Source organism: Scyliorhinus torazame, chromosome 15 (genome assembly GCF_047496885.1).
Source record: "Scyliorhinus torazame isolate Kashiwa2021f chromosome 15, sScyTor2.1, whole genome shotgun sequence".
Taxonomy (NCBI): Eukaryota; Metazoa; Chordata; class Chondrichthyes; order Carcharhiniformes; family Scyliorhinidae; genus Scyliorhinus; species Scyliorhinus torazame.
This window is the reverse complement of record NC_092721.1, coordinates 135,288,360-135,432,538: the sequence shown is the minus strand read 5'-3', so window position 1 is coordinate 135,432,538 and position 144,179 is coordinate 135,288,360. Positions and strand designations below refer to the sequence as shown.

The 144,179-nt window shown below is 48.0% G+C and overlaps 1 protein-coding gene across 3 annotated transcripts; it reads left to right on the top strand.

Moving 5' to 3' along the window:
• The first annotated feature begins 30,670 nt into the window (after positions 1-30,670).
• On the top strand, positions 30,671-132,062 carry LOC140391842 (uncharacterized). 3 transcript variants are annotated; one of them, XM_072476792.1, is made up of 6 exons: positions 30,671-30,914; positions 82,264-82,421; positions 105,028-105,196; positions 106,255-106,312; positions 112,516-112,636; positions 123,380-132,059. In XM_072476792.1, exons 2-6 carry the CDS (start codon positions 82,382-82,384, stop codon positions 130,459-130,461), a joined length of 7,470 nt encoding a protein of 2,489 aa, XP_072332893.1. In that variant the 5' UTR covers positions 30,671-30,914; positions 82,264-82,381; the 3' UTR covers positions 130,462-132,059. The 3 variants fall into 3 exon arrangements, with proteins under 3 accessions (XP_072332893.1, XP_072332892.1, XP_072332894.1); XM_072476791.1 differs by lacking the exon at positions 30,671-30,914 and adding an exon at positions 61,781-62,286 and having other exon boundaries at positions 123,380-132,058; XM_072476793.1 differs by lacking the exons at positions 30,671-30,914; positions 82,264-82,421; positions 105,028-105,196; positions 106,255-106,312 and adding an exon at positions 108,671-109,165 and having other exon boundaries at positions 123,380-132,062.
• Positions 132,063-144,179: the final 12,117 nt, after the last annotated feature.

The window sequence follows — 144,179 nt, the reverse complement described above, 5'->3', positions numbered from 1 at the left end:
CTAGCCCCTGTATCTCTTAAAATTGTGACTTCTTTACCTGCTCCTCCTGATACACATGAGTAAACTTTACCCACACAAGTAAATTCTTTAAATACATCTGGCACCTTCTTAACAATTACTTCTTGAACAGGTTGTACAATCATTTGCACCTCCTTCGCTTCCCTTGGGCTTTCCTTTACCACTCTAACAAACCCCACTGTCTTACCCTGTTTTACCACATCAGCCTTCCCAGTGCATTTCTTCAACCACCAACACTGTGACTTTACATGGCCTAGTTTATTACAGTGAAACATTTGAAACTTTTCATTTCTTTTCCACCCTCATGGATTTCTTTTTTAATCTGAGGTGCACTCTCTTTATTGTCTCCATTAGATCACCTTTACCTTTACCACTTGAGTATTTCTCATGGTCCCCAGTTTCTATCCCTCACCGGCTGAAACTGATGTTGGAAACCAATCTTTGATTTATGAACTAATTCATAATCATCTGCCATTTCCGCTGCTAATCTCGCAGTTTTAACCCTCTTCTTCCACATGAGTTCTCACTACATCAGGAATTGAATTTTTAAACTCCTCCAAAAGTATAATTTCTCTGAGAGCTTCATGCATTTGGTCTATTTTCAAAGCCCTTAGCCACCTATCAAAATTACTCTGTTTGAGCCTTTCAAACTCCACATATGTTTGACCAAATTCTTTCCTTAAATTTCTAAACCTTTGTCTGTAAGCTTCAGGCACTAGCTCATATGCACTTAAGATGAATTTCTTCACCTCCTCATATGTTCCAGATACCTCCTAAGTAGTGATGCAAACACTTCACTAGCTCTATCTACCAGCTTTGTTTGAATCAGTAACACCCACATGTCCTGTAGCCATTTCATTTGTTTAGCTACCTTCTCAAATGAAATGAAAAAGGCTTCCACTTCCTTCTCGTCAAACGTTGGCAATGCTTGTACATATTTAAATAGATACCCACCAAGCCTTCAACTATGACGCTCTTTCTCCCTATCCTCATCATTATCATCATTCCCTTTACGTCTGCCAATTTTAACTGATTGTCATGTTTCATGGCCATTTTCTGAAGTTCAACCTCCCTCTCTTTATCTTTTTCCCTGATCTGTACCTCTCTTTCTTTTTCTTTTTGTTCTGCTAGGGCCATTCTTTCTTTCCTCCTTTCTTCTCTCTCCTTTTCTTTTTCCTCTCTCTCTCTCTTTCTCTTTCTTTTTCCTCTCTCTCACTCTCGTATTCCAGCCGCTTTAATTCTATCTCATGTTCCATTTTTTTAATTTGCAACTGAATTTTTGCCATTTCCAATGAGTCAAACTCTATCTCAGGCAACTTTAAATGCTTAACCACCGCCATAATTACCTCATCTTTTCGCATTTTGTCAGGTAATGTTAACTGCAATGTTCTTGCTAAATCTAACAGTCTGCTTTTCGTTTCTGTCCATAACGTACTACGTGTGACATTCTCCATCCCCAAAAACATCTGAGCCTCTGAAAGAGCCATTGTTCAACACTCTCACCACTTAAACTAAAATACCACACCGGAAAAGCAACAATCCTTCACTGTCTTTAAGTTCACAAAAGCCAATCCAATAGATAGACTTTTATCCCCCTTGAGCCCCCAATTGTTATGGGCGAGGCTTTTCAGACCCTAAAATGTATCATGGAGTTCAACCAACCTCTCCCTTTAATGGATTTGTTGCTTTTCCGAGCACACAGCTTTTTCCCGAGGTGTGGGATTACAATTATGGACACGTGGGTTTTTAAACACAAAACACTGTTTATTCCATGAACTCAACTTAACATCTGAAATAAACATTGGATCCCTTAACACCCCTTACTTCAAAGATAACTCAGAAAATATTGCAACAGTAAATAACTCCTTAAAATGTTCCTTCAAACTTCCAAAAGACTTATCACCTTTAAACAGTATCACATCGGGTTAAAGGATATATATATATTCTGTAGAATGGCAGAGATATATTAGCTTGGTTGATTTCAGCTCCAGCACCTTGCTTTCTTCTTGCAGCTCTCTGTATACACACAGACACACACCCACTGCTTTTTAAACTGAAACTAAAAACTTGCAAAATGGCTGACCTGAGCTCAGCCCCACCCACTCTCTGACATCACTGTTTTCTTAAAGGTACATTGCTTAAACATCCATGTCTTAAAGGTACCCTCACATGACAAAGTGTAACAGGCAATGAACCCAAGGAGTCATTAAACATATCTAAAATTAGAGGGACAATTGTTCTGCAAACTTCTTATAAAACTCAATGGGGAAACCATCAGGGCCAGGAGCTTTACCCATCTGCATAAACCTAATGCATTTCCTAATTTTGTCTGTGCCCAATGGGGATTCGATCTCTTTACGCATATCACACGACAACTGGGATGGATAACCCAGCTAAAAAAATCTTTTATGGCCGAACTCTCCGTCGGGGGCTCTGATCTATGGAGTTTTTGATACAAAGTTTCAAAAGCCACATTGACCTGAGCCAGGGTGGGAACCACGCTGCCACACAAGTCATATATCTGCACAATCTCCCAGGAAGTTTACTAACTTGTTAGAGTTTTTCGAGGAGGTCACAAAGATGATTGATGCAGGTAGGGCAGTGGATGTTGTCAGTAAGGCTTTTGACAAGGTCCCTCATGGCAGACTGGTACAAAAGGTGAAGTCACACGGGAGCAGGGGTGAGCTGGCAAGATGGATACAGGACTGGCTAGCTCATAGAAGGCAGAGAGTAGCAATGGAAGGGTGCTTTTCTGGTTGGAGGGCTGTGACTAGTGGTGTTCCGCAGGGATCAGTGCTGGGACCTTTGCTGTTCGTAGTATATATAAATGATTTGGAGGAAAATGTAACTGGTCTGATTAGTAAGTTTACAGATGACACAAAGGTTGGTGGAATTGCGGATAGCGATGAGGACTGTCAGAAGATACAGCAGGATTTAGATCGTTTGGAGACTTGGGTGGAGAGATGGCAGATGGAGTTTAATCTGGACAAATGTGAGGTAATGCATTTTGGAAGGTCTAATGCAGATAGGGAATATACAGTGAATGGTAGAACCCTCAAGAGTATTGACAGTCAGAGAGATCTAGGTGTGCAGGTCCACAGGTCACTGAAAGGGGCAACACAGGTGGAGAAGATAGTCAAGAAGGCATACGGCATGCTTGCCTTCATTGGCCGGGGTGTAGAGGGTGCCATCTCCGCTACTCCACTACTGGGCCGATATCTGGGGTTTGAATATCTGTGTGTGTCTCTCTCCAGCTGGCACTGAAACTTCAGAGGCCAGGGGATGTCGCACTGGGACACTTCCACTGAAGAGAGCACTGATTCAAGCCTGCCGTTTATTCCTAACCGACAGCCTGAGACTTATATCACACAGATCTCCAGACCCCTACCAATACCCAGGTGATTCTCTCTCTTGCCGGTGGTGCAACAGCCACCCGGTTCCTACTCCACTAGAGTAGCTTTCCCAAGAGAGAGAATAGGACACTGCTGTTTATTCCCTAACCAGCAGTCTGTCCTGAGTGAACCGCTCAAGATGACCCTCGATTCCTGAACCCGGAATTAAGGTGAGGAGTATTTTAACAATGACTTGGTCAGAGATCGCTGGTGAAGGATTGAAGAATTTAAACGACTCCAATTAGCATCAAATCAAGATTTATTGTAAAACCCAGGTCAAAATCATCAACAGAAGAAACACAGTAAAATCTTATGCTCTAATACAACTAAGTCTATTCAAAAGGTAATATAGCGGACACAACGAAAATTCTTACGGTTACACAGGTTTTAGCAAAATCACAAGGCACAAAACAAGTTCCCTTCCCCAAAGCCTCAACCACTATTAAAATCAAGGGAGTTTCGCAAGCTGCTGCGGGTTACTTACGGTCACAGGCTGCAGAGGTCAAGTCAGGGGTGCAGAGGTCGAGCCAGGAACGAAGAGACCCCCAATCGACAACACAGCCCTTTTTATATTGTTTTACCTGGCTTTGTCCTGTGGTCGGCCAGCCCCCTTTGCATTGAAAAAGGTAAGGTTTAAAGTTCCCGCTGGTCCTGCCCCCTTTGAGCCGGTCAGACCTGTCGAGATGGGAGTACCTCCCCTAGGTCCGCCTCCAGTCTGTTTTTTGAGATAACGAGGTTGAGCTCCCTTGAAGATTTTCAAAGACTTCCATCTGCTCTGGAGATCGCTGCTATGTTGATGGGGTGTTGATTGGATTCTGCTCTGGTGGAGGCCAGGTCATTTACATCTGCATGGGGCTATGACCATCCCATTGTCCTGCTTGCATGCAAGCCTCCTGTGTATTCCCGTGCCCCTTTGTCTGTGTTTTGATGTTATCTTGTTGTCTGGCTCCTTCTTCCTTGTAGCTCCTAGGGGGGTGTTTTGGAAATATTTATGTATTTATGTCCCTACTCAGCTCAGCGGGCCAAGCCTGCTGGGAAAACTGGTTCTGTTCCCTTGGCTGGAAAGTCGGTTTACAGTCTCTGAGTTTCTCCAAAAGGGCCGAATTGCCCGAAAACCTTACAGATGCCCCTTCGATACGTCCCTACATGCTTGGACCGTATCGACACAGGTGAAGGGCAATTATTTCCTTTTGTGTGGACCGTAGGCCCCCCCTCAACAACATGCGAAACTACAAGTCCCAAGACAGTTCCCTTAATCTAGGCTACCCCTGATTTCAATAAAAGGGAAAGACAAGACCATACTTAATTCAAGCAGACAGTAACATATACACTCAAGTACACATTTCACCGGAACCCCAAACGTAAGGGTCCCTGTACATATATCACAGTCAAGTAACTGGGACCTGCGAATCCATACAACTATTTACAATTGCATCTGTTTTATTTCACCAAGGATCCTCCTTTCTTGGCTGCACTTCGCTTCTTCCCGTTGAGGGCTCTTCATTTACTCTCCATCGTCGATACCTGCAGCTGAGAGGTTTAGTCCAACTGAGGCGACAGCACAATGTACCCCCTGTACAACATTTCCTTTGTGGGGCAAACACTAAACCATTCTCAGGCCCCCCCCCTGGTGGTGATCGGACAGTTGTGAGGGTCGATCGGTTGGGCTGTGGGCAGGGGTCGCTTTACCTGAACCAGCAGTTCGGTAGCTTCTACAGTCATCCCTTCCCTGGGCGTTACACATCCCTCCCCACTGCGGTCAATTTATCCCGTTCCCTGGGTTCTGCCACCACCTTACAAAAGTGATTAATGCCCCTTGTGGACATGCCTTGGTAGATCCCCATGAACACAAATAAATGCCCTGGTCAGAAGCCCACCCCTTATCCCCGCAAACGGTGATCCTACCCGGTGACCCCGTGATGGTCCGGTAGGTGTTGTCCAGTCCGTTCCCAGTCCGAGGACCGATCCCTCATGTCCAGCCTCAGCTTCCTGGGCCACCACCGTCTCCCCAAAGGAAGGTCCCCCTCACAGGTTGAACACACCCGCCTGCCCTCAGTCACCCTAACCCGGTCAGTCGAAGGACTCTTCTGTCTCGCCTCTGCGGAGTTCTCCCGGTCCCACCATCGCCAGGATCAGCAAACTCCACATCGTCGGGTGCCCCATCTGTAAGACAAACAAAACACATCCTTGCCTCCACAGCCCTACCTACCTTAAGGTGCATGGGTGCTATCCGGCGGCAGCAGCAGCTCCCGCTTTGAAGTTGCCGCAGCCTGTCTGTGATTCTGTGTTTACAGCCCGGCTCCCCAGGGTCCTAGTGCCTGCCGCTATCCGGTGGCAGCAGCAGCTCCTGCTTTGAAGTTGCCGCAGCCTGTCTGGGGTTCTGTGTTTACAGCCCGGCTGCACCAGGGTCCTAGTGCCTGGTGCTTCATCATTTTACCCTTGCACCAGGCGCTTCTGTGTCCCCACGATCCCAAATACTTCACACACAACTACACACTAATTAGAACTAACGGGGGGGGGGAATGCTATATACAATGCCACCCGTCTCCGGGTGGCCAAATTAAAACTGTGCCCCGCTAAACTGGGGCAGTTCACCTGTTTGGTCCAACGGCTCGGGCCAGACCGTCCCCTCCCGGGGGTTCGGGCTGCCCCTTGCCTCTCCTTTCCCAACAGGGTTCGGTGATCCCTCATCGCTCCCTTCTACTCGGGCCCCCTTACTGCGGGACCGGGTGACAGGGAGGTGTGATGGGGACCATCTTACCGGGGGCTTGGAGACCCGATTGCTCCTTCGTCCCCCGACTGGTTCCCAAGCCCAAGGTGATACCTCCACTTCCTCCGCCTCCTTAGCCTCTAAACTAAGGCAGGCTACCTGACCCACAGGGAAGGGCTTGGGGATTGTTACTGTCCCTGGGCTGGGTGCTTGCAGCACGGTCGGTTTCTTTGGGACTGCCCCTTCGGGACAGCACCTTGTCACCGGTTGTGTGACCGTGGAGTCAGGGACCTCCCCCACCGTTGTTAATTCTACGGGGGGTTTCTCCACTATCACCCCCAGTCTTCCCCCCACCTTGCTCTTTCTTGTCCTTATGGGGTGGAACAATTTAAATTGGCTGATGTGGCGTTCGCATGGGTCCCACCTTAAGGGATTTAAACTGCAAATAGCCCCTGAGGCAGCCTCCAGAATGGGACCCTGCACCTGGACCGGACCAGGGTCTGGGGCTAGAACTACCCCTGCACTCCCTTTTTCCTGAGGCTGCTCCCTGGGTAGTCATACGGGTTCTTGTGGTGTGGGTGCGGGCAGGCCCTGGCCCGTTGCCATTGCCCCCTGTCCTGAGCCTTGCAAAAGGGCTAAAATTTTACTTATCTCGATGGTTCCCGGGGCAGCTGCTCCTACCGCCGGGGTCTGACTCTCTACTGCGGGAGCCCTCTCCTGCTTGCTAGGGTTTCTACATTCCCTCTTGAAATGCCCGGCCTTCCCACACCCGTAGCATACCGGTTTCTCGTCGGAGGTCCGGGTGCCCACATGCTTCCACTCTCTCTTAGGGGCTGCTGGCGCGATTTCATGCACCCTACCCTTAAGGGGCTTGTCCTCACCCCTCTCCCCATTACGATATGCGAGGGTAAGTTTCCTAAGGACCTCTTCCTCATTAAGGTCCGGACTCTGCGGGTCGAACCAGTGTTCGGCTTTTGCCCTAACGTTAGGGAGACAGTTGGCAACTAGGGTCTTCAGCCAGTGGGCGGTTCTTTCCCCTAAATTCCGTCTATCCGCTTGAACCCCGCATGCCTCCATATAGACAGTCCACAGTCTGTCTGCGAACATGGTGGGAGATTCCCCTGGTTGCTGCTTGGTTTCCCCCACCCTCATGAAAGGGCTCCCCAGATTCAAGCCCATTGCCTCCAGAACAGCAGTCTGTGCTGCCGCCCAGGTGTCAGGTCTTCCCCCATTCCCAGAGGTCACTGTCCTGCATAGCTGGGCATCTAGGGTTATCAGGAGCATCTTTATTTGCTCCCCTTCGTCGCAGTCATTGATGTTGGCAGCCTGTTCCACCTCCATAAAATGCAGCGACGGATCCCCCTTTGGAGTTAGTCTGGGAACGTGGGCCACCATCCCCCTGAGCGCGGATGCCCCATGAGGAACGATAATGTCGCCCTCAACCGGTCCCCTGTTTGCCATCCCCGCCGGGGGACCATACCTTCTTTGCCTGACAGGGCACATCTGCCCTACCTGGGGTTCCTGCTCCTCCTCCCCACTGTCCAGCTCTCCTACCTCGTTGGGTAGCCCCCCTGTCCCCGGGCTAACTACCCATATAGGAGACGCCGCTATCTGGGGATACACCACTGACCCCCCTTGGACCTGCCCCTGACCGGGCGGTCCAAACCCTACCTGCTGACCCGGCCCCATCACCGGCATCCCAGGCAGCGGTCTGTCCCCATCCCATGGGGACCCACATACGAAACCAGGCGGACACGCCGCCAGCTGGGGGTACCCTGCCGACCCCCCTTGGACTTGCCCCTGAACGTGCAGTCCGATCCCCCCCTGCCGGCCCGGACACAATCCCGGTGCCTCAGGAGGCGGTCTATTCCCCTTGGCCTTTGGGGAATCATCCGCTGCGAGGAGCACCTTGCCCCTAGGGAACCCCCCTGGACCTACCAGGTGTATCTGTCCCCTGAACCTGGACAAGGCCTCCTCCAACTCCGTTATTCGTGCCTGGCACGGCCCATGGGCACAGTCCCCTACTTCCTCGCGAGCCACTCGGTATGCTGCCTGGATGTCCCGGAACTTCCCCTCCAGCTTCCTACACTGCTCTGTACTCCGAGCATATAGTTCCTGGAGCCTCCGTTCCTTTTCTTTACAATCCACTATCTGGCAGTGGAGATAGTCCTTCTCACACCTGTTAGACTCGCTTTCCTGTTTCATTTCTGCCAATTCCCCCCGCAGTCGTTCCGCTGCGCTAGCCTCCTGCTCTAACTCTTCGATCCTTTGCTCTGCGTTGACCACCTGCTGAGACAGGCAAACCAGCCAAACTGCCTTCTCTAAGTGCCTTTTGTGCGCCTTACTGTCTGTCCATGCAGCCGCTGCCATTACCGGTTGCTCCGCATTGATTAATTCTGAAACCCAAGGTTTGGTGAGGTTGACCTTTTGCCACAAATACGAGGATATTCTCTCCTCCATTTTGCTTCGTTCCCTCACCCCCTCTGCCAAGTCACATACTCCAAACCACCGGGCTCCTGCCCCGGTCGCCATTGTAGAGGGTGCCATCTCCGCTACTCCACTACTGGGCCGATATCTGGGGTTTGAATATCTGTGTGTGTCTCTCTCCAGCTGGCACTGAAACTTCAGAGGCCAGGGGATGTCGCACTGGGACACTTCCACTGAAGAGAGCACTGATTCAAGCCTGCCGTTTATTCCTAACCGACAGCCTGAGACTTATATCACACAGATCTCCAGACCCCTACCAATACCCAGGTGATTCTCTCTCTTGCCGGTGGTGCAACAGCCACCCGGTTCCTACTCCACTAGAGTAGCTTTCCCAAGAGAGAGAATAGGACACTGCTGTTTATTCCCTAACCAGCAGTCTGTCCTGAGTGAACCGCTCAAGATGACCCTCGATTCCTGAACCCGGAATTAAGGTGAGGAGTATTTTAACAATGACTTGGTCAGAGATCGCTGGTGAAGGATTGAAGAATTTAAACGACTCCAATTAGCATCAAATCAAGATTTATTGTAAAACCCAGGTCAAAATCATCAACAGAAGAAACACAGTAAAATCTTATGCTCTAATACAACTAAGTCTATTCAAAAGGTAATATAGCGGACACAACGAAAATTCTTACGGTTACACAGGTTTTAGCAAAATCACAAGGCACAAAACAAGTTCCCTTCCCCAAAGCCTCAACCACTATTAAAATCAAGGGAGTTTCGCAAGCTGCTGCGGGTTACTTACGGTCACAGGCTGCAGAGGTCAAGTCAGGGGTGCAGAGGTCGAGCCAGGAACGAAGAGACCCCCAATCGACAACACAGCCCTTTTTATATTGTTTTACCTGGCTTTGTCCTGTGGTCGGCCAGCCCCCTTTGCATTGAAAAAGGTAAGGTTTAAAGTTCCCGCTGGTCCTGCCCCCTTTGAGCCGGTCAGACCTGTCGAGATGGGAGTACCTCCCCTAGGTCCGCCTCCAGTCTGTTTTTTGAGATAACGAGGTTGAGCTCCCTTGAAGATTTTCAAAGACTTCCATCTGCTCTGGAGATCGCTGCTATGTTGATGGGGTGTTGATTGGATTCTGCTCTGGTGGAGGCCAGGTCATTTACATCTGCATGGGGCTATGACCATCCCATTGTCCTGCTTGCATGCAAGCCTCCTGTGTATTCCCGTGCCCCTTTGTCTGTGTTTTGATGTTATCTTGTTGTCTGGCTCCTTCTTCCTTGTAGCTCCTAGGGGGGTGTTTTGGAAATATTTATGTATTTATGTCCCTACTCAGCTCAGCGGGCCAAGCCTGCTGGGAAAACTGGTTCTGTTCCCTTGGCTGGAAAGTCGGTTTACAGTCTCTGAGTTTCTCCAAAAGGGCCGAATTGCCCGAAAACCTTACAGGGGCATTGAGTATAAAAATTGGCAAGTCATGTTGCAGCTGTATAGAACCTTATTTCGTCCACACTTGGAGTATAGTGTTCACTTCTGGTCGCCACACTACCAGAAGGATGTGGAGGCTTTAGAGAGGGTACAGAAGAGATTTACCAGGATGTTGCCTGGTATGGAGGGCATTAGCTATGAGGAGAGATTGAATAAACTTGGTTTGTTCTCACTGGAACGACGAAGTTTGAGGGGCGACCTGATAGAGGTCTACAAAATTATGAGGTGCATAGACAGAGTGAATAGTCAGAGGCTTTTTTCCAGGGTAGAGGGGTCAATTACTAGGGGGCATAGCTTTAATATGGGAGGGGCAAGGTTTAGAGGAGATGTACGAGGCAAGTTTTTTACCCAGAGGTTAGTGGGTGCCTGGAACTCGCTACCGGAGGAGGTGGTGGAAGCAGAGACGATAGTGACGTTTAAGGGGCATCTTGACAAATACATGAATAGGATGGGAATAGAGGGATACGGACCCAGGAAGTGTAGAAGATTTTAGTTTAGACGGGCAGCATGGTCGGCGCCGGATTGGAGGGCTGGAGGGCCTGTTCCTGTGCTGTACTTTTCCTTTTTCTTTGTTCTTTGAAGCCGCCTGCCGCCTCAGCTAGTGAGCTAAAAGGCGACTGGCCTTCGCCCATTTTCATAAACAACAACACCACCTCCACGATAGTCCTCAATACCGGGGCTCTACAAGGCTGTGTACTTAGCCCCCTACTATACTCCCTATACACACAACTGTGTCGCAAAATTTGGCTCCAACTCCATCTATAAGTTTTCTGATGACACGACCATAGTGCGTCGAATCTCAAACAACAACGAGTCAGAGTACAGGAGGAAGATAGAGAACCTAGTGGTGTGGTGTAACGACAACAATCTCTCCCTCGGACTTCCAGTGGCGACCATGCTGTGAGAGGTTGCACATTTCGCAGCTCCCGCTCTTTTTTGACGGCTATTAAGCTGGATTTTCGTGGAAATTTTTCTAACCTAAGTGGATAAAAGTGAGAGGAGGAGAAGGCGACACCTATCCTATAGAACTACGCTCAAAACGTAATCGCAAAAGAAGGAATCAAAAGCTGGCTGGAAGTGAGGATCTGAGCTTGGTGACTGCAATGGCAGAGAAGCTAGGCCCAGCTCCGCCGGCTCAATGGTCGATGGATAGGTTGGTTACAAACCTGGATAAGAGGTTCGCCCGGCACCGTAAGGAGTGTGCGGTGGACCCGACCAAGGTGGTAACCTCGATTAAGGAGGATGTCGACCGGATGGAGGTGACAGTGACACCCAAGGACAGTCGATACAAAAGCTACAGGAGCAGGCGACGGAACAAGAGGAGCAGTCCACTGGGATAGCACTGCAAATTGGCATTTCACAGGATCAGCAAAAGCGGCTGCTGGAAAAGGTGGAAGACCTGGAGAATCGATCCCGCAGGCAGAACATTCAGATCGTCGGTCTGCCAGAGGGAAAGGAAGGATTGGATGCCGGTGCGTATGTTGTGAAGATGTTCGAGAAAATTATGGTGGCAGAGGCGTTCGGCAGGCCGTTGGAGGTGGACCAGGCTCACAGGGCACTGATGCACAAGCCCCAGGTCCGTGAGCCCCTGAGGGCAATGGTGGTGAGGCTGCATCGATACCTGGACAAAGAATGCATCATGAGATGGGCTAGGCAGACAAAACAGTTCGTATGGGAAGAATCCGAGATCCGGGTTTACCAAGACTTGGGAGCAGAACTTGCTAAGAGGAGGGCGAGTTTTAATAAAGTTAAAGCGGACTTCCGGGTGCGGCGATGACCAGCTGAGTCGCACGTTTCGGCAGCTCCCTGTGAAACGGACTTTTGGGCTCTTGATAGGAGCCCCAACGGCAATTTTAACGGCTGAAAACACCGTGCGGTAAACCAGAAGGGTGTTCCCCCTGGACACGGATGGAAAAAGGAGAGGAAAGTGGCCGGATTGCAGCGGATCCTTTGGAACAACGGCAAGGAAGGCAAGCAGAAACCAAGATGGCGTCGGAAGGTGGCAGTTTCATATGGGGCCCTGAACAACAAGAGTTTTTGAAACGCTGCGTGGAGGAGATAAAAAAGGAAATGAAGAAAGAGTTGTTGGCCCCGATACTACAGGCGATTGAAGGGCTGAAAGAGGAACAAAAGACCCAGGAGCAGGAGCTTCGGGTCGTGAAGGCGAAAGCAGCAGAGAATGAAAACGACATACAGGGCCTGGTGGTGAAGTCGGAGATACAGGAGGCACACCAGAAACGATCTGTGGAGAGGTTGGAGGCACTGGAAAATAACGCAAGGAGGAACAACTTGAGGATTCTTGGCCTTCCTGAAGGTGTGGAGGGGGCGGACGTCGGGGCATATGTGAGCACGATGCTGCACTCGTTAATGGGAGTGGAGGCCCCGACGGGTCCGTTGGAGGTGGAGGGAGCATACCGAGTTATGGTGCGAGGACCGAGAGCAGGAGAAGCTCCCAGAGCCATAGTGGTGAGATTTCTCCGTTTTAAGGATAGAGAAATGGTCCTTAGATGGGCGAAGAAAACTCGGTGTAGTAAATGGGAGAACGCGGTGATCCGCGTCTATCAAGATTGGAGTGCGGAGGTGGCGAGAAGGAGGGCGAGCTTTAATCGGGCCAAAGCGGTACTTCACAAAAAAAAGATAAAGTTTGGAATGCTGCAACCGGCAAGACTGTGGGTCACATATCAAGGGAGGCACCACTACTTTGAGACGGCGGATGAAGCGTGGACTTTTATTGTAGAAGAAAAATTGGAATGATTGGACTACGAAAATGAACGTTTGGACAAAGTGGTGGGACGAGTGGGGGGGGGGGGGGGGGCGAAGAGGGATTGTATGATTAATCCTGCGGTATGGTAACTTTTCTTTCTCCCACAGGTGGTGATGGGGGGAGGTGGGGAGGGAGAGGAGATGGGGCGTTGGCCATGGGAGGCGGGGCCGAGGGAGAGGCGCGGGCTTGGTTCCCGCGCTATGATAATTATGGCGGGAATAGAGAAGCAGGAAGGAGGGGGCGCCGCACGGGGCGAGCCGTGATCACGGGGGGAAGCCGAGGTCAGCCAGAGTTTGCTGACTTCTGGGAGCAACATGGGGGGAGTAATTACGCTAGCGGGGGGTCTAGCGGGGGGGGGGGAGGGGGGAATTACTGGGTTGCTGCTGCTGGGGAAAGGGGGGAGTGGGTGCGGGAAAGGATGGGCGGGGGGGCACCGTCTGGGAGAAATACAGCCGCGTGGGAACTGGGCGAGAAGCTGGAAAAAGATGATGGCTAACCGGCAAGGGGGGGGGTGGGAAGCCCCCCAACTCGGCTGATCACGTGGAACGTGAGGGGGCTTAACGGGCCGATTAAGAGGGCACGAGTACTCGCACACCTTAAGAAACTTAAAGCAGATGTGGTCATGTTACAGGAAACGCATCTGAAACTGATAGATCAGGTTAGGTTGCGCAAAGGATGGGTAGGGCAGGTGTTCCATTCGGGGCTGGATACGAAAAACAGGGGGGTGGCTATATTAGTGGGGAAGCGGGTAATGTTCGAGGCAAAGACTATAGTGGCGGATAACGGGGGCAGATACGTGATGGTGAGTGGCAAATTACAGGGAGAGATGGTGGTGTTGGTAAACGTGTATGCCCCGAATTGGGACGATGCCAATTTTATGAGGCGAATGCTAGGACGCATCCCAGACCTAGAGACCGGAAAGCTGATAATGGGGGGAGACTTTAACACGGTGTTGGAACCAAGGCTGGATAGGTCGAAGTCCAGGACTGGTAGGAGGCCGGCAGCAGCCAAGGTGCTTAAGGATTTTATGGAGCAGATGGGAGGGGTGGACCCGTGGAGATTCAGTAGACCTAGGAGTAAGGAGTTCTCGTTTTTCTCCTATGTCCATAAAGTCTATTCACGCATAGACTTTTTTGTGTTGGGTAGGGCATTGATCCCGAGGGTGAGGGGAACGGAATATACGGCTATAGCCATTTCGGATCATGCCCCACACTGGGTAGACTTGGAGATAGGGGAGGAAACAAGAGGGCGTCCACCCTGGAGAATGGATATGGGACTAATGGCGGATGAGGGGGTGTGCTTAAGGGTGAGGGGATGCATTGAAAAGTACTTGGAACTCAATGACAATGGGGAGGTTCAGGTGGGAGTGGTCTGGGAGGCGTTGAAGGCGGTGGTTAGGGGGGAGCTGATATCAATAAGGACACATAAAGGGAAGCAGGAGAGTAAGGAACGGGAGCGGTTGTTGCAAGAACTTTTGAGGGTGGACAGACAGTATGCGGAAGCACCGGAGGAGGGACTGTATAGGGAAAGGCAAAGGCTGCATGTGGAATTTGACTTGCTGACCACAGGCACTGCAGAGGCACAATGGAGGAAGGCGCAGGGTGTACAGTATGAATATGGAGAGAAGGCGAGCAGATTGCTGGCACACCAATTGAGGAAAAGGGGAGCAGCGAGGGAAATAGGGGGGGTGAGAGACGAAGATGGAGAGACGGAGCGGGGAGCGGAGAGAGTGAATGAAGTGTTTAAGACATTTTATAAAAAATTGTATGAAGCTCAACCCCCGGATGGGAGGGAGAGAATGATGGAGTTTTTGGATCGGCTGGAAATTCCCAAGGTGGAAGAGCAGGAAAGGATGGGATTGGGAGCACAGATCACGGTAGAAGAAGTGGTGAAAGGAATTAGGAACATGCAGACGGGAAAGGCCCCGGGACCGGACGGATTCCCAGTTGAATTTTACAGAAAATATTTGGACTTGCTCGCCCCGCTACTGACGAGGACCTTCAACGAGGCAAAGGAAAGGGGACAACTGCCCCCGACTATGTCAGAAGCAACGATATCGCTTCTTTTAAAGAAGGAAAAGGATCCGCTACAATGCGGGTCCTACAGACCAATCTCCCTCCTCAATGTAGATGCCAAGGTCTTGGCCAAGGTAATGGCAATGAGAATAGAGGAATGTGTCCCGGGGGTGGTTCATGAGGACCAAACTGGGTTTGTGAAGGGGAGACAGCTGAACACGAACATACGGAGGTTGTTAGGGGTAATGATGATGGCCCCACCAGAGGGTGAAACGGAGATAGTAGTGGCGATGGATGCCGAGAAAGCATTTGATAGAGTGGAGTGGGATTATCTGTGGGAGGTGTTGAGGAGATTTGGGTTCGGAGAGGGGTATGTTAGATGGGTGCAGCTGTTGTATAGGGCCCCAGTGGCGAGTGTGGTCACGAATGGACGGGGATCGGCATATTTTCGGCTCCATAGAGGGACAAGGCAGGGATGTCCTCTGTCCCCATTACTGTTTGCACTGGCGATTGAGCCCCTGGCGATAGCGCTGAGAGGTTCCAAGGGATGGAGGGGAATACTTAGGGGAGGAGAAGAACACCGGGTATCTTTATATGCGGATGATCTGCTACTATATGTGGCGGATCCAGCGGAGGGGATGCCAGAAATAATGCGGATACTTGGGGAGTTTGGGGATTTTTCAGGGTATAAATTGAATATGGGAAAGAGTGAGCTGTTTGTGGTGCATCCAGGGGAGCAGAGTAGAGAAATAGAAGACCTACCGTTGAGGAAGGTAACAAGAGACTTTCGTTACCTGGGGATCCAGATAGCTAAGAATTGGGGCACATTGCACAGGCTAAATTTGACGCGGTTGGTGGAACAGATGGAGGAAGATTTCAAGAGATGGGACATGGTAGCATTGTCAATGGCAGGGAGGGTGCAGGCAGTTAAGATGGTGGTCCTCCCGAGATTCCTTTTTGTGTTTCAGTGTCTCCCGGTGGTGATCACGAAGGCTTTTTTCAAAAGGATAGAAAAGAGTATTATGGGTTTTGTTTGGGCCGGGAAGACTCCGAGAGTGAGGAAGGGATTCTTACAGCGTAGTAGGGATAGGGGGGGGCTGGCACTACCGAGCCTAAGTGAGTATTATTGGGCCGCTAATATTTCAATGGTGAGTAAGTGGATGGGGGAGGAGGAAGGAGCGGCGTGGAAGAGATTAGAGAGGGCGTCCTGTAGGGGGACCAGCCTGCAGGCTATGGTGACAGCCCCATTGCCGTTCTCACCAAGGAACTATACCACGAGTCCGGTGGTGGTAGCTACACTGAAGATTTGGGGACAGTGGAGACGACATAGGGGAAAGACCGGAGCACTGGGGGGGTCCCCGATAAGAAACAACCATAGGTTTGCCCCGGGGGGAATGGATGGGGGATATGGAATGTGGCAAAGAGCAGGTATAACGCAATTGAAAGATCTATTTGTGGATGGGAAGTTTGCGAGTCTGGGAGCGCTGACCGAGAAATATGGGTTGCCCCAAGGGAATGCATTCAGGTACATGCAATTGAGGGCTTTTGCGAGGCAGCAGGTGAGGGAATTCCCGCAGCTCCCGACACAAGAGGTGCAGGACAGAGTCATCTCAAAGAAATGGGTGGGGGACGGTAAGGTGTCGGATATATATCGGGAAATGAGAGACGAAGGGGAGACTATGATGGACGAACTAAAAGGGAAATGGGAAGAAGAGCTAGGGGAGGAGATTGAGGAGGGGATGTGGGCAGATGCCCTAAACAGGGTAAACTCGTCGTCCTCGTGCGCCAGGCTAAGCCTGATTCAGTTTAAGGTATTACACAGGGCACATATGACTGGAACACGGCTCAGTAAATTTTTTGGGGTGGAGGATAGGTGTGCGAGGTGCTCGAGAAGCCCAGCGAATCATACCCATATGTTTTGGTCATGCCCGGCACTACAGGGGTTTTGGATGGGGGGTGACAAAGGTGCTTTCAAAAGTAGTAGGAGTCCGGGTCGAACCAAGCTGGGGGTTGGCTATATTTGGGGTTGCACAAGAGCCGGGAGTGCAGGAGGCGAAAGAGGCCGATGTTTTGGCCTTTGCGTCCCTAGTAGCCCGGCGCAGAATATTGCTAATGTGGAAAGAAGCCAAGCCCCCGGGGGTGGAGACCTGGATAAATGATATGGCGGGGTTCATAAAGTTAGAGCGGATTAAGTTCGTCCTAAGGGGGTCGGCTCAAGGGTTTACTAGGCGGTGGCAACCGTTCGTCGAATATCTTGCGGAAAGATAGATAGGGGAGAACAAAGAAGGCAGCAGCAGCGGCCCAGGACTTGGGGGGGGGGGGGGGGGGGATGGGGGGGGGTGTGGCCTGAGACAAGGCAGTTGCCAATTAGGGCTAGTTTTTCTTTTTGTTATTTAATATTTATTTATTTGTTGTTGTTTTTGTTTAAATTTAAAAAAGGTCATTATTATCTGTATTGTTACAATGTTGTGTAAAGGATGCACAATGTACTGTGTTGGTTGACCAAAAATTTTCAATAAAATATTATTTAAAAAAAAAATAAAGTTAAAGCGGCCCTGTATGCCAAGGGACTAAAATTTGGACCCAGCCCGTCTTTGGGTAACCTACAAGGACCGGGGACTATATTTTCGCTCACTGGAAGAAGTGGCGGTCTTTATGAAAGGCAACAACCTGGGGGACCCATAAGGACTTACAAAAAGAAAAAACTGGTCGGTAGCGATTTAAATCAAAATGTTCGGTGGTGCATTGCAACTTGAGTTGTGATGACCGGGGAAGAGAAGGATTTCTCTGAGTTATCTCACTTTGACCTATTAGTGTATGTACCAAGGTACAGTTTCTCCCTTTTCTTTGTGTTGGTAAAAAAAGAAAAAATATGGAGGGGGTGAAGAAATGTTCTCAAATTGAGATGTTCTAGGAAGGAAAGACATCTGTTTGAGTTTTTGCATGCATACCTTTTTCTGTCTTTCCATTTATCCTGTTTGTTTTCACTTCCATTGTTTGGGGCTCTGTTTGAAGATAATGGGATTGATAAGATGTTGTAAAGGGGGAGGGGTGGGCCATTGAGCCTGGACCTTAAGTGGATGGTTTGTTTGCTTTCTGTGCTTGGTGCTATTGTTTTGAAAACTTATGTTTTTTTTAATTTTTCCTTTTCTGAGTTACCAAGCCAGGGGTCAGAGTGTGGGTCAGGGGCGAACCCCTAATCCAGCTCCTCGCCTGCTCCAAAAAACTAATTCAAATTGAATCGAATTCATGGTCCCCACAAGAGAGACATACCAGATCTGAACCCAAAGGCTCAATCTACAGACACTTGATCTTAGACAAAAGACCGAGAAGCGATTTGAAAACTTATGTTAAGAGTTGGGGGGGGTAAAGATCCTGGTTAGCGGGAAACTGGAGGGAATGGCAGTGGTGTTGGTAAATATATATGCCCCAAACTGGGATGACGTTGTGTTTGTTAGCAAGGTGCTGGGGAAAATGCCGGACCTCGACTCGCACCGGTTGATTATGGGGGGTGATTTTAACACGGTCTTGGATCCTGGGATGGACTGATCGAGTTTTAGGTCGGGGAAAGTAGCAGCAATGGCGAAAGAGCTGCTGTTCATGGAGCACATGGGGGGGGGGGTGTTGATCCGTGGAGATTTGAGAGGCCAAGGAGCAAGGAATATTCATTCTACTCTCATGTGCACAAGGCGTACTCCAGGATCGATTTTTTAAAATACTAATAAATAAATAATCACTTATTGTCACAAGTAGGCTTCAATGAAGTTACTGTGAAAAGCCCCTCGTCGCCACATTCCGGCGCCTGTTCGGGGAGGCCGGTATGGGAATTGAACCCGCGTTGCTGGTCTTGTTCTGCATTACAAGCCAGCTATTTAGCCCACTGTGCTAAAACCAGCTCCATATACTGGACAAAACATTGTTAGCGGGGGTAGTGGACAGAGTATTCAGCAATCGTAGTATCGGACCATGCGCCACATTGGCTAGACCTACAGGTGAACACAGGAAATTCTCAGCGCTCACAGTGGAGGCTAGATGCAAGGTTGTTAGCAGATGACAAGATATGTGAGCGAGTGAGGGAGGCCATTCGGAAGTATATAAAAACCAATGACACGGGAGAGACCGCGGCTGGGGTGGTGTGGGAGGCATTGAAAGCGGTCATTAGAGGGGAATATATTTTGATTCGGGCCCATAGGGAAAGGGCTGAACTAGCGGAGCTGGACAGGCTAGTAGGAGAAATCTTACACATGGATGGGAGATATGCGGAGTCTCCGAATGAGGTGCTCCTGAAGGAGCGTCAGAGACGTCAAATGCATTTTGGGCTCCTTTCCACAGGTAAGGCGGAGGGACAGCTGAGGAGGGTAAAAGGGGCAGTATATGAATAGAAGAGAAAGCTAGCAGGATGTTGGTACATCAGCTGAGGAAGCAGGAGGCGGCGAGAGAAACAGGGAAAATTAAGGGTGTGAGGGGAAAAGTAGTGAGGGACCCGGGGGCGGTTAATGACGTGTTTCGTGAATTCTATAGTCGTTTGGCGATTTTCAAGCTACAAGTTGAATATGGGAAAGAGCGAGATGTTGTGATCCAGGCAAGGGGGCAGGAAAGGAGACTGTGGGAGTTACCTTTTAAAGTGGTGACGGGGAGGTTTAGATATTTTGGGATCCATTTGGGTAAAGAGTGGGGGCAGCTCCACAAGTTAAATCTGGGTAAAGCGGTCGACCAAATGAAAAGGGATTTCCACAGATGGGACATGCTCCCGCTGATGCTAGCGGGAAGGGTCCAGACGGTGAAGATGACAGTCCTCCAAAGACTTCTTTTCTTTTTTCAATGCCTTCCGATTTTTGTCCCAAAGGCTTTTTTAACAAAAATAAACGTGGCGATTACAGGTTTTGCGTGGACGGGGAAAACCCCAAGAGTCAAGAGGGCGCTGCTGGAGCAGGGTTGCGGGGAGAGGGGCCTGGCCCTCCCGAGCTTTATTAATTATTACTGGGCAGCCAACATATCGATGGTCAGGAAGTGGGTAGTGGGGGAGGGGTCGGCCTGGGAGCGAGTGGAAGCGGCATCCTGCAAGGGTACGAGTTTGGAATCTTTACTAACAGCGCCCCTGCCTTTCTCGCCAGCTCGGTACTCTACAAGCCCTGTGGTGGTGGCAGCCCTAAGGGTGTGGAACAATGGAGGTGTCGTGTTGGGTGCTCTGCTACATAGACGAACCAACACGGTTGCAGATGGTACAACTCAGTTTTATTACTAACAATAACAACATCTGTAAACTGGTTACTGTGGTTCGTTCATTACCCTCTAACCTGTGGACCTAGCCCTAGCACTATCTTGGAGAAGCACTCAGTACATGGTGAATGTTTGAGTGGCTTGCTGTGAGCTCTGTGCCCTGAGCTGTCTCCTGCTGGAATGAGCGGGAAGTGTCGTGTTCCCCCTTTTATAGTGTGTATGCTCTTGCCTGTGATTGGCTGTGATGTTGTGTGTGTATTGATTGGTCCGTTGATCTGTCCATCAGTGTGTATGTATGTTTGCACCATGATGTTTATCTGAATATCGTGACAGGAGGCAGCACATGGGATTGGAGGGGGCGTCAGTGTGGTCTCCGATTTGTATCGAGAGATTTGGGGATTTATTTGTCAAGGAGGGCTTTCCGATCTTGAAGGCACTAGAGGAGGTGTTTGAGCTACCAGGCGGGAATGGGTTTCGATTCCTTCAGGTCCAGGACTTTGTACGAAGGCAGGTTCCCAGCTTTCCTTGCCTCCCCCTGAGGGGACTACAGGATATGGTGCTGGAGAGGGGAGGATTTCGGAGATAGACAAGGAGCTGATGGAGTGGGAGGGGGTCCCGATCAGGGGGTGAAGCGGAAGTGGGAAGAGGAGCTGGGAAGAGAGCTGGAAATGGAAAAATGGGAAAAGCCTTAAAGAGAGTCAATTTGTCCTCATCCTGTGCCAGGCTTAGCCTGATCCAGTTCAAGGTGATCCACAAGGCCCACATGACAGTAGCCCAGATGAACAGGTTCTTTGAGGAGGTGGAGGACAGATGTGGGCGGTGTGGGGGTAGCCCGGCTAACCATGTACATATGTTCTGGGCATGTTCGAAGTTGAGGGGATTCTAACAGGGATTTGCGGACGTTATGGCAGAAGTCCTGGAAGGGAGGGTAACTCCGAGTCCAGAACTGGCAATATTTGGGGTATCAGATGATCTGGGGGCAAAGAGGCAGAGGGAGGCTGATATCCTGGCCTTCTCCTCCCTGGTGGCCTGGAGACGGACTTTGCTGGGATGGAGGGACTCGGAGCCCCCAAAGCTAGGTGTGTGGGTCAGCGATATGGCAGGGTTTCTCAGCCTGGAAAAAAATCAAGTTCGCCTTGAGAGGATCAACTCAGGGGTTCGCCCAGAGATGGCAGCCGCTCATCGACTTCTTCAAAGAAAATTGAGCGTCAGCAGTAAGGGGGGGGAAGAAAATAGAAGGCATGGTAGTGTTAGATAAGGACAGGGAACTCAGTATTCGGGTAATTAGAGAATAGGGCGTGGTCAGTAGGGGATATTATTTTTTAGGTTTTTTGCGTGTGTCGGCCCAAGCAGTTGTTTAAGAAATGTTAATACGTTAAACTGTGAAAATTACAAATGCTTCGATAAAATATTTTCTAAAAAAAAGACAATCCCTCAGTGTCAGCCAAAGTAAAGAGCTGACCATTGACTTCAGGAAGCAAAGTATCGTACACACCCCTGTCTGCACCAACGGGGCCGAGGTGGAGATGATTGACAGCTTCAAATTCCTAGGTGTGCACATCACCAACAATCTGTCCTGGTCAACCCACTTTAACGCTATGATCAAGAAAGCACAACAGCGCCCATACTTTCTCAAGAAACCAAGGAAATTCGGCATTTCCACTTTGACTCTTATCAATTTTTACAAATGCACCATAAAAGGCTTCCTATCTGCATCACAGCCTAGCATGGCAACTGCTCAGCCCATGACCGTAAGAAACTACAGAGTCGTGAACACAGCCCAGTCCATCACGCTAACCCACCTTCCATCCATTGATTCTGTCTACACCTCCCGCTGCCTCGTGAAAGTGGGCAGCATAATCAAAGAGCCTCCCACCCAGGTTATTTTCTCTTCCAAATTCTCGCATCGGGCAAGAGATACAAAAGTCTGAGAACATGCACTAACAGGCTCAAAAACAGCTTCTTCCCCGTAGTTACCAGACTCCTGAATGACCCTCTTATGGACTGAACTGATCTCTCCACACATCTTCTCCATTGAGTATGCTTCACCCAATGCCTGTGCCTATGTATTTACATTGTGTATTTATGTATGTCCTATATTTTTCATGTATGGAATGATCTGCCTGGACTGTACACAGAACAATACTTTTCACTGTACCTCGGTACACATGACAATAAATCAAATCCAATCCAATAAAATATATCCCTCGCACATTGCAGCTGGCCAAATTATCCATTGATAATAATTCAAAGTGTGTCTGCAGCTTTTTCCTACTTGCCCGCAACTCCGGGGTTGAGGAAAGTGAGTACTGATGGTCCACCTCAAGAATGGAGTCCACCAGCCTCTGCCGCTCCACCCTTGCAGTCTTTTCTATGTGTACATTGCAGGAACTTTTCTACCCCAGATAACCATCTTAAGGGCATCCCACAGTGTAGAAAGTGAGATAGACTCCCTTTTATTGAATTTAATATATTCCACAATGTCGGTGGACATGCATTCACAAAATCTCATGTCCACTCATCATGCCGAATACAACCTCCATGGTGGATGCTGAGAGGGACCCAATTCTAGTGCCAAATAAACAAAATGTGGGGCATGATCTGAAATCACAATCACCAAGTAACCCATCCCCTCCACCAAAGGAAGGAGAGACCTAACCACCACAAAAAAGTCGATTCACAAGTATACCTGGTGAACATGGTAGAACATGCAGTTTCTGTCAGCAATTTACCCATACCCACCAAACCCCTACCCCTCTCTTCTCCACCCTCAGACACTACTACACCCAAATATACATACAGAACATTGTAAGGCAAATGTAAACTATTAAAATCTACTTCAAATAAACTTAACCTCAAACAGAACAAAAACACTCAGCTCATTAACTAAAACAGAACTAATATAATTAGCTGTAGTCAACCCCTCAGCACCGCTCCGGGAGTTAGCAGGCTAGCAGGGTGGCTCCCTTCCAGAGTGAAGACAAATTCTCACAGAAATAAGATACAAAGTATAAAAACTCCTTAAAATATAGTACTCCAACAGGAAGCTGGATACTTTCACCACAGTTGGAACAAATAGAGCAAAAACCTACATAGAATTAAACCCCCTACCTGTCACTATCCATGTGGAGCATTCTCCCATGTCTGCGTGGGTCTCACCCCCACAACCCAAAGATGTACAGGGTAGATGGATTGACCATGCTAAATTGCCCCTTAATTGGAAAAAAATGAATTGGGTACTTTAAATTTATTTTTAAAAAGAATTAAATCCCCGACCCAAGCCCAACTTGCAAAACATTGAACAAGGAACCCCAACAATTTCAGAAGCCCATTCCCAATATCCCAAAACCTCAATCACCCGTGCCCAGCTCATGCTTTTTTACAAAGGAATCTGCCTCCTCCAGCGCATCAAAAAAAAAATTACTCCTCAAAAGTAACTCACAGCACCAATGGGGGGTGGGGTGGGGTGGGAGGAGGGGTGGATATCATAGACCGATCCAGAGGGCAACAAAATGTACTTAGTTAACTAAATGAAGGACAAATCAAACCTCTCTGTAAAATAAAGCAAATTAGCGTGGGCAAGAAAAATGTAATGGATATAAGCAACAACTGTTTATAAACAAGAGAAAAGCCAATAAAAAGATTCTCAAGAAGAAAGTAACTCAGAGCTGCTCTGGGTACACCATCCCAAACCAGATACGACTGTTATACTGGGTAGCTTTGGCCTTGTTAAATGCCATCCGTTTCTTTGCCAGCTCCACTTCCACATCCTGATAAAATCTGATTGCATGGCCTTCCCATTTGAAGTCGCGATGCTCCTTTGCCCATCTCAGAATCACTATGAAACTTCACAATGACTGCTCTTGAAGAGATTCGATGGGATGCACGTCTGGTGGGTACGGTCCAGCTTGGGAGGGGATGTGAGTCCACCCTCCACTACCACCTTCCCAAACAACTTCGCAAAATACCCCATCCCCTCTGGCAACCCCACAATTTGGATATTTTGCCTCCTGAAACGATTCCCCAAATCATTCACTTTGGCCTACAGCGCATTACTTGCATCGGCCATCAGAGATACCTCTGCTTCCAGAGATGCAATCTGGTTACTATGCCTTGAAATAGCCACTTCCGTGCCTTGTATTGTGTCACCAGGCACTTTTGCCGTTTCATTGGTCGTCTTTAACACCAAACGTTGGGAGCCAAGACCTTTTTCATCAATTTGCGGAGGTCCCCCGCGCAACCTGCCAGAGCTGATGGGTGCTGGTAAGCATCTCGGCTGTTAGTGAAATGGCTGGAGTCACAGAGGCTGCCTCCACCATTTCCTCCACCGACGAGACCCGAGAAGCCTCTGATTCAGTTGATGGACCTTTGCTTTCAGGCATTTGCCCAATATGGGTACCTTATTCCATTAACCAAGTGCGTTTGTAAATTAAAAAATCCCCTAAAACTGTTTCCCCATAGTTGCTCAGTCGTTTCCCTTGATACTTCCTTAAGTAATTAGAGAATCCCTAACACTCACAAGTGCAACTCGCCAAAACATGTCAAAATTATTAAACGTTTGAGGTTCGGTCCAGTAGTTTGCTAATACTCTGTTGACGTTTCCATAATTTGCTCATAATATTTCTGATCTATTTTCAACAAAGACAGCTATTGCGAAGCTGTATAATTTGCAGTTAAATCCAAGTGAGCTCAATCCCCACAGTTCAAAGATGTGCAGGTCAGTTGGATTTGCCATGGTAAATAGTGTCCAAAAGTGAGCAAGTTAGTGTCGTGTTGGGTGTTCCGCTATACAGACGAACCAACACGGTTGTAGGTGGTACAACTCTGTTTTATTACTCTTGATAACAACATCTGTAAACTTATGACTGTGGTTCGTAATTTATCCGTCAACTTGTGGACATAACCCTAACACTATCTTAGAGAGGCACTCTGCACATGGTGTATGGCTGAGTGGCATGCTGTGAGCTCTGTGCCCTGAGCTGTCTCCTGCTGGAATCAACGGGAACTGTGGTGTTCCCCGTTTTATAGTGCGTGTGCTCTCACTGGTGATTGGCTGTGATGTTGATTGGTCCGTTGATCTGTCCATCAGTGTGTATGTGTGTTTGCACCATGATATGTTTATCTGAATATCATGACATGCCCCCTTTTTACAAGAATATGTGCCTATGTGGTAATAAATATTGGTGTGCACTGAGTGCAGCTGAATATGTGTGTGCAATGTTTACAACATGTACATGAGGCTAAACTATGTACATAGGAAGGTGTCAGGTGCAACATAGCAACGAGGTTGTACCACGAACAAAACAAGTGCAATCATCAAACATCGAAAGCGAAGTCCTGTTACGACAAAAAGAGAAACACATTAACATTGTGGCATAACACTTCAGTGAGTCCAATGTGCAAACAGGCTCATAAGTCCAGCCTAGTAGGTGGGCGACGAATTCGGGTTGACCGCCTCAAGGGTGGGTTAGGATCCACCGGCTGAGGAATGGGCCTGGCCACAGGCAATAGAGGGATAGGCATGGTGGCAGGAAGCTCTACGAAGTCGACATCAGGGACAACAGGAGGGCGTGGCACCGGTGCATGATCACGTAGCGAGCGCGGAAGCAGCCGAAGAGCTCGACGATTACGCCGACGAATGGAGCCATCAGGCATGCGAACCAGGAACGAGTGGGGAGCCACGCGGCGAAGAACATCGGCAGTTGCCGACCAGCCACCCTCTGGTAGGTGGATGCGGACATTGTCTCCGGGCGCCAAGGCAGGAGATCAGTTGCCCGAGTGTCATGTGCCACCTTCTGCTGAGCACGCTGCAGTCGCATCCTTTGCAGGACTGGAGCATGGCCGGGTTTAGGAACATGAATGGACGGTACAGTGGTCCTGAGGGCGCGGCCCATCGACAGCTGGGCTGGTGAGAGGCCAGTGGACAGTGGGGCTGAGCGATAGGCCAGCAGGGCTAAACAGAAATCCGATCCGGCTTCAGCAGCCTTGCAGAGGAGCCGCTTGACGATATGGACGACCCTTTTCCGCCTTGCCATTTGACTGGGGATGCAGAGGGCTGGATGTCACGTGTATGAAGCCATACGAAGCGGCAAAAGAAGACCATTCTTGGCTCGCAAAACAGGGCCCATTGTCCGACATGACGGTAAGTGGACTGCCATGGCGAGCGAAGGTTTCCTTGCATGCCCTGATGACAGCTGACGATGTTAAATCGTGCAGGCGTACGACCTCTGGATAATTTGAAAAATAATCAATTATGATGACATAGTCCCTGCCGAGCGCATGAAAAAGGTCCACACCCACCTTTGCCCAGGGGGACGTCACCAACTCATGGGGCTGAAGCGTCTCAGGGGGTTGCGCCGGCTGAAACCTTTGGCAGGTGAGGCAGTTGAGCACCATGTTGGCGATGTCGTCGCTGATGCCCAGCCAGTATACAGCTTCTCGGGCCCTCCGCCTGCACTTCTCAACCCCGAGATGGCTTTTGTGTAATTGTTCGAGGACCAACCTGTGCATGCTGTGTGGAATCACAATCCGGTCCAGCTTTATGAGGACAACGTCAATGACGGCCAAGTCGTCCCGGACATTGTAGAATTGTGGACACTGTCCTTTGAGCCACCCTTCCATCATGTGGCGCATCACACGTTGTAGAAGGGGGTCAGCCGCAGTCTCCCGGTGAATATGGGCCAGACTTGAATCATTAGCTGGCAGATTGGCCGATGTGAAGGCCACATGCGCTCCGACCTGACATACGAACCCCCCCAATTCGGGCGGTGTGCTCACTGCTCTGGACAGGGCATCCGCGATGATGAGGTCCTTTCCGGGGGTGTAGACCAGTTGGAAGTCATACCTCTGGAGCTTGAGCAGAATGTGCTGGAGGCGAGGGGTCATCTCATTCAGGTCCTTATGCATGATGCTGACCAGGGAGCGATGGTCGGTTTCCAAGGTGAACTGAGGGAGACCATACACGTAGTCGTGGAACTTATCTATGCCGGTTAACAAACCCAGGCACTCCTTCTCAATCTGCGCATAGCGCTGTTCTATGTGGGTCATGGCCCGTGAGGCATAGGCGACCGGGGCCCATGATGCAGTGTCGTCCCGTTGCAGGATCTCGTATCTCAAGAAGTGTCGAAGAACGCCAAGACCGGGGCTGTGGTGAGCTTAATCTTGAGCTCCTCCCATTCCTTCTGGTGTGCGGGCAGCCACTGGAACTCCGTAGTCTTCTTCACTAGGTGGTGAAGAGCCGTTGTGTGGGAGGCAAGGTTGGGAATGAACTTCCTCAGGAAGTTGACCATCCTGAGAAAGCATAGCACTGCCTTCTTGTCTGCCGGCTGCGGCATGGCTGTCACTTTGTCTGCAACTGGACGCACTCCTGACCGGGATATGTGGTCCCCCAGAAACTTTAGCTCAGTTTGGCCGAAAGAACACTTGGCTCGGTTGACGTGCAGGCCGTGCTCTCGTATCCGAGCAAAGACGCGCTGGAGACGACTGATGTGCTCCTGTCGTGTGGTGGACCAGATGATGACGTCGTCAACATAGGTTTACACCCCTTCGATGTCCTCCATCATCTGTTCCATGATTCTGTGAAACACCTGGGATGCCGAGATGATGCCAAACGGCATTCTATTGTAGCAGAACCTGCCAAAGGGAGTGTTGAAGGTACACAGCTTCCTGCTGGACTGATCCAGTTGAATCTGCCAAAAACCCTTCGAGGCATCAAGCTTTGTAAAAATTTTAGCCCGAGCCATTTCGCTCGTGATCTCTTCCCGTTTGGGTATGGGGTAGTGTTCCCTCATGATGTTGTTGTTCAGGTCTTTCGGGTCGGTGCAGATCCAGAGTTTGCCAGAGGGCTTTTTTACGCACACCATGGAGCTGACCCATGGCGTGGGCTCCGTGACCCGGGAAAGCACTCCTTGGTCCTGGAGATCCTGCAGCTGCTGCTTGAGGCGGTCTTTGAGTGTTGCTGGGACTCTACGAGGTACGTGAATGACCGGGGTGGCGTCCGGTTTGAGCCGTATTCTGTAAGTGTAGGGCAGTGTGCCCATGCCCTCGAAAGCCTCCTGGTTGTGGGCAAGGAGCGAGTGGAGCTGTGCCCTAAAGTCTGCATCCGGGAAGTCGGACGTGCCTTCTGCAGACAGAGTGTGTACCCGCTGAACGAGGTGGAGAACCTTGCTCGCCTGTGCGCCTAGCAGGGAGTCCTTCGATGATCCAACTATCTCAAAGGACAGTGTGGCTGTGTATGCATTGTGTGTAACCTTGAGCTGGCAGGATCCCATGGCCGGGATAACATTCATGTTGTAATCGACCATCTGACAGCGGGATGGCCGAATCGGTGGTTTGACCTTCAAGGCGTAGAAGGCTGACCATGCAATGAGATTGGCGGAGGCACCAGTGTCTAGACGGAATGTGATTGGTGATCGGTTGACCGTTAGGGTGGCACACCATTCATCATCCGGATTAACGCTGTTCACTGGCATCGGCTGGTGGGTCCTACTTGGGGACATCCGATTCCTGTCAATGACCGCAATGCGGAAGGCTTCCCGGTCATCAGTATCACCGGTCTGTACATCGTCAGGGTATGACTCGGTGTATGGAGGCTGAATGGCCCGCACGTCCCTGCAAGGCTGGCGGAATTGGGGAGCGTTGGCAGGTTGAGCTGCTCGACAGCAGGCAGCGTAGTGTCCCATCTTGCCACAGTGGAGGCATTGTCGATTCTTTGCTGGACATTGCCGCTTTAAATGTGCGGATCCACAGTTGCCGCACATCGTGACGTCATGGCGTTCGTTGCGCCACCGCGCCTGCGCAGTTCTGTCCTGCGTAGAGCGCACATGCGCGTCACGTCCCTCTGCATCGACGTCTCTTTTGCCGCGTACAAGCGCGGGAGGCCGTGGAAAACACGCAAAATGGCCGCCCTCGTCCGAGCCGCGGGCCGGAAGGAACTCGATCGACTGGACCCGCTCGGCCTCGTAGGACCCCTGCCGTGCCGATTCGGCCGCCTGGAATTGGGAGTATCGGCTGGTCGCGTTTTCATGGAGGACGCAGGCTTCGATGGTGGTGGCTAGGGGGAGGCTCTTAATTTTGAGGAGCTGCTGGCGTAGGGTGCCCAAGGTGACCCCAAAAACTATCTGGTCCCGAATCATGGAATCGGAGGTGGCCTCATAGCCGCAGGACTGCGCGAGGATACGGAGGTGTGTCAGGAAAGATTGAAAAGGCTCATCCTTACCCTGCAGGCACTGCTGGAAGAGCTACCTCTCGAAGCTCTCGTTCACCTCGACGCTGAAGTGTTGCTCAAGTTTTAGAAGGACCGTCTTGTCCTCACCTTCCGCGAACACCAGGGAGTTGTGGATGGCGTGTTGCCCTGCCGTGGAGAGGAGGAGGGTGATTTTCCTGGTGTCCGATGCATTCTCACTGTCTGTGGCTTCTAGGAAGAACTAGAAGCGCTGTTTAAACAGCTTCCAGTTGACTCCGATGTTTCCAGCGATTTGGAGCGGCTGTGGCGGGCTGATGGTGTCCATGGCGCAGGATGGCGGATCCCTGAAGATGTGCAGGTAGGTCTCACAGTTGCTGGGTTCCAATCCTGGTACTATGTCGTGTTGGGTGTTCCGCTATACAGACGAACCAACACGGTTGTAGGTGGTACAACTCTGTTTTGTTACTCTTGATAACAACATCTGTAAACTTATGACTGTGGTTCGTAATTTACCCGTTAACCTGTGGACCCAGCCCTAACACTATCTTAGAGAGGCACTCAGCACATGGTCTATGTCTGAGTGGCACGCTGTGAGCTCTGTGCCCTGAGCTGTCTCCTGCTGGAATCAGCGGGAACTGTGGTGTTCTCCGTTTTATAGTGCGTGTGCTCTCACTGGTGATTGGCTGTGATGCTGCGTGTATGTTGATTGGTCCGTTGATCTGACCATCAGTGTGTGTGTGTGTTTGCACCATGATATGTTTATCTGAATATCATGACAGTTAGGTGATGTTACAGGGATAGGGAGGGGCAGTGGGCCTCGGTAGGATGTTCTTTCAGAGGGTAGATGGAGACTCGATGGGCCGAATGGCCTCCTTCTACACTGTTGGTATTCTATGGAGGCTTCATCAGCAGGAGGACTGTGTGTGGCGGCCACTCTAACCAATTACATGGCAGACACATCTGTGACAAATTTATTGGTGAGAACAGGGTCAGGCAGTTTATTCCCTGGTGTTAGTTGTCCTCCCACATCCTGCACTATGATGGTTTCAGTCCTACCAGTTGCAGTCTGAGGTGAAGTATTTACATCTTCTGACAACAACAGCTTGTCTGGCCAAAAGGATAAAAGTTTTATTCAGAGATAGGGTGTGGTTAATTCTTATTGTTAAAATGAGCTCACTTGGATTTAACTGCAAATTATACAGCTTCGCAATAGCTGTCTTTGTTGAAAACAGATCAGAAATATTATGAGCAAATTATGGAAACGTCAATAGAGTATTAGCAAACTACTGGACCAAACTTCAAACGTTTAATAGTTCTGACATGTTTTGGCGAGTTGCACTTGGGAGAGTTAGGGATTCTCTAATTACTGAAGGAAGTATCAAGGGAAACGACTGAGCAATTATGAGCCCCTCCTTTCATCGTTGGGAGTGTCTCTGCTCCACCCAGTTTCAGCAAAAAAAAGTTTATTTTTGTCAAGAGTTTATTCCTGCTTTCCTATTCAACGTAAGCGGCGTTATTGACCAGAGATGGACGCGGGCCTGCAGAGAAAGTGGGGAATTCAGTGAGCAGAAGTAATGCTGCCGCGATTTCCTCTGCACAAAAGCACGGGCTGGAAGTCTGAAGCTTACACGTTGGAGAGTAAACGAAACTTTGCTCTGCGGAGGCAGAACCACATACAGGAGAAAGCAAAAGGCAGTGACAGTGAGTTAATTATTGACAGAACATTTCAATTCAAAATGTTCAAAATGTTATCTATTATAAAGTTTACTCGTGCAAAACTGAGTTTTTAAAATTGCACGATACACCTGCAATTATGTTGTTGCTGTGATGTTACCCACAAGTTATAAGGCAGGGTTGTACAGCAACATTTTTAAAACCTGTAAGAACCAGTTACGAATGTTTTTGAAAGGCGGGGTCAGGTTTTTTAAAAAGCTGTGCAGGATTCTCTTCATAGATTATTTGTTGTTAGTCTGCACCCACTGTCATCCTGTCCTCATGATGTGTCTCGCAACAGCCCATATGGCAGTGGGGAAAGCTGCAAGCCAGATCACCTGGTCAACCCAGGCAGACAGGAGTGCAGTAAGAAGCCAATACAATATATATAGGAAACCCCAAAAAACAACTAAATGGTAACCCAGGATCTCTCCAGCAATGCTAATGGGTTTTTGCGGCCAGTCACTCCAATTATCTTCCAGTCTCCCTGATATTCTGGAGGCAGGATGTACGACTCAGGATTCGATGGAAGTTGTGAGGCGCTGACCTCCGTGGGAATTTCAAAGACGTTTGAACTCTCAATGGGAAATGTGCCACCCCTCCCCAAATGTCTGACTCTGGTTTCCTCACAAAGTCCAAAAATGTGCAGATTAGGTGAGGGAGTGGACCTAGATAGGGTGATCTGTCAGAGAGTCGGTGCAGATTCGATGGGCCAAAAGGCCTCTTCTGCACTTTAGGAATTCTATGGTTCTAATATGAGTAGCAACACTTTAACACTGCTGAGGAGAGACTGCTACAAATTGTATTTCTTCCTAAATCTCTCCGAAGAACAGAAACAATAGACTACACAAATTTTGAAAGCCTTGAAGAAGGCATGCTTTGAACCCCAAGTGAATGTAACTTATGAACAGTATGTGCCCAACATTAGCGCTCAAGGTGAAGGAGTCCATTGATCAATATGTGACTACAGTAACACAGCTCACAGAATCACATAAGTTTGGCAACTGAAAGATAATCTCATTAAATATAGAATTGCCCCAGAAATAAGAGATATGACAGTGAGGCAGGTCTACTAAGAGAGAAGAAACCTACCCTGAAGAAAATGATAGACATGTACAGAAATGCAGTGGTTGTAAACATCAGATAGAGCACATGTGTGGCAGAACAAACCAGGAGTTACATTATGTGTAGATATTCCAGGCTGGAAGAGCAGAACAATCGTAGAGAAAGAGCAGGGGGCAAATAATGCGGAAGACATCAAACAAAGGAAAAGCAGAATCTCTGGTGATAAATGGTTTGTGACTATTGGAATGATGATCACAGAATGAGAGCCCATTGGGGTATGAACCTTCAATGTTCTCAACAGCAGTCAGTGCATATGGCAACTTGGGACATGTGCAGAGCAATTATCACCTTGATCGTACATGGGCATGTGTGAACAACTAGAGAAGCTACCAAAAAACAAAAAAAGGACTTGCAACTTGGACCAATTGGATGCCACACTTGGTTTTAGCTAAAAGACCAAGAAATGGAAGGAGAGATTAAGAAAGGATTGGAGTGCATTGACCTCCAGAGCTTCACTCAATCAGTAGAAGAATGGCTCCATGCGTGGAAATGCTACTCCTTTTTTCTGATGCTGGAGAATGTCATGTTACACTTATTAATCAGTACCAATACTGCTACTTGGTTTGTGGAGATTTTACATTGGGACTTTTGCTGATATATTTGTGCAGCAATTTGGGTATAATTTCACGTAGCAAAATTGGCCACATGTCCAGTGTATTCTCCTGGCACATTTTCCTGGATCCGAGTGGAAATCCATACCCATCTGTTGGTGACAGTAGAATCCATGGACAAAAATTCCCCACATCTGATATTCACTACTGGGAATCTCGGTTACTGACCTTGCTGGATTTTTCTGGGCTCGGGGAAAATTCCTTCATTAGTATTTCAATTGCTGCCTTGCAGCATTGTAGGCATACTATTGTAGGCGTAGGAAATGTGGAAAATAGGCACAATGCTCCTTATAGCAATTATTCTGCCTGACTACAACAGTGGCAATTTAAATATCTAAACCAGGAAACATTGTTACAATCCTCTTAGAGACCATTGACTTCTTTTTTAAAAAAATATATTTTATTCAAGTTTTTTGGCCAAACATAACAATACGTAGTGTTTCTTTTACACAACAACGAAGCAATATAAATAACCGTGGCCAGTTTTAAACAAATAAATAAATAATATATAAACAAAAACAAAAAAAACAAAACTAAATGGCAACTGCCTTGTCCAAAATAAATACTCTCCAAAAATACAATCCAACAATCCAATATACAATTACATATACCAAATACCTATACATATACAATAACATCCCTGAGAGTCCGTCCGATTCCTCCCCCCCGCCCTCCCCCCCCCCCCCCCCTCCCCCCTGGATTGCTGCTGTTGTCTACTTCTTTTTCATTCCCTCTATCTTTCTGTGAGGTAGTCGACGAACGGTTGCCACCGCCTGGTGAACCCCTGAGCCGAACCCCTTAACACAAACTTAATCCGTTCTAACTTTATAAACCATATCGTTTATCCAGGTCTCCACACCCGGGGGTCTGGCTTCCTTCCACATTAACAATATCCTGCGCCAGGCTACAAGGGACGCAAAGGCCAACACGTCAGCCTCTCTCGCCTCCTGCACTCCCGGCTCTTCTGCAACCCCAAATATAGCCAACCCCCAGCTTGGTTCGACACGGACCCCCACCACCTTCGAAAGCACCCTTGCCACCCCCACCCAGAACCCCTGTAGTGCCGGGCATGACCAAAACATGTGGGTGTGATTCGCTGGGCCTCTCGAGCATCTCGCACACCTATCCTCTACCCCAGAAAATTTACTAAGCCGTGCTCCAGTCATATGCGCCCTGTGTAGCACCTTAAATTGTATCAGGCTTAGCCTGGCACACGAGGACGATGAGTTTACCCTACGTAGGGCATCAGCCCACAGCCCCTCCTCAATCTCCTCCCCCAGTTCTTCTTCCCATTTCCCTTTCAGCTCATCTACCATGATCTCCCCCTCGTCTCTCATCTCCCTGTATATGTCCGCCACCCTACCGTCCCCCACCCATGTCTCTGAGATCACTCTATCCTGCACTTCCTGCGTCGGGAGCTGTGGGAATTCCCTCACCTGTTGCCTCGCAAAAGCCCTCAATTGCTGATACCGAAATGCATTCCCTTGGGGCAACCCATATTTCCCCGTCAGCGCTCCCAGACTCGCAAACGTCCCATCTACAAATAGATCTCTTAGTTGTACTACCCCAGCTCTTTGCCATGCTCCAAATCCCCCATCCATTCTCCCCGGAACGAACCTATGATTGTTTCTTATCGGGGACCGCACCGAAGCTCCCGTCCCTCCCCTATGCCGTCTCCACTGCCCCCAGATTTTCAATGTAGCCACCACCACCGGGCTTGTGGTGTATTTCTTTGGTGAGAACGGCAACGGCGCCGTCACCATTGCTTGCAGGCTAGTCCCCCTGCAGAACGCCCTCTCCAATCTCTTCCACGCCGCTCCCTCCCCTTCTCCCATCCACTTACACACCATTGAAACATTGGCGGCCCAGTAGTACTCACTTAGGCTCGGTAGTGCCAGCGCCCCCCTGTCCCTACTACGCTGCAAGAATCCCCGCCTCACTCTCGGGGTCTTCCCGGCCCACACAAAACTCATAATGCTCTTCTCAATTCTTTTGAAAAAAGCCTTCGTGATCACCACCGGGAGGCACTGGAACACAAAAAGGAATCTCGGGAGGACCACCATTTTAACCGCCTGCACCCTACCTGCCAATGACAGGGACACCATGTCCCATCTCTTGAAATCCTCCTCCATCTGTTCCACCAACCGTGTTAAATTAAGCCTATGTAATGTACCCCAAAACCTTGGCTAACTGGATCCCCAGGTACCGGGAGTCCCTTGTTACCTTCCTCAACGGTAAATCCTCTATCTCTCTGCTCTGCTTCCCCGGATGCACCACAAATAACTCACTTTTCCCCATGTTCAGTTTATACCCTGAAAAATCCCCAAACTCCCCAAGTATCCGCATTATCTCTGGCATCCCCTCCGCCGGGTCCGCCACATATAGCAACAAATCATCCGCATACAGAGATACCCGGTGTTCTTCTCCCCCCCCTAAGTACTCCCCTCCACTTCCTGGAACCCCTCAATGCTATTGCCAGGGGTTCAATCGCCAATGCAAACAATAACGGTAATAAGAGGACATCCCTGCCTCGTCCCTCTATGGATCCGAAAATAGTCAGACCCCCGTCCATTCGTGACCACGCTCGCCATCGGGGCCCTATACAGCAACTGTACCCACCTGATATACCCGTCCCCAAAGCCAAATCTCCTCAACACCTCCCACAAATAATCCCACTCCACTCTATCAAATGCTTTCTCGGCATCCATTGCCACCACTATCTCCGCTTCCCCCTCTGGTGGGGGCATCATCATTACCCCTAGCAGCCTCCGTATATTTGTATTTAGCTGTCTCCCCTTCACAAACCCAGTTTGGTCCTCATGGACCACCCCCGGGACACAATCCCCTATCCTCATTGCCATTACCTTGGCCAGAATCTTAGCATCCACATTCAGGAGGGAAATGGGCCTGTATGACCCGCATTGCAGCAGGTCTTTTTCCTTCTTTAGGAGGAGCGATATCGTTGCCTCTGACATAGTCGGGGGCAGCTGTCCCCTTTCCCTCGCCTCATTAAAGGTTCTCATCAGTAGCGGGGCCAGCAAGTCCAAATATTTCTTATAGAATTCAACTGGGAATCCGTCTGGTCCTGGGGCCTTCCCCGCCTGCATGCTCCCAATCCCTTTCACTACTTCCTCCGTCTCAATCTGTGCTCCCAGCCCCACTCTCTCCTGCTCCTCCACCTTAGGAAATTCCAGCTGATCCAGAAAGCACATCATTCTCTCCTTCCCGTCCGGGGGCTGCGCTTCATATAATCTTTCATAAAATGCCTTGAACACTCCATTCACTCTCTCCGCTCCCCGCTCCATCTCTCCCTCCTCATCTCTCACCCCCCCTATCTCCCTCGCTGCTCCCCTTTTCCTCAGTTGGTGGGCCAACAACCTACTCGCCCTCTCCCCATATTCGTACTGTACACCCTGTGCCTTCCTCCATTGTGCCTCTGCATTACCCGTAGTCAACAAGTCAAATTCTACATGTAGCCTTTGCCTTTCCCTGTACAGTCCCTCCTCCGGTGCCTCCGCGTATTGTCTGTCCACCCTCAGAAGTTCTTTCAACAACCGCTCCCTTTCCCTACCCTCCTGCTTTCCTTTATGTGCCCTAATAGATATCAGCTCCCCTCTAACCACTGCCTTCAGTGCCTCCCAGACCACTCCCACCTGTACCTCCCCATTATCATTAAGTTCCAAGTACCTTTCAATACACCCCCTCACCCTTAAACACACACCCTCATCTGCCAATAATCCCATGTCCATTCTCCAGGGTGGAAGCTGTTGTTTTTCTTCCCCTATCTCCAGGTCCACCCAGTGTGGAGCGTGATCCGAGATGGCTATAGCTGTGTACTCCGTCCCCGTCACCTTTGGGATCAGTGCCCTTCCCAAAACAAAAAAACCTATTCGTGAAAATACTTTGTGTACATAGGAGAAAAATTCCTTACTCCTAGGTCTACTAAATCTCCAGGGATCTACGCCTCCCATCTGCTCCATAAAATCCTTAAGCACCCTAGCTGCAGCCGGCCTCCTTCCGGTCCTGGACCTCGATCTGTCCAGCCCTAGGTCCAGCACCGTATTAAAGTCTCCACCCATTACCAACTTCCCCACTTCTAGGTCCGGGATTCGTCCTAACATACGCCTCATAAAATTGGCATCATCCCAGTTCGGGGCATACACGTTCACCAATACCACCGCCTCCCCTTGCAGTTTGCCACTCACCATCACGTATCTGCCCCCACTATCCGCCACTATAGTCTTTGCCTCAAACATTACCCGCTTCCCCACTAGTATGGCCACCCCCCTGTTTTTTGCATCTAGCCCCGAATGAAATACCTGCCCCACCCATCCTTTGCGAAGTCTAACCTGGTCTATCAGCTTCAGATGCGTCTCCTGAAGCATAACCACATCTGCCTTAAGTTTCTTTAGGTGTGCGAGTACCCGTGCCCTCTTAATCGGCCCGTTCAGCCCTCTCACATTCCACGTGATCAACCGGGTTGGGGGGCTCTTTACCCCCCCCCCCCCCCCCCCCCCCCCCCCCCCCCTTGACGACTAGCCATTTCCTTTTTCAATCCAGCTCCTCCCCCGGTTCCCACGTAGCTGTGTCCCCCCCCAGGCGGCGCCCCCCTGCCCCGACCCCCCCCTCCCATACCAGCTCCCCCTTCTCCCCAGCAGCAGCAACCCAGTTAACCCCCCCCCCGCTAGATCCCAAGCTAGCGTAATTGCACCCCCCATGTTGCTCCCAGAAGTCAGCAAACTCTGGCCGACCTCGGCTTCCCCCCGTGACCTCGGCTCACACTGTGCGAGGCCCCCTCCTTCCTGCTTCCCTGTTCCCGCCATGATTACCATAGCGCGGGAACCAAGCCCGCGATTCCCTTTTGGCCCCGCCCCCAATGGCCGGCGCCCTCAGCTCCTCATCCTCCCTCACCCCCTCCCCCACGACATGGGGGAGAGAGAGAAGTTACAGGGTCCCAGGTTTAACAACTTGGGAAGTCCTCTCTTCCCCCTTTTCCCCCCTTCATCCCACAAATTCACCCCCCCACTTTTGTCCCAAACATTCTTTTTCTGGCCCGCTCACTCCAGCTTCTCCTCGACAATAAATGTCCACGCCTCATCTGCCGTTTCGAAGTAGTGGTGTTTCCCTTGATGTGTGACCCACAGTCTTGCCAGTTGCAGCATTCCGAATTTGACCTTCCTTTTATGCAACACCGCCTTGGCCCGATTAAAGCTTGCCCTCCTTCTCGCCACCTCCGCACTCCAATCTTGATATACGCGGATCACCGCATTCTCCCACCTACTGCTCCGAGTGTTCTTTGCCCATCTGAGGACCATCTCTCTGTCCTTATATCGGAGAAATCTCACCACTATTGCTCGAGGAATTTCTCCAGCCCTCGGTCTTCGTGCCATAACCCGATAGGCTCCCTCCACCTCCAGCGGACCCGTCGGGGCCTCCGATCCCATTAACGAGTGCAGCATCGTGCTCACATATGCCCCGGCGTCCGCCCCTTCTGCACCTTCGGGAAGACGAAGAATCCTTAGGTTCTTCCTCCTCGCATTATTCTCCAACACCTCCAGCCTTTCCACACATCTTTTGTGTTGTGCCTCGTGGATCTCCGTTTTCACCACCAGGCCCTGTATGTCGTCCTCATTCTCAGCAGCCTTTGCCTTCACGACCCGAAGCTCCTGTTCCTGGGTCTTTTGCTCCTCCTTTAGCCCCTCAATCGCTTGTAATATCGGGGCCAACAGCTCCTTCTTCATCTCCTTTTTGAGTTCATCTACGCAACGCCGCAGGAACTCTTGTTGGTCAGGGCCCCATATTAAACTGCCTCCTTCCGACGCCATCTTGCTTTGTGCCTGCCTTCCTGGCCGCTGCTCTAGAGGATCCACCGCAATCCGGCTACTTTCCTCTCTTTTTTCCATCCGTGTCCAGGGGGGATTCCCTTCTGGATTACCGCACAGTGTTATTTGCCGTTAAAATTGCCGATGGGGCTCCTATTAAGAGCCCAAAAGTCCATTCCACCGGGAGCTGCCGAAACGTGCGACTCAGCTGGTCATCGCCGCACCCGGAAGTCATCGACCATTGACTTCTAAAAGAGATATGTGAATTTCCCAGTAACTGACTCAAAGGATCACATGACAAGTTTTTACGTTTGTTACATTTTTACTGTAACATAGACAACATTAACTAAACATTCCCTATAGGAAACTAATACAGTAAACTACAAAAAAGGCATTCCCAATTAACTTCTTTTTTTAAAAATATATTTTATTAAAGTTTTCAAACACAATTTTTCCCCCTTACAAATCAACAAAAACGGTAACATGATAACTGATATATAACATTGTTTAAATAATATAGTAAACTAACCAAATAACACAAAATAATGCACCCCCCGCCCCCTCACCCCATCTAGAACACAAATAATTTCCCCCCCCCCCTCCCCCCCTGGGCTGCTGCTGCTGGCTATCTATTTTCCCCCTAACGTCGATAGTCGAGGAACGGTTGCCACCGCCTGGTGAACCCTTGAGCCGACCCTCTCAGCGCAAACTTCATCCACTCCAGTTTTATGAACCCTGCCATATCGTTTATCCAGGCCTCCACGCCGGGGGGTTTCGCTTCCTTCCACATGAGTAAAATCCTACGCCGGGCTACTAGGGACGCAAAGGCCACAATATCGGCCTCTTTCACCTCCTGCACTCCCGGCTCATCCGCTACCCCAAATATAGCTAACCTCCAGCTTGGCTTGACCCGGACCTTCACCACCTTCGAGATCACCCCCGCCACTCCCCTCCAATACCCCTCCAGTGCCGGACACGACCAAAACATATGTGTGTGGTTCACCGGGCTTCCCCCGCACCTCCCGCATTTGTCCTCCACTCCGTAGAACCTGCTCAACCTCGCTCCCGTTATGTGTGCTCTATGTAGCACCTTAAATTGGACCAGGCTAAGCCTGGCACACGAGGAAGAGGAATTTACCCTACTTAGGGCATCAGCCCACAAACCCTCCTCAATCTCCTCCCCGAGCTCTTCTTCCCATTTTCCCTTCAGTTCTTCTACCAGCTCCTCCCCCTCTTCTCTCATTTCCCGGTATATTTCGGACACTTTGCCCTCCCCGACCCCCCCCCCCCGAAAGCACCCTGTCCTGGATCCCTTGTGTCGGGAGCAGCGGAAATTCCCTCACCTGTTGTCTCGTGAACGCTCTCACCTGCATATACCTAAAGATATTCCCCAGGGGCAGCTCATACTTTTCCTCTAGCGCTCCCAAGCTCGCAAACGTCCCATCTATAAATAAGTCTCCCACTCTCCTAATTCCTGCCCGGTGCCAGCTCTGGAACCCTCCGTCCAACCTCCCTGGGGCAAACCTATGGTTGTTCCTGATCGGCGACCACACCGAGGCTCCCAACACACCCCTCTGTCGCCTCCATTGCCCCCAGATACTTAATGTTGCCGCCACCACTGGGTTCGTGGTAAACTTTTTCGGGGAGAGCGGCAGTGGCGCCGTCACCAGCGCTTTTAAGCTCGTCCCTTTGCAGGACGCCATCTCCAGCCTTTTCCACGCCGCCCCCTCTCCCTCTATCATCCACTTGCGGATCATCGCCACGTTGGAGGCCCAGTAGTAGTCGCCCAAGTTCGGCAACGCCAGTCCCCCTCTGTTTCTGCTACGTTGCAGGAACCCCCTCCTTACCCTCGGGGCCTTCCCTGCCCACACGAAGCTCATGTTGCTCCTGTCTATTTTTTTGAAAAAGGCCTTAGTGATCAATATAGGGAGACATTGGAACACAAATAGGAACCTCGGGAGGACCATCATCTTAATCGCCTGCACTCTGCCCGCCAGTGACAGCGGCTGCATGTCCCACCTTTTGAAATCCTCTTCCATTTGTTCCACCAGCCGAGTCAGATTGAGTCTGTGTAAGGTTCCCCAGCTCCTGGCTATCTGAATCCCCAGGTATCGGAAGTTTCTTTCCACTCTCCTTAGCGGCAGGCCATCTATCCCTCTACTCTGGTCCCCAGGGTGTATCACGAAAAGCTCACTCTTTCCCATGTTAAGCCTATATCCCGAGAAATCTCCAAACTCCCTCAATATCTGCATGACCTCTGTCATCCCCCCCATTGGATCCGCCACATACAGCAGTAGGTCATCCGCGTAGAGTGACACTTGGTATTCCTCTCCCCTCTAACACCCCTCTCCATTTCCTGGAGTCTCTCAGCGCTATGGCCAGTGGATCAATTGCCAGCATGAACAGTAATGAAGACAGCGGGCATCCCTGCCTTGTTCCCCTAGTCGAAAATACTCCGACCTTTGCCGATTTGTGACTTGCCATTGGGGCCCCATAGAGGAGTTTAACCCAGCTGACAAACCCTTCACCGAACCCGAACCTCCTCAGCACCTCCCATAGATACTCCCACTCTACCCTATCAAATGCCTTCTCTGCATCCATTGCCACCACTATCTCTGCCTCCCCCTCTTCTGGGGGCATCATTATCACCCCCAATAGCCGTCGCACGTTGACATTCAATTGTCTCCCCTTTACGAACCCTGTCTGATCTTCGTGCACCACCCCCGGGACACAATCCTCTATCCTCATTGCCAGCACTTTTGCCAGCAACTTGGCGTCCACATTTAGGAGTGAGATAGGCCTATAAGACCCGCATTGCAGTGGGTCTTTATCTTGCTTCAAGATTAGTGATATCGTCGCCTCCGACATTGTCGGGGGTAGGGTCCCCCCTTCTCTGGCCTCGTTAAAGGTTCTTACCAGCAGCGGGGCCAACAAGTCCACATATTTTCTATAAAATTCCACCGGGTACCCGTCAGGTCCCGGGGCCTTCCCTGTCTGCATGTTCCCCAGCCCTTTGGTCACCTCGTCCACCCCAATTGGCGCCCCCAGGCCTGCCACCTCCTGCTCCTCCACCCTCGGGAACCTTAGTTGGTCCAGAAACTGCTGCATCCCCTCTTTTCCCTCTGGGGGTTGGGACCTATATAACCTTTCATAAAAGGTCTTAAACACCTCATTTATCTTCCCTGCTCTCCGCACCGTGGTTCCCGTTTCATCCCTAACTCCTCCTATTTCCCTCGCCGCTGTCCTCTTTCGAAGCTGGTGGGCCAACAGGCAACTCGCCTTTCCCCCATATTCATATCTCATCCCCTGTGCCTTCCTCCACTGTGCCTCTGCCCTCCCTGTGGTCAGCAGGTCGAACTCCGTCTGGAGTCGTCGCCTCTCCCTGTATAGTCCTTCGTCCGGGGCCTCCGCATATTTTTTTATCCACACTCAAAATCTCCCCCAGTAATCTTTCCCTTTCTTTGGTCTCTGTTTTCCCCTTGTGAGCCCTGACAGAGATCAACTCTCCCCTGACCACCGCCTTCAGTGCTTCCCATACTACCCCCACTCGGACCTCCCCATCATCGTTGGTCTCCAGGTACCTTTCGATACATCCCGCACTCTTCCGCAGACTCCCTCATCCGCCAATAATCCCACATCCAGTCGCCAGAGTGGACGCTGCTCCCTCTCCTCTCCTAGTTCCAGATCCACCCAATGTGGGGCATGGTCTGAAACAGCTATGGCCGAGTACTCAGTTCCTTCCACCCTCGAAATCAGTGACCTTCCCAAAATGAAGAAATCTATCCGGGAGTATACCTTATGGACATGGGAGAAAAAGGAGAACTCTTTGGCCAGCAGCCTAGCAAATCTCCATGGATCCACTCCCCCCATTTGGTCCATAAACCCCTTCAGCACCTTGGCCGCTGCCGGCCTTCTTCCGGTCCTGGATCTAGATCTATCTAACCCTGGGTCTAGCACGGTGTTAAAGTCCCCCCGCCCATTACCAGGTTTCCTACCTCCAGGTCCGGGATGCGTCCCAGCATCCGCTTCATAAATCCCGCATCATCCCAGTTCGGGGCATATATGTTGACCAGCACGACCTCCATTCCCTGCAGTCTGCCACTCACCATCACATATCTGCCCCCGCTGTCCGCTACAATGTTCCTAGCCTCGAACGACACCCGTTTCCCCACCAATATGACCACCCCTCTATTCTTTGCGTCCAGCCCTGAGTGGAACACCTGTCCCACCCACCCTTTCCTTAAACTAACCTGGTCCGCCACCTTCAGATGCGTCTCTTGAAGCATGGCCACGTCTGCCTTCAGTCCCTTTAAGTGCGCGAGCACTCGGGCCCTCTTAATCGGCCCATTTAGGCCTCTCACGTTCCACGTGATCAGCCGGACTGGGGGGCTGCCTGCCCCCCTTCCCTGTCGACTAGCCATCACCCTCTCTGGGCCAGTCCCACGTCCCGATTCCGCGCACCCACCCGTCCCCCAGGCGGCGCATTCCCGCTCCGACCACCTTTTCTCTTACCAGCTCCCTTTCGATCTCCGCAGCAGCAACCCAGTTGTCCCCCCCCCCCCCCCCGCTAGATCCCCATCTAGCATGGTTACTCCCCCCATATTGCTTCCGAAAGTCAGCTGACTTCAACTGACCCCGGCTTCTCCTGCTCTCTCCTTGACCCCCCCATGTGAGGAACTCCCATCCTCCTTGCGCCTATCTTCCCGCCATCATCTCTCTGACGCGGGAAAAATAAAAATAAACCCCGCGCTCTCTCTAGAACCATCCCGCCCCTCATGGCGCAGCTCCCCCTACCGCCCCATTCCCATTCCCCATCCCCCGCCTATGTCTCTTCTTCCCCCCCCACCGGCGCCCACATTTCTCAGTGTCCCCCCCACTCCCCAATTTACATCTCTATATACATCAGCATTGTCGTTTCCCCTCCAACATTAGTCCCTCAGTTCTGGTCCAGTTTCTCGTTTTGAATGAAGGTCCATGCTTCTTCCGCCGTTTCAAAATAGTAATGTCTATCCTGGTGCGTGACCCACAATCTTGCCGGCTGCAACATCCCGATCTTCACTTTCTTCTTGTGCAGCATCTCTTTGGCTCGATTGAAACTCGCCCTCCTTCTCGCCACCTCCTCACTCCAACCCTGATACACTCGTATCACCGTATTCTCCCATCTACTACTTCGTACCTTCTTGGCCCATCTCAGAACCACCTCTCTGTCATTGAAGCGGTGAAATCGCACGATCATCGCCCTAGGTCGTTCTCCAGCCTTTGGTCTCCTCGCAGGGACCCTTCCACTTCCAAGGGGCCCGGGGGGGGCCTCAGCTCCCATTAGCGAGCATAGCATCGTGCTCGCGTAAGCCCCACCGTCAGCTCCTTCCACTCCCTCGGGGAGACCCAGGATCCGGAGGTTCTTTCTCCGTGATCTGTTTTCCAGGACTTCAATCCTTTCGATGCACTTCTTATGGAGCGCCTCGTGTGTCTGCATTTTGACCGCTAGGCCCAGGATCTCGTCCTCGTTGTCAGTCACCTTCTGCTCCACCACACGGAGCTCTATCTCCTGGGCCTTTTGTGTCTCTTTAAGCCCCTCGATTGCCTGTAGCATCGGGGCCAGCACCTCCTTTCTTAACAGCTCCACACACTGTCTTAGAAACTCATCCTGATCCGGTCCCCATGTCGCCTGGGCTCCCTCCACCGCCATCTTGCTCCTTTCTTCCTTCTGCCGCTGCCCTCGAGGATTCTCCGAGATCTGGCCGCCGCCACCGATATTTTTCTTTTCTGCTGGGGGGGCGGGGGGGGGGGGGGGGGGGGGGGGGACTCCCTGTTGTCTCACCCCACACCGGGTTTCGTCTCGAAGAAATGTCCTGTTGGGGCTCTTAAAAGAGCCCGAAGGTCCGTTCGAGCTGGAGCCGCCGAAACGTGCGGCTTAGCTGGTCATCGCCGCAACCGGAAGTCCCCCCAATTAACTTCTTAATACAAACACACCACATGTTACACTGCTGTAATTGCTAATAGACCGACAGGCAGTATAAGGCCTAAATTGTGCAACATGCTTGAATGTCCCTCTGGGGGAGGGTGGGAAACCCATGTTGGAAGGATGACTGGTGCAAAAGCAGATCTCAAGTCACTAAAATCAGGGCACCCCTTCCATATCAGGTCACATCGCCCTCTCTAAACTATTCCATTTTATCTTAAACTAAAGGAAACCACTTAAAATATAACCATCTTACAAAGTCTACAAGCTTAACAATATAAAGCAGGATATGTGAATTGGATTTAAATGATGTACAGAAAGAAAAATAAACCTTGGGAAATAATAATGCAATTTAAAGGAGAGAGATAAAAGAGATGGACAAAATTGTTTACATTTTTTTTAAATCTCTACACTGATGAAAATGGGACTTCACACTTGTAAAATTTAATTTTCAGGGCCAGAAAGGTGGTTCATGAGCAGTTGTCATGGAGTTTAAAAATTGACTTACTCCTGAATGCATCAGCCCCAATGTTTTCAGCCATTTTCAGCGTAGAATTATTCGGAAAGTACACCAAATTCAGACAGTTGCATTCATTTCAGGGCTGATTCTGACATGGACTACAGCAGTGCACTCAGTACCACTGACAGCAGCGTTGGGATTTGTGCAGCTCCATAAGTTGCATTCTGTTTACTCACATCATGACAGTGAATGCTGTTAGTTTTACCATTCTTCGTATAGCAATTTCAAGCTTATCCTGGATGCAGTTTACAATACACCACGCTGCAATTAGCAACAGTGAGCATTAGTGGGACATATTAGAAAGTTTGACAAATGCCATACAATGTTTATTCAGATAAATTGTATTTTTGCATTGTGCATTCTTTTGTCGTAGAAAATGCAGAGTTGGGTTTATGCATCAGAAGTGCACATCCCTTTTGCATTGTAAAGTTAGTGTCCATCTTGTATTATACTCAAAATCTAGTGCTCTCATCTTTGCTAATATTCAATAATTTTTGTTGGCACACCAGTGTTATAAATGGAGAATTCTCAATATTCAGCTGTTAAACATAATTGTGAGATAAACTATAATTGCAGAATTGCAACAGTTCTTATGTATGAAAGGTGAACACTTGATTTAACATTATTTACATGGAAGTATAGTATACAACTTTTTATTAAAGGTAAAGTTTGCCGCTTTTGGAGTGTTTTTCTGCTCATCCCCATTCTTGCCATTCTTTATGGAATTCTTGGCTGAGATGTCATTCATGACTTGGTTCTACATTTAGGGAATCCAGTTTTGCTTTCTGGAAATGTTTAACATTGGTTGGAAATCTCTTCATGATGGGTTTTCTGAGATTTGAAGTTCAGTACAGGCACAATCTTGGGGCGAAACCTTGTATCCTCTGTTCTCTGCTGTTTGGCAGATGTAATTCCTGCTCTCTGCCTTAAAAAGATATTTGTAATATGTTAAGAACCTCGCTGATGATAGATGCGAGGGAATCCCGAAACCCGCAAGGGTAATGCCGGTTCTTAAGAGTGTTCTTTTCACTTTGATATAATAAGATTTGATGTACAAACCAGTAAGGGAAAGGATGTAACCACTCAAATAAAAGAACGTTTATTAACATGTAAAACACACAAGATGTGTCACAAAGGACCATCCTATCTAGTATAACTCTGAGTTAAATCCAGCAAATAATTACCACCCACAAGTTATCTTGAAGTTTAGGAAACTTTTTTTGATTTCATGAAGTATTTCTCAGAGCTTTTCAAATCAGCAGCTTTTAATCAAGAATTCTGCTTTCTGAGAGATCTCTGCTTTCCATCTGGGCATGGCTATGATTGTAGCTGTTTTCCAGCTGCTTCTCTTTCTCCTTTTCACCTCTCTTACCAACACAGTTACACCATTCCCTTTTGATCTCCTCCTGGTCTAAACAACTTTGCTTCAGAAGCCAGGCTTTTAGCACCAATGTGTGAAATGTATCCTCATGTCTCCATTTTGAACTCCTCACTTCTGCAGCTTTCGCACCTAAAATTCTATAATCTACTGTTCCCCACTTCACTTCAGTACAAATATGTTTACCTAGGTTCTCGGCTAATTCACACATCAAAACCCTTTCCAACAGCTGCACTCTTATCAATTCATCTTTCATCCCAGACTTCAAACTTTCTTTAATCTTTATTATATCCCATTCTTAAATCTTTCTTTAATTAGAACTTGAACTTTTAAACTGTATACTGTTTCTGTTTGATTAGTAATGTCATGCTTGGTCAATTAGTTTTGATAGCATTTGAAAATTGGGAACAATTTTCAATTATGCTCTTCTTGTTGATAATATGAATTGATCACACTCTCGTAGCATTGGTCGTTCAAAATCTGGACATTAAAAATGTTTCTAAAGCATGCTGCAATTTACCTGCAACTATAAATTATTTTTTTAAACAAATTTTTATTTCAAAAAGTTCTCCATTTAAAGGAATGGGGTATTTAACATGGCACGTGGATTTTAAATATATAAAGGACTATTTAAAAATTCATATGTAACATTATCATTCTGTCTAAAAGAAAATTAATTTACTTGTGGCTGTAGATTTCAATACCGATAATGGCTCAAATCTGTGATGTTGATTTTTAAAATTTAATTCATTCTCAGAATGTGGACATTGTTGGAAAGGCCAACATTTATTGCCCATCCCTACTTTCCCATATTTGGTGGTGGTGGGCTTTCTTCATGCATTGGAGCATGCATAGGATCAATAATCTAGTCACATTATTGTAAATTTATAGGTAAACCATTTGCATTCATACTTGTCACCTAAGGCTGGGCGGCACGGTGGCGCAGTAGTTAACACTATTGCCTATGGCGCTGAGGACCCGGGTTCGATACCGGCCCTGGGTCACTGTCTGTGAGGAGTTTGCACATTCTCCCCGTGTCTGCATGGGTTCACACCCATAATCCAAAGATGTGCAGGGTAGGTGAATTGGCCACGTTAAATTGCCGCTTAATTGGGAAAATTTTATTTAAAACAAAATACTTGTCACCTATATATATTCCATAATTTCTGTAGTGGTAGACTTGCCTCTGCTCAGCATCATCCAAAAGACTACTTCATGCTCCCATTAAGACAACACGGGATTTTGGAGTTTCATGTTGCAGAGGAGGTGAAACCACAGAAAGTAACGTTCTAGATCATCTCATGTCATCTTAATATACGTTTGATTACATGAAACACAATTGGGTGATTGGTATTCTGGAAAGAGGAAAATACTTATATCCTACACTAGATCGTGCAAAAACAGCAAATATGCAGCATCAGCTGAACTACTTTGGATTCAAATGTTTGCCATGAATTTCAGACAAGAGGCAGAGAGCAAGTATAGTTAGTGTCCATTATCGGTTTTTATTAGGAGTGACTGAAGCTGAGCAATAGATGGATGAGAAGACATCTCCAGTATCTGAAAGAAAATTCTTGGTCTATCGCTGTCAAATTTTTATTTTAAATTATTTGTTCATGGGACGTGGGCGTCGCAGGCTGTGCCAGCACTGATTGCCCATCTCTAATTGTCCCTTGAAAGGACAGTTAAGAGTCAACCACATTGCTGTGGTTCTGGAGTCACGCGTAGGCCAGACCAGGTAAGGATGACAGATTTCCTTCCCTAAAGGACATTAGTAAACCAGATGGGTTTTTACAACAATTGACAATAGTTTCATGGTCATCATTAGATGTTTAATTCCAGATTTTTATTGAATTCAAATTTCACCAATTGCCATGGCGGGATTTGAACCTGGGTCCCCAGAGCAATGTTCTGGGTCTCTGGTTTACTAGTCCAGTGACAATATCACTATGCCACCACCTCCTTCAAGAGGCCATTTGCTAGCCTTAGCTCATATGGAGCGAGTCAATGACCCTTTCGTGCCTCTTCACTGGCACAATTCCAGAAATCCAAATTCAGATGTGGTACAATTGAAAAGCTTAAGTGCTATACATATAGGTCCAAAAATATGGCCATTCCATAATTTATTATACATCCGTGTATATCAATACGGGTCTCAGGATCAGGTATTGCATATTTGCTGTCTGTCAATTGTCTAGTATTCACTGCTAATTTCACTGCCCTCTGGCTGTCACATAATTAGAATGCATTGCAGCCTTTGATACTGTCAACAGAAACATTTTTTATGGATGCAAGACCTATATGTCTTTGACATTCTCCTGAGGCTAATTTAATATCTACACCTGAGTTTCCCAAACTGTGGGTTGCAACACTCAATGGAGTCGCAAGATGAAATTTGGGGTCATGAGCTCCCAGGCACCAGTGGCTGTCTTGGCGCTCAATTAAGTGCTAACAGTTTGAGGCTCCTTTAAATCCTCACCTTTTTTTGATTGTTGGGCCTGGCCTAATGGACAGATCTTTGAGGCCTGACTCTTGTTCCAAAATAAAGCCTGTGAAAAGATAGTTTTTTTCAAAAATCCTGCATTTTAAACATTTCCAATCACACTTAACCACCGCAGCCCACACTCATAATCTCCCCCCCCCCCCCCCCCCCCCCTGGCTCAAATCCACCTGCCTTCTCAGAGCTTTACACCCCCAACCAACTCTCACTATAGGGTCATGACAATTTTCAAGCTTTGAAGTCGGGCCACACTGGGAATAAGTTTGTGAAGCACTGGTCGACAGATGTTTGTGAAGCACTGGTCGACAGACTCAAGGCCATAAGTCCAACCAAGTGTAAAAGATTCTACATCAGATCTGGAACAAGTCCAAGATCCTATGCGGTTCCAATGTTGTTCAATCTCCTTGGGCAAAACATGGGTGATTTCAGAGATTCATTGGAAATATAATAACATTTTGGGGATATTCTTTGGGATATTCTGCCCAATACCCAAATTGGTAACAAATTGTCACCAAATGGGAGTCTGCAAAACTGAGAAAAGTTGGTGTGGCGTTAGTCAGGTCTTGCAGAGGATTTAAAAATCCCTGCAAAAGCTGAAAAATATCAAACGTATCTTTCCAATACTTTTATATAGATCTGAATGGGTGCTGCTGAGCAAGCTCGAGATTGGACACATCTTTACTGTCAAGGTAACAGGTGAAAATGAGTTGGTGTTATTTTTATCTGCAACACAAACAAAACAACCAGAAGATTAAAGTTATCATTAATCATTAACACCGGGCACTTGGAGACAAACGTCCCTCTTAAATTAGGCACTGAAGATCAAAATCAAGGTCAGAGTGAGACACAACAATCTGGAGTTTGAAAGGGGCGACAGGATCATCCTCAGTTAAACTGGATCTTCTACAGCCTGTTTTTTACTCTGGTGCTTGAAACAAAAGCTCTAAGATTCAGTCATGATCGGTCAGCTCTGCAGTCCTCTGCCACCTAAATGCAATTGCTCATTTATTGATTCAAATCACACTCTAAGAAGTGAGCACAATCTGAATAGACACTTCAGTGCATTACAAATGAAATACTTCATTGTAGTAAATGTAATTTCGCTCAGATGAAATGTTAAATTGGGCCCAATCTACATGTTCAATGTGTATCATAATTCCTATGGAACTGTGCAAGGAACAGAAATTTCTACAGGTCCTCTCTGTACAGTAAAGTAAATTATCGATGGCAAAAAAATGTAATGTTTCCACACAACTATTTACAAACAAGAGAAAAGCCAATAAAAAGATTTTCAAAAAAAAAAAAATTTCTACAGGTATTCAAGCTATTCTTTATCCCATTAACCAACAAGACCAAAACAGATTTACTGGGGATTGACTTTATTGCTGCTTGTGGGACCTTGTCATGCTCCAAATGGCTAATCATGTTTACCTATATATCATCAGTGGCTACACTTCAAAAGTATCCTCTTGAGGATACCTTTTACCACAATATCAGAGCAGAATGGGAATTCCATTGGGAAATCCAACAGTGGTATAATGTGTGGCATCTATCACTTGTTTCAGTTCTTTCTTAATTCTGCCTCCGTGGGAACAGTATGGATGCAGATTGCTGCTAATCACTGGGGAGCCTGTTAACAGAGCTATGATGCAATATCCTTCTATGTTGAAACACAAGGGTACGACAAAATTGGCATTTTGGCCCCTGCACTGGCTGGCTGTTCTTGTCCATTATGAGGCATAATTTTCAATCTCTAGGACTGGCTGGGTTGGGACTCTGTAACTGCTTCATTGATGCTTCATTTTGCTTTGTTTTAGCAACTGCGCATCTCCTAAAAGGTGACGAGAGATCGGTATGGGAACAGATCTTTGACAAGTGTGGATAGTGTGAAAACCAGTGCCATATTTCTGGATTATTTGGTCATTTTCCTAGAGAGCGAATTTGAAAATGAGTTACTTTTTAAAAACTTCAGTATTAATTATAAAATGTGTGTTCACATGTTTAAAAAAAAAGACATCTATATAATTATATGCACATTGCTTATCCCAGAAACTATGAGCAAGCGGATAGGCAGTGGCTAGACTTTTTTTATTCATTTGTGGAATGGGCCATCGTTGGCTCAGACAGAATTTATTGCCCTTGAGAGGGTGGTGGTGCACTGCCTTCTTAAACCACTGCATTTCATGTGTTCTAGGAACACCCACAGTGCTGTTAGGGAGGGACTTCCAGGATTTTGACCCAGTGACAGTAAAGGAGCTTTAATACTGTAACAGATTTTTTTCAAATCAGTACTGACAGTTGGGCTTTAGAAGACAGAATATTGCACATAAAGATAGACAGTTAAAAGCTGCAAAAGATAGGGGCATACAGGGTGAGTGAGTAAAAGGACGATTATTCTCTTCGAGGTAAGTAAGATGACTAACTGATATAAGGTTTTGACACAATTTCTTTATTTCATATCAATTGACTGATGTTGCTTTGCTCAAACCTGTTCTGTACATTTCTCGTATAAAACAACTTTGAGTCCAATTTGCTGACAATGCTAACTTTGTCCGTCCTTGTAATTGAAGTAATATGGGTAAACGACACAAATATCCGGTTCAGATCATAAGGTGAATGCTACTGTTACCCCTGTATTGCACTATTCTACTAGTTGATAAATGGAAATGACAATGCTGCCCTAAAGCACAGAGGCATTAACGCCACTGATTGGGAGGAGAAGGCTGCAGACTGCATGGCTCCATCTGATCCATCAAGGTGCAAGCTGCTCCGAGGTTCGGCGACTTGATAGCAAGGCACATGGCGGTGGCAAAGGAAGGAGGAGGAAGCCAAACTACAGCTGCGAAATCCACTCCCCCATGCAACAACATGCATCCATGGTTCCATAATTGGGCTCCTCAGCTGTCTGAAGACTCGTCAAGCCTGATGGACATCATCCTCGATTTCAAGGGACCACTGCCGATGATGATAGGGAAATGTGAGACATTCGGGCTACTATGGGAGCGACTGGCACCACTCTTTTCACAAAGGTTTCCAAGGGACCCAACTTCACCTGTAACGTGTAAAAGAGCCAAAGTCCATTTTCATGAGGGAGACCACATTTTGCATTGATATCTCTATGGGTTTCCATGCAAGTGATTGTGGTTATTCATTGTGATTGTGGAGGCCTGCAGGTTTTACAATACTTGCACAGATGTCAGAGCAGTACCTCCAATATACCATTCAGAAAGCTCTGAAATTTATGTAGGGCTGTTATAATTCAGGAGTATGAGTCAATTAATGCTATTAAACGCTTCACTCTCAGGTTGAAAAATGAACTGTAGTGGTACCCTTATTGGTGACGGTGGTTATATTTTATTCAGAATAAGTAAGACTTGACACATTTGAGTTTCGAGAAGTAGTATCAAAATGCAACAACTTCACCATTACAAAAGCAGCATCAAAGTTAACATTTCAGGTTAATTACCTCCTATCGGCATGACTGTTGCACCCTGGTTGGAAGTGTGATCTCCATGTGATTACACAAAATGCTCATGCCCTGGGCACCATCACGCCAGTCAGTGCAACATGTATAGATGTCCCTCCCTTCCACAAGGGTTAATGTGTGTGATGGGCCAAATCTTTCTCTGGCCAAATACCTCTACACTTTAAGTATTTAGAGCACACGTTCTAAATTATTTTGAACAAGAAGGGGGAGATGCTGGCATAGTGGTATTGGCACTGGTCTAGTCTAGGGACCCACAGTAATGCTCTGGAGACCTGGGATCAAATCTCTGCATAGCAGAAGGTGGAATTTGAATTCCGTAGCAATCTGGAACTAAAAGTCTAATGATGACAATGACACAATTGTTGTAAAAATGAATCCTCACCAGGTTTGGCCTACCTGTGACTCTAGACCCACAAAAATGTGGTTGACCCTTAACTACCCTCTGGAATGGCCTAGTAAGCAATTCAGAATTTAGAAAGGCATTGAAAATACCAGCGATGACCGTATCCTGTAAATGAATTTAAAGAAATTAAAAAACCCGTATAATTTTATATTCTTGCTACCAAGCAAAGTGATTTGGGAAGTCATAATGATTTGCCCAATTAAAGAAGATGTGACATATATAGTGTCTACTGATGCCTGTTTTTTTCCTATTATGTGACCCTTATCAACATGTTGCCGTTTCAAAACAGAAATTGCTGGTCTGACAGCTTCTGTGGAGAAGAGACAGAGTTGATATTTTGAGCTCAATATGACTCTTCTTCAGAACTAACTAACATGGGATAAATACACTGGAAGTTCTTGATGTTGGGTGTCTTCCATTTCCCAGAATGAACAGAACTCAATTTTTATTTGCAAGGAGGAGCAATAAGAAAGTTTTAAAAAGGACCTCCCTCGGGTTTAGGGTTGGGATTAAGCTTTCGCTGTTCCACACATCCCGCTGTCTTGATTGTCATGATTGTTCAGGTTAATTTCTCAAATTGATTCAGAATATTGAGGTTGTCATGTGTGCCACCAGATTATCTTGTCCCTGTGGTGTGTGCAGCCTTCTCCAAAATAATTTAGAAAGGTGTCCCAAAGCCCAGTGTACACCAATGTATAACTAAGAAGTTTGAGTTGTTTCAGCTGGCATTTGGTAATGCTACATTGAGTAGGTATGACATGACAAGGCTTTTTAGGTGTCAAACCATCAAGTTCAAGTTGAAAAATCATGGATGTGATTACCAGGGATATAGAAGGCAAATTGGATGGACCCCTTTTTTATATCTAGCAATTTCTAGTTCCTAAACCTCACCAACATGAATTCTGAAATTTGATCAGAACCTTTCTAGAAAATGATAATCAAGAAGCTCTCATGATACAGACTGCAAGTCAAACCTACAGGTTAGGAAATTATGTAATTTGTTTTCGTTATCTGAAGAGAAGGTCCATAATTCAAAATTGTTATTATTTTGAGTGGAAGAAAGCAATCTAAAGTTACAAATTATCAATATTTTATTAGAAATGCATGAAAGGGATGGGTTGGGCTAGATTCACTGAAGGTCTACTCTTTCCCAAAATAGCTACTATGAACAGATACCAAACCACCGCTATTAGAGACGACTTTGGGTTTGAGAAGGCTTGTAAATAGAGAAATGGAGAGGTGGGAATAATATGTTTAAGTAAAGGTGGGTTGGAACCAAAAGCATATAATTTATAGTTCCTCCTTTATTTGCACTCTGCAAATAAAGCAAAACAATTATTATACAAATAATGTGCAATGAACATCAAATATGTACACTGTGGACGGGAATAGTTTCTGGTTGCCTACTCACCAAATTATTATATTTATAGACTCACAAAGTGCCCCATCCCAAAATATAAAGTACAAATTTGATACTGTATATCTAACTACATAATTATTCAGTTAAAGCTCATATATAATAATTCAGTTAAAGCTAGTACAGTGCGAATAAATATTATCTATAGTTACTTCTTAAACGCCCTTTGAGTAGAATTTATCTCTGATTATTTTAAGATTCTGATTATCCAAAAAGATCCTTACTTAAAAATAAAAATAAAAAATTGAAACTACGACCAATCTTATAAATCGTGACCAACTTGAAGTAAGTAAAATTTTTTTTTTTTTTTTTGTAAATTTAGAGTACCCAATTATTATTTATTTCCAATTAAGGGGCAATTTAGCGTGGCCAATCGACCTAACCTGCACATCTTTGGGTTGTGGGGGTGAAACACACAGGGAGAATGTGCAAACTCCACACGGACCGTGACCCAGGGCTGGGATTCAAACCCGGGTCCTCAGCGCCGTAGTCCCAGTGGTAACCACTGCACCATCGTACCGCCCTTTGGAGTAAGTTTAATGCTGTAACTCGCAGACATTTGTCAATAAATAATGCCTTCTTGCATCACAATTAGTCAATAAGGCTCGCCAATCTGTTATAAATTTCCTTAACTACCAAATTAGAGCAGTGAAAAGTAACAAATGTTTGAATAAATACCGAAAAGAAGACTTAGAAGTGATCTGATCGTCACCTGCTACTTCCAAATTTTCAGATCAGAGCAACACTGCATGACCTTGTTTGCAGTTCTGGTTGAGCCAGTCTTTAATTTTGCCTAGCTGCTCACTTTACTGTTGGTTTCTTGCCCTTCTCCCATTAATCCTTCTCGTGGTTTAGCCATTTTCATCTCTTCTGCACAAAATCCCCCACAATCATCATCCTGGGAATTATCATTGATCAGAAACTGAACTGGACTAGCCATATTAATATTGTGGCTACCAGGGCAGGTCAAAGGCTAGGAATTCTACGGCGAGTAACTCACTTCCTGACCCCCAAAGCCTGTCCACCATTTACAAGGCATAAGTCAGGAGTGTAATGGAATACTCTCCACTTGCCTGGATGAGTGTAGTTCCAACAACACTCAAGAAGTTCAACACCATCCAGGACAAAGCAGCTCGCTTGATTGCTCCCACTTCCATAAACATTCAAACTCTCCATCACCTACGAACAATGGCAGCCATGTGCACCACCTAAACGATGCACTGCAGTAACTCACCAAGGTTCCTGAAACAACACCTTCCTAAACTACGACCACTACCATCTAGAAGGACAAGAGCAGCAGGGATCGGTACTGGGTCCACTGTTATTTGTGATATATATTAATGATTTGGATGAGAATGTAGGAGGCATGGTTAGTAAGTTTGCAGATGACGCCAAGATTGGTGGCATAGTGGATAGTGAAGAAGGTTATATAAGATTGCAACAGGATCTTGACCAATTGGGCCAGTGGGCCGATGAATGGCAGATGGAGTTTAATTTGGATAAATGTGAAGTGCTGCATTTTGGTAGATCAAATCAGAGCAGGACCTACTCAGTTAATGGTAGGGAGTTGGGGAGAGTTACAGAACAAAGAGATCTCGGGGTACAAGTTCATAGCTCCTTGAAGGTGGAGTCGCAGGTGGACAGGGTGGTGAAGAAGGCATTCAGCATGGTAGGTTTTATTGGTCAGAATATTGAGTACAGGAGTTGGGACGTCTTGTTAAAGTTGTGCAAGACATTGGTAAGACCGCACATGGAATACTGTGTTCAGTTCTGGTCACCGTATTATAGGAAGGATATTGTTAACCTATCAAGAGATTTATGAGGATGCTACCAGGACTTGATGGTCTGAGTTATAGGGAGAGGCTGGATAGGCTGGGACTTTTTCCCCTGGAGCGTGGAAGGCTTAGGGGTGAACTTATAGAGGTCTATAAAATAATGAGGAGCATCGATAAGGTGGATAGCCATACATCTTTTGTCAAAGGTAGAGGAGTCTAGAATTAGAAAGAATAGGTTTACGGTGAGAGGGGAGAGATACAAAAGAGACCAGAGGGGAAATTTTATCACACAGAGGGTGGTGAGCATCTGGAACAAGCTGCCAGAGGCAGAGTATAATTTTTTCCTTTAAAAACAGTGAGACAGTGTGGTAGTAGAGGTATTACGGTACCTGGTAATGCTGGAATACCATTGGTAGAAATGGTATGCTTCCTATTGGTCAAGCTGTATGGTAGCTCCGCCCTGCTAGGCAGGGTATAAGAACCCGTGCCGCCCCAGCAGCCTTCATTCTGTACCTGAGCTGCTAGGGGAAACATCTAGCTTATTAAAGCCTTCAGTTGGACTACAACCTCGCTTTAGTGGTCATTGATCGTGCATCAATTTAATAAGCTAGATTTAAAAGGATGGAGCTCCGAATCAAGCCAGAGTGTCTGCAACTCAGCCCCCACACGGCAAACTCAGCAGCAATCTTCAAGCACTGGCTGGCGTGTTTTAAAGGATATCTCGAGACGGCTGAAAACACCCCCATGGGAGAACAGAAAATGCAAGTCCTGCACTCGAGGGTGAGCCTGGAGATTTACACCCTCATCGAGGAAGCGGAAGACTTCAATGCCGCAATAGAGCTGCTAAAAGGACATTATATTCGCCCGGTAAACCAGGTTTACGCTCAATATCTGTGAGCAACGAGGCGACAAATCCATGGGGAAATTGCTGGAAGAATTCTACCGTGCACTCCTGGTGTTGGGGAGAAACTGCAGCTGCCCGCAAGTTTCGCCGAGCGAACACACAGAGCTCTTGGTCCGGGACGCTTTCGTGGCAGGTATGCTGTCCTCCCAAATCCGCCAGCAATTGCTGGAAAAAGACACTCTAGGTCTCAAGGAGGCACAAGCCCTTGCAGGCTCCCTGGATGTGGCCTCCCGAAACGCCCGCGCTTACGTCCCCTGGGCTGCGTGGAACCCCTCCACAGCCGACCCCGAGAATCCCCCAACCCCCCACAAGCTTGTACTGCAAGGCGGCCTGGCAACCCCGGGGGGCCCCGCTGCTACTTTTGCGGGCAGGCCAAGCACCCCCGCCAGCACTGCCTGGCCCGCGCATCCACCTGCAAGGGATGCGGTAAAAAGGGCCATTTCGTGGTGGTATGCCAGGCCCGTGCGGTTACCGCGGTCTCCGGCGGCGAATGCGGACCGCCACCACAAACCTCTCCACGGTCCCCATGCGGCCAGCAGGCGCCGCCATCTTCCTATTCCAGGGCCACGTGCGGCCCCCGGACGCCGCCATCCTGTCCCGCGGACGCCACGTTAGATGGATGGGCGCCACCATTTTGTGCACCCACAGCCATGTGCGACCAATGGGAGACGCCATCTTGGATGGAACCCCAGGACCCCAGCTCGGCTGACCACACACTGCCCGAAGAGAACACTCAACTGCTGCGATTAGCCTTGGTGACTTGGATCAGTCCCAGCCTCGGACTCTCTCAACTGCTACAACGACTGTATTTATCAACGGGCACGAGACCTCCTGCCTAATCGACTCTGGGAGCATGGAGAGCTTCATACACCCCAACACGGTAAGGCGTGTTCTCTCCTCGTCCACCCCGTTAATCAAAAAATCTCCTTGGCCTCCGGTTCCCACTTAGTAGAGATCAAGGGGTTTTGTGTAGCAAACCTCACAGTCCAGGGAAGAGAGTTTAAAAATTACCGGCTCTACGTCCTTCCCACCTCTGCGCAGCCACACCCCTATGTTTAGACTTCCAGTGTAATCTCCAAAGTCTAACTTCAAATTCGGCGGCCCTATACCCCCCCTCACTGTCTGCGGCCTCGCGACCCTTAAGGTCGACCCGCCATCCCCGTTTGCGAACCTCACCCCGGATTGCAAACCCGTCGCCACCAGGAGCAGATGGTACAGTGCCCAGGACCGGATCTTTATTAGGTCAGAGGTCCAAAGGGTACTGAGGGAAGGAGTCATTGAAGCTAGCAACAGTCCCTGGAGAACTCAAGTAGTGGTGGTAAAGACCGGGGAGAAGCATAGGATGGTCATCGACTACAGTCAGACCATCAACAGGTTTACGCAGCTGGACGCGTACCCTCTCCCCCGCATATCCGACCTGGTAAACAGGATCGCGCATTACAAGGTCTTCTCCACAGTGGATCTTAAGTCCGCCTACCACCAACTCCCCATCCGCACTAGTGACCGCAAATACACTGCCTTCGAGGCAGATGGGCGGCTCTATCACTTTCTTAAGGGTTCCCTTCGGTGTCACCAACGGGGTCTCGGTCTTTCAGCGCGAGATGGACCGAATGGTTGACTGGTACAGTTTACGGGCAACATTCCCGTATCTCGATAATGTCACCATCTGCGGCCACGACCAGCAGGACCACAACACCAAACTCTGAAAATTCCTCCAGACCGCAAAGATCCTTAACCTTACATACAACAAGTATAAATGCGTGTTTAGCACCGACCGCCTAGCCATCCTCGGCTACGTAGTGCGAAATGGAGTTATCGGCCCCGACCCTGAGCGCATGCGCCCCCTTATGGAGTTCCCCCTCCCTCACTGCTCCAAGGCCCTGAAGTGCTGCCTAGGGTTTTTGAGTTACTACGCCCAGTGGGTCCCCAACTATGCGGACGAGGCCCGTCCCCTGATCCAATCCACAGCTTTTCCCCTGTCGATAGAGGCCCGCCAGGCCTTCAGCCGCATCAAAACAGACATTGCAAAGGCCACGATGCATGCCATCGACGAGTCCCTCCCCTTCCAGGTCGAGAGTGACGCGTCTGACGTAGCTCTGGCGGCCACCCTCAACCAAGCGGGCAGGCCCGTGGCCTTCTTCTCACGTACCCTCCATGCTTCTGAAATCCGCCACTCCTCAGTCGAAAAGGAGGCCCAGGCCATAGTAGAAGCTGTGCGACATTGGAGGCATTACCTGGCCGGCAGGAGATTGACTCTCCTCACTGACCAATGGTCGGTTGCTTTCATGTTCGATAATGCACAGCGGGGCAAGATAAAAAACGATAAGATCTTGCGGTGGAGGATTGAACTCTCCACCTACAACTATGAGATCTTGTATCGTCCCAGGAAGCTAAACGAGCCTCCTGACGCCCTGTCCCGTGGCACATGTGCCACCGCACAAGTGGACCGCCTCCGAGCCCTCCACGAGGACCTCTGCCACCTGGTGGTCACTTGCTTTTTCCACTTTATCAAGACCCGCAACCTGCCCTACTCCATCGAGGTGGTCAGGACAGCCACCAGGGACTGCCAAATCTGCGCGGAGTGCAAACCGCACTTCTACCGGCCAGAGAGAGCGCACCTGATAAAGGCTTCCCATCCCTTTGAACGCCTCAGCACGGATTTCAAAGGCCCCTTCCCCTCCACCAACTGCATCACGTACTTCCTGAACGTGATTGACGAGTGCTCACGGTTCTCATTCGCCATCCCCTGCCCCGACATGACCGCAACCACCGTCATCAAGGCGCTCCATAGCATCTTTGCACTGTTCGGGTTCCCCACCTACATACATAGTGATCGGGTGGTCCTCCTTTATGAGCGACGAACTGCGTCAATTCCTGCTCAGCAAGGGCATCGCCTCGAGCAGGACGACCAGTTACAACCCCCGGGGTAATGGACAGGTAGAGAGGGAGAACAGAACGGCCTGGAAGATCGTCCTACTGGCCCTACGGTCCAGGAATCTCCCTGTCTCCCGCTGGCAGGAAATCCTCCCGGATGCTCTCCACTCCATCCGGTCACTGCTTTGTACCACAACCAACCAGACACCTCACGAACGTCTCCTTGTCTTCCCCAGGAAGTCCTCCTCTGGGGCCTCACTGCCAACCTGGCTGGCAGCTCCCGGACCCATCCTGCTCTGAAAACACGTGCAGTTGCACAAGTCGGACCCGTTGGTCGAGAGGGTCCATCTTCTCCACGCTAACCCCCAGTATGCCTACGTGGCGTATCCCGACGGCCAACAAGATACGGTCTCCCTACGAGATCTGGCGCCCGCCGGAGCTCCACGCTCACCCCAGCCACCAGTCCCACCCTTCCCTCTACCAGGGCACCTCACAGGAGGATCGGTCCTTCCGCCGGCCCCGTCTAGGCCCCCCCACCCACTGACACACCCCGCAGGCGCTCCCTTCCCAGGTCAACCGTTTTCCCCACCATCTAGGGGTGTCGAAGCTGCCACAGAGATCGAGGCTACGCTCCCGAAGTCACAGACGCCCGAGCCTCCACCGGAGTCACCACCGAAGCTCCGACATTCACAGAGGACGACCAGGGCCCCCGATCGACTGATTGCTTCATTTTAAATTGTAAATTTAAATCCTAAATTGTAAATAGTTACTAGAATTGTAAATAGTTAAAAAACGCTGTACGGAGGTATTACGGTACCTCCATAACTAATTCTACCACGTTGCCATGTTTGTAGTACCAGGCCACCACCCCCGCCGGACTCTTTTTTTAACAGGGGGTGAATGTCGTAGTAGAGGTATTACGGTACCTGGTAATGCTGGAACACCATTGGTAGAGATTGTATGCTTCCTATTGGTCAAGCTGTATGGTAGCTCCGCCCCGCTAGGCGGGGTATAAGAGCCCGTGCCGCCTCAGCAGCCTTCATTCTGTACCTGAGCTGCTGGGTGAAACATTGACCTGATTAAAGCCTTCAGTTGGACTACAACCTCGCTTTAGTGGTCATTGATTGTGCATCAGTTACAAGGGCAGGATGAGTATAGAGGTATATGGGCCAAATGCAGGCAAGTGGGACTAGCTTAGGCTAGAAACTGGGTGGATGGACAAGCTGGCTGAAGAGCATGTTTCCATGCTGTAAACATCTACGACTCTATGACCTGGGAACCACATCACCTGGAGGTTCCCCTCCAAGTCACTCACCCACCTGGACTTGGAAATATATCGCTGCTCCTTCACTGTCCCTGGGGCAACTTGGAACTCCCTCCCTAACAGCACACTGGGTGTACCTACACCTCAAGGACTACAAGGATTCAAGTATGCAACTCACCACCATCTTCTGAAGGGCAACTAGGGATGGGCAATAAATGCTGGCCTAACCAGCGACACTCACATCCCACAAATGAATTTTAAAAATGACATGTCTGAAGAACTCCATTTGTCATCTTTTGTTATTGTTTAAGAATTACCTTGTTTTTCTGGCCTTGTGCGCTAGTTATTTTACACAATCGGTCTGCCTTTAGAATCCTCCTTAAGCACCACATTTCAATGTTATTAATTTTCTTCCTGACCCGATAAAGGTCCATAAAATCAAGAAGTCATCAGGTAGGGTTGAGAAAATTACTCAATTTGTTCATAACGAGGAGCCAGAAGTATAAGATCGCCACTAATAAATCCGAACTTTCCATCTTTACTTCGAAAAATGTTGGAAAATCTTGCAAAAGATAGAGACTGTGGACCCAGCTGAATGCTTGAGGAAGAAAGGAATATAAGGCGATGTTGATAGGTTGAAGTAGAGTCAGGTGAATGCAGGTTACTGTGGAGCATTAAACTTTGGTAGGAAGCTGTTGCTGGTTTCTGTGCTTAAAATGCAATCTGATCCTATGCAAGGGGGCGGAAAGTCAACTGTTACTCTGCCGCTTTCTGCCCATTTTCAATCGTGAGAGGAACAGTCGAAAGGGCCTTTTGATCTTTGTTTTTGTTAATTTTCGCAGCTATTTAACTTGGTCCCGCCACCCTTTTGGGACCGCCTTGGTCTCCGCCCCACCCACAGGTTTTTGTTTGATGTGTGAGGGTTTCTCCTTTCTCCAGCGGGACCCACCTTGTGGAGGTGAGCGAAGGTCCCGCCGGCCTCCCTTCCGGCTAATTGGCGGCTGCCTTTGAGAGCGGCGGCGACCGGATAGGCCGGCAGGCTGGGCACGTCCATCACCGCGGGTTGCCTGAGTGACGGCGCTGTGGCTGGCTGTCAGTTGTGACCGTGCCCCGGAGAGCCTGGAGCGGCTTTACCTGGAGCGGGCGGGAGGGTGCAGAGCGCTTCCCGCGACCCGGTGGCAATGTCTTCCCGCTCAAGGACGTCCAAATCCAAGCACTCAGTGGACCTGGGCTTCCTCAGCAAGGAGGAGGTGAGTGCGGTCCTGGACGTGCTGGAGCGGGACAAGGAGGTGCAGAGGATGAACAGCGAGAGGCTGAGGTATGTAAGCTGGAACTACCCCGTGTGTTGACAGGTAAGCCGCGGGGAGGGGAGGACCTTTGACAGCAGCTGTTTGAAACTCGTGGCGTCTTGAAATCTGGAGCCAGGGGACGGATGTTGTCTCTAACTCTTTTTTGTGAAGCAAAGTGGTGGGCGGTTTACCTTTTAAAAAAAATATATTTTATTCAGGATTTTTTCGGTCAAACAAGAACAGTACAGGATTTTCCCCTTTTTACAACTTTAAAACAATATAAATAATAATGACCGTTTTTTAAAAACAAATAAATAATATATTAACTAAACGGCAACTGCCAACAGCAAAATAATAACTCTCCAAGACAATACAGTCCCACATGCCAGTATAAATAACTAATATACAAACAACTATAGGAAACCCCTGAGGGCCCGCGTGCCCCCCCCCCCCCTGCTGCTACCTACTCCATTTCCCTTATCGTTCTGCGAGGTAGTCAAGGAACGGTTGCCACCGCCTGGTGAACCCTTGAGCCGAACCTCTTAGTGCGTACTTTATCCGCTCCAATTTTATAAACCCTGCCATGTTGTTTATCCAGGCCTCCACACCTGGGGGTTTAGCTTCTTTCCACATAAGTAGAATCCTTCGCCGGGCTACTAGGGACGCAAAGGCCAAAACATCGGCCTCTCTCGCCTCCTGCACTCCCGGCTCATCTGCAACCCCAAATATAGCCAACCCCCAGCCTGGTTCGACCCGGACACCCACCACCTTTGAAATCACTTTTGCCACACCCACCCAGAACCCATGCAATACTGGACATGACCAAAACATGTGGGCGTGGTTCGCCGGGCTTCCCGTGCATCTCCCGCACCTATCCTCCACTCCAAAAAATCTACTCAGCCTTACTCCCGTCATATGCGCCCTGTGTAGAACCTTGAATTGTATCCGGCTGAGCCTGGCACACGAGGACGAAGAATTTACCCTACTTAGGGCATCTGCCCACAGCCCCTCCTCAATCTCTTCCCCCAGCTCCTCCTCCCATTTTCCCTTCAGCTCCCCTACCATCGTCTCCCCCTCATCTCTCATTTCCCTATATATATCTGACACCCTACCATCACCCACCCATGCCCCCGAAATCACTCTGTCCTGGATCTCTTGCGCTGGGAGCTGTGGAAATTCCCTCACCTGCCTCACAAATGCCCTCACTTGCATACAGCGAAATGCATTCCCAGGTGGCAGCCCATATTCCCAGACTCGCGAACGTCCCGTCTAAGAACAAGTCCTTCAATTTCTCAATTCCTGCTCGCTGCCAAGATTTAAATCCCCCATCTATCCTTCCCGGGACGAACCTATGGTTGTTCCTTATCGGGGACCACACTGAGGCACCCGTCACTCCCTTATGTCATCTCCACTGCCCCCAAATTTTCAGTGTTGCCACCACCACTGGACATGTGGTGTACTTTTTCAGGGAGAACGGTAAAGGCGCCGTCGCTAATGCTTGCAGGCAGGTTCCCCTACAGGACGCCATCTCTAGTCTTTTCCACATCGCTCCCTCCCCTTCCCCCATCCACTTGCGTACCATTGATATATTGGCGGCCCAATAATAGTCATTTAAGCTCGGCAGTGCCAGCCCCTCCCTATCCTGCTATGCTGCAGAAACCCCCTCCTCACTCTTGGGGTCTTCCCAGCCCATACAAAGCTCATAACGCTCTTATCCACTTTTTTGAAAAAAGCCTTGGTAATCATCACAGGGAGGCACTGGAACACAAAAAGAAAGCGCGGACGGACCGCCATTTTGACCGCCTGCACCCTGCCCGCCAGTGACAGGGGCACCATGTCCCATCTCCTAAAATCCTCTTCCATCTGCTCCACCAATCTTCCTAAATTAAGCTTATGCAAGGTTCCCCAGTTCCTGGCTATCTGGATCCCTAGGTACCGAAAGTCCCTTGTTACTCTCTTGTTACTGCTCTGTTCCCCAGGGTGCATCACAAACAGCTCACTCTTCCCCATATTCAGTTTATATCTCGAAAATTCCCCAAACTCCGAGTGTCTGCATTATCTCGGGCATCCCCTCCACTGGGTCCGCGACATACAGCAACAAATCATCCGCGTATAATGACACCCGGTGCTCTTCTCCTCCCCTAAGTACTCCCCTCCACTTCCTAGAGCCTCTCAGCGCTATGGCCAGTGGCTCAATTGCCAACGCAAACAGTATCGGGGACAGGGGACACCCTTGTCTTGTCCCTCTATATAGACTGAAGTAATCAGATCGCTGCCTGTTTGTGATCACGCTTGCCACCGGGACCCTATATAAAAGCTGAACCCATTCAATAAACCCCTCTCCAAATCCAAATCTCCTCAACACTTCCCACAGGTAATCCCACTCCACTCTCTCAAATGCTTTCTCAGTGTCCATTGCCACCACTATCTCCGCCTCTCCCTCTGGCGGGGACATCATCACCACACCTAGCAGCCTCCGTATATTAGTGTTCAACTGTCTCCCCTTAACAAACCCAGTTTGATCCTCGTGAACCACCCCTGGAACACAATCCTCTATCCCCGTCGCCATCACCTTGGCCAAGAGCTTGGCATCTACATTCAGAAGGGAGATAGGCCTGTAAGACCCGCCTCTGACATCGTCGGGGGCAACGTCCCCCCTTCCCTGGCCTCGTTAAAGGTTCTTGTCAGAAGCGGGGCTAGTAGGTCCATATATTTCCTATAAAATTCCACCGGGAACCCATCTGGTCCCGGGGCCTTCCCTGCCTGCATGCTCCCAATCCCTTTTACCACCTCCTCCACCTCAATCTGTGCTCCCAATCCTGTCCTCTCCTGCTCCTCCACCTTCGGGAATTCCAGCTGATCCAGGAAGTGCATCATTCCCTCCTTCCCTTCCGGGGGTTGAGCCTTATATAGCCTCTCATAAAATGCCTTAAACACCCCGTTCGCCCTCTCTGCTCCCCGTTCCATCTCGCCCTCCTCGTCCCTCACCCCACCTATCTCCCTCGCTGCCCCTCTCTTCCTCAATTGTTGGGCCAGTAACCGGCTCGCCTTCTCTCCGTACTCATACTGTACTCCCTGTGCCTTCCTCCATTGTGCCTCTGCCCTGCCCGTAGTCAGCAAGTCAAATTCCATATGCAACCTTCGTCTTTCCCTGTACAGTCCCTCATCCGGAGCCTCTGCATATTGCCTATCCACCCTCAAAATTTCTCTCAACAATCGCTCCCTCTCTTTACTCTCTTGTTTCCCCTTATGTGCCCTAATAGATATCAGCTCCCCTCTAACCACTGCCTTCAGTGCCTCCCAGATCACTCCCACCTGAACCTCTCCATCATCGTTAATCTCCAGGTACCTTTCGATACATCCGCTGCCGGCCTCCTCCCGGTCTTAGACCTGGACCGGTCCAGTCCTGGATCCTGCACCGTGTTGAAATCTCCCCCCATTACCAACTTTCCTGCCTCCAGGTCCGGGATACGCCCCAGCATACGCTTCATGAAGTTTGCATCATCCCAGTTCGGGGCATATACGTTCACCAGGACCACCGCTTCCCCTTGTAATCTGCCACTAACCATCACGTATCTACCCCCACTGTCGCTACTATGGTCCTCGCCTCAAACACTACCCGTTACCCCACTAATATAGTCACCCCTCTATTTTTCGCATCCAAGCCCGAATGAAATACCTGTCCCACCCATCCTTTACGTAATCTGACCTGATCCGCCAGTTTCAGATGCGTCTCCTGTAGCATGACCACATCTGCCTTTAATTTCTTTAGGTGCGCGAGTACCCTTGCCCTCTTAATCGGCCCATTCAGCCCTCTCACATTCCACGTGATCAACCGGGTCGGGGGGCTCTTTACCCACCCCCCCCATGTCGACTAGCCATCCCCTTTTTTTAGACCAGCTCCTCACCCGGTTCCCACGCTCCTGTTTGTCCCCCCGACGGTGTCCTCTCGTCCCGACCACCCCGCCCCATAACAGCTCCCCCTTTCCCTTAGCAGCAGCAACCCAGTTAACCCCCCCCCTCCGCTAGATCCCTTTCTAGCGTAATTGCTCCCCCCATGTTACTCCCAGAAGTCAGCAAACTCTGGCTGACCTCGGCTTCCCCCGTTTATCCTAGGCCCCCCATTGTGTGAGGCCCCCTCCTTCCTGCGCTCCCTTTCCCGCCGCAATTACCATAGCGCGGGAGCAAAGCCCGCGTTTCCCACTCGGCCGCGCCCCTAATGGCGCAGCTCCCTCTCTCCTACCCCCTCTCCTTCCCCACCCGCGCCCACAGTTCACCATACCCCCCCCCCCCCCAACGAGGGGAATAGAGAAAATTCCCCCCCCCCCCCCCTTCCCCGTCCCATACAATCCCACCACTACTTTATTACAGAAACTCTTTCTCTCTCCAGTCTAGCCCAACTTCTCCTCTACAATAAATGTCCACGCCTCTTCTGCCGTCTCAAAGTAGTGATGTTTCCCTTGGTGTGTAACCCACAGTCTCGCTGGCTGCAGCATTCCAAATTTAACTTTCTTTCTATGTAGCACCGCCTTGGCCCGATTGAAACTCGCCCTCCTTCTCGCCACCTCCGCACTCCAATCCTGGTTCACGCGGATCACCGCATTCTCCCACCTGCAGCTCCGTGTCTTTTTCGCCCATCTCAGGACCATCTCCCTGTCCTTATAGTGGTGAAACCTCACCACTATGGCTCGAGGTATTTCTCCTGCCTTTGGTCTTCGCGCAAGGACTCGATATGCTCCCTCCACTTCCAAGGGGCCCGTTGAGGCCTCCGGTCCCATTAACGAGTGAAGCAATGTGCTCACATATGCCCCGACGTCCGCCCCCTCTGCACCTTCGGGAAGACCCAAAACTCTTAAGTTCTTCCTCCTCGAGTTATTCTCCAGGGCTTCCAGCCTCTCTACACACCTTTTATGCAGTGCCTCGTGCGTCTCTGTCTTCACCACCAGGCCCTGTATTTCATCCTCATTCTCAGCAGCCTTTGCCTTCACATCACGAAGCTCCAACTCCTGGGTCTTCTGTGCCTCCTTTAGCCCTTCAATCGCCTGTAGCATCGGGGCCAACACCTTCTTCAGCTCCTCCACACAGCGCCGCAGGAACTCTTGCTGTTCCGGGCACACCGAACGGCCTCCTTCCGCCGCCACCTTGCTTTGTGCTTCCCTTCCTTGCCGCTGCGCCTGAGGATCCTCTGCAATCCAGCCACTACTCTCTTCTTTCTCCATATATATCCGGGGGGATTCCCTTCTATATCACCGCACAATGGTTTTAGCCGTCAAAAATTGCCGTTGGGGCTCCTAATAAGAGCCCAAAAGTCCGTTCCAACGGGAGGTGCCGAAACGTGCGACTCAGCTGGTCATCGCCGCACTCGGAAGTCCCCGCGGTTTACCTTTTTTGTTCTAAGTAAATAATAAAATAAATGCTGGAAATACTCTAATAACGCAATGGCGCATCGATTGCCCGATTTGAAGTGTGTCCCCAGTCTCATTTTTTAAATGTCTCATTTTGAAATCGAGTGATCTTGTCCGCTTCGATGCCAGAAACGGAAGAGAACCAAAATTTAACAGTAAAATACCGACCAACTGGAAAAGGACCTATTCCAGGTGACCAAACAAAAGCGCCGAAAGCATTGATTTACCCATAACCCATGAAAGTGAATGTGAGAACATGTTGTAAAGTCTCCCATCAATCTTCCAGTCTCCAGACTGTGACATTACAACATGATGATAAAAGGAAATTTAATCTTGGGGACTTGACAAACCAACTAATATTACCATTAAAATGCCACATGAATATAAGCAAATAACAATGTAAATAATGTCACCAATCTGGCTAACCTTTGACCTGAGTGAGGTGCGTGCTAGGAGATATTTAGACCGTCTCCACATTCTTTCAGTTGAGTGTGTCTCCGCAGGCAGAGTCTCCGCACCCAGAATGACAACTCCTGGATACTTGCAATTCTATCGGTTCACTAACTCCTCCAGTGTGTATTCTCCCCACCCATAAGATCAACAAAACAGCATCACTGATTACAGCCACTGTTTCCAGAATGCAGATCCTGCACTTGTAAAAAGTCACTATGATGTGGATAAATATTTGCATTAGGAAAACATACCTCTACCCATTATATCAATGTCTTGGGGGTCACCATTGACCAGAAACTCTATGGACTAGCCATATAAATACTTTGGCTACAACAACAGGGTCAGGGGCTAGGAATCCTGGCCAGAACTCATCCTGATTCCCCAAAGCCTGTCCACCACCTACAAGTCAGGACTGTGATGGAATATTATCCACTTGCCTGGATGAGTGCAGCTCCAATAACACTCCAGAATCTCGATGCCATCCAGGACAAATCAGCCCACTTGATTGGCACCCCTTCCATAAACATTTGGTCCCTCCACCACTGACACACCGTAGCAGCAATGTTACCATCTACAAGATGGACTGCAGGAACTCACCAATGTTCCTCAGACAGCACCTTCCAAACCCATGACCACTACCACCTAGAAGGACAAGGGCAGCAAATACCTGGGAGCACCACCACCTGAAGGTTCCCCTCCAAGTAAATTGCCGTTGACACACCATCCTTTATTAAAAAATACATTTAGAGTACCCAATTATTTTTTTCCAATTAAGGGGCAATTTATTGTGGCCAATCCACCTAAACTGCACATCTTTGGGTTATGGGGGTGAAACCCATGCATACACAGGGAGAATGTGCAAACTCCATTTGCACAGTTACCCGGGGCCAGGATTGAACCTGAGTCGCAGTGCCATAGGCAGCAGTGCTAACCTTCCGCGAGTCACACACCATCCTAACTTGGAAATATATTGCTGCTCCTTCACCGTCACTAGGTCAAAATCCTCAAACTCCCTCCCTAACGGGTGTACCTACATCACATGGACTGCAGCAGTTCAAAAAGGCAACTCACCACCACCTTCTCAATGGCAATTAGGGGTGGGCAACAAATGCTGACCTAGCCAATGAATCCCACATCCCACAGAAAAATTAATTAAAAAAAAAAAAAAATAACATCCTGGAACATTGAATAACAAGACTGCAAATGTGTGCCGACCACCCCTTTCCCCATACTAAGTTCTGCTTCTTAGCTAAGTTGCTGTGGTAAATTGCTAAAAGGTCAATTACTTCCATGTATGGGGTGATGGTATTGGAAGAATTCTGCTCCCTTGGCAGTTTATAACAACACTGGATACTGGGGATATTTTTTCCAAAAAGATACTTTATTCATAAAATGTACATTACACAATGTTTCAAAGTTGGCATTACCTAACAAACCAAATCAGTTTCTTCCAAAACTGTATGTTACTCATTACACTTAAATTAGAGCTAATATTTACAATAATCATGAAGATATAAGCAAATTACTACAAATGCTGGAATCTGAAACAAAAACAGAAAATTCTGGACAATTGCAGCAGATCTAATAACATCTATGGAGAGAGAAGGGTGCTAACGTTTCAAGTCTATGGTTTAACTGAATGGAGTGTTCCATTGCATCCACTGCAACACTGGGTTCAGTTAGAACCTCAGAATGTAGTGACACTTAGCATTTGCGTACCAATTAAGCTATGAACAGCTTAATTCAGCTGCACACAATGGTGACCATCAGGATGAGAGCACGCAATGGTGACCATCAGGGTGAGAGCAATGTTGGGTACATTTTGTCAGGAAAATTGCCTCCAAGGGGCTATGGTGGGGAAGAGACAATTGTCCGCTCCTCCTGGAATATACCTTTTACAGAGAAGATTTGGAAGGAGATGCAGTGGTTTTTTGTCAAGGTGCAACCTGAGCAGCCCTGTGGTCAGGACTTTTATGTTCCTTACGCCTTTGGTCGCTAGTTTACAAATGATTCTAAATACACAACATGCTATGATTCTGCCATTTGGATCTTATTATAGTGTACTTCCCCATATTATGCACCCAATGTCACTTCCAGGAGAGACAAAAAAGACTTGCAGTTAGACATGTGCTTTTTAGGACCATCTCCAAAATTTACAGCCAATGCAATACTTGAGGTGCAATTACTATTGTCATTAGTGCCGCCAAATGAGGATGATGTTGCATAGCCTGCTAATGGTGGTAGGGGAGCGGCTCCTTGTCTGATTCCTCTCCTTTCCCCACCCTATTTTGTAAGCAGACGGTTTTAATTATGAGATTTGTTGGAATTGCATCTTCTGTATATTTTGATTATAGAACTGTTTCCAGAATTTATGATAAAATATACCCCAGGCTTCCAGTGCCCAGTTTGTCAGTGATGCTTTACTACTTTACTGCTTTATTTCTAACCTTCAGTCCCCAATGTCAAGGAAAATTCACACAGACCAGTTATTGGGCAGCTGCATTCCTTGGGCGCAGTCTACTGGCCATGTTGCGCTCAAGCAATACCCCTGGTGGCCGCTGGCACTCTCCCTAGAACTCAGGCACCTTGGCACTGCCAAGGTGGCAGTGCGAGGGTGCCTGGGTGTGGGGAAATGCCCATGTGTGAAGGGGGAACATTGCCCATGGGAGGGGGATGTGAGGGGAAACCTTTCAAAATGGCAACCCGATATCTGAGTTCGGATCCCCAGTGACTCCACAGAGCCCAAATAAGTGGCTACGGGCGCGATTCTCCAGAAAGATTTCTGAACAGGAACTGTCACAAGCTTCCGGCATTTAGTCCGGTGAGGCTAGCAATGCTATTCAATGTTAATTGGTCCACTTACGATGCCCCACGGACTTCACTCTGCAAATAAAGGCTCGCCAGCCAATTCTCCGGGACCCCGCTCGCCAGTCCCCCGCTGTCAAGGTCGAGCAGCACTTAAACAGCTCTTGCACAGCCAACCCCATTCAGTTCGCAACCATGGTGCCGATAAGACCAGCCCCAAGGTTTGGAAACGGAGACCTGGACAGTCCCCTAGATGTGGTCGAGGCCAGGAAGGATGTCCTGTTCTCCCAAGGATCCTGGAGGCCAGTGCCACCTGGGATGAAGTGGCAGCAGCCGTCTGCTCGGGAAGCGAGACCAGGAGGACTGGCCTTTAGTGCTGCAAGAAGGTCAACGACCTACACCAGGCAGCACGGGTGCAGTGACACCATCCCCCCCCCCCCCCCCCCTCCACCCTCTCGCACTTCAAATCCCCCCCTCCAACCCTTCCTTCACACCTCACTACTGTGAACGACACGTGCGGCTAACAAAGTCCTCTCTGTGTCTCCGCGGGGCAAGCTCTCCCACAATTGCCGGCGGAGGGATGCAGGATATAACTGGCCCTGGAGGTGAAGGGTGTCTGAGGACCGAGTGGTCACCAATGCGGAGGTTGGCACAAACAACAGAGGTGAGGGTCCACCAGGCCCCGCCCAGTGGACCTGTCAAACGTGAGTTCTTATTGCTATTCAGACTGACCCATCCCTCCCACTGACCACGTGATCATTTTCCCGCAGGTCCTCCAGGGCCGGCCTATCCGGGGTGGTCCCCTCACCTGCCTTCCATGAACCATCTTGGAGGAGTGCTCCGAAGATGTCACAATCGACGAATTAAAGCTGTCATCCCCATCCTCCAGTGCAGAGACACACGCCTCGGTGGGCAAAGTTAGTGGACAGGCTTCCGGGGCACAATTTGATGAGCACCACACAGTTGCTGATGTGCATCAGGTGGAGGCAACAGCGCCCGGGCGAGACAGCAGTCGGAGGTCTGCTTGATCCGAGGACACAGCTGAGTCCCAGCCAGATGCTGAGCCTATGGACCTGGCTATCCCGGATCTGATGGAGACTTTAGGGAGCAGCCGGACATTCAGAGGGAGATGTGAGTGACACTCCAGCAGGTCCCTAGCCAATTGGAGGAGTCCCAGAGGCTACGGGCACAGGAGATGTTGCCGGCAATGCGTGGCACCGAGGCCAACACTGCTAGGGTGGCGATCGCAGTGGAGAACGTGGTGCACAAAGTCAGCAGAATTAGTGAAGGTGTCCAAGACGTAGCACAGTCGGTGATATCCGACTTGATGGGGATGTGTCCCAGTACCAGGCTGACCTTGATGATGTGCTGCAGGACATGTCCTGCTTTCAGATGGGAATGGCCTTGGAGTTGCGGAGCTTTCCCAGTTGCAGGTGGGCATTGCCGAGGCACTGCACTGCAAAGCATGTCCCAATCATTGAAGAGCATAGCCAAGGGCGTTGGGACAATGGTGCAAACATTGGGGAACTACCAGGGCTGGCAGAGCTAGATGACGCTGGGCTCGAACCAGCTGCCCTCTCATCCCAAGGTGAACTCCAGGGCTTAATGGGTACCGAGCGGGAAGAGAGACCGTGGGGTGCCAACTCGGACCCGTTCCATGGAATGAGCTTGCCAGACCCTCGCCACTGCCACCTGTCCTGCAGCCTCTGACTGGTCCTTCAGTTCATCCCCGGGATCGTCCTCCAGCCGCTGCTGGTCTGGTGCCCCCTCATTCTCCTCCTCCTCAGAGGTAGCTACATGTTCCTCATCCTCCAGCTCCAGCACATCATTCCACTGCTGTGCTGTGCCAGATTGTGGAGGACACAGTAGACCACCACAAAGCTAGCAGCCCTCCGGGCGGTGTACTGCAGGGCACCACCGGAGCGATCGAGGCATCAGAACTGCATTTTGAGCAATCCGTGCACCGCTCAATGACAGCCCGAGTGGTCACATGGACCTCGTTGTATTGGGTCTCCGCTTCAGACTCCAGTCCGTACTGGCATCATTAGCCAGGTCCTCAGCGAGTACTCCTTATCCCCCAAGAGCCAACTGGCCATCCTGGGGTGGTCCTCTTAGAGGAAGGGGATGTCTGATTGCCCCAGGATGTAGCTGTCATGCACACTCCCTGGGAAGCATGCACATACATGCATGATCTTCATGTTGTGGTCACACACGAGCTGTATGTACAGAGAGTGGAACCCCTTCCTGTTAATGTAGGGCACTCCCAGCTGACCCAGTGCACGCAAGGCATCAGTCCCTAATCCTGGGGCAACCCAGCAATGGTGGAGAAACCTGCTGCCTGGGTATCTTGTTGGGCTTGGTGGATGTCCATGTTGATCTAGTTTTCCGCCTGGGCAAACGGACATCCCCGCTCAAGCCCGCAGAGTAAATGTTCAGGGCTGCGGCGACCTTGATGGACTCAGAGAACATGTGTCCTCTTCCTCCACGCGCTGCCAAAACTGCGAGGGCATGGCACAGGTGCTGCACCACCTCCTTGTTGAGGCAGAGCCTCCTGCGGCACACACTGTTCGTTATCGTTATCTGACGCCTATACACCCTAGGCTGTTGTGGACCTACCCCTCTGAGCTCACCATGGCCTGATGGGCGGCTGGTCCTTGGGGTGTGAGGTGGGCCATCGCCTCCAGCCTCTGCAGACACTGCTGCTGCTGGTGTCTGGTCGCCCAGCCTACCAGCAGCACTTTGTGCCTATTCGCAGTGTTCAAAATACATGTATCTGTAAGGAATTGGGAGAGGGTGTTAGACTGACAAACAGAGTGGCTCCTATCCCGGGACCTTCCATTCCCCCATTAATTCTCACAAGCTCACTTAGAGATTGGGGCATCCTTTCAAAATGGCAGCCCGATCGGAGTTCAGCTCCCAAGTGATGAAAAAAATTCGAAGTGTAGGCTAAACTGGTGAGAAACTCCCCAGGCCCCAGAAAAGTGTCTAAAGTGTCGTTAGATGATGGTGGGAAACCCGCCTCCCAACAAAACCAACCACGGATGGCACTTAGAAACTTTTCTGTTAAATTGCACCCATTCTATAAACACAAGTAATCCTTGTTGTATTACCTCAGGGCAGAGAGAAATATTAATCCTTCTCAGTCTGTTGTTCATTATGTTAATTAATAGGCTTTTGTGTCATTTTCTGGAAAAAGTATACTTCACTGTGTGGTGGAATTTGGTGGTTTCATTAAATTTAAGAGATTTCTTTCAGGAGAATGTGTGAAGAATTGTGTTTTTTTAAAAACTTTTGTCTAATGGGACTGGGTGGGGTCGTTATCACCTTTTTAGTCTTTTATCTTGTTTGTCTAGTTCAAATTTCCTTTATATCCTGTCCAGTACACTTTATTTGTATAATCTTAAAGTGGCTGGGGACTAATGACAATCCCACAATCCTGTGGGAGTATGAGCTTCCCCAATGAGGGGGGCGGAGAAACCATTAGTAAACTCCTAGTATAAATAAAGCTGGCCAGTTTAGGAACCAGCAGGAAGCAGTGTGCAGCAAGGGAAGTTGCTGCTGCTGATACAATAACATATATATATATATATATATATATATATGTTATTGTAAATAAATGTTATTACTTTGTATCCTTAAAACTCGTGCTGGAGTCTTCGTGGCCCTCACAAAACTGGCGACGAAGGTTAAAGTGAATAGCTGCCTACACTGCTGAAGCCACCTCCCAGAAATTTTTGTTGGATACAGGTTGGAAGTTGTTTTCTATTATACCATGCCTCTGTACAGACGTTTGGATGTTTTTGATGCTGCGCTGGAAAGCTGGAACCAGTACACACAACGGATGCGTTACTATTTCCGGGCAAACAATATCACCGAAAACGAGCGCCAGGTGGTCATATTTCTCACCGCCTGCGGCCCGCATACGTTTGGGGTGATTAGGAGCCTTACGTACCCAGCTGCGCCGGACACCAAAACGTTTAATGAACTTGTGAATATAGTGGGGCAACATTTGAACCCAACCCTGTCCACGATAGTCCAGCGTTATCGGTTTAATACCGCTGAGAGGACCCCTGGAGAATCCCTTGCCGATTTTCTATCCAGGCTACGCAGGATTGCGGAGTACTGTGACTATGGTGAGACCTTGTCAGAAATGTTACGCGACTGTTTGGTTTGCGGTATTAACAATGCGGCCACCCAGAGAAAGTTGTTAGCTGAGCCAACATTGACTTTTCAACAGGCCATTCAAATAGTATTGTCCCGAGAGAGCGCAGAACGAGGAGTGCAGGAGCTACAGGGAATGGAAGTGCATGCCTTGGGGCGCAACCCCTTCCTTCCGAAAACGTCCCCCCGCACTCCTGTGGTACCTTGGACGAGGCAACGTCCGGACCGACGCCAATGGCCGTCGGACATTCCTCCCCGAAGGGAGCCTTCTACAGAACCAATGGATGAGGAGCCATGTCCGTGTCAGACTTGTAGGCGCCGACCCCGTCACGGACGGCGGTCCTGGGGGCCGTCGTTCCGACCGAAACTGGGACCAGCCCAGGGGCCGTAACTGGGACCAGCCCAGGGGCCATACCTTCCATGTGGATGAACCTGTGGCGACTACTCCTGAGGACGTGGAGACGGAGGACGACTGCCTGCAGTTGCATTGTGTGGCAGCTCCCCGTGTGGCCCCCATTAAGGTGACAGTACGGGTCAATGGCCACCCGCTTGAGATGGAGTTGGACACTGGCGCAGCAGTCTCCGTGATCGCCCAGAGGACATTCGACCGCATCAAGCAGGGTACACAGACCCTTACATTAACCGACTCACAGGCCAGGTTGGCCACCTACACTGGGGAACCACTGGACATTGCAGGAACTACAATGACCCCTATTGTTTCTGGACGCCAGGAGGGGCGTTTCCCACTTATTGTGGTGCGCGGCCATGGGCCCAGCCTGTTGGGTCGGGACTGGTTGCGCCATTTGCGGTTGCGATGGCAGCACATCCTTCAAACAGTTTCTGAAGGGTTGACTGAGGTGCTAGGACGATACCCAGATGTATTCCAGCCTGGTTTGGGGAAAATAAAAGGGGCCATAGCCCGTATCCAAGTCGAACCAGGTGCCACGCCGCGCTATTTCCGGGCGCGCCCGGTGCCTTACGCCTTGCTCGAGAAGGTGGAAGGGGAGCTCACTCGTTTGGAGAGTTTGGGTATTATCAGGCCCGTCCGTTTTGCTGACTGGGCAGTACCAATTGTACCTGTAATGAAGCCAGATGCCACAGTTCGCTTGTGTGGCGACTATAAACTTACAGTGAATACGGCTTCCCGACTAAACCGATATCCAATGCTTCGCATAGAGGATCTCTATGCGAAGCTTGCAGGTGGACTCTCATTCACAAAATTAGATATGAGTCACGCCTACCTGCAGTTGGAGCTGGACCCTGCCTCCCGGCCATATGTAATGATTAATACACACCGGGGCCTGTATGAATATACACGGTTGCCCTTTGGAGTATCCTCTGCATGCGCAATTTTTCAACGTGTTATGGAGGGCATTTTGAGAGGTTTACCACGTGTTGCTGTCTACTTAGATGACGTTTTAATTACAGGGACGTCGGAGCAGGAACATTTGGAAAATCTGGAGGCTGTCCTTAGACGCCTTTCGAAGGCTGGAGTCCGTTTACGTCGCACAAAGTGCGTGTTTCAGGCAAAGGAAGTAGTCTACCTAGGTTATCGGGTGGACCGTGAAGGTTTGCACCCCGTCACAGAGAAGGTGCGTGCAATTCAACAGGCCCCCGCCCCGACTGACACTTCACATCTTCGTTCTTTTCTCGGTCTCGTGAACTATTACGGGAAGTTCCTCCACAATCTGGCAACTACGCTGGCCCCTTTGCACCTTATGCTAAAGAAAAATCACACCTGGGTTTGGGGTCAGCCGCAAGAAACCGCTTTCCGGCGGGTAAAGCAACAATTGTCGTCACCTGGGTTCCTAACCCACTATGATCCTGGAAAGCCTTTGCTCGTCACATGTGATGCATCCCCGTATGGTATTGGGGCTGTCCTGTCCCACAAGATGGAGAACGGGGCCGAACGACCGATAGCTTTCGCCTCCCGCACATTGACTGCAGCGGAGAAAAAGTACGCGCAGATCGAGAAGGAGGGCCTGGCAGTGGTTTTTGCGATGAAACGCTTCCACCAGTACGTGTATGGCCGCCATTTCACTATCGTGACTGATCATAAGCCTCTGCTGGGACTTTTCAGAGAGGATAAGCCAATACCGCCCATTGCTTCCGCACGGATCCAGCGCGGGGCTTTGTTGCTCGCTGCATACGAGTATTCTCTGGAGCACAAACCAGGTACGCAGATAGCAAATGCCGACGCACTGAGCCGATTGCCTTTATCGACCGGCCCCATGTCGACCCCCACGACTGGTGAGGTGGTTGCAACCCTAAATTTTATGGACACCTTGCCTGTCACGGCATCACAGATCCGTGAGTGGACCCAGACGGAGCCAGTCCTGTCAAAGGTTCGGCACATAGTCCTGTTTGGTGGGCAGCATAGACAGCTCCCAGGCGAGTTGCGGGCATTTTCCTCCAAGCTGTCAGAATTCAGCGTGGAAGACGGCATCCTCTTGTGGGGGACGCGTGTAATTGTCCCGGAAAAAGGCCAGGAGCTGATACTAACAGACTTGCACAATGGGCATCCAGGTGTGACCAAAATGAAATGTTGGCCCGGAGTTGTCTGGTGGCCAGGCCTCGACACCGACATTGAGAAGGTGGCCCAAAACTGCTCCATTTGCCAGGAGCATCAGAAGCTTCCGCCGGCCGCGCCCCTACATCACTGGGAATGGCCAGGGCGGCCTTGGGCACGCTTGCATGCAATTTCCGCAGGCCCTTTTCAAGGATCCATGTTCCTTCTATTAATTGACGCCTAGTCTAAATGGCTAGAGGTGCATAAGATGCAGGGGACAACGTCCTGCGCAACAATTGAAAAGATGCGTTTGTCGTTTAGTACGCACGGCCTCCCCGAGGTGCTGGTCACGGATAACGGCACTCCATTCACGAGTGAGGAGTTTGCGAGGTTCACGAAGATGAACGGCATACGCCATATCCGCACTGCCCCTTACCACCCGGCTTCAAATGGGTTGGCAGAGTACACAGTGCAGACATTCAAAAGAGGCCTAAAGAAGCAGTCTTCCGAATCAATGGACACGAGACTGGCTCGCTTTTTGTTTACGTATAGGACCACCCCCCATGCGGTGACTGGGGTAGCTCCCGCAGAACTCCTAATGGGCCGGAGACTTCGCACCCGCATTTGTATGGTTTTCCCGGACATTGGTTCAAAAGTACGCCGCACACAAGAACGGCAGGAACAGGGATTTTCTCGGCATCGGCCGATTCGGCAGTTTGCGCCCGGTGACCCAGTGTTCGTTCGGAATTTTGCTGGTGGTGCCCAGTGGGTTCCTGGTGTAATCTTTCGCCAAACGGGCCCTATATCTTACCAGGTGCAAGCCCAGGGTTGTCTCCAGCGCAAGCATGTATTCGGAAGAATCGACATCTTCACCGTCTGCACTCTCCCCGCCAATGACAGCGGGAGCGCATCCCAACTCCTGAACTCGTCCCTCACTTGCTCCACCAACCGGGACAAGTTTAGCTTGTGCAACTTACCCCAACTTACCCCAGTCTCGCGCTACTTGTATCCCTAAATATCTGAAGCTTTCCCCAACCAACCTGAACGGTCCAGAAGACTATCCCCTCAAAAGATTCCCCGCCCCCGGAGCTCATTTCTACTGCTGAAGAGACAAGGGACGGTAGTCCTAACAATCTTCCACTGGTGCCTCACTCGAAGCCTGCGCAGGTCGTTACGGAACCGAATGGAGATAGAGACGCTGACATGACGGAGGAAGCAGACTCTGACTCCGAGATGGAGACACAGGATGCATCAGAGGGGGAATCCTCGGGTCCACGGGCCGTGGATGTACAACCGTTGCGCCGTTCATCACGGAAGCGCCGGTCTCCGTCTCGTTACACGCCGCCTGATCCAGCGCCGCGTGCAAATGGTGTCCGGCCTGCGGCAAAACTAGTCCGACGCCCTCCTTCGCCATGGTCTTTGGTGGATTCCTTGGACTTTGGGGGGGATGGATGTTATAACCTGCCTACTTACCATTGGCTGGGGACTAATGACAATCCCACAATCCTGTGACAATCCCACAATCCTGTGGGAGTATGAGCTTCCCCAATGAGGGGGACGGAGAAACCATTAGTAAACTCCTAGTATAAATAAAGCTGTATATATATATATATATATTTATATTTATATATTTATATTTATATATTTATATTTATATATTTATATATATATTTATATATATATATTTATATATATATATTTATATATATATTTATATATATATTTATATATATTTATTTATATATATATTTATTTATATATATATTTATTTATATATATATTTATTTATATATATATTTATTTATATATATATATATTTATATATATATATATATATATTTATATATATATATATTTATATATATATATATTTATATATATATATATTTATATATATATTTATTTATATATATATATATTTATATATATATTTATTTATATATATATTTATTTATATATATATTTATTTATATATATATTTATTTATATATATATTTATTTATATATATATTTATATATAATTGTAAATAAATGTTATTACCCTTAAAACTCGTGCTGGATACTTCGTGGCCCTCACAAAAATTACCAAAAGAATAATTTTCTCAATTTAAAATGTTAATACAAGTTCAGCGTAATAACTTGATGTGGCAGCATTGTCATTTGTCAAATTTCCATCTGTAAATCACACTATGTGAAAAGAAATGTTTGCATTTGAGAAAACAGCTGCAAAAGAGAAATGGAAACCAATCCAGCTGGTCACAGCACAGAACTCAGAATTCTGGGCAAGATGCAAAGAATATTCTCCCATGGTAGCACAGTGGTTAGCATGTTGCTTCACAGCGCCAGGGTCCCAGGTTCGATTCCCGGCTTGGGTCACTGTCTGTGCGGAGTCTGCACGTTCTCCCCATGTCTGCGTGGGTTTCCTCCGAGCGCTCCGGTTTCCTCCCGCAGGGCCCAAAAGCCCTGTTAGGTAATTTGGACATTCTGAATTCTCTCTCTGTGTACCTGAATAGGCGCTGGAATATGGTGATTTGGGGCTTTTTATAGTAACTTCATTGTAGTGTTATAATGTAAGCCTACTTGTGAAAATAAAGATTATTATTACATAATCCTGCAATGGTATAAATGTGTCACTGAGCTAATCTGAGACAGCTTGTGTGACCAGGAAACAAATTGGTGAAGGACATACAGATATGGAGGAATACATATCACCAACAGATTGTGTACTCTAGGGTAGACTTGCATCTAATTATTGTGTGCATTCTCACACACATTCATAGGCTGTAACAGAAAGTCAGGTGGAGACCAGTTAAACTGGATTGTCATTCCTGCCTTTGTTTCCAGACCCATGTCTGTGTCATGTCGGGAGAGTACATGAGGCAAGAATAACACGGTAACATCCAACACCCTCTTTCCATTACCAGCACTTGTTTGTTGCTGGAAATTTATCCACCTGTTCAAAACCAGTATCCAGCATTGCTTTAATTGAAAGCAGAAGGGAATTTAAAAGGCAACTGCAAATATAGTAAAACCAAATATAGCTAAATCCTAATACCTACCGTAAACCATTTCCTTACTGAATGTTGGCCCTGTATTTTTGCCCCATTCCAACCCCAAAGAGGCCACATCATTGAATGTTTATCAAATGGGGAATACTATTTTCAATTCCTAATTGGCATTTTAAACATGGTCTTATCAAAGGTAGCTGCTACATTTTGAAATTTAGCTTTATGTACAGAATCCTCACTTCACACTGGAGTAATCCGTGGCACAATGCAAAATAAACATGAGGGGCGGGATTCTCCGACCCCCCGCCGGGGGCTGGCGTGAATCCCACCCCCGCCGTGTCCCAAATTCTCCGCCACCAGAGATTGGGTGGGGGCGGGAATCGCGGGCCCACCTCCGGCGATTCTCCGGCCCACGATGAGCCAAAGTCCCGCCACTGTCAACCCTCTCCCGCCGGCGTGGATTACACCACCTACCTTGCGGCGAGAGCAGGCGGCGCGGGCGGGCTCCGGGGGGGACCCACCGATCCGCGGGCGGGCCTGTGCCGTGGGGGGACCCCCTCCCCCGCGCATGCGTGGACTTAGGCAGGCCGGCCAAGTCTTTTCGGCCCTGTCTGGCATGGCGCCAAAGGTCTTTCACGCCAGCCGGTGGAGCGGAAACCACTCCGGTGCGGGCCTAGCCCCTCCAGGTGAGGGCTTGGCCCCTAAAGGTGCGGAGACTTCCGCACCTTGGGGGTGGCCCGCGCCGGAGTGGTTCCCGCCACTGCATCACGCCAGGACTCCCCGCCCTGCTGGGTACGGAAGAATCCCGCCCGAGCTGTGTATTTACACATGACTCTGGGAACTCTGAATTTTAATTCTGACTGCACTGTGAGGTCAAGGAAAAAGGTGATTATGGTATGTATGTGATATTGAGAGTCTTAACAATGGGAATGACGACAAATGCTGGCTTTGTTTTGTATTATTGATGTTTTCTATACTATATTATTATAAACCTATAACTGTGTTGGAATAAACAAATGCAATGGCCTGTCATAGTTTGAGTGCAATATATTTAACCGTCAAGTACTTATGTGTCTCTCTGATAGTAGTGGTTCTGTCCATAATTCTGATATGAAAAATATCCTGCAGATATGGTTGTGCAGTGGTTAGCATTGCTGCCTCCTGACGCTGAGGGCCTGGGGTCGATACTGGCCCAGGGTCACTGTCTGGGTGGAGTTTGCACATTCTCCCTGTGTCTGCGTGGGGCTAACCCCCACAATCCAAAAAGATGTGCAGGGTAGGTGGATTGGTCGCGCTAAATTGCCCCTTAATTGGGAAATAGAAATTGGGCACTCAAAAATCCTGCAGATATTGATAGCAAATTGACTCCAAATGCTTCTTCCTTTCTCGTCACCAAAATTGCCATCTCCATTTTGGTCTACTCTTGATGGAACAAAAGCTTTGAAAGTCATTTAAAAATCAGTTTTCTGATGCAACCTGGGTGTTAGAACCAGAGATATTCTCCGATGTCCTATATCCACAGAAACTTGAAGAATCATTGAAACACCCAAAGGTGGTGACATGATTGATAGAAATTGTTTACATCTCTGGAAAGAACATTTAGCTTAAATAGCTGGGGCAACTTTTTTTCTCTGTAACACTACTAATGATTGGTTTCATTTTTAGGGAAATCAAGAAGACAAATCAAGACAAATTATGGTTGAAAGGTGTAACTGGTCAATGGTTTGAAGAAATAAGGAAAGCAAAATTTAAGGATCAGACTGACTTAGCCAAGATACTTAAAATGCCCCATACCTGGTGTTTGAGAAAGCAAAACAGGACAGGTTAGTAATCATTTGGTTTTTTTTAATAAACAATTTTATTGAGGTATTTTTGGCATATAAAACAGCAACATTATACCGTAGGGTACAAAAAGCAAATAAGACAATGCAAGCATCGGCTCCCTTCTCGCAAGACCCTGCCTAAGCAACCCTCTACTCTACGCTAACCTAACCAACCCCCCCCCCCCCCCCCCCCCCCCCCCCCCCCCCCACTGACGATTAATTCTCCGCGAAGAAGTCAACGAATGGCTGCCACCTCCGGGTGAACCCTGACAGCGATCCTCTCGAGGCGAACTTAATTTTCTCCAGCCCGAGAAAGCTCGCCATGTCCGAAAGTCAGACTTTGGGGGCTTTGAGTCCCTCCATGCCAACAGTATTCATTGCCGGGTTACCAGGGAAGCAAAGGCCAAGACTTCGGCCTCTTTCTCTTTCTTTGGAGTATTGCGTGCAGTTCTGGTCGCCGCATTATAGGAAGGATGTGGAAGCATTGGAAAGGGTGCAGAGGAGATTTACCAGGATGTTGCCTGGTCTGGAGGGAAGATCTTATGAGGGAAGACTGAGGGACTTGAGGTTATTTTCTTTAGAAAGAAGAAGGTTAAGAGGTGACTTAATTGAGGAGTAGAAGATGATCAGAGGATTAGATAGGGTGGACAGTGAGAGCCTTTTTCCTCGGATGGTGATATCGAGCACGAGGGGACATAGCTTTAAATTGAGGGGTGATAGAAATAGGACAGATGTCAGAGGTAGGTTCTTTACTCAGACAGTAGTAAGGGCGTGGAATGCCCTGCCTGTAACAGTAGTGGACTCGCCAACATTAAGGACATTTAAATAGTCATTGGATAAACATATGGATGATAAGGGAATAGTGTAAATGGGCTTCAGAGTGGTTTCACAGGTCGGCGCAACATCGAGGGCCGAAGGGCCTGTACTGCGCTGTAATGTTCTATGTTCTCCTCCTGGACTCCCGGGTCCTCCGAAACCCCCAAAATTGCCACCTCAGGACTCATTACCACCCTATTTTCAATACCCCGGACATGACGTCTGCGAATCCCTGCCAGTACCCCCTTAGTTTAAGACACCCCTAGAACATGTGTACATGGTTCGCTGGTCCTCCGGCACATTTAGCAAATTTGTCCTCCAGCCCAAAGAATTTGCCCATCCGGGCCACCATCATGTCGGCCCAATATACGACCTTGAACTGGATCAGACTGAGCCTGGCACATGTTGCGGTCGTGTTTACTCTACTCAAAAGAGTCTGCCCATATGCCATCCTCTATCTCTCTCCCTGCCCAGTAGTAGTTGCTAAAGTTCGGCAACGCCAGCCCCCCCATCCCCTCAGTTCCTCTCGAGCATCGCCTTCCTCACCCGTGGGGACTTTCCAGCCCAAACAAATCCCAGGATAATTTTATCGAGCCTCTCAAAGAAGGACCGCGGGATGAAGATGGGGAGACACTGAAACATGAACAAGAATTCGGACGAATCGACATCTTCACCGTCTGCACTCTCCCCGCCAATGACAGCGGGAGCGCATCCCAACTCCTGAACTCGTCCCTCACTTGCTCCACCAACCGGGACAAGTTTAGCTTGTGCAACTTACCCCAGTCTCGCGCTACTTGTATCCCTAAATATCTGAAGCTTTCCCCAACCAACCTGAACGGCAGCCTACTCTCCTGACCTCTCGTCTGCACTACCCACATCTCGCTCTGTGCCATGTTCAATTTATATCCTGAGAACCAATCAAATTCCCTCAGGGTTTCCATGATTCCGTCCATCCCCGCCATTGGGTCTGACACGTATAACAGCAGGTCATCCGCATATAACGAGACTTTATGATCCACTCTTTTCCCCCCCCCCCCCGGACCAGCCCTTTCCAGTCCCTTGAAGCTCTCAGAGCAATTGCCAACGGCTCTATCGCCAGCGCAAACAGCAGTGGGAGAGGGGGCACCCTGTCTAGTCCTGCGGTGCAGTCTGAAGTAGACAGATGTCACCCTGTTCGTCCTCACACTAGCCTCTGGGGCCTGATATAGCAGCCTAACCCAGTCAATGAATCCCACCCCGAACCCAAAACGTCCCAGCACCTCCTATAAATAGTCCCACTCAACCCGGTCGAAAGCCTTTTCGGCATCCATTGCTACCACTACCTCTGCCTCCCTGCTCTCCGGGGGCTTCATAATCACATTGAGCAGCCTCCTTAGATTGGCCACCAGTTGCCTGCCCTTTACGAACCCGGTTTGGTCCTCCGCAATCACGTCCGGTACACAGTCCTCAATTCTAGATGCCAAGATCTTGGCCAGTAACTTAGCGTCTGCGTTAATCAAAGAGATCGCCCTATAGGACCCACATGCCTCCGGGTCTTTATCCCGTTTCAGTATAAGTGAGATAGTGGCCTGTGACATCATCGGGGGTAAGACCCCCTCCGCGTCTTGCCTCGTTGAACACCCTGGCCAGCACCGGCCCCGCTATCTCGGAGAACATTTTATAAAACTCCACCGGGTATCCGTCCGGCCCCGGGACTTTACCCGACTGCATGACCTTCAGGCCCCCCAGTACTTCTTCGGTCCTGATCAGGGCCCCCAGCCCGTCTACCAACCCCCTACCTACTCTTGGGAAGGTCAGACCGTCCAAAAAGTGCCTCATCCCCTCCGGCCCTGTGGGGGGTTCCGAGGGGTACAGCTTGCTATAGAAGTCCCTAAACACCTTGTTCAGTCCTACCGGGTCCCCCACCAGGTTTCCCTCCCCGTTGACTACCTTTCCTATTTCCCTAGCCAGGGGTGGATGGGCTGACCGTGGAGTTCTTCAGGATGTTCTAGGCCGTCCCGGGAAGTGACTATGCGGGGGTCCTGGGGAAAAGTATCGCGTCCGGGGAGATGCCCCTCTCATGGCGCAGAGCCACCATTACCTTGCTGCCAAAGAGGGGGGATCTCCGCCACCTTAAAAACTGGCATCCGGTCTCCCTCCTCAGCATGGGTTACAAGATTTTCGCCAAGGCAATTTGTTTGCGCCTTGACACCGTGCTGGACCACATGATCCACCTGGGCCACACCATCCACAACAACATCCATCTGGTCCGGGACCTGGTCCATCATTCCCAGAGGGTTGGTATGTCGAGCTCCTTCCTGTCCCTTGATCAGGAGAAGGCGTTCGACGGGGTGGATCACAAATATTTATTCAGGACTCTGCAAGCATTCGGGTTTGGGACGCAATTTGTCGCCTGGATCCGACTTCTGTACACTGCCGCAGAGTGTCTCGTTAAGGTTAACGGGTCCCTGACGGCGCCCCTTCGCTTTGAGAGAGGAGGCTGTCAGGACTGCTTCTGCACGGGCCGGGCGTTGAGGTGGTGCTTTCAGCTTACACTGATGACATGCTCCTCATGTTCACTGACCCCGCTGACATGCGGAGAATGTGAGAGTGTCAGGCTGTGTACTCCGACACGTCCTCTGCCAGGATCAACTGGGCCAAATGTTCCGGACTCCTGGTCGGTCCGTGGTAGATGGACCCCCTTCCAGAGGAGCTCAGGCCTTTCACCTGGAGGAGGACTATCCTCTTCTACTTGGGAGTCCATCTTTGCCCGGCTGAGGAATCCTGGCCGGATAACTGGCAGGAGCTGGAGACCAAGGTCACCGCTCGCTTGAGACGCTGGACAGGACTGCTCCAAGTGCTGTCTTACAGGGGTCGAGTACTCGTCATAAACCAGCTGATAGCCTCCCATGTTGTGGCACCGGCTGGTCACTTTGACCCCTCCCCCTGACTTTGTCAAGAAGATCCAGAGAATGCTTGTAGACTTCTTCTGGGACAAGACTGCACTGGGTCACTGCTGAGGTTCTGAGTCTCCCGCTTAGGGAGGGCGGCCAGACGCTAGTGTGCTTTTGCACCCAGATGGCGACCTTTCGCCTTCAGACCCTGCAACGATACCTTTACGTTGTGCCCCCCCCCCCCCCCCCCCCCCCCCCACGATGGTGTGCCCTGGCGACGCATTTCTTCCGCCAGGTGCATGGCCTGAATTATGACGTGCAGCTCCTGTTCATTGATCTGCAGGGTCTTTGTTACCCTCTGCAGGCGCAGCCCGTCTTTTACCAGGACCCGCTCAAAGTCTGGAACATGGTCGCCTCGCACCACAGCTCCCCCTGTCAGGAGTGGTGGCTGTTGTCAGGCAGCCGCTGCTCGGGAATCCGCACCTCCACCAATATCATTTCGAGTGACTGACGGAGGAGCGAGCTGTGGCTGCTGGGGTGACCAGGATCGGGGACGTGCTGGGTGGCGGAGGAGTGGGCTGGATGGCATTCCATCCCCATGAGTTAGCACAGTGTGCAGTGGTGGACATCCGGCTCGTGACCAATGCCATCTGAGACCTCAAAACGGTCGTGCTCAGACCCGATGGCATTCGTGGTTTGGAGGACGCGCAGGTGTGCGGTGGTATCCCGTCTGGGCGAAGCCCTGCCCGGACGGAATTCCACAATGGCCCCAGGTTCCGAAATCTCTTTCGGGGCTGGTGCCCCACAATCCTAGCCGCCTCGCGGAAATGCCCTCCTTGCCTTTTCGCACTGCATGGAGGGGTTTCCTGTATAGGCTGCTGCTGCATACCCTTCACCTGCTTGCCCTCGCCCGTCTTCCGGACACGCCATGGCGTGCCTTGTTGCCATCCGGCGGTGGAGGACCCCACAAGAGGTCCCTCTATGGAGGAGTCCTCCCCCTCAATCTTGGGGACCTGGGATGGAGGGTGTTGTATGCATCAGTGACGTACAATCACCGATTACATTGGTTCACGGACTCCCAAGGAGCCTGCCATTTTTGCGGCCCTGTGGAGTCCGTGGACCATGTCTATGTTTTAGGCTGCACGCCCCTTTTAATTTTCTAACCAACCTTTTGCTGGAGTTTTGTTTGCACTTCAGCCCCTAATCTATGGGCACCCGGTGCGGAGAGGGGCGGGGAAGGTGGAGGACCTCCCTGTGAACCTGCTCCTGGGCCTGGTGAAGCGCGCCATTTATAGGTCCAGGCAGCGGGCAACCGAGGGGGTCGATCGGCCAGACTGTCTGCCCCTCTTCCGCGGCTACATTCACGGCCTGGTGTCCCTGGAAAGGGAGCATGCGTGGTCCATGGGCACCATCGAGGCCTTCCGTGCCCGGTGGATACTGCACGGTTTGGGGTGTTTTATTGACCCCTTTAACTGCACTCTTATTTGATGCTTTTAAGTTTCCATTGATCTTTGTTATGTTTGGGCAGTGCCCCTAACAGGAGCGGCCGTTTTTTGCTTTGTCCCTCAGTTTGTTTTCCTTCTGTTTTGTTGGTGGACCTCAAAAGCGTAGCCTGCATGTTTTTGGACTGTGGGAAGAAACCGGAGCACCCGGAGGCAACCCACGCAGATACGGTAGAATGTGCAAACTCCACACAGACAGTCACCCAATGTCGGAATTGAACCCAGGTCCCTGGCGCTGTGAGTCAGCAGTGCTAGCCACTGTATCGCCCATTTCTTACCCAACGTTCACCTGTCACATCTGTTTCGTTCCTCCGTTGCCTTATCGCCACACTCCTTAAGTCTCAATCCTGGTCCTGAACCTTTAATATAAACTGTAATCTTATCTTTGCTTTAAACCCAGGGAGCAAGGAAGATGCAAACTCTTTTCTTGCCCTGCAAGTCCTGAACTATCACAACTGTAGTTCGCATTTCTGGACACCGATAATGGCTATTTTGTTTGACTATTGACTGACATAAACTTCAGTTTCCTGCCTGGCATTACAAAGGAACATGAAAGGAAATTAAAACTATCCTAGATGGTTAATGTGAACTTGTAGCTGGTCTATGTGCTGGCTTCCATGCCTCCACTACACTAGTCAATCTGATATTAACACGCCACCTGAGATATTGCTGACAATCTGCTTGTTCCTGCTTCTCCATTGTACCAACTAATCCTCAATATTAACATATCCTCCTCTCCTTAGATAGTCCCTCGAGACTAGTTTGATGATTAGCGGGTATTGAGATGGCTGATATGTCCCATGCATGATCTACACCTGATGCATGGATGATTGGGTAGATGAATTTGGAGGCTTGTTTGGGTGCTCCCTCTGATACCACGATTTCACCACTGCATATTTCTGGGGCTTGCAGCAGTGCTTAGCATGAGATGAAGCCATGGATGTGAGACACAAATTTTGTTGATTGGTGAGTGAAGGGGATGAGGCAGTGATGAGCAGTATCTGAGGCTAGTGAAGTTCATTTCTAATTTACGGTATTTGAAGATGAAATCATTGACCTTTACCTTTGTGCGAGATCATTGAATCTCATGTGGCATTGTATTCCTGTTCTCCAGGCTACATTGCGGCAGCCATATGATTCCACCTCAATTACAATGTCGGTGTGGAAGAACTCCTGGTTCCCTGTGATTAGAGAACCTCTCTGCTCCTGTCCACCTCTTGCACCCAGCATTGAATCAGGAGCCCACTCTCTGCACATTATTCTGTGTTCTCCTTAGGCTGAGTCAGGGTCTCAGAGTATCTGTTGCAGCTTCCAGAGCTGGCTTTAAGTGATAGTAATTTGCTTTTGTGATTCAAATGTGTTTGAAAATGTCCGAGTTCTTAGCTGAATCACTTCACTTGAAATTAATCTGTGGTATTAGTTACTTAATCCTTTTATTGCAGTCACATGAGTTCATTATTTTATATCATATCAAACCAGTTGACTCTTTCAGGACATTTTTTATTTAAATATAGGCCACTTTTTTTGTGTGTAGCTAGTAAAACATTAACCAAATAAAATCCCTGGGTGTTGGAATGTTTGAAATGTTTGGTTAGGCATTGATTAGCCTGCTTATGCCGAGGAACCCTGAGAACTACGTAAGGAACAGGGCCCAAAGAGGTTCAATGAGTTGATCTCACACAAAGCTAAGTGGCAGACTGAGAGAGAGTTTGGTCCTCACTGTATAGCCCAAGGTTCAAAAGGCTTTCTATCTCTAACAGCACTATGGGTGTTCCTGCAAGAAGGTAACTCATTGTACCTGCAAGAAAGCAGCTCACCACCATCTTCTCAAGGGCAGTTAGGGATGGCAGTAAATGCTGGCCGAGCCAACGATGCCCACGTATGAATAAAATAAAAGTTGCCACTGCTCCGATGGTGTTGCTGATGGTAATATCGTAATAAGAAGCTGTCAGTCTGACTCGCCAGCAGCTATGAGTAGGAGGGATTAATACTGCCAGGGACCTCAATCAGGGGAAGGCCTAATGCTGGCCACATATGTGTCTGAAGGGCACTTAATGCCTTTGGATTTCCCCCATGGGACTGAAGGGTGTTCCCCATTGGTTCTCTGACCAGTGGGCCAGACTCCTGTCAGTCTGACTAACTCCATCCTATAATGGCTGACCTCCCTAAGGCAAACCAAAATCCTACGGTAACTAGAATGTTTGGGTGTTACCTAAAGGACAGACTTGACTAGACAAGGTTTCAGTCATCTGTTGTTTGATTAACGTGCAAAATTTATTTGGAAAGCCATTTTCTAATGGGGAAGCTTCATTCTTTAAGCTAGGAGCTTTATTCTGAACAAAAGCTTTCTTCACACATGAAAACCTTCAAAGCAGAAGGAGGAAGGGGTTAATTCTGTCTTCTGTATGAAGTAGAGCTAATAACTAAGTCACGGATTAGGGGGAAGGTTGTATTCTGTTATACATGCATATCCACTGTTTACATTTGGATTGAACAGCAGGCCATAGCTGAACAGCCTATATCGACAAGTGGATTGTATACTTGGAGTTGAGAATATTGATCACTTCAAAGATTGTGTTGGAGTGTGTACTGGATGATAGAATTCTAGCTTTATGGGCAAAAGACTGCCTTGATCACTGTATATTGGGAATTTATTTTGCTGCAGTGTCATTGAGGACAATTTTTACTTTAAAATCATTGGAGGGGACTTCCGGGTGCGGCGATGACCAGCTAAGTCGCACGTTTCGGCACCTCCGTTTCAACGGACTTTTGGGCTCTTATTGGGAGCCCCAACGGAAATTTTCAAAGGCTAAACCCAATGTGAGGCGACATAGGAAGGAATCCCCCCAGGTGTGGATGGAAAGGAGTGATAGTAGTGGCCAGATTGTGTAGGATCCTCTGGAGCAGTGGCAGAGAAGGGAAGGGAGAAGCAAGATGGCGGCTGAGGGAGCCCAGTTGGTATGGGGCTTGGAACAGCAGGAGTTCCTCCGGCGATGTGTGGAGGAGCTCAAGAAGGAGGTGCTGGCGCCGATGCTGCAGGCGATTGAGGGGCTGAAGGAGACGCAAAAGACCCAAGAGATGGAGCTCCGTGGAGTTAAGGCAAAGGCTGCCGAAAATGAGGACGAGATACAGGGCTTGGTGGTGAAGACGGAGACGCACGAGGCGCTACACAAGAGGTGTATGGAGAGATTGGAAGCCCTGGAAAATAGCTCGAGGAGGAAGAACTTAAGGATTTTGGGTCTCCCGAAGGGGCTGAGGGAGCAGACGTTGGGGCGTACGTGAGTATGATGCTCCATACTTTAATGGGAGCTGAGGTCCCGACGGGCCCCCTGGAAGTGGAGGGAGCGTACCGGGTCCTCGTGAGAAGACCAAAGGCAGGGGAAATGCCGCGGGCAATAGTGGTGAGATTCCACCGCTACAAGGACAGGGAGATGGTCCTGAGATGGGCGAAAAAGACACGGAGCAGCAGATTGGAGAACGCGGTGATCCGCGTGTATCAGGATTGGAGTGCGGAGGTGGCGAGAAGGAGGGCGAGTTTCAATCGGGCCAAGGCGGTGCTCCACAGGAAGAAAGTGAAATTCGGAATGTTGCAGCCGGCAAGACTGTGGGTTACACACCAGGGCAAACACCACTACTTCGAGACGGCAGAGGAGGCGTGGACATTCATTCAAGAGGAGACGTTGGACTAGATTTGGGAAAGGATGTTTGGAATGAAGCAGCGAGGTGGTGGCAAGGAATTGTAAATCAAATGGGGGAATTTTTTTCCCCTCGAAGGGGGGACACACAAAGAAATGTGGGGAAGGGGATGGGGAAGGAGAGAGGGAGCTGCGCCATTAGGGGCGGGGCCGAGAGGGAAGCGCGGGCTATGTTCCCACACTATGGAAACTGTGGCGGGAAAAGGGGGCGTAGGAACGAGGGGGCCTCACATGCAGGGAGGCTAAGGATAAACGGGGGAAGCCGAGGTCAGCCAGAGTTTGCTGACTCCGGGAAGTAATATGGGGGGTGCAATCGAGCTAGAGCGGGATCTAGCGGGGGGGATTAACTGGGTTGCTGCTGCTAAGGGGAAGGGGGAGCTGTTACGGGATGGGATGGTCGGGACGGGAGGGCGCCGTCTGGGGGACAAGCGGTTCCGTGGGAACCAGGTGAGGAGCTGGTTTAAAAAAGGGGATGGCTAGTCGACGATGGGGAGGGGGGTAAAGAGCCCCCCAACCCGGTTGATCACGTGGAACGTGAGAGGGTTGAATGGGCCGATTAAGAGGGCAAGGGTATTTGCGCACCTAAAGAAGCTAAAGGCAGACGTGGTCATGCTTCAGGAGACGCACCTGAAACTGGCGGATCAGGTCAGATTAAGAAAAGGATGGGTGGGACAGGTATTCCACTCTGGCTTGGATGCGAAAAATAGAGGGGTGGCAATACTGGTGGGGAAACGGGTATCATTTGAGGCGAAGACCATAGTGGTGGACAGTGGGGGTAGGTACGTGATGGTGAGTGGCAGATTGCAAGGTGAAGCGGTGGTGCTGGTGAACGTATATGCCCCGAACTGGGATGATGCAAACTTTATGAAGCGTGTGTTGGGGCGCATCCCGGACCTGGAGATGGGAAAGTTGGTAATGGGGGGGGGGGACTTCAACACTGTGCTGGACCCAGGGCTGGACCGGTCCAGATCTAGGACCGGGAGGAGGCCGGCAGCGGCCAAGGTGCTTAAGGGCTTTATGGAGCAGATGGGAGGAGTGGATCCCTGGAGATTTACTAGACCGAGGAGTAAAGAGTTTTCCTTCTTCTCCCACGTCCATAAAGTGTACTTCCGGATAGATTTCTTTGTCCTGGGAAGGGCACTGATCCCGAAGGTGGCAGGAGCGGAGTACTCGGCTATAGCCATTTCAGATCATGCCCCACATTGGGTAGATCTGGAACTAGGTGAGGAAAAGGAGCAACGCCCACTTTGGAGATTGGACATGGGACTGTTGGCGGACGAGGGGGTATGTGGAAGGGTGAGGGGATGTATTGAAAGATACCTAGAGGTCAATGATGACAGAGAGGTCCAGGTGGGAGTAGTCTGGGAGGCGCTGAAGGCGGTGGTGAGAGGGGAGCTGATCTCCATAAGGGCCCATAAGGGGAAACAAGAGGGTAAAGAAAGGGAGAGACTGATTGGGGAGATTCTGAGGGTGGCAATATGCGGAGGCTCCGGACGAAGGGCTATTCTGGGAAAGACGGAGACTACACACGGACTTTGACTTATTGACCACGGGTAAGGCGGAGACGCAGTGGAGGAAGGCACAGGGAGTACAGTATGAATACGGAGAGAAGGCGAGCCGACTGCTGGCCCAACAACTTAGGAAGAGGGGGGCAGCGAGAGAGATCGGAGGAGTTAGAGACGAGGAGGGAAGGATGGAACAGAGAGCGGAGAGGGTGAACGGGGTATTTAGGGTATTCTACGAGAGGCTGTATAAGGCCCAACCCCCGGAAGGGAAAGAGGGAATGATGCATTTCCTAGACCAGTTGGAGTTCCCGAAGGTTGAGGAGCAGGAGAGGACAGGCCTGGGAGCGCAGATTGAGGTAGAGGAGGTGGTAAAAGGTATCTGGAGCATGCAGGCAGGGAAGGCCCCGGGACCAGATGGGTTCCCGGTGGAATTCTATAGGAAATATGTGGACCTGCTGGCCCCACTCCTGTCGAGAACCTTCAATGAGGCTAAGGAAAGGGAGACACTACCCCCGACGATGTCGGAGGCGACGATATCGCTGATCCTGAAAAGAGACAAAGACCCGCGGGTCATACAGGCCTATCTCCCTCCTGAACGTAGATGCCAAGTTATTGGCCAAAGTGATGGCGACAAGGATAGAGGACTGTGTCTCTGGGGTGGTGCATGGGGACCAAACAGGATTTGTTAAAGGGAGGCAATTGAATACCAATATACGGAGGTTGTTGGGGGTGATGATGATGCCCCCACCGGAGGGAGAGGCGGAGATAGTGGTGGCTATGGATGCAGAGAAGGCATTTGATAGAGTGGAGTGGGACTACCTGTGGGAGGTACTGAAGAGATTTGGATTTGGAGAGGGGTTCATTAGATGGGTTTGGCTCCTGTATGGGGCCCCGGTGGCAAGTGTGATTACGAACAGGCAACGATCCGACTACTTTCGACTATATAGGGGCACAAGACAGGGGTGCCCCCTGTCCCCGTTACTGTTTGCGTTGGCAATTGAACCATTGGCCATAGCGCTGAGGGGCTCTAGGAAGTGGAGAGGGGTACTTAGAGGAGGAGAAGAACATCGGGTGTCATTATACACGGATGATCTGCTGTTATATGTCGCGGACCCAGTGGAGGGGATGCCTGAGATAATGCAGACACTCAGGGAGTTTGGAGAATTTTCGGGATACAAATTGAATATGGGGAAGAGTGAACTGTTTGTGATGCACCCCGGGGAGCAGGGCAGGGGAATAGACGAGCTGCCGCTGAGGAGGATAACAAGAGATTTCCGGTATTTAGGGATCCAGGTGGCCAGGGACTGGGGAACATTGCATAAGCTTAACTTGACACGACTGGTAGAGCAGATGGAAGAGGACTTTAGGAGGTGGGATATGGTGCCCCTGTCATTGGCGGGCAGGGTGCAGGCGGTTAAAATGGTGGTCCTCCCGAGGTTTCTTTTTGTTTTTCAGTGCCTCCCCATACTGATTACAAAGACCTTTTTTACGAAGGTGGACAGGAGCATCATGAGCTTTGTGTGGGCTGGAAAGTCCCCAAGAGTAAAGAGGGGGTTCCTGCAGTGCAGTAGAGATAGAGGGGGATTGGCACTGCCGAATCTGAGTGATTATTATTGGGCCGCTAACGTGTCCATGATATGTAAGTGGATGAGGGAAGAAGAAGGAGCGGCGTGGAAAAGGCTGGAGATGGCGTCCTGTAGGGGAACTAGCTTAAAAGCACTGGCGACGGCGCCGCTGCCGTTCTCCCCGAAAAGGTACACCACAAATCCAGTGGTGGTGGCGACTCTGAAGATTTGGGGGCAGTGGAGACGACATAGGGGAGTGACGGGGGCCTCAGTGTGGTCCCCGATAAGGAACAACCACAGGTTCGTCCCGGGAAGAATAGACGGGGGATTTCAATCTTGGCAGCGAGCAGGAATTGCGAAACTGAAGGACTTGTTCTTGGACGGGACGTTCGCGAGTCTGGGAGCACTGACAGAAAAATACGGGTTGCCACCTGGGAATGCATTTCGCTATATGCAAGTGAGGGCATTTGTGAGGCAACAGGTGAGGGAATTTCCGCAGCTCCCGGCGCAAGGGATCCAAGACAGAGTGATTTTGGGGGCATGGGTGGGTGACGGTAAGGTGTCCGATATATACAGGGAAATGAGAGACGAGGGGGAGACGATGATAGAGGAACTGAAAGGAAAATGGGAGGAGGAGCTGGGGGAAGAGATTGAGGAGGGGCTGTGGGCAGATGCCCTAAGTAGGGTAAATTCCTCGTCCTCGTGTGCCAGGCTCAGCCTGATCCAATTCAAGGTACTACACAGGGCACGTATGACGGGAGCAAGATTGAGCAGGTTTTTTGGGGTGGAGGATAGGTGCGGGAGGTGCGCGGGAAGCCTTGCGAACCACACCCACATGTTTTGGTCATGTCCGGTATTGCACGGGTTCTGGGTGGGTGTGGCAAAAGTGATCTCGAAGGTGGTGGGGGTCCGGGTCGAACCGAGCTGGGGGTTGGCTATATTTGGGGTTGCAGATGAGCCAGGAGTGCAGGAGGCTAGAGAGGCTGATGTTTTGGCCTTTGCGTCCCTAGTAGCCCGGCGAAGGATTCTACTTGTGTTGAAAGAAGCTAATCACCCGGGCGTGGAGGCCTGGATAAACGACATGGCAGGGTTTATAAAATTGGAGCGGATAAAGTACGCACTAAGAGGTTCGGCTCAGGGGTTCACCGGGCGGTGGCAACCGTTCCTCGACTATCTCGCAGAGCGATAAGGGAAAATAGGAATGACAACAGCAGCAACCCAGGGGGGAAGAGGGTGGGGGGGGGGGGGGGGGGGGGGTGCATTCGGGTCTTCGGGGTTTTTTTGTGTGTTGTTACATATTTGCTGTTCATATTTACCTTTTCAATGTTACTATTTTTTTCTGTTTCTTATTTGTGTTGGCACTTGCCGTTAGTTAATATATTTTTTAAAGAACGATCAATGTATATATTACAAAGTTGTAAAAAATGGAAAATTCTTGGTTGATCGAAAAACTTTAATAAAATATATATATTTTTAAAAAATCATTGGAAGGTGTAGTGCAAGTGGGGGATTTTGGGGGGAATTGAAGGATCTAATGCAATATTGTCAAGGAGATAATGAATACAAAATAAAGAAGCCCAAATTGGAGACCAGAAGTATGTTGGGAGATGCATATCAGGACCCTGCAGAAATCATGACTTACTGTTATATGTGGGAATTGCCCAGGAAGTTTAAACTTCCAATGGGCTGATTTCCCAAGGTCATACAAGGTTGTCTCTGACCCTGAGCTTTGGGTGGAGACCGAGCTTGATGGATGGGACTTACTCTGGAATAGTTAGACAGTTTAAAACATAGTCAAACAGCCGGGTAACTCCACAAGTGGTTTCTGCCCACCCCATCATCTCAATGACTATCCAACCCAATCACCTAACTACTCCAAGCAAAACATGCTCCTGATGACCTGACTACTCCACTGACCACCCAACTATCCCCCAAGCCACCAGACAGCCCCCCCCCCCCCCCCGTTGACCACCCAACTACTCCATTGACTATCTGATTAACCCCAACCCAACTAGACCACCTCCAATCACTCGACTAGCCCTTCCCTAACCAACTAGATAACTCTCAAATTAAGCATAATAATGTGGATTCTGCAATTTGAAACGAATAGAGAATTCTGGAAAAACTCAGGAGAAAAACAGAGTTAACGTTTCTAGTCATAAACCCTTTGTTGGAACTAACCCCAACCACTTGACTACGCCCAACCCAACCAGACTACCCCATCAACCACCTGGCTACCCCTTTGACCCAATCCAACCATCCCTGACCTCATCCCGATCAGACCTGACTACCCCACTGACTCGATCTGATGACCCACCTCATTTACCTACCCCCCCTACCCATTCACTCACTCATCCAATCATTCACCGACCCACATTAATTCATTAATAAAATGAGCCTTAAAAACCTACTTGAATACAGTAGCTAGTGTTGTAAAAAGGCAGCATGTCATCTCCTTTCCCAACTCTATTACAATCTGCTGGACTTGCATGGGAGGTGCTGCGCTGCCCATTGCTCTGTCAGTCGGAATTGGAAGATCCCAGAAGAAACCAGGGCGGAACAGCTGTCTAATCTAATCCAGATGTCCTCTTTTGTCCTAATCCCCCTCCCCCCTTTTCAACAACATAAAACCCATCACATCATGTTTCTATCATCCTTCGGTTTCGAAGAGGTCATATTCAATTTGAAATATATAATTCTGTTTCTCTCTCCACAGACGTTGCCAGGCCTCCTGAGATTTTCCAGCACTATCTGCTTTTACCCTGAACATTTTTCTGCTTAGCCACCTATCTTCCACCCTCCATTTTGTGGAGCTCATCCAATTATCTGCTACTCTTACCTTAACCCACTCAGCCATCATCTTTCTGCTTGCTGACATTTACTCCTGTTCCAACACCACCTTGATTTCAAATGTTGCACTCTTAGAAATTGTTCTAAATTAGTTTTGGGTGAGATCAACTTGTTCCTATTGGTAAAATGGGAGTTGCTTAGTTTGTCCACACTGTGGGGAAAGAAGCTGAACATTTTTTTTCAATGGGTTGGTAGTAAGGTCCTCAGCAGAGATTTGATGGAGTGTCAAGTTTGCCCCTTTATATAGGTGATTAGGTGGATTGGCGATAGAAAAGGTTAATCTTGCCCTTGCTGGTAGGTTTAGCGCATCTGGGAGCAGGGTATGGTAGGGGGTAATTAAAACAGCTCTCGGCTGTACATAGGCCCACTTGCACAATGCATCCTAATCAAAGAATATTTCTGCAGATCAGAAGGCTGACCTGTGTGCTTAATAATGTGAGAGATGTTGATCTGGTCACTATGTTCATAGCAATAAAATTAGTGGAAGAGCTTAAGTAGTGACCATGCTAATTGAATGATTAGAATAGATTCCAGGGGCCTAAGTGCATCGTGACTCCATGTTGTTATTCTTCTGATGCTACTTTTATCTATCTTTGTAATGTAATTTAGTGGTAGTATGAATGGAATGTAGGGATCAATGGCAGAATGAGAATAGAGGTTGTGAGTGAACCATTGGTATGTTGTATTAATGCTGGGTTGTAGAATATGATATATCTGAGTGTTGGATCTTATAATATGAGCTTGTCAAAATCCTGAGTTCTCATAATGGATCATATAGTGTAATGCCTCATTAAAGACATAATTCTGTGGCTGTGCCCATTTACTCTGTTGTTTAAAGTAATGAATCAAATTAGAACACAAAAACAGTGCCAACAACCCCAAGGAGAGATTACACAGGCTAGGGTTGTATTTCCTGGAATTTAGCTGAGCAAAGCTGATTTAATTAAAGATATTAAGGGAACGAGATAGCGTGGATCATAGAATCACCACAGAGCTGTAGGAGGCATTCAGCCCATCGAGCACTGACCCTCCAAAGGATCACCCTACCTAGGCCCACCCTCCCACCCTATCCCCGTAACCCAGTAACCCCATCTAATCTTTTAGACACTAAGGGGCAATTTAGCGTGGCCAGTCCACTTAACCTTCACATCTTTGGACTGTGGGAGGAAACCGGAGCACCTGGAGGAAACCCACGTAGACGGGGGGGGGGGGGGGGGGGAAATGGGTGTGATCCAACAGAAAAGTTTTTAAAATCGCAATTTAATGGAAAAGGTTCGAAATGTGTAGCAAGCAGGAAATGCCATGAACTTGGCCGGGCGAGGCTGTCACAGCTATAAAACATTCATTAGTCCACTTAACGAGACCCCACAGGATTCACACCACAGATCATGGTTCGCCAGCTCCCCGTTAACCAGTGACAGCAGCACTTGAACCGTTCCTGCACAGCCAACCCCACTCTGCTTGCAGCCATGCCGCCACAGAGACCAGCCCCACACTTTGGTGACACTGACCTGGGTCGACTGTTGGACGTGGTGGAGTCCAGAAGGGGATTCCCTGTTTTCCCGAGGATCCAGGAGGGTCAGCCATAGTGCAGCCAACGCCACCTGGGGGGGATGTGGCAACGGCCGTCAGCTGGGGGAGCGTGACCAGGAGGACCGGCGCCCAGTGCTGTAAGAAGGTTCACGACTAATAGTCACAGCACAGCTGTCATCACTCCAACAGCGCAGAGATACTTATCTTGGTAGGCTATAGTAGTGCCAGGCTTCTGGGGCACAATCTGTTGGCACCACACAGTTGCTGATGCACATCAGGTGGAGGCAGGAAAGCCCAGGCCAGATAGCAATTGGAGGTCTGCTGGGTCCCAGTCAGATGCTGAGCCTGTGGAACAGGTTGACCCAGGGCTGATGCAGTCGTAAAGGTGTGGCCATGAGACTCTGAGGGCGATGTCAGCGCTCCTCCAGCAGGTCCATAGCTGATTGGAGCAGTCCCAGAGACTACGGGCGCAGGAGTTGACACCTGCAATGCGTGGCACCAAGTCCAACACTGGTAGGGTGGCGACTGCAGTGGAGAGCCTGGTGCACAATGATATCAGTACGAGTGGAGGTGTACTAGGCATTGCGCAGATCGAATGGCCATGGCTGAAGGCCTCGGTAGAATTTCCAATTTGCTGGGGGACATGACCCAGTACCAGGTGGACCTTGATGAGGTGCTGCAGGACATGTCCCAGTCTCAGATGGGAATAGCCGAGGTGCTGCGGAGCTTGGCCCATTTGCAGTGGGCATTGCCAATGTGCAGCACGGTGTGGCTCAGTCACTGAGGAGCATCGCCAAGGGTGTCGACACCATGGTGCAGACATTGGGGGAGCCGCCAGAAATGGCAGAGCCAGATGATGCAGGGCAGCCAGGGCTTGTTCCAGCTGCCCCTCCAACTCGAGGTGAACCCCAGAGCCCTATGGACACCGGCTGGGCTGAGAGGGCGCTGGATGCCAATCCGGACCCATCCTATGGAGTGTCGCTCCCGTGTTCCACCCCTCTGACAAAGCAGTGTCCTGCAGTCAGCACACGATACAGTGCGTACAGCGGGGCAGGTGCCATCGGCAAATGTACCGGGGCCCTCCAGCCCCACAAAATGCCCGGCGGGCATCGAAAGCCATGGGAGGTGGTAAGCAGCAGGTTTCTACCTCTGATGTGCATTCTGGGGAAACACCTAGATGAGGCGGTAGTGCATGGAAGTGTGAGCACATCGAGGATCACTGAGAGGGGAAGGGGGGGTGGGGCATTGTGGGGCGACCCCATCGAGAGTGGGATAGTGGTGGTCACTGTGAAACCTATTAACGTATCAGCACTTCGACCACTATAACGCCTCTGGCACTTTCTTCCACTTACGGCCACACACTGCGTGCAGATGATGGGTGTGAGCGTGCACTCAGCAGACAGGCAATGGTCAGTCTATGGCATTGATCGAGGAGCAACAGTGCTCAGCTCTCTACGGGTTATCATCACCTCCCTCCCTGCCCTCACCTATGACCCGCTGATGGAGCCGGCACATTCCCATCATCCTGGAGTGATGTTACACAGACCCTGGGAGGGTGGGAAATGGCAGAGGAAGGGAGAGGTGAGGATGACGAGTGGGTGGGATGTATAGGGATGGGGTAGGGGGAATGACGGGCAAGGATGAGGGCCTCCTTGGCCCTTCTGGCTTGCCGGCTGTTGCCATCTTCCGGCTGGTCCTGCGGTCCTCCCCGGGCTCATCCTCCAGTCCCTTGTGATCTGACACCGCCTCATCCTCCTCCTTCTCGGATGTGGCCACATATTCCTCCATCTCCAGCATGTCGCTCTGCTACTGTACCAGGTTAGGGAGGGCACAGCAGACCATCACCAAGCAGGCAACACTCTGGGAGCTGTACTTTAGCACCACCTGAGTGGTCGAGGCACCCGAACCTCATTTTGAGGCGTCCGATGCACCGCTCAATGACCACTCGGGTGGCCGTGTGGGCCTAGTATCTGATCTCCACAACGGTCACTGGCCCCTGTACTGGCGTCATTAGCCAGGTCCTCAGCAGGTAGCACTTATTCCCCAAGAGCCAAACGTGGCCCTCGAAGAGGCTGGGGATTTCTGACTGCCCCAGGATGTAGCTGCCGTGCACAGTCCCTGGGAATCATGCACACACGTGCATGATCCTCATCTGCTGGTCGCACACGAGCTGAATATTCAGGGATGATCACCTTCCTTTTGATGTAGAGCCCAAACGGCCCGGTGAGTGCAAGGCAACATCTAAGCCTAGAATCATAGAATCCCTACAGGAGGCCTTTCCTCCACCCTAGCTCTGTAATACTACCCAACCTTCTGACATTTGGGGGCAATTTAGCATGGCCAATCCACCTAACCTGCACATCGTTGGACTGAGGGAGGAAACGGGAGAATCCAGAAGAAACCCACGAAGACACGAGGAGAATGTGCAAACTCCACACAGACAATAACCTGAGGTCTGAATCGAACCCGGGGTCATGGCGCTGTGAGGTGGCAGTGCTAATTACTGTGCCGACCTGGGGAGATGTCACAAGGCATATTGACTGTCCGGAACCCTGCGGGAGGCCTGTCCCAGCATTTACCAGCCACATCACGATCCCTGATGGGCGCCACACAGCCAATAGATCGCGCCCAATATTTCTGCTGGTCGGGGAGTCTAGGGCTAGTGTGACGGATGTGAGAGATTTTAATATTTTAAAGTCTGTATTTAGTATTTTTGCTGTGATTACAAAAGGAGAGATTCATTACTTTTGGCAAGGGTAACATAACCTTTGTAATAATTATAGAATCCCTACCAGAATGTGCCTGGTATGGAGGGAAGATCTTATGAGGAAAGGTTGAGGCACTTGAGGCTGTTTTCGTTAGAGAGAAGAAGGTTAAGAGGTGACTTAATTGAGGCATACAAGATGATCAGATGATTGGATAGGGTGGACAGTGAGAGCCTTTTTCCTCGGATGGTGATGTCTAGCACGAGGGGACATAGCTTTAAATTGAGGGGAGATAGATATAAGACAGATGTCAGAGGTAGGTTCTTTACTCAGAGTAGTAAGGGCGTGGAATGCCCTGCCTGCAACAGTAGTGGACTCGCCAACACTAAGGGTATTCAAATGGTCATTGGATAGACATATGGACGATAAGGGAATAGTGTAGATGGGCTTCAGAGTGGTTTCACAGGTCGGCGCAACATCGAGGGCCGAAGGGCCTACTGCGCTGTAATGTTCTATGTTCTATGTTCAGTACAGAAGGAGGTCATTTGGCCTATCGAGTCTGCACCGATCCACTCCGCCCTACACTCGTAATCCCGTAATTTAACCTGTACATCCCTGGACACAAAGGACAATTTATGATGACCAATCCTAACCTGCACATCTTTGGACTGTGAAGAAAACCGGAGCACCCGGAGGAAATACAGGCAGACACTGGGAGAGTGTTCAAACTCTACACAGACAGTAACCCAAGGCCAGAATTGAACCCAGGTCCTTGGCGCTGTGAGGCAGCAGTGCCACCATGCCACTCAACAAGACACAAGAATTTTGGGGGCAGCACGGTGGTGCAGTGGTTAGCACTGCTGCCTCACAGCGCTGAGGACCCGGGTCGGATCCCGTCCCCGGGTCGCTACCCGTGTGGAGTTTGCACATTCTCCCCGTATCTGCATGGGTCTCACAGCCACAACCCAAAGATGTGCAATGGTAAAATCCAGCAACGCTATTGCAGGCATAGATAAGGTAAATAGTCAACATCTTTTCCCAAAGGTAGGGGAGTCTAAAACTAGAGGGCATAGGTTTAATGTGAGAGGGGGGGATATACAAAAGGGTCCAGAGGGGCAATTGTTTCTCACACAGGGTGGTGAGAGTCTGTAACAAACTGCCAGAGGCAATAGTAGAGGCGAGTACAATTTTGTTTTTAAAAATGCATTGAGACAGTTACGTGGGTAAGATGGATATAGAGGGATATGGGCCAAATGCGGCAATTGGGACTAGCATAGTGGTAAAAACTGGGCGGCATGAACAAGTTGGGCCGAAGGGCCTGTTTTCATGCTGTAAACTTCTATGACTCCATGACTTATGAGCAAGGATACCCAGATTCATTTGGCCATCAACACTTTACAACCTCTCGCCATTTAAGAATCTCCATTCCTCCTACCAAAGTGGATCTCTTCACATTTTTCCACATTATGTTCCATCTACCATGTTCTTGCCCACTCACTAAATCTGTCTGAATCCCCATGAAGCCTCTTTGCACAATTCAACACACTTTCCCATCCAGTTTTACCTGGAAACTTGGAAATATTATATTTGATCCCCATATCAAATCATTGATATAATTGTGAACTCACCCTTGCGGTACCCCACTTGTCACAGCCTGTCAGTAGAAAACACAAATGACATACCAGAAATAGAGGGCAACCAAGCAGTTAAAAAGAGTGAGGAAATTTAATGTCATTATTATCAGCAGAGAAAAAGCATGGAAGAAACTTAAGGAACTAAAAGCTAACTAATCTCCAGGATCTGATGGCCTATATCTTGGAGTTTTAAAAGAGGTAGCTGCAGAGATAGTGGTTGCACAGGATTTTCCAAAATTCCCTCCATTCGAGAGCGGTCGCTGTGGATTAGAAATTAGAAAATATAACACCACTGTTCTGGAAAGGAGAGGGAGAAAGCAGGGATCTATTGTCCGTTGTCTGGAAAATGTTGTAATCTATTATTAAGGAAGTCTTAACGATGCACTTAGAAAATCATGATCAACCAGAATCAACATGGTTTTACGAAGGGAAATTGTATTTGACAATTGAATTAAGAGTTTTTGAGAGTGGGATAAACAAAGGGGAATTAGTAGTAGTACAATCAATAGAAGTGAACTTTCAAAAGCCATTCGACAGGGTGCCACACAAAAGGTTGATATACAAGATAAGGGTTCATGGATTTGTGAGGTGATACATTAGCATGGCCAAAGGATGGGTTGATAGACAGACAGCCGAGTAGGAATAAATGGAGTGTATTCAATTTGGCAGGTTGTAATTAGTCGACTGCCACAAGGATCAGTGCTGGGACCTCAACCATTTACAATCTATATTTAATGATTAACTGAGAGACCAAGAGTGTCTCATCTAAGTTTGCTAGTGATACAAAGCTAGGTGAAAATGAAAGCTTTGAGGAGGGCACAAAAGTTGCAAAGAAATACAGTCATGTTAAGTTAGTGGGCCACAAGGTGACAGATGGAATATAATGTGTGGAAGTGTGAGATAGTGAGAATACTTGAGAAAAATATTTTCATAAGATTGTGTGTATTTATACAAGGAATACAAGAAGTTAGCATGTAATTAAAGCCACAATTAAGATGGCAAATGTCATGTGGACCTTTATTGCAAAGGGATAGGAGGACCAGAGAAAGAAGACTTGCAACAGGGCTTTGGTTAGACCACACATGGATACTGTGCACGGTTTTAGTCTCCATATTTAAAGAAGGACCTACTTGCATTGGGGGTGGTACAGGAAAGACTCACTAGATTGCTTCCTGCGATGAGAGGGTTTTCCTATGGTGAGAGGATCCAGTTGTGGCTGTCACGTAACATTAGGGTGGCACAGTGTTTAGCACTGCTGCCTCACAGCGTCAGGGACACAGGTTCGATTACAGCCTTGGGGGACTGTCTGTGTGGAGTTTGTAACTTCATTGAAGCCTACTTGTGACAATAAGCGATTATTATTATTATTATTATTATTATTATTATTATTATTATTATTATGTATGTTCTCCTCTGCGTTGGTTTCTTCCGGGTGCTCCGGTTTCCTCCCATAGTTCAAAGATGTGAAGGTTAGGTGGATTGGCTATGCTAAATTTCCCTTTAGTGTCCAAGGATTAAGATGGGGTTGTGGGATAGGTTGGGGGAGTGGGACTGTTGGAGTGCAACTTTGGTGGGTCGGTGTAGACTCGATGGGCTGAATGGCCTCGTGCACTGTAATCAGTCACATGATATTGCAGTACCTTTAAAATGTTGAGATTGCACAGTTTTAAAATATATAATGGCTATATTAGATCATTCTCATTAATGTATAATTCTTGATATATGTTAATTGTACAATAGTTTATCCAGAGATTGTGCATTCTTGCTAATAGATGTATTTAGTCACTGCTATAATAGCTTATTTATACTACTATTTAATTGAATTTTATTCCTACCTACATGAGAAGAACACTTTATAGTCACAGTGAATCATGAAGACAGTTTTGTAATACATCAGTGCAATTTCCACCTGCTTGTTTCTCTTCCAGCTTTAAGTGACCTGAAGCTTCCACAATCAAAAAGCTGTCCCGAAAGCAAAAATGGGATCAATCATATAAAATTTTCAGGTAACTCCAGGAGAGATGACAGTCTTGATCCTTTATTCAGGCCCTCTGAATCTTCAAGCCAAAGCACAGAGTCTCATTCAGACCAAAACCAGTAAGTTTAATTGATGCACTGCTTTTTGTTTGTTGTTTGAAATAGAGGTGTAATTTTAAATAATAATTGTCAGTTCCAAAAGTCTGAAATCAGACGAGAAAATATTAGGAATACCCAACAGGCCAATCCTCATTTGGAAGAGAAAGATCAGTGTTTCAAGTGTAAGTCATCTTTATCTTTCAGATGCTGACTAACCTGCGGAGTTTTTTTCAATCATGGATTGACGACAGATCCAGGCTTTCTGCTACTGGATTGCACCACTGTAAACACTTGCTGATTCACATTTCATACCAATCTAGAACTAGGCCCTGAGAAGCTGCTCCTCTCCCTGTGGACAGTCAAACCTCCACTCTCTGGCCTCAGTCTGGCCCTCCATCCAAGCTAGGAGTTGGCAGATATGCAAGTTCCCCGCAACAAGTCTCAATGATTGCAAACCATGGGTCAGACAAGTATGGTCCAGGGAGTGTCAAAAATCATGGGATTGTAGTGATTCCTGCCTTTGTTGAGACTATAATGGGGATGGCACAGTCTGTTTATTGTCAGGTGACACAGTGCCAGAGACATGAACAGAGAGAGTCTACACAGAGATGAGATTCCTGACACATCGTCGCCAATCCTTTTCTGATCATCACAGCCACACCCACAAATGACATTTATAGATCTCCCTGCTGAAGGTCTGTAACCAAATATGTGTAAGATCCAGGGTAAGTATTGGGAAAGCACTGAGCAATCCAGGCAATCGGAAGTTTAAATTTCTCGCCTAGGTACCGGAGATATGCTTGTGTTGGGACTTCCGACGGGTTCCCTGCTTATCTTTTAGGATACCTGATTATCTGGACATTGGAAGATCAAGGCTAATATCTCTACAACACAAGAATCCAATGGATGGATACAAGGGATCCCATTGTACTGGTTTTGTTACATTTGTTTGCGTAACAACAGTGACCACACTTGAAAAGTAATTCATTGGGTGCAAAGTGCTTTGGGATATCCTGAGGATATGAATTAAATTATGTAAACACAAGTTTGTACTTAATATATAATATTTATTTTGGTAGATGCAGTAACTACAATTCATTGCAACTGGAATCATCAAACGTGTTTTCGCAACTCCAGGCAAGAGTTTTATTAATATTTTAAATATGAAGGACAAACCGCAGAACACCGGGAACTTTTTAAATTCTACCTTGGGAAGACCCATTGTTTACAATCACCGCACATAAAAAATTCTATTGGACCGCTACTAAACAATAAAGGGCATGAGTTCATAGGCCTCACTGCTAAATCAAATTACAAGCTTATAGTTTTATATTTATTTTCTTTCTGTGTTCCATAAACATTACAAATTGAGAGAAGGGCAAGGCGTGGTAGTGAAGGAGTATCTTTAGAACATAGAACAGTACAGCACAGTACAGGCCCTTCAGCCCACAATGTTGTGCCGACCATTTATCCTAATCTAAGATCAACCTAACCTACACCCCTTCAATTTACTGCTGTCCATATGCCTGTCTAAGAGTGGCTTAAATGTCCCTAATGACTCTGCCTCCACCACCTCTGCTGGCAGTGCATTCCACACACCCACCACTCTCTGTGTAAAGAACCTACCTCTGACATCTCCTCTATACCTTCCTCCAATCACCTTAAAATTATGTCCCCTCGTGACAGCCATTTCCACCCTGGGGAAAAGTCTCTGGCTATCCACTCTATCCATCCCTCACATCACCTTGTACACCTCTATCAAGTCACCTCTCTGCCTTCTTCGCTCCAGTGAGAAAAGCCCTAGCTCCCTCAACCTTTCTTCACAAGAGATTCCCTCCAGTCCAGGCAGCAGCCTGGTAAATCTCCTCTGTACCCTTTCCAAAGTATCCACATCTTTCCTATAATGAGGCGACCAGAACTGGACACAATATTCCAAGTGTGATCTAACTAGAGTTTTATAAAGCTGCAGCAAAACCTCACTGCTCTTGAACTCAATCCCCCTGTTAATGAAAGCCAACACACCATATGCCTTCTTAACAACCCTATCAACCTGGGTGGCAACTTTGAGGGATCTATGTACGTGGACCCCAAGATCCCTCTGTTCCTCCACACTTCCAAGAATCCTGCCTTTAACCCTGTATTCAGCATTGAGCTGAATTTACTCACTGAATATTGCTTTTCTTTCTCAAAACACACCAGTTGAATTTTGAAGTCTATGAATTGTCCACAACTCTGTGCTATTGATATTTTAATGCTGATTGTTTACACATGATACAAATTATAATTTCTAAAGGGAAAGAGGGAAAGATAAAACCCAATTAAGACAAAAAGGAAGGAAGGAAATTTGTTTCATCATTCTAATTTGATTTTGTTTGAAAAAATATTGAACTTTGAAAAACGATATATGAGGATATGAAATGGGGAGTAACATTAGGCATTGATCCCAGACAGAATCTGATTTCTGTTCACCAGGTTTCTGATTTGATGTGGTTTGACTTACTGAGTGACTTGGAGGTAGTCCGCATATTGTTTCTATTTACAAAGATGTCATGATGAGTAGATTGTTCTCTGGACACAGGCATTTCTATGTCTTGCTCTCTTGGAGCCTCTTGGTCATCTGACCCTGATGTCGTACTTGCATCATTATTAATACCATTGTCAAATTAACATAACCATTAACCCTTCATTCTGTAGTTTTTGTCTGCCTAACCTTGCCTTGCCAATGGGAGGAGGCAGAATTCTCTGATGCCCAAAATCTACTGGAAAACAGCTTTGAGGCTGTTCAACTTTTCCAGGGATTCTCTGATCCTGGGGATAAGTGTTGACGCCGTCGTAAACGGCGGAGCGTTTTATGCTGGCGTCAACAGGCCCCTAGGAGCAGCAATCCTGTGCCACACAGGGAGCCAGCACGGCACTGGAGAGCCTCGCGCTGCTCCAGCTTCCGATACTGGCGTCAGAACGGGCGCCGCGGGTCAGCGCATGCGCACTACGGCCGGTGCGAATTCACGCATGCGCATGGGTTGCCTTCTCTGCGCCGGCCCCAACGCAACGTGGCGTAGAGCTACAGGGGCCTGGCGCAGAGGAACATAGGCCCCCACCAGGATAAGCCCCGATTGGCCCCGATCAGTAGGCCCCAATTGGGGGCCAAGCCACCGTGGAGCCCCCCCCCCCCAACCAGGCCACCCCCCGCAACGTGAACGCCGAGGTCCCGCTGGCTAGGACCACACGTGAACGGCGCCGGCCGTTCTCGGTGCGCACTCGGCCCATCGCGCATGGAGAATCGCCGGGGGGGGGCCGCAAAGAGAGGCCCCCGACTGGCACCGCGCCGACCATGAATCGCGCCCCCCACCGGCAATTCTCCGACCCCACGCGGGGCCAGGGAATCCCGTCCTCTATTCCTTTAGGCCCTAGTTCAAATAGGCGTTTTGGACCTGGTGTAGGCCCCTGAAGTTTTTTATTAAAAAAAGTCTCCCTTGGGAGATCAATGACTTTAAAGAGAGTATGGGCATGTTTTGCCTCTGATCTGATGCAGGCCATTGTCTTCCCATTTCGGACTGGCAGCGTAATGTACTGCATTTCTGTTGGGCTAGTTTCCATGCACAGGCATCTGCTTCACCTGCACAACCTCAAACAAACCATTGTTTGCAGCAAACTACCCAGCCTTCAGGAGAACAGCGACCACACCATACAATCCTGTCATAGCAATCTCTGCAAGACGGGCCAGATCATCAACATGGATACCACCATTACACGTGAGAACACCGCCCACCAGGTATGCAGTACATACTCCTGCGACCCGGCCAACGTTGTCTATCTCATACGCTGCAGGAAAGGATGTCCCGAGTCGTGGTACATTGGCGAGACCTTGCAGACGCTGCGACAATGGATGAACGGATGAACGGACATCGCACGACAATCACCAGGCAGAAATGTTCTCTTCCAATTGGGGAACACTTCAGCTGTCAAGAGCATTCAGCCTCTGAACTTCGGGTAAGCGTACTCTAAGGCGGCCTTCAGGACCCACGACAACGCAGAATCGCCAAACAGAAACTGAGAGCCACGTTCCACACGCTTCACCCGGGATCTTAGATTCATGTCTCACTACATTTAATCCCCTACCATCTGGCCTGGGCTTGCAAAATCTTACAAACTGTCCTGACTTCAAACAATTCACACCTCTTTAACCTGTGATTATCCCTCTCTCCAGTCGCACCGATTGGACCTGTGAAGACTTAATTACCTGCAAATACTCTATCAATTAAAAAAATAAATAAATCGCTTATTGTCACAAGTAGGCTTCAAATGCAGTTACTGTGAAAAGCCCCTAGTCGCCACATTCCGGCGCCTGTTCGGGGGGGCTGGTACGGGAATCGAACCGTGCTGCTGGCCTGCCTTGGTCTGCTTTCAAAGCCAGCGATTTAGCCCTGTGCTAAACCAGCCCATTTTTATCATCTTGGATCATTAGCTGTGTCTATATATGCTGTATTTGTGTAACCTGCCTCTTCACTCACCTGATGAAGGAGCTACGCTCAAAAGCTCGTGATTCCAAATAAACCTGTTGGACTTTAACCTGGTGTTGTAAGACTTCTTACTTTAATAAGCCCTTCCTCAGGATTAGGAATGGAGTTAGCAGCAGGTTAAATCACAGGTGGGGCAATCCATCCAGTTGCACTTTTTACTAGTGTCACTGTCTAGGTGTGAAGGAAAATCTATATAGATATGATCCAGTTGGGCCACGTTATAAAGTATTTGTTTTGTATGCTTTAGAAAATGGACAATTGCTGAGCTGACCTGATAGCTCCAGCTGGTCATATATTGGCTTTTGGAAGTTTCTGAGCAGTTGCAAATAAACAAAAGTTGACACCTCCAACTTCCTGGATTGTAACACATCCCATCGCATAAACATTGTAGCTAAGCCAACATAATGGTCTAACAGTGTTTTGCAAACTTTTCTTTTTCCACGGACCATTTTTAGCAACCGGCCAACCTTTGGGACCCACACCAGTCGACCAATCTAACTTGAGTGATGTTTAATAGTTTTGTGTTTCTTGGCTCTGCAAGCACTGGAAACACGCAGCTAAACGCACTCGCTATGGGTCTTTGTTCCCATTTAGTTAAATCGTGCCCAATATATTATTCAGCTCAACATTCCCCAAATAGAATTCATTTGACTAGATTGGGACTGAAGTCTTGTATTCTGTAGATTATTTGTTTCTCTATGCTTATAAAATCTCTAGGACCTTGATACTTTGCAATTTTACATAAAAGAGTAAAATAATAATAATCTTTATTATTGTCACAAGTAGACTTACAGTAACACTGCAATGAAGTTACTGTGAAAATTCCCTAGACACCACACTCTGGCACCTGTTCGGGTACACAGAGGGAGAATTCAGAATGTCCCTGTAAGGGAACATAAACTAAGCATTGCCGTTCAATTAGGTAAAATATGCTCATCTTTAACATTAAAAAGGATTATATTTGGGAATTCTTGAAATGTAATCGTAACGATTCAACAAATAATTTTTTTTTTTTTAAATGGCTTGGACCCAGAATTAGACGGTGTCCCCCAATTGGGAGGCTGTGGCTAACTGCTCAGGGAGTCTTTTAGCATTTAAAAAAATACTCAAGCTAGCTGTTCGTTGCAGTGACTGCTGAAGAATTCCGAGTGGGACCAGCCAAACACCTGCCCTACTCATTGTTGCCTGTGGATAACCCCTTCAGATACTGGAAGAAACCTGTTAAGTAGTCATATAACCAATTATTTTCTTATGAGGCAAAGTTCTTTACTTCAGGGTTCAGAGTCTACATAGTACAAATAATAATAATTTTTATTATTGTCAGAAGTAGGCTTACATTAACACTGCAATGAAGTTACTGTGAAAATCCCCTAGACGCCGCCTGTTCGGGTACGCTCACCATAAGACGTAGGAGCAGATATTATGCCACGCGACCCATCGTGTCTGCTCCGCCATTCAATCATGGTTGATATTTTCCTCATCCCTATTCTCCTGCCTTCTCCCCATAACCCCTGATCCCCTTATTAATCAAGAACCTATCTATCTCTGTCTTAAAGGCACTCCGTGATTTGGCCTCCACAGCCTTCTGCGGCAAAGAGTTCCACAGATTCACCACCCTCTGGCTGAAGAAATTCCTCCTCATCTCTGTTTTAAAGGAGTGTCCATTTAGTCTGAGATTGTGTCCTCTGGTTCTAGTTTTTCCTACAAGTGGAAACATCCTCTCCACGTCCATTCTATCCAGGCCTCGCAGTATCCTGTAAGTTTCAATAAGATCCCCCCTCATCCTTCTAAACTCCAATGCTCCAAAACTCACCAAACCAATCACTGGCTTACAACCAAAATCACATTATCCATTTATAAAGATTCCATATTTGCAGGGTCTTCAGTTGTTTGGGTTTCAATCCTACGACCCTCTTACATCATCGTTTTTGATCAGTGGCACCTTTTCAGGCAGGCTGTGGCTACATCAGAATACATGTTTCTGCACCAAGGTGGTGGTGTTTCCACATGTCTGCTGCCCTTGTCCTTCCTGGTGGTAGAGATTTTGGGTTTGGAAGGTGCTGGTGGAGAAGCTTTGGTGAGCTGCTGCAGTAAATCTTATAGAGTACACTGTGCACTGGTGATGGTGGTGATAACCCTTCAAAGGCATGCACTATCCTGCCTCAAAACTGATGATCCTCTGTGTTTGCCACATTCTAGTGAAGGGGCCTAACCTCGGTGCCTAGTACATTTGGTACATCTCTCTCTTTGACTATGTCTCGTGTTAAGCCATCCTTGGCTTGCCGACTGGGTTCTTTTAACCATTTCCAGCCTAACTAACTAATACTACCTAAATACCTTGGGCTAACTTGTTTATTTCACCTGTTCCAACACTCATCAGGACCAAAGTTTTGTGAGGGGATCTAAATGGGTGTTACGTCACTCGTTTATATATTATGGGGATTTAACAATAGATTTAGGTGACCACCAGGGACACTTGGAAAATTATCCCACCAAATTTTGGGTTGAATATTTTTAGCTGTCCTAGGGGTCCCTGAAATTGAGCCTTGTTGCGCCCAAAATGGGCACAATGAAATCCACAATTTCCCATCCTAGATCTTTTACTAAGGAGGATAACTGTTGAAAGAAAGAGAGAACTTTCTTTCAACACTTTAGCAGTGACTTTGAATGAAACAACAAAGTTTCAGGAGCATATGTTTTTAAAAAAATATCTGTGCTGTATTGTATGTGGTCTATGTAGTATCCCTTCATAATTCTGTCATTTAAACTGTAAATTCTATCTATAAACATCATTAACTAGGAGAATGTAATTTACCTCAGGTACGGTTGAAGACTGTGACAGTCCCCCAGGCTGAAAGAAAAATACATGTGTATCGTGACTTTGGTGAGGAAAAACATTCTAAAGTCCGTGGTCAAGGCTTGGAAACAAATACTATATTTGGTAAGTTAAAGCAGTCATATTTTAAAATTATGAAAGATTTTATATATTTTTTTAAAATATATATGTATCCAGGACTCATATTATTCAACAACCAAGAAGATGAACAGATGTTTTGTTCAAGGCATTTGTCAGTACTAATCTTGCTCGCAATATATTCCAAAACATATTTGTACAGTCAAATGTCTTATCTTCATTATAGAATATGGTGTATTCTGTTCTCTGTGGTTTCAGTGCATACTTAATCTCAGCAAAATACTGTGGATGCTGGAATCTGATACAAGAACAGACAATGCTGGAAAAACTGACAACAGGAGCTTCTTTAACTGGGCGGTATGGAGGTGCAGTAGTTAACACTGCTGCCTCACGGCGCCGAGGACCCGGGTTCGATCCCAGCCCCGGGTCACTGTCCGTGTAGAGTTTTCACATTCTCCCTGTGTCTGCATGGGTACAACCCCCCACAACCCAAAAGATGAGCAGGGCAGGTGGATTGGCCACGCTAAATTGCCCCTTAATTGGAAAAAAATAATTGGGTATTCTTAAATTTTTTTTTTTTTTTAAGAGCTTCTTTAAACACAAAAAGGAAGCGATAGGTCAAAGTGAACATTAGCCCCTTACAAAATGAATCTGGGACGATAGTTATGGGGAACAAGGAAATGGCAGAGGAGTTAAACAGATATTTTGTATGTCTTTACAGTGGAGGATACTTCGAACATACCATTAATTCTAAAGAATACGGGGGAGGAATTAAATACCATCACTATCACTAGAGACATAGTATTAGACAAACTAATGGGGCGAAAGGTAGAAACATTCCCTGGCCCCAAACTAATAGGGCTAAAGGCAGAAACGTTCCCTGGCCCTGGTGGCTTGTATCCTGCGATCATAAAAGAAGTAGCTATAGAGAGAGTGTATGCATTGTTTTAATTTTCCAAATATCCTTGGATTCCAGAGAAGGACCAGAGGTTTAGAACACTGGCAATGTGACACCCCTATTCAAAAAGGGAGGGAGGCAAAAAAGTGGGTAATTATAGGCCGATTAGCCTAACTTTTATTGTTGGAAAAATGTTGGAATCAGTTATTATGGAAGTAATAGCAGCACATTTGGAAAATCATAATCTAATCAAGCCGATCAGCATGGCTTCATGAAAGGGAAACAGTGTCTGACTAATTTATTTAAGTTTTTCAAGGAAGTTTCTGTCAGAGTAGACAGAGGGGAACCAGTAGATGTGTTGTATTTGGACTTCAGAAGGCGCTCGACAAGGAACCTCACAAAAGGTTAATTCATAAGATAAGAGCCCATGGTGTTGGAGGTAGTACATAGGCTTGGATAGAGAATTGGCAGGAAACAGTGAGTGGGGATAAGGGGATCTTTAACAGGTTGGCGATCTGTAACCAGTGGGGTTCCACAGGAATCCGTGCTGGGACTGCATCTGTTTACAATATATATTAATAACTTGAAGGAAGCGCATGCACTGTAGCCAAATTTGCAAATGGCACAAAAATATGTGGAACAGCAAGCTGCGAGAGGGATTCAAACAGTTTGCAAAGAGATATTTTGATCGGTTAAGTAAGTGGATAAAAAGTTAGCAAATGTGGGAAAATGTGAAGTTCATTTTGGAACTTTTTGAACAAAAGAACGGAGTATTATATAAATTGAGGAAAAGCTGCAACAGCAAGGGACTTGAGGGTACTTGTGCACAAAACTCACAAAGGTAGCTCACACATGTAGCAGGTAATTGGAAAGGCTAATGGAATGTTGGCCCTTATTTCAAGAGGGTTGGAATATAAAAATAGGGAAGCCTTGCTGCAACTATACAAGGTACTGGTGAGATCACATCTGGAGTACTGTGAGCAGTTTTGGTCCCCTTATTTAAGGAAAGATAGTGTTTCATTGGAGGCAGTTCAGAGAAGGTTCACTAGGATGATCCCCGATAGGGGGAGATTGTTTTTGAGCAAAGGCTAATCAGGTTGAGACTCTACTCATTATAACTTTGAAGCATGTAGGATTCTTAAGGGGCTTGACAGAGTAAATGCTGAGATAGTTCCACTTATGGGAGAGTCTAGGACCAGAGGACATAGTCTCAGAATAAAGGGATGCCAATTTAGGACTGAGACGAGGAGCAATTTCTTCTCCCAGAGGGTTGTGAGTCTTTGGAACTCCTTGCCACAGAGAGCTGTGGGGCCAGTGCCCTTGTGTATATTTAAGGCTGAGGTAGATAGATTCCTGATTGGTAAGTGTTGATATAGATTGAATCTTGATCAGTAAGGGTTAAGAGAAAAGGGCAGGAACGTGGACGTGAAGAATGTTGGATCATCCATGCTCCTATTGAATGGTAGAGCAGGCTCAAGGGACCAAACGGCCTAGTCCTGTTTCTTATGGTCTGGCAGCATCTGTAGGGATAGAAACAGTTAATCTTTCAACTCCATCTGACTCTTCATCAAAACTAAAGAAAGGGAGAAATGTGTTGGATATTAAACTGTGGCTGTCAGAGATTGCCAAAAGCCACAGCAACCTTAAAAACAAGAGCTCCATGGCCCCTAAGGCAGAGTTGTTGGCCAAGTGAAAGAGGCTTGAATCAACGGGGAGCCAGCTTTGTTGTTTGCAAGGGACACTTTATGAGTACGAGGATAAAGCCAGTCGATTATTGGCTCGCCAATTGAGACAGCAGGCAGCCACATGGGAAATAGCTCAGGTTAAAGGTGAGGGCGGAGAACTAGTTACTGCCCTGGACAAGATTAATGGAGCTTTTGAGGCTTTTAAATCAAGGGCTATACAAGTCTGAACCGTCGATGGATGGCTCGGAGATGTAGCAATTTTTGGATGGATTGGACTTGGGGTGAAGAGGGAGGGGCTGGGGGCACTGTTGGGGTTGGAGGACATTATAGACTGTATTGGTTCCATGCAATCGGGGAAAGCACCAGGGCCGAATGGTTTTCCAGCAGAATGTTTCAAACAGTTTGTGGCCTTGTTGTCACTGCACATACTGGGAATGTCCAATGACTCTCTGCTGAAAGGGATGCTGCCTGCCATGCTGATGCAGGCCTCAATTTCTCTAATCCCGAAAATGGACAAAGATCCCCATGAGTGTGGGTCTTGTCGGCCTATTTCACTATTAAACACTGATGCTAACGAAGGTTCTGTCAAAATGTTTGGAGGGGTGCTTACCAGACGTTATCTGAGGACCAGACAGGATTTGTCAGGGGCCGACAGTTGTCATCCAACATTAGGACGCTTTTGAATGTGGTCATGTCACCCTCTGTAGAGCAGGTACCGGAGGTAATCATCTTCATGGATGCAGAGAAGGCCGTTGATCGTGTGGAGTGGAGCAATGGCTTTGAGGTCTTGGGGTGATTTGAGTTTGGTCCTACTTTTATTTCCTGGGTGAAACTGCTATATAATTCCCCCTCGGCTAATGTCTGGGCCAATGCTGTGAGCTCAGGATATTCCCGATTACATGGGCATGAGACAGGGATGCCCGCAGACTCCACTATTGTTTGCGCTAGGGATTGAAACATTGGCCATTGCGCTTAGATCGTCAGGAAAATGGAAAGGTATTACAAAGAACAATACAGCACAGGAACAGGCCTTTCAGCCCTCCAAACCTGCGCCGATCATGTGTCCTATCTAGACCAACCGCCTATATTCTTCTATACCCTGTCTGTTCATGTGCCTATCCAGATAAATCTTAAAGGTCGCTAACGTATCTGCCTGAATCACCTCACTTGGCAATACATTCCCCCCTCACCTTGAACTTGTGCCCCCTTGTAATTGTAATTTCCGCCCTGGGAAAAAGCCTCCAACTGTTCACCCTATATACCCCTAATAATTTTATACACTTCTATCGGGTCGCCCCTCTGCCTCCGTCTCTCTAGGGAGAACAAACCCAGTTTATTCAATATCTGCTCATAGCTAATAACATCCATTCCAGGCAACATCTTGGTAAACCTTTTTCTGTACTCTCTCCAAAGCCTCCACGTCCTTCTGATGGTGTTGTGACCAGAATGGGGGACACTATTCCAAATGTGGTCTAACCAACATTTTATATAACTGTAACATAATTTTCAAGCTTTTATGCTCGATATTCCGTCCTATGAAGGCAAGCATGCCATATGCTTTCTTTACCACCATTTCCACCTGTGCTGCCACTTTTAAGGATCTGTGGACCTGCACGCCCAGATCTCTCTCTGTCTCTATGCTCCTGATGGTTCTGCTATTTATTTTATAGCTCCCATTTGAATTGGATTGACCAAAATGTATCACCTCGCATTTGTCCGGGTTAAATTCCATCTGCCATTTCTCTGCCCAATTTTGCAGCCTATCTATATCCTGTTGTATACTCTGACAATCTTCATTACTATCCACAACTCCTGCAATCTTAGTATCATTCGCAAACTTGTTAATCAGTCCCGCTATGGTTTCTTCCAAATCATTTATCTATATATATATATATATATATATATATATATATATTACAAAAAGTAGAGGTCCCAGTACTGATCCCTGCGGAACCACTAGTTACAGACTCCATTCTGGAAAAACATCCTTCCACTGCTACCCTCTGTCTTCTATGGCCAAGCCAGTTCTGGATCAATCCAGCTAGTTCACCTCTGACCCCATGTGATCTAATCTTTTGCAGCAGCCTGCCATGTGGGACCTTATCAAATGCTTTACTAAAGTCCATGTAAACAACATCCACAGTCCTTCCCTCGTCAATCATTTTTGTCACCTCCTCAAAAAATTAAATTAAATTAGTGAGACATGATCTCCCTCGTACAAAACCATGCTGTTTGTCGCTAATAAGACCATTCACTTCCAAATGTGCATAGATCCTGGGCGTCATTCTCCGACCCCCCCGCCGGGGATTGGGCGGGGGCGGGAATCGAGCCGCGCCGGTTGGCGGGACCCCCCTGCTCAATTCTCCTGCCCGGATGGGCCGAAGTCCCGCCCAGAAATTGCCTGTCCCGCCGGCGTAAATCAAACCGGATTTACCGGCGGGACCAGGCGGCGTGGGCGGGCTCCGGGGTCCTGGGGGGGGGGGGCGCGGGGCGATCTGACCCCGGGGGGTGCCCCCACGGTGGCCTGGCCCGCGATCGGGGCCCACCGATCCGCGGGCGGGCCTGTGCAGTGGGGGCACTCTTTCCCTTCCGCCTCCGCCACGGCCTCCACCATGGCGGAGGCGGAAGAGACTCTCCCCACTGCGCATGCGCAGGAAACTGTCGGCGCCCGCTGACGCTCCCGCGCATTCGCCGGGAAACTGTCAGCGGCCGCTGACGCTCCCGCACATGCGCCGCATTTCCGCACCAGCTGGCGGGGCAACAAACGCCATTTCCGCCAGCTGGCGGGGCGGAAATCCCTCCGGCGTCGGCCTAGCCCCTCAATGTTGGGGCTAGGCTGCCAAAGATGCGGAGCATTCCGCACCTTTGGGCCGGCGTGATGCCCGTCTGATTGGCGCCGTTTTTGGCACCAGTCGGCGGACATCACGCCGTTGGTGGAGAATTTTGCCTCCTATCTCTGAGAATCTTTTCCAACAATTTCACTATCATTGACGTCCAGCTCACTGGCCTATAATTACCCGGATTATCCTTGAAACCCTTCTTAAATAACGGTACACCATTGGCTATCCAATCCTCTGGGATCTCCCCTGTGGACAACGAGGACACGAGGATTTCTGTTAGAGGACCAGCGATTTAATCTCTTGTCTCCCTCAGTAATCTGGGATAGATGCCATCTGGCCCTGGGGATTTTTCTACCTTAATGCTTTTTAACACATCAAACACTTCCTCCCTCGTAATAACGACCTATTCTAAAATGTCTACACATCCCTCTGAGACACCACCAATCAACATGTCCCTCTCCTTTGTAAATACTGATGCAAAATACTCATTAAGGACCTCACCTACTTCCTCTGGTTCTACACATAATTTCCCTCCTTTGTCCTGAGTGGACCAATTCTTTCTCTAGCTACCTAATATATGTATAAAATGCCTTGGGATTCTCCTTAATCCTGTCTGACAAGGACATTTCATGATCCCATTTTGCCTTCCTAACTCCCTGCTTGAGCTCTTTTCTACTTTCCTTGGATTCCTCAAGTGCTTCATCGGTTTTTAGTTGCCTGCACCTCACATGTGGGCAACACAGTAGCACAAGTGGATAGCACTGTGGCTTCACAGCACCAGGGTCCCAGGTTCGATTCCCCGCTGGGTCACTGTCTGTGCGGCGTCTGCACGTTCTCCCCGTGTCTATGTGGGTTTCCTCCGGGTGCTCCGGTTTCCTCCCACAGTCCAAAGACGTGCTGGTTAGATGGATTGGCCATGATCAATTGCCCTTGGTGATCTAAAAAAAAAAAAAGTTAGGAGGGGTTATTGGGTTACGGGGATAGGGTGGAAGTGAGGGCTTAAGTGGGTCGGCGTAGACTCAGTGGGCCTCCTTCTGCACTGTATGTTCTATGTGCATCTTTTTTATTTTTGACAAGATTCTCAATCTCCCTGGTCATCCATGGTTCCCGAATCCTGACTTTCCTGTCCTTCCTTTTTACCGGCACATGCCTGTCATACACTCACATCAACTGCTCCTTAAAAGACTCCCACAGGCCAAATGTGGATTTACTCTCCAATAGCCTCTCCCAAACAACAGCCTCCAAATCCTGCCTAATCTGGTTGTAGTTGGCCTTCCCCCAATTTAGCACTTTAACCCTAGGACAACATTGAGAGAGGGGGTGAGGAACATAAGAGTGTCCCTTTTACACGGATGATTTGTTGTTATAAATTTCTGGTCCTCTGACAGGTATGGGAGAAATTATGGAATCGTTGGAAAAATTTGGATCCTTTTCAGGGTATAGATTGAATATAAGCAAGAGTGAGATCTTCCTCGTATTTCCTGGGGAAGAGAACAGATCTGGGCAAGCTGCCTTTTAAACTGGCCAAGGCACAGTTTAAATATTTAGGGATTCACGTGGCGCACGATTGGACACTGGGACATAAGCTGAACTTGAACAGTCTGGTGGAAGAGGTAAAGGGGGACCTGAAGAGGTGGGATGACTCCCTACTAACCTTGGAGGCTAGAGGATACACGGCAAAATGAACATTTTAACAAAATTTCTATTCTTGTTCCAGAGTCTTCCGACCTTCCTCCCTAAATCTTTTTTCACTAGGGTTGATAGATTAATCTCTGGGTTTGTCTGGGCGAGAAAGATTCCCAGGATTAGAAGAGCTTTCCTGCAGAGTGGGCAACAGTCGGGTGGGTTGGCGCTGCCAAACCCGATTCTCTTATTACTGGCCGGTGAACATTGGTACAGCGTGAAGATGGTTTGAGGAGCTGGGTGCGCGGTGGGGTCAGATGGAGGAGACCTCTTGTGTAGGGTCATGTCTAAGTGTTGGGTCGTGTCTAAGGGCATTGGTTACAGCCCCTCTTCCCCGGCCAGCCTCAATGAGCCCGATGGTAGTGGCATCTTTAAGAACTTGGAACCAGTTTAGACAGCATTCTGGACATGTCTTTACTGTCACCAATTTGTGACAATCATAGGTTTGCACAATAAGGGCTGGAGACAAAGGAGAAGAGGGGTTGAGAGGTTCAGGGATTTGTTTGTGGAAGATAGGTTTGAGTGTCTAGAGGAGATGGAGAAGAAATTTCAATTCCCAAGCCAAAGAGGAAAACGCTGGAAAATCTCAGCAGGTCTGGCAGCATCTGTAGGGAATTCCCAAGGGAGAGTGCATTTAGGTATTTGCAGGTGAGGAACTTTATTCATTCCCCCAGTTGCCAAGACCCACACTGATAGATAGGGTGCTGTCACGGGATACGATGGGGCAAGGGAAGATCTCCGATTTATGAGAGCTTTTGCTGGAGCCATCACTAGAAGGAGTGGGAATTAGAGATGGGCCTCGGGCTAGCGGGAGGGGTGTGAAATGAATGAAATGAAATGAAAATCGCTTATTGTCACAAGTAGGCTTCAATTAAGTTACTGTGAAAAGCCCCTAGTCGCCACATTCCGGCGCCTGTTCGGGGAGGCTGTAACGGGAATTGAACCATGCTGCTGGCCTGCCTTGGTCTGCTTTCAAAGCCAGTGAAGTGTGGAGTGAGATCCTGCATAGGGTGAACTTTATCTCCTCCTGCGCTAGGTTGAGCCTGATCGAGTTTAAAGTAGTACATAGCGTGCACTTAACTAAAACGCGCATGAGTGGATTCTTATCTGGAGTTTGAGAACTGGGGTAAGCATTATTCGGGGGCCTGTGAATCATTCATACATGTCCTGATCCTGCCCCAAGCTAGTTGGGTTCTGTGTCACATTTTTTGAGATCATGTTGGAAATTGTTGGGAGTCAAACTAGAGCTGTGTCTGCTAGTGGCGATCTTTGGGGTGTCAGACTCCTCTGAGCTCCTTGAGGGTGGGGCGGGGCGGGGGGGGGGGGGGGGGGGGGATAGAGAGAGAGAGGTTGACGTTTTTGCCTTTGCCTCCTTGGTGGCTCGGAGGCGACTCCTGCTTGGATGGAGGTCGGTGGTGCCACCCGGGGCCTTGGCATAATTGAGTGACCTGGCAGAATTCCTACGATTGGAAAAGATTAAATATACCCTGAGAGGGTCGGAAGACAGGTTCTATTCCAGGTGAATGCCGTTCATCACTTTCTTCAAGGACCTGTCATGGCCAGCAGTTAGGGGATGGACAGGAGGGTTAGATGGGGAGGGGATAAGGCAGGGGGGATAGTAGGGCTGAGGGGGGATAGGGAATTTAGGGTTGTTGCTGTTACGTTGTTAAAATAAAAATGACACTGTATGATATATGCCTTTGTATGGAAGAATTTGATGATTTTTGGAATAAAATACCTATTTTTAAAAACGAGGCACGTGGCTTGATTTGGGGGGGGGGGCAATTTTCCATTGAGACGATAAATGTATGGGATATTTTAAAAAGGGTTTAAGAACGAGGAGAACGGTCATAGTGTAAAGTTGTTGAACTCCGTATTGATTCCGGAGGGCTGGTGTGCCTAATCGGAAGATCAGATGCTGCTCCTCCAGTTTGCGTTGGCTTCACCAGAGCATTGTTGCAGGCCAAGGACAGACATGTGAGCATGAGAGCAAGATGCTGAGTTAAAATGGTGGGCAACAGGAAGGTTGGGGGCATGCTGACAGTCTGAGAAAAGGTGTTGCATAAAGCAGTCACCCAGGCTGCATTTAGTCTCCCCAATGTAGAGGAGACCACATTGGGAGAAGAGAATACAATAGATCAAATTGAGGGAGGGTCAAGTGAAACGCTGCTTAGCCTGAAAGGAATGTTTGGGCCCTTGAATGGGGAGGAGGTATAGGAGCAGGTGTTTTACCTTCTGTGATTGCAAGGGCAGGTGCAGTGGGAAGGAGATGGGGAGTTGGGCATGATGTAAGAGGGAACCAAGGTGTCACAGTGGTTCTTGCGGAATGCTGATGGTGCAGAATGAAGGGAAGATGTGTTTCATGGGACATGTTGCTAGAACTGGCAGATGATGATCCTTTGAATGCAGAGGCTGATGGGATGAAAAGTGATGACATTCAGAGGCTGATGGGGTGAAAAGTGACGAGGAGAACACTATCATGGTTCTGCGAGGGAAGGGAGGTGGAGGGGAACCCTGGTTGGGAAAAAAGGCAGACATTTCAGAAGCATCATTTTCGAAGGTGGCATCATTGTAACAGATACGATCGAGGTGTAAACACTGGGACAATGGGATGCAGTCCCACAGGAAATGGGGTGTGAGGAACTATAGTTGAAGTAACTGTGGGAGTTGGTGGGTTTGTAATGAATATTGGTGGTCAGTTTATCACCAGAAATAGAGACAGAGAAGTCTAGGAAGGCAAGTGTCGCAGATGGACGATGTGAAGGTGAGAAATGGGTGGAAATTGGAAACAAAATCGATTAATCTTTTCTAGGTCTAGATGAGAGCATGAAGCGGCACCAATACAGTTATCGATGTCATGGAAAAAGAGTTATGGGAGTAGTCCAGAGTAGGACTGGAACAAGAAACATTCCACATAATCAACAAAAAGACGGGCATAACAAGGGCCCATGCGGGTGCCCATAGGCCACACCTTTTATTTTCAGGAAGTGAGACAAGATAAAGGAGAAATTATTTCATGACAGAACAAGTTCAGTCAGGCAGAGGAGGAATGGAGGTGGAGATTGTTTGGACCTCTGCTCAAGGAAGAAGCAAAACCCCTCATACCCTCTTGATGGGGGATGGAGGTTGTGATGATTGTCCCTTTAAGGGCAACACAGCAGAGTAAGAGTCACCTAGCCAGGGGTACCAATTGGGACTCTGGGGAATCACCCCAGGGGTGGAGCTTTCTCAGGCAAAGAGACGTTTTGGGAGCTAGCTGCAGCCATGCGGCTGCTGTACAATTCTTGTTAATAAATCCTTTTTTGTGGTCATTGATGGAGTCTCTGAAAGTGCATCATTGTAGAGGTGTAAAAGGATTGGACATCCATAATGAAGAGGAGGCAGTTAGGACCAGACAACTGGAAATTGTCAGTGACAGTCCTGGAACAATGGCTTGCAGTTCGGTGGTGGGTTTGTGGTCCAGTGGGAGGTAGGAGGACGTGGCTGCGAATTGATGCTCCACCTCTGCAAGGTAGAGGTCAGTACGCCAGATAATAACGTCATCACCATGGTCAGCAGGTTTGATCAGAAGGTCAGGATTGAACCTAAGAGAACGGAGTGCAGCAAGCCCCGAGGGATACTTATTATTTGTTGATGCTATTTCTTGATAATTTTGTATTTTCAGTGGATGAACATGAAAAGATCTTGGGAACTGAAGATTCAAGCAATTCCAAGTTGCAAATAACCATCACAGATGAAGAAGGTGTTAAAAATTATAACCACCAACTAAAACAATATAGAAATGACCATGAAACCAATATTTTGCTGAATTCTTCAGAGTTAAATGAAAATGCTGAACTACAGTCAGTGTCAACTTGGTGCAACATTGAAAATGTGAGGAACACTCCTCTGTTGAGAAACATTCTTATTCAAGGAAATGATTGTGCTTCTGTTGAAACGTCTCAATACAAAATTGATAATGCAGTATTACCAAATTCAGCATCTAGCGCACAGTCTTCCATCACTGAGCCTAAAAAGATTTTTCAAAATCAGCCAATAAACCATACTGATGACATTCTGACAACAAATACTGATGGTTGTTTGTCGAACAGCAAGCGTGAAAGCACCAGAACATCATTGCTGGATCTATTAACCAAATCGCAGTCTGCTCTAGTTGTTGCCAATAGCAACATAAATAGTCAGCAAAGCTGCTCATCAAACAATATTTGTGTCCCTTCAAAAAGAGACCAAGGTCATTCACAAAGTAACAGCGATTCTTCATTGTTAAGCTCAATTACGGGCTCAAGAAGTCTTAACGTTGGCAACAGAGATGTGCAACAACTGAATTTGTCAAATAGTTCACTCAATATATCACAAAAAATGAACGGCACTGCTTATGACGGCAAATCAAAATCCATTCCTCCAATTTCATTACCTGTTCCAGTACACACTCGATTTTCCATACATGCTCACAAGTGGAATATTAATTCTCAAAATTGTGATAACACCACTTTCCAAAGAGGTGGTAACGATTTTTTGCAAACCAGTAAACATAAACCCATTAGTTCCCTTTCCTTGTCAGAACCAGTGTGTCAACCGAGGGCTACTTCATTTATCAGGGTCAGCAGCAAAACTAAGCATCAATATTCTGGGTCAGACAACACTAACATCACTACACAAAGTGCAGGTAATGATGATCATTTACAAAGCAGTGGGGGTGGAAGAGAAATCACCCCTTTGTTTCCAGGGATAGGGAAAGAAAAATCTTCAGTAGATAATCTCATATTGAACAAAACCAGAATGGAACATGTCGCATTAAGAGTCGCTGAAGGCCCTTTGCCAGAAAGTGAAGGTAACAGCTGGAAACACAGTTGTAAAAATGTGGGAAGATGCACGTCTTTATTACCAACTGAGCTCATTTGTTCATATTCTTCCACATGTGTAAAAACATGCATGGACAGTAATGTGTTACAGGCTTGTCCACCAAATAGAACAAGTGCTGCCTTGCAATCAGGTGGTAACAATTTTCTAGAAAAAGTTAAACATGAAACAAGTCATGAACTGTCGGCAGATCCAAAATCTGCAACAAATATAATTCATCACAACAGTGAATTACTGAGCAATCAATCAAAAACTGATGCTGTCTCCTTAGTCAGTGTAACTAATGCTTCTTTACAAAATGGTGAATCAGAAACTATTAATGCGACAGAAATGGCTATAACACAAACTCCAAACTACAAAACCCTTAATTTAGATATAAACTCTAAACAAAACGATAGAGAAGCATCTGGCTTAACAATATCAAAGGATCGCGTGCTTAGCTACAAGTTTCCTATACGTTCCAGCTATAAATACCTTTTACTGGATGATTCAGCCAAGACTATTGACATAGCTGCAGATGCAACAGATAATGAGCATAAATCTGCTCCAAACTGTGTGCCTCCATTATCAGACATGTTAGCAGAAGAAGCATCTCTTTCAGATATCAAAAATATTCTGAAAAATGCTTCACAGAATTGGCCAACTCAAACAGTCAATAGCAATTTGCCCAAAATACATAGTGTTAATGACGTTCAAAGTGATAAATGTGAAAAGACGAGCACGCCATCATCAGTTGTAGCAATGCAATGGTTGTCTACAAATACCAACAAAGGTAACTCACCAAAAAATTACCAAAATGATGAAAACAGTAATAATGCACAGAAAAACATATCTGAAACAGTAAATGAGGAACAGTCTTCAGCAACTATCACATCCCAGTTGAAGCAAAATGCATTATTCACATACTCCTCCCTTGAAGGAGGCAATGAATATTTACCAAAGGATAAATCTGACACCGACAGTAAACCTTCACAAGATTCGCTGAGTGGCCAAGTGCCTCTTACAAATTTCATAGACAGTCAAGATAAATCAATGACTGATTTCCCACTCGGTGATAATACCACCATGAGTCCAGGAACTATTAAAAATGCAGAAAATTACCAATCTGAAAAAAACATTCCCATTTCACCACATGATACAATGAGTGGCCAACAGGTCCTTACAGATACTCATGGTAATATGAACAAGTTACTGATTCATTTCTCCATGAGATCAGGTGTTATCAAGAAATTAGAAAATGACCAATCTGAAAACTACAAAGTTGATTCATTATCAGACACAGCAACTGCCTTGATGACTCCTTCAGGTATTATACATGGTACAAAAAGCACATTTCAAAATTGGGAACAAAACAGTGCTGACAGCATTATGCTTAGAGGAATTATTAAAGATGGCAAAGAACCAGATAAATCTAAGATGGAAAGTGCCTGTTCTGTTCTGGATCCAGTTTTTAACCAGTTGTCCCTCATACATAACAAATATTGCAATGAACACGACCCACAGTGTCATTCTCTAAGCGGTGCTGATGTTACAGGGAACAGGAAAAATCTTGGCCTTTTGAAAAATAGTGAATCTGAAATCCATTCTGCAGTTGTGTCAAATAAAGGGGTTCACCAGTTGTCTCCAATAAATACCACGTACAACGAAGTTCAGAAACTGATTTATTTGCCAAACAGTGCTGAAATACCAAGTGAAACCGAGCAAGAGAAAGCAAAAGCTACTTATCCTTCTTCTTGCTTGGGACCAGTGATTAACAAACCATCTCCTGTAACTATCACACACAAATACAGTGACTCGTCACTGAATTGTTCATTCAACCATTCTACTTCCTCCGTGGATACTGAATTTAATAAGCTTTTGCAGAAGGACAACCCAGAAATCAGTGGTGTGGCTCCTTCAGCAGATTCACTGCAAAGTACTGCTGTGGAATATCTGCAAGAATCTCCTACAGAAATCACCATTATAAGGAAAAATGGACTTGCGCATTACTCAAGAAATGTAACTGATACCTATTGTGATGAAACGTCCTGTGATCAATACAAATCTAAACGTTTTGGTAAAACAAAGAATGCATTTTCATCACCACCTGGGATTACCACGCTGTGGCCGACTTCAAGTATCGTATGTAATAACCAAAACAAACCACTGATTCATGTGGACAGAGAAAGCAATCAGTTTTTACAAAAGAACAAACCTGAAAGCCATGGTACAGATCCATCTCCAGAAATATTAACAGTTTTGCAGTCCACTACCGCTGATATTAAGAAATGTGCTATGCACATTGATCCATCAAAGGTAACTGAAATTGTTTATGATGAGAAATCATGTGACAAAAATGTGGACGATTACCAATCAGAAAATCATGGTGGAATTTTACTGGGTAGAGTGACTGGCCAAAGAACGGGAAGGGAAAAAGTGCAACAAAATTTGCCCTCAAATAATGATGACACCACTTTGGATAGAACATTGAATAAATACAAATCTGAAATTGCCCATGTATCTTCAGCAGTGGATACAGTGATCGGGCAACAGTTTTCAACAAATATTCCACACAGGAGTAAATATCAGTCACTGAACTATTCACCAAATTGCCCGGCTGTCACTCTGGACAGAGGAAACAATAAACATTTACAAAAGGACAACACTGGATCTATAATGTCTGATTCATTGTTTGACCAACCATCTCCTATAAATCCACACAACAAAGTCAAACCATTGACCCATTTCCCACTCCATAATGACAACAATCTGGCTGCAGAAATTACCAAGAAAGCTGAAAATCATCAATCTGAGGAAAGCAGTTTGATTCCATCACCATATGCACTAATTGATCAAAAGTCTCTTACGAATTCACACAGTAACTTAGACAAGCCATTAACTCATTCTTTGGAGAGCAGTGACATAGAAATAGATGAGAATGTACAAAAGCACAAATATAAAATCAGCCCTGTCACTTCACCGACATATCCTTTCACTTCCTATCGCTCTGCTGCGAATGTAAAGAAAAATACATTGCAGCATCATGCAACAAAGGTAACTGACATCTACCATCGTAAGAGACCTTCTGGTAAATTCAAATTAAATGTCTTGCTTAAAGCAAAGAGTGTGCCCTCACCATCAGCTGCAGAAAGCACCCAGTCGATCTTTGAAAATATCTCACAAAGCAGTAACCAAGACAAATCAAAGGATCTTCGCCTGGTCCGAGATGACATCAGTCTATTGGTAGGTAGAGAAAATATAGACAAATGCCAACCCTACACAAGCAGTGCCATTTCACCAACAGATAAACTGAATGGAGAGTGGGCCCCAAAAAATATTACACTAGGCTGGAGAAATATATTACCGAATTGCTCGCCAAATGTTGATGGCACCACTGCGGACAGAGACGTTAATAATACTTGTGATGCAGTGGATAAATTTGAGACTAAGTGCATGCTTTCAGCACTGAATCAGGTATCCAGTCAGTTGTCTCCTACAGACACTGGACGTAGCAATGAACACAGGCCACTCAATCATTTGTTAAACAGTACTGCTGTCAATGTACACCGAGAAAGTCCTGACTATTTAGAAAAATGCAAACATAAAACTAAAAGTGCACTTTTGTCAGTGGATAAAGTTATCCAACAAAAATCTCCTACAAGTGGAACACACGGCTATAAAGACAAGCCACTGAATCATTCAACAGTCCCGACTGATGTCGATGTGATTATTCAGGATTATAATCAGGACAAATTTAAGACGAGCCATGTAATTCCACCAATCGATCTAGTTTCCAGCCACCAGTCTGCTAAGAATATCACACACCGCGATAAACATGAAATACTGAATTGTTCATTGAACTGTGGTACAGTCACTGCAGATACTGGAGTCAATGAATATTTAAGAAAGGACCCACCAGAAACTAACCCAATTCCAGCAGTAGATTTGTTAAATGACACACAGTCCACAACCACTATCACAGATATCAAGAAAAATATCAGGCACAATTATTCATCACATCTTGCTGAAACCTGTCTCGATAAAATACCTTACAAAACATTTAATTTTAAAGATTTACATAAAACTAATAGTGCACCCTCATCACCACCTCAGGTGACCGGACAATGGCCCATCACTCATACCATTCACAACAACCAAGATAAATCATCAGCTCGTTCCACACTGAGTGGGGAATTTAGAATGAACAGAAGAAATAATAGTTGTTTACAGAAGTACAAATCTGAAACCAACGATGAATTTTCATTATCGACTTCGTTGGCTGGGCAACAATCTCCTTTAAATATCAGAAAAAGCAAACCAGACAAGTCACTGGCTCATTCTCCAAATAGAAGTGACTTTGTGAGGGACACAGGAATTATCAAGAATCTAGAAAATTGTCAACCCAAAAACAATAGAGCAACTTTCTTATGGCCTGATGCAGACATTGCATGTGACATTAATACAAAATTTCAGAATTGGTTTCCAACCAGGGATCTGTCTTTGAATCAACAGTGTGATGTTAATATGAAGCACTATCAATCAGAAACGGGCAATACTGTTTCATCACAGGATCTGCCGATTGACCAAGAGTCTTTTATAGGTGTCACATGCAGCAAGAAAATTAAGTATTTGAGAGAATCAACAAAAAGTGGATATATCACTCTGGCTAGAAGATATTATGGCAGTTGTGAACAAATTGACAGGGATTTAATTAACAACGTTTCTTCACCACATGATTTGTCACCCACTCTTCTTTCTCCTTCTGATATTGTACATAGCAACAAGAATGTAACATGTGATCATTCACCAATTCGTGCTGACTTGCCTGCACAAGACGGCGACAATGCGAAAGGAAATGGAAAAATATTCAGACGTGGAAGGAAATCGTTCTGTGGAGAAATGTTTCAGAATCGGACATTGGGAATGAAAAATGCAAATGTTTCTAACTTCCTGCAGCAAAGTTCTCCAAAGAAGAATCAAATTGATTCAGATATCACAGAGATTAATAACTTTCGGAATAGGTTAAATGCCTACAGTGATGTTTCTCAATACAGAGCTAGTATTGATGAAGATGATTCAGCAAACAATAACGTGCAGGCAGGGACAGCTAGATTCTCAAAAAGATACTGCAGGTTTGCACGTTCTCCGAGACCCAGTCTGCAGAACATTCCACATAGATGTGGTAATATGTACAAGGCAAAAAGTTTGAAAGACATTAATTCAGATTACAACCAATCCCCCCTCCAAGATCATGAACATTTTTTTGCCACCAATAGCTTGCAGAATTCTAAACTAACTGTTCGCAACAGGCAATTTCGCCCCAGTCTCCAGTTGTCAAATAATATAAAATCTAGCAGACTTTGCCGATCTTATTCTGATCTCCCTTCTTCTGATGGGAATGAGTCTGACTATAACAATTGGATTTCATACCAAGACAGTAAATTTAGTGAGTTACTGAGCGGAAATGTTTCTAAAGAAGATAAAAAGAAAGAAACATACCTTGAGAACATGAGAAGAGTATTGGTAGCAGACAGATTGTGGAAACCTGGATATCTTCACAAGGAATCCTCATCTCCAAAAAGTGAGGATGTTTTCGATCCATGCACCAGTGAAGTGAACCAGGATCCAGGAGTGAATGATGATACGGGACAGAATGATGAGTATTTTCCTGTAGACTATAAAATATTTTGGCCCAAGGAAAATCCCTCAGATATAATGAGACTTTTGAGTTCTTCATCCACAGGGAGTAAAATATCAGAGAACAGTCTTTCACCACCGCAACACCACACGCCAGCTGTGATTGACAAACCAAACTTCTCTTGTTACTCGGATACAAATTCAGACACCACTACTGATGATGAGTACTTTTTGGATGGCAATGAAACTGCAAAGGAATCTGCGCTATAATACTGTTCACTATATAGAAATCTCAGTAACAGTGTATTTTATGATTTGTAACAAATTATGTTTTATGATCCCTGTTGTTGGCAGTCATAATTATCCCAATATGTGTCAATATGCTCTCAAGTATGACACGAAAATACTTAATAGTATTGATATTATTTCTCTGTATTTTCAAAATGTATAATATAGTTGTCTTTCAGTTCTCTTTGGAAGTTATGTGACTTTTCTAAACTGGGAACTAGCCCTCTTCTTGCTGGAACCATTTATATTTTACTTTTACATTTTTTAGGTGAACTTCATTCATACCCACATTGAATCATAGAATCCCTGCAGTGCAGAAACAGGCCATTGGGCCCATCAGGTCTGCACCAACCCTTTGAAACCCATGTCCACTTCCCCATCCAATCCCCATAACTGAACCTACACATTCTTGGACTCTAAGGGGCAATTTAGCATGGCCAATCCTCCTAACCCGCACATCTTTGGACTGTGCGTGGAGCACCCAAAGGAAACCCATGCAGACATGGGGGGAAAGTACAAACTCCACACAGACAATGCCCCAAAGCCAAAATTGAACCTGGGTTCTGGCGCTGTGAGGCAGCAGTGCTAACCATGTGCTGCCCCAACAACATGCTAAATAGCAGTGGAAAATACATATTTGGTTGCAGTTATGTATATTTATATTAATCTGCACAAAATATCTACTCAAAGCATAAATACATAGGTTTTGGTTTTGTACAAAATATTCTATATATTTTGTGGAAGATCTTCTGTCAGATTTCTAATGCAGGATCTCATCTGAAACATTAACCGATCATTATGTCTCATATACTGATGGACCTGTTGTGCAATTCAATCTTTTATGTTTTCATGTTTTCAATTTCTGCAATTTTTTTTATCAGATGTGATTTTAAGTCTTCATTGCTAGAAATTCTTTGATCATCAAAAATATATTTAAGGGGCAAGGAAAAAACATTTTGCAATAGAACATGCTGCTTATTTGATCATAGATTTTGCACAGTACGTATAAATAATACTGTTAACCAAATAGATGTTAAAATAGATGAGAAATTATGGTGCTAATAAAATAGCGTCTTTATTTTTACATTGTGGTAAACTGCCAAATGTTTGGGCCTTGAACAAAGTAATTGTATGATTTGTCATAGAAAATGCGCACTTCGTCTTGTATTTTCCTATCTATGAACTATACATAAATAAAGACAATAAGCAAAGCTTTTATTGTATGCTGAGGTCTTGAATGTAAGTACAAGGGAAAGATTCCAACCCCCCTCCCTGTGGCGTGTTTACTGGTGGCTCAGAGTCTGGAGCTGAGAGTCAGAGCAGAGATTTAAAAAGAACGAGAGCTGAGAGTCAGAGCAGAGATTTAAAAAGAGATGGGGTGCGAAGCTGGGTCAGAGGGTTTTGATTCCCAGTGGGTCAGAATGGAGGAGAGTTTGTGCAGGGGGTCGGGATTGAAAGCACTAGCAACAGCGCCGCTCCCGAAAGCCCCGGGGAAATACTCAGGGAGTCCGGTAATAATAGCTTCATTGAGAATTTGGAGGCACTTCGGGTTGGGTTTAGGGTCAAGGGAAATACCGATTTGGGGGAACCACAGATTTGAGCCAGGGAGGTGGGATGGAAATTTTCGGAAATGGGAAGAGAAGGGGATTAAGACACTAAAAGATTTGTTTCTTCGGGGTTGGTTTGCAGGATTGAGGGAGCTGGAAGCGAAGTATGGGCTAGAGCAGGGAGAAGTGTTTAGGTACATGCAGGTTTGGGATTGAGCTTCCCAGAGGAACCAACCTCCACATTGCTGGAGGAGGTGTTGTCGAGAAGGGGGCAGTGTCAGCGGTGTATGGAGCTATTTTGGAAGAGGATAAGGCACCACTGGAAGGGATCAAAGCAAAGTGGGAGGAAGGGCTGGGAGAGGTTATAGAGGAGGGGGTCTGGTGTGAGGTGCTCCGGAGAGTGAATGCCTCCACCTCATGTGCGAGGTTGGGGCTGATATAGCTGAAGGTGGTATATAGAGCGAGAATGAGCCGATTTTTTGAAGGAGTAGAGGATGTGTGTGAGCGTTGCGGGGGGGGGGGGGGGGGCGCGAACCACGTTCATATGTTTTGGTCCTGTCCAAAGCACGGGAAGTACTGGAAGGAGATGTTTAGGGTAATTTCCAAGGTGGTGCGTGTGAAACCGGACCTGGGTCCCCAGGAGGCCATATTCGGGGTGTCGGACCAGCCAGGGTTGGAAACGGGAGCGGAGGCAGATATCATAGCCTTCGCCTCATTGATCGCCCAAAGGTGGATCCTGCTGGGATGGAGAGCAGCCTCTCCACCCAGTGCCCTGGTGTGGCGGGGGGACCTGTTGGAATACTTGACCCTTGAGAAGGTTAAGTTCGAACTGAGGGGAAGCTCAGAGGGGTTCTACAAGTCATGGGCACTATTTATTATGCACTTTCAAGAACTGGATAACATCGAATATTAGTTGGGGGGGGGGGGGGCTGTGTAGATTAAGGGTGACTGTGGGTAATCCCTGATTCCTTTTTGTCATTTGTTTATGTAAACATGCGGGCTGATGTTTGGGGGTTGGTGGGCGGATGGGATTGTTGTTATTATGGGGATTGACATATCTTGCTGATTATTGTTTATTGTTGATGGGTGTAAATGTGGGAGAAAATGTGAAAAAGGAGAATAAAAATATTTTATTTTTAAAAAAACATTAAACAACCAACAGTGCAATAAAGCCACAAACAATCTGCAAAAGCATTGCTTCGCCATCTTCATCAAGTTGCTCAATCAGATTGATCCGCCATCTCTCCGCTCCAGCACTGGCAGTAGGTCATCTCTTTCCTTGCTCCAGGCCACCGAGCAAAAAAGGTGGAAGCAAACAAGTCCACAGCCTCCAGGTATTAAACAGTAAACAGTAACAGTACAATAGCAAGCATACAGCATCCAAACATTAAACAGAAACAAGCAAGGCACCAGCGATTTGCATGGTCTCCAAACCTTAAAGAGTTAACAATCATCAGCACAATAATGCTACCAACAATCATCAAAGGCATTTCTTCATGCCCTTCAATTTGATCAGTTGAAGCAAGCCACCACCTTTCCACTCCTGCAGTACTGCCTCTGGTTACCAACCCTGCTCCATCCTTGGTCCAGGCCACAGAGGTAAAAGAGGCAGTAGCAAGCAACCACACGGCTTCTAGACATGAAACAATGCGCAGCCATCAGTACAATAAAAGCACCAGCAAGTTACAAGAGCAATTCTGCTACTCAGTTGAATCGGGTCACCACTCTTCCCTCCTGTAGTACCGACATCTGGTCACCTGACTCCGCCCAGTCCTTGGTCCAGGTCACAGATGTGAAAGAGGCAGTAGCAAGCAACTACATGGCTTCCAGACATTGAACATTAAAAGGTCAGCAGTACAATAAAAGCACCAACAAGTTGCAAGAGCAGTTCAGCATACCATTAGCAAGTTGCTCAGTTGAATCAGGCCACCACCCTGCCTCTGCCATCAGTACTGGCAGTAGTTGCAGCTCACTCTCCCTTTCCTTGCTCCAGGCGACAGAAGCTAAAGAGGTGGCAACAAGCAGACATACAGCTTCCATTTTTAAAAATAAATTTAGAGTACCCAATTCTTTTTTTTCCAATTAAGGGGTAATTTAGCTTGGTCAATCCACCTACCCTGCACATCTTTGGGTTGTGGGGGTGAGACCCATGCAGACACGGGGAGAATGTGTAAACTCCACATGGACAGTGATCCGGGGCTGTGATTGAACCACTGTGCCACCGTGCTGCCCACACACACAGCTTCCAAGTAGCAGCAACAACATTTAGGCCACTCTGCCTCTCACTCCCCCTCTCGCAGCTCCAGCAGCAGACTTTTAAGGCAGGAACAATCAGTACCTGAAACCACACCAACACACAGCATAGCAGAGGGGGTGAGAAAAGCACCCTTCCCCCTTCTTCAGTCTGGTAGCAGGCCAGCCAAACCCTCCCCTTGGCTTACTCCAGGTCAAAGACTTGCATCAGTGAAAAGTTGCTTGGGGATAGCGCAACAATACATTGGAAATACAATCACACTGACACAGAGCATGGCGGCAGAGCGAGAGAGTATGGATATCCTTTATGGATTCCAGACTGCAGACAAAAGGAGCTGCAACAGATAGAACATAGAACATGCAGTGTAGAAGGAGGCTATTCAGCCCATCAAGTCTGCACCGACCCACTTAAGCCCTCACTTCCACCCTATCCCTGTAACCCAATAACCCCTCCTAATCTTTTTGGACACAAAGGGCAATTTAACATGGCCAATCCACCTAAACCGGAGCACCCGGCGGAAACCCACGCAGACACTGGGAGAACGTGCAGACTCCACACAGACAGTGACCCAGCGGGGAATCGATCCTGGAACCCTGGCGCTGTGAAGCCACAGTGCTACCCACTGTGCTACCGTGCTGCCCTAGATGAACAAATGTTCATAATAACAGATGAACATATGGTCGCCAGATGGTGAATAACAAACAGGCAACAGTACCACAAAGTTATGTCATGAGATTGTCCCTTTAAGAAATGTTTCTATCTTATCACATGGCTTCAGTGATGTCACTGTGTGGGTGGAGCTGGGCTGGGGCTCTGGGAGTTGCTTTTACTTTCGCTTTGAGTTTGAACTGGTTTTGTTCTGCACAGGTTGAAAGAAGGTTTTTTTCTCTATCTGCATCTTAAAAGCTTCCAGACTGCTTGATAACTTGAAAAGAAATAACTTTCCTGGAAGAAATTCAAACCTGCTGTTTAGGAAAGGAAACGGGAGCATCCATACCAGGTCTTGAGTGCTATGTGCTGGGCACCCCTTTGAAAAGGGTTTTCTGGTTTATGGGATCTTGTTATTAAATTGGAACAGCTAAGGGGGGAATTTATTAAGGGTTATACATAGAGTACTATACCTGTGTGGAGTATTTATGTTGGTAGTTGAGAAAAATGCTTACTGTGTGTGTTTATAAAAATGTTAACTAAATTTGTAGAATAAGCTTAGTTTTTGATTAGAAGTGCTTAAGGCCTCTGTTGAATAACACCTGAAAAGCAGGCCCTTGTGCTCATCGTAACCAAAATCAATGAACAGTTGTTGGTCAGGTGAACTCGATGATATGCTTTGGAGTTTTCTAAACTCTGGCCCATAACTGTTACCGGCATCCGAATCAACCCAGCACCCCCCCCCCCCCCCCCCCCCCCCCGCCATCCCGCAGCTCCCAGCAGCAGACCAGCATCGGTGGAAAGTTGTTTGGAGGTAACCCAACAGTACACAACGGAAAATAACACTGACGCAAAGCATGATGGAGAGCGAGAGAGAACCCCCATACAGGATCCAGGCCTCCAAAGAAAGGAGCTGCAGCAGACAACGCATGGTCACCAGACATCAAATAGTAACAAGCAATACCTCCCGCAGCAGACCCGCAGCAGTGGAAAAGTCGCCTCAAGAATTAGCATAACAATATACCAGAAATGTCACAGCAACACAGAGCATGCTGGAAGATAGAGAGAGTGTCTTTCCGCCCTCCAGCATTGGCAGCTGGTTCCGGATTAAAAACCACAGAAACAAAAGGGGCTACAGCAGACAATTACATGGCATCCAGGCAGTAAACAGTAAGCAGCGACAGTACAATAGCAAACACACAATTTCTAGAGACATGAAACATAAACAGATAACAGCGCAAAATGACACCAGCAATTTGCACGGCCTCCAAACCTGAAACAATTAACAACAATTTTCAAGATACTTCTTCACAACCTTCGAGTTGCTCAATTGAAGCAAACCCTTCCCCTCCTGTAGTGCCAATGTCTGGTCATCAACTCCACCCAGTCCTTGGTCCAGGCCACAGAAGTATAAGAGGTAATAGCAAGCAACCACACAGCTTCTGGACATTGAACAGTAAACAAACAGCAGTACAACAAAAGCACCAGCAAGTGGTAATAGCAGATCTGCATACCTGCAGCAAGATGTTCAGTCGAATCGGGCCACCACCCTTCGACTCCTGTAGTACCGGTATCTGGTCACCAACTCCACCCAGTCCTTGGTCCAGGCCACAGAAGTAAAAGAGGCAGTAGCAAGCAAGCAACCACACGGCTTCCACCATGAAACAATGCACAGACATCAGTGCAATTCTTTTCCAGAGTACCCAATTATTTGTTTTCCAATTAAGGGGCAATTTAGCATGGCCAATCCACCTACCCTGCACTTCATTGGGTTGTGGGAGTGAGACCCATGCAGACACGGGAAGAATGGGCAAACTCCACATGGACAGTGTCCCAGGGCCAGGATCGAACCCAGGTCTTCTGCGCCATGAGGCAGCAGTGCTAACCACTGTGCCACCATGCCGGCCCTCAGACATCAGTACAATAAAAGCACCAGCAAGCTGCAATAGCAGCGTCGCATACACAGCAAGTTGCTCAGTTGAACCGGGCCGGCACCCTTCCCTCCTGTAGTGTCGGCATCTGGTCACCAACTCCAGGGCGGCACGGTAGCACAGAGGTTAGCACTGTTGCTTCACAGCTCCAGGGTCTTAGGTTCGATTCCCATCTTGGGTCACGGTACATGTGGAGGTTGCACATTCTCCCGTGTCTGCGTCGGAGCTACCCCCAGAACCCAAAAAGACAAGCAGGATAGGTGAATTGGCTATGCTAAATTGCCCCCAAAAATAAAAGAATTGGGTACTTTAAATTTATTTTTACAAATGATAATCTCTAGTAATTTTCCATAAACAGATGTTAGGCTTACTGGTGTATAATTTCCTAGTTTCCCCACTCTCAACTTTCTCAAATAGCAGAGTGACTTTCACGAACGGTTCCTGAATTGAGAGAATTTCAGAAGATTGTAATTAGGGTATCTGAAATGTTCTTAATTCTTCCTTTAAAACCTTGGGATGAAAATGATATGATCCTAAGGATTCATCACTGTTTAGTACCATTAATTTCTTCATTACTACTATCTTGCTTATATTCATTTTGTTGAGTTCTTGTCCCGGATTCAATATTAATTTCATTGGGATTGCCTCACGGCGCCGAGGTCCCGGGTTCGATCCCGGCCCTGGGACACTGTCCTTGTGGAGTTTGCACATTCTCCCCGTGTCTGCGTGGACCTCATCCCCATAACCCAAAGATGTGCAGGGTAGGTGAATTGGCCACCCTAAATTGCCCCCTAATTGGAAAGTAAAATGAATTGTGTACTGCAAATTTAAAAACAATAATAATTTAATTGGGATATCCAGCATTCTGGCCTCTTCCTCTACTGTAAATACCGGAGTAAAGTTTTAAAAAAAAAAATTTAGAGTACCCAATTAATTTTTTCCAATTAAGGGGCAATTTAGTGTGGTCAATCCACCTAGTCTGCACATCTTTGGGTTGTGGGGGCGAAACCCACGCAAACACGGGGAGAATGTGCAAACTCCACACGGACAGTGACCCAGAGCCGGGGTTGAATCTGGGACCTCGGCGCCGTGAGGCAGCAGGGTTAACCCACTGCGCCACCGTTGCTGCCCAAATACCGGAGTAAAGTTATTGTTCAGCATATAAACCATTTCCTTATCCTTTTTTTAAAAATATATTTTATTGAAGTTTTTTTTCCCTGAGCAACATTTTTCCCGCTTGCGAAACGATAACAGTAACAAAACAGAAATTTTTAAACTTTTTAACAATAATAATAATAATAATATACAAGTAACAAAACCTCGTACTCTATTGACCTATACTCAACTGAGCCTCCTCCCCCCCCCCCCCCACCCCCCTCCCCCCTGGGTTGCTGCTGCTGGTCATCCGTCTTCCCTCTAACGTTCCCCTAGGTAGTCGAGAAATGGCTGCCACCGCCTGGTGAACCCTTGAGCCGATCCTCTCAGGGCAAACTTTATCTGCTCCAGTTTAATAAACCCCGCCATATCGTTTATCCAGGCCTCCAGTCCGGGGGGTTTCGCCTCCCTCCACATGAGTAGGATCCTGCACCGGGCTACGAGGGACGCAAAGGCCACGACATCGGCCTCTTTCGCCTCCTGCACTCCCGGCTCTTCCGCAACTCCAAATAGAGCTAACCCCCAGCCTGGTTTGACCTGGGCCTTCACGACCTGCGAAATCACTCCCGTCACTCCCTTCCAATACCCTTCCAGAGCCGGGCACGCCCAAAACATATGTGCGTGGTTTGCCGGGCTCCCGTCACACCTCCCACATTTGTCCTCCACTCCAAAGAACCTGCTCAATCTTGCCCCCGTTATGTGTGCTCTATGTAGCACCTTAAATTGAATCAGGCTAAGCCTGGCGCATGAGGAAGAGGAATTTACCCTGCTTAGGGCATCAGCCCACATACCCTCCTCTATCTCCTCTCCTAATTCTTCTTCCCACTTTCTTTTTAGTTCGTCCACCGACTCCTCCCCCTCTTCCCTCATCTCACTATAAATCTCTGACACCTTGCCCTCTCCGACCCACACCCCTGAAAGCACCCTGTCCTGTATCCCCTGTGTCGGGAGCCGCGGAAATTCCCTCACCTGTTGTCTAGTAAACGCCCTCACCTGCATATATCTCAAGAAATTCCCCTGGGGTAACTTATACTTTTCCTCCAGTGCTCCTAAGCTCGCAAAAACCCCATCTATGAATAAATCTCCCACCTTCCTAATTCCCAACTGGTACCAGCTTTGAAATCCTCCATCCATTCTTCCTGGGGCGAACCTATGGTTGTTCCTGATAGGGGACTCCACCAGGGCTCCCCGCACCCCTCTCTGTCGCCTCCACTGTCCCCATATGTTCAGTGTTGCCGCCACCACCGGGTTCGTGGTGTACTTTTTCGGTGAGAACAGTAGCGGCGCCGTCACCAGCGCCTCTAGACTCGTCCCTTTACAGGACCTTCTCTCCAGCCTTTTCCACGCCGCTCCCTCACCCTCCATCATCCATCTACGTATCATTGCCACATTGGCGGCCCAATAATAATCTCCCAAGTTCGGTAGTGCCAGTCCTCCTTTGTCCCTACTGCGCTGAAGGAACCCCCTCCTTACTCTCGGAACTTTCCCTGCCCACACAAAGCTCGTAATGCTCCTATCTATTTTATTAATAAAGGTCCTGGTGATTAAGATAGGGAGACATTGAAATACAAATAAGAACCTCGGGAGGACCATCATCTTAATTGTTTGCACCCTGCCCGCCAGCGATAAAGGCTGCATGTCCCACCTCTTAAAGTCCTCCTCCATTTGTTCTACCAGCCGTGTCAGATTAAGTCTGTGCAAGGTTCCCCAGCTCCTAGCGATCTGAATCCCCAAGTATCGGAAGTTTCTTTCCACTTTCCTTAGCGGTAAGCCTTCTATCTCTCTACTCTGGTCCCCTGGATGTATCACATATAATTCACTCTTCCCCATGTTTAACCTATACCCCGAAAATTCCCCGAACCTCCTCAAGATTCGCATAACCTCTATCATCCCCCCCGCTGGGTCTGACACGTATAGCAATAGGTCATCCGCATATAACGAGACTCGGTGTTCTTCTCCCCCTCTAGTCACCCCTCTCCATTTCCTGGAGTCTCTCAGTGCCATGGCCAGAGGTTCAATTGCCAGCGCAAACAACAATGGAGACAGCGGGCATCCCTGTCTTGTTCCCCTATATAATCGGAAATACTCCGATCTATGTCGACTTGTAACTACGCTTGCCGTCGGTGCCCCATAAAGTAGTCTAACCCAGCGAATAAATCCGTTCCCAAACCCAAACCTCCTTAACACTTCCCATAAATACTCCCACTCCACCCTATCAAATGCCTTCTCTGCGTCCATTGCCGCCACTATCTCTGCCTCCCCCTCCACTGAGGGCATCATTATCACCCCTAATAGCCGTCGCACGTTAACATTCAATTGTCTCCCTTTTACGAACCCTGTCTGGTCTTTGTGCACCACCCCTGGGACACAGTCCTCTATCCTCGATGCCAGCACCTTTGCTAGCAGTTTGGCGTCTACGTTCAATAGTGAAATAGGTCTATAAGACCCACACTGCATCGGATCTTTGTCCCTCTTCAAAATTAGCGATATCGTCGCCTCCGACATTGTCGGGGGTAGTGTCCCCCCTTCCCTGGCCTCATTGAACGTCCTCGCCAACAACGGGGCCAACAAGTCCACATATTTTCTGTAGAATTCCACCGGGAACCCGTCCGGCCCCGGGGCCTTCCCTGCTTGCATGCTTCCCAGTCCCTTAATAACCTCGTCCACCTCAATCGGCGCCCCCAGGCCTGCCACCGCCTGCTCCTCCACTTTCGGGAACCTCAACTGGTCCAGGAACTGCCGCATCCCCTCCTCTCCCTCTGGGGGCTGAGACCTATACAGTTCTTCATAAAAGGTCTTAAACACCTCATTTATCTTTCCTGCCCTTCGCACAGTGTCTCCCCTTTCATCCCTAATTCCTCCTATCTCCCTCGCTGCTCCCCTCTTTCGCAGTTGGTGCGCCAACAGGCGACTAGCCTTTTCCCCATATTCATACCTCCTCCCCTGTGCCTTCCTCCACAGTACCTCTGCCTTTCTGGTGGTCAGAAGGTCAAACTCGGTCTGGAGTCGTCTCCTCTCCCTGTACAGCTCCTCCTCCGGGGTCTCTGCAAATTCCCTGTCCACCCTTAAAATCTCCCCCAGTAATCTATCCCTTTCCTTGGCCTCTGTTTTCTTTTTGTGGGCCCCAATAGAAATCAGCTCTCCTCTGACCACCGCTTTTAGTGCTTCCCAGACCACTCCCACAGGGACCTCGCCGTCGTCATTGACCTCCAGGTATCTCTCGATACACCCCCTCACTCTTGCACACACTCCCTCATCCGCCATCAGTCCCACATCTAATCGCCAGAGTGTTCTCTGCTCCCTGTCCTCTCCTCCTTCCAGGTCCACCCAATGTGGGGCATGATCCGAAACCGCTATGGCTGAGTATTCAGCTTCTTCCACCCTAGAGATCAACGACCTTCCTAAAACAAAAAAATCTATCCAGGAGTACACTTTATGGACGTGGGAGAAGAAGGAATACTCCCTAGCCCTGGGTCTAAGAAATCGCCATGGATCCACTCCCCCCATTTGGTCCATAAACCCCTTAAGTACCTTGGCCGCTGCCGGCCTTCTCCATTTCCTTATCCTTACTGACAAAATCATCATTTTCAGTTTTTAAGGGCATTGCTTCTGAGCACACATTTTCTCTTAAACATTTGTATTGATTTTCTTGCGAGTTTCTTTTCGCTCTTTCTGTAGCCCTTACTATCTACTTTGTCACCCCTTGCTGTTCTTTATATGTTTCCCATTTGCCATGATCAAAAATATTTTGTACATTTTTGTATGTGTTTTCCTTTAGTGATATGTTGTCTCTTGGCTCTTTAGTTATGTATGACTGTCTGTTTCCAACAACTCATCCAATAATACAGACAAAACTGAACTGTTCAGCATGGTGCAAATCATGACCTCCATGCCAAAAAACAGGAACAACAATTTTTTTTAGCTCCATATATTTTACAGCAGTGCCCTATGGTATTGCTGGATATGGAAAAGTCAAATCAAAACAACCTGATAAGCTTCCCTCCAATAATTTTGTTTTCTTCGTAATTATACCTTTCTATATTTCTCTTTTAAATTGAAATTTTGTGTTTCTTTTTACTTATCAATGGAATACTTGCCTTTGATGTAACCTCTTTACTACTAATCAGAATGTATTCATCTGAGGACCAAACTGGGTTTGTGAAGGGGAGACAGCTGAATTCGAATATACGGTGCTGTTAGGGGTAATGATGATGCCCCCACCAGAGGGGGAAGCGGAGATAGTGGTGGGGATGGATGCCGAGAAAGCATTTGATAGAGTGGAGTGGGATTATTTGTGGGAGGTGCTGAGGAGATTTGGTTTTGGAGATGAGTATGTTGGATGGGTGCAGCTGTTGTATAGGGCCCCAGTGGCGAGTGTGGTCACGAATGGACGGGGATCTGCATACTTTAGGCTCCATAGAGGGACAAGGCAGGGATGCCCTCTGTCCCCGTTACTGTTTGCACTGGCGATTGAGCCCCTGGCAATAGCATTGAGGGGTTCCAAGAAGTGGAGGGGAGTACTTAGAGGAGGAGAAGAACACCGGGTATCTCTGTATGCGGATGATTTGTTGTTATATGTAGCGGACTCGGCGGAGGGGATGCCAGAGATAATGCGGACACTTCGGGAGTTTGGAGAATTCTCAGGATATAAACTGAACATGGGGAAAAGTGAGTTGTTTGTGGTGCATCCAGGGGAGCAGAGCAGAGAAATAGAGGACTTTCGGCTGAGGAAGGTAACAAGGGACTTTCGTTACTTGGGGATCCAGATAGCCAAGAATTGGGGTACATTGCATAGGTTAAATTTAACGCGATTAGTGGAACAAATGGAGGAGGACTTCAAGAGATGGGACATGGTATCCCTGTCACTGGCAGGGAGGGTGCAGGCGGTTAAAATGGTAGTCCTTCCGAGATTCCTCTTTGTGTTTCAGTGCCTCCCGGTGGTGATCACGAAGGCTTTTTTCAAAAGGATCGAAAAGAATATCATGGGTTTTGTGTGGGCCGGGAAGACCCCGAGAGTGAGGAAGGGATTCTTACAGTGTAGTAGGGATAGGGGGGTGCTGGCACTACCGAGCCTAAGTACTACTGGGCCGCAAATATCTCAATGGTGAGTAAGTGGATGGGAGAAGAGGAGGGAGCGGCGTGGAAGAGATTGGAGAGGGCGTCCTGTAGGGGGACTAGCCTACAAGCTATGGTGACGGCCCCACTGCCGTTCTCACCGAAGAAATACACCACAAGCCCGGTGGTGGTGGCGACTTTGAAAATTTGGGGACAGTGGAGACGGCATAGGGGAAAGACGGGAGCCTTGGTGGGGTCCCCGATAAGAAATAACCATAGGTTTGCCCCGGGGAGAATGGATGGGGGATTTGGAATATGGCAAAGAGCAGGAGTAACGCAACTGAAAGATCTGTTTGTGGATGGGAAGTTCGCAAGTCTGGGAGCGCTGACCGAGAAATATGGGTTGCCCCTAGGGAATGCATTCCGGTATATGCAACTGAGGGCTTTTGCGAGGCAGCAGGTGAGGGAATTCCCGCAGCTCCCGACGCATGAGGTGCAGGACAGAGTAATCTCAAAGACATGGGTGGGGGACGGTAAGGTGTCAGATATATATAGGGAAATGAGGGACGAGGGGGAGATTATGGCAGATGAGCTGAAAGGGAAATGGGAAGAAGAGCTGGGGGAGGAGATTGAGGAGGGGCTGTGGGCGGATGCCCTAAGTAGGGTAAACTCATCGTCCTCGTGTGCCAGGCTAAGCCTGATTCAATTTAAGGTGTTACACAGGGCGCATATGACTGGAGCACGGCTCAGTAAATTTTTTGGGGTAGAGGATAGGTGTGCGAGATGCTCGAGAAGCCCAGCGAATCACACCCACATGTTCTGGTCATGTCCGGCACTACAGGGGTTCTGGGTGGGGGTGACAAAGGTGCTTTCGAAAGTAGTGGGGGTCCGGGTCGAACCATGCTGGTGGTTGGCTATATTTGGGGTTGCACAAGAGCCGGGAGTGCAGGAGGCGAGAGAGGCCGATGTTTTGGCCTTTGCGTCCCTAGTAGCCCGGCGCAGGATACTGTTGATGTGGAAGGAAGCCAAGCCCCCAGGGGTGGAGACCTGGATAAATGACATGGCAGGGCTTATAAAGCTGGAACGGATTAAGTTCGTCCTAAGGGGATC

Coding starts and splice junctions, on each gene's coding strand:
- LOC140391842 (XM_072476791.1), top strand. CDS start 62,150: ATGTCTTCCCGCTCAAGGACGTCCAAATCCAAGCACTCAGTGGACCTG. Junction 82,422..105,027: donor GAGAAAGCAAAACAGGACAG/GTTAGTAATCAT, acceptor TTTCTCTTCCAG/CTTTAAGTGACCTGAAGCTT. Junction 112,637..123,379: donor GGAAACAAATACTATATTTG/GTAAGTTAAAGC, acceptor TTGTATTTTCAG/TGGATGAACATGAAAAGATC.